At 32.8% G+C, this 144179-nt stretch overlaps 4 protein-coding genes, 1 long non-coding RNA gene and 1 pseudogene across 5 annotated transcripts; 2 read left to right on the forward strand and 4 right to left on the reverse strand.

The window, feature by feature from the left end:
• Positions 1–7467: 7467 nt before the first annotated feature.
• On the reverse strand, positions 7468–12583 carry LOC133185667 (fibrinogen C domain-containing protein 1-B-like). The gene is made up of 4 exons (XM_061320974.1): positions 12452–12583; positions 11582–11678; positions 9696–9860; positions 7468–7715 (listed from the first exon to the last, which is right to left on the reverse strand). The coding sequence occupies exons 1-4, from the start codon at positions 12476–12478 to the stop codon at positions 7468–7470; spliced, it is 537 nt and encodes a 178-aa protein (XP_061176958.1). The 5' UTR covers positions 12479–12583.
• A 13977-nt stretch (positions 12584–26560) lies between these two features.
• Positions 26561–68235, forward strand: LOC133185184 (phosphatidylinositol-binding clathrin assembly protein LAP-like; annotated as a pseudogene).
• On the reverse strand, positions 47724–49703 carry LOC133185191 (uncharacterized). Its single transcript, XM_061320284.1, has 2 exons — positions 48898–49703; positions 47724–48162 (listed from the first exon to the last, which is right to left on the reverse strand). The coding sequence occupies exons 1-2, from the start codon at positions 49525–49527 to the stop codon at positions 47836–47838; spliced, it is 957 nt and encodes a 318-aa protein (XP_061176268.1). The 5' UTR covers positions 49528–49703; the 3' UTR covers positions 47724–47835.
• LOC133185203 (uncharacterized) lies at positions 60181–60867 on the forward strand. Its single transcript, XR_009720886.1, has 3 exons — positions 60181–60305; positions 60581–60622; positions 60816–60867. It is a non-coding gene; the product is annotated as an uncharacterized LOC133185203 (long non-coding RNA).
• A 12648-nt stretch (positions 68236–80883) lies between the features above and the next one.
• LOC133185668 (fibrinogen C domain-containing protein 1-B-like) lies at positions 80884–88649 on the reverse strand. Its single transcript, XM_061320975.1, has 5 exons — positions 88640–88649; positions 88136–88272; positions 87470–87566; positions 83058–83222; positions 80884–81128 (listed from the first exon to the last, which is right to left on the reverse strand). Exons 1-5 carry the CDS (start codon positions 88647–88649, stop codon positions 80884–80886), a joined length of 654 nt encoding a protein of 217 aa, XP_061176959.1.
• A 34855-nt stretch (positions 88650–123504) lies between these two features.
• LOC133185669 (fibrinogen-like protein A) lies at positions 123505–140703 on the reverse strand. The gene is made up of 8 exons (XM_061320977.1): positions 140634–140703; positions 139764–139877; positions 135179–135292; positions 131788–131901; positions 126933–127069; positions 126550–126646; positions 124904–125068; positions 123505–124046 (listed from the first exon to the last, which is right to left on the reverse strand). Exons 1-8 carry the CDS (start codon positions 140701–140703, stop codon positions 123799–123801), a joined length of 1059 nt encoding a protein of 352 aa, XP_061176961.1. The 3' UTR covers positions 123505–123798.
• Between the last annotated feature and the right edge of the window lie 3476 nt (positions 140704–144179).

Raw genomic sequence — 144179 nt, forward strand, 5'->3', positions numbered from 1 at the left:
AAAATGGAGACTCTGAGTTTCTTTTTTTATTCAACGTTTTTGTTTGACTGAGTACATCTTACATGATCATATAACCGCTCGAGATCAACATCTTTAAATGTTTCATTGTAAAATATAAAGATTGCAAGGCCGACTTTCACACACTCTTATAAATGAAATAGGGTGGATCTGTTTTGCTCTGCTCTGACGAGTTGTATTCGAAAGTCTTCCAAAACTCTAATGAATAAAAAGAAATACGAATTTCACTCCTTAAACCTATCCTTAGAGAGGAATCGCTGCATTTGTGTTTCATTTTCAAACTATGTCGAAATCAATGATTATCTCCATGGTTTTCATTTGAAAAAGTATTGTTAAAGAGAATAAACATTCCAATTAGAATTTGTGTCAAAGCCTTGAATAAAATCATCTGATCAAGGAAAATTCTGTAAAACTATACGGGTGCAGAGAATAAAGATATTGATGATGGAACAAAATCCTCTAGAACTGTATAATTTGTTGGCAAATCTTACCAAGTTAAAATCAGATGTAATATCCAAACGAAGTCCAAGACTGTTTCTATCAAATTCTTTTCGTTGTCCAGGTCAATATTTCATGTTTCTTTGACAAGGTTATTATTTGTCAATAGATTTATAATGTTCTTCTGGTGTTCTTTAAAGATAAATTTACCATCAGCCTTTGAAAGGAAGAACTTTAAAAAAAAACACAAAAAACTTTAACCTTTACGAGGTGCCCAACTGAGTAGCTTTTGTTTCCCTTTTAAAAGAAATGGTGGTCGTTCCTATAATATTGCCCCCTCCTAAATAATATAAATATAATAAACATAATGATGTGAAATATGTTTAGTCTGAAGAAGGAGAAAGAAAAGGACAACCTCTCAACCGGAAAAAAATATTCTACTGAAAACTGATAATAACCTTCAAAATTTATTAGATAATTTGAAACATTGAATGGAGGGAAATATCAATGAAAACGTTAACAAAACAATTCTTGTATCTATTGAAGGAATCGTAGAAATTCATACCTTGTTCTAGGAAAACTCTTCTCCTTTGATTTAATTTAAATCCTTCATATATAATAACAACTAACAGTGTAAACACCATCATCCGCCCGACTTCTAACCAGATATAATCGGAGTTGCTTCTCTTTGTTCACTATCCATAAATTAAAGCTGAACACGATTCGTAAAAGGAATGTGTCCGCCATATTCGATTGGTTTCTCGCTATATCCAAGGGCCCCTATATAAAGCCACTGACATGGTCACTGTTCAGTGTAATCAATCGTCACCGGTGTAAATGGACGTATGCTATATAACACTCGGTAGCAACAAAATGTAACTGTGTGCTTCTTCTAATGCTGGAGAGTAAGATACCAAAGAGATTTACAATAGTTGTACAGGTCAGTGCAGTATACAAACAAACACAAATGCACCTAACTGCAATAAAATGTAAGCAAATGTAATGTAAAATAACCAGCACGAACACATGTCGCCATTATGGATTTGGATAAAAATTGTCATTACATTTTTTTTCTGTTTAAATTCGATTTCGATGTCAAAATCCGAGTTAACTTTAAAAAAAAAAGAAGATAAAGAGGATTCTCTATCAACAAATGTTGATAAATATAACTTCTTTTTTTTGTATTCCTTATTAGAATATAAAACTAATCCGTTTTTAAGGAAATTGAATGTCATGATTTATATCATTTTTTTAATGACGTATTTTATGCATGATTTCTTAAGCAAGCAAAGAAATTGTAACATAAGTAACAGTCAAGTGAGGGGAAGGCATAATTATTATGTTTTAATTCCACTTTACTCTCTGTCCTTTTAATTCATGCAAACATTCTGACTTTATTCCTGACAAAGAAAAAGATCGATGCTGCCATAATAAATGTGATATTTTAGGATCAGATCTGTTTGAGAACTTTTGTACAGAACGAAACCAAGTTTCGTTCAGATCTGCGTGAGAACTTTTGTAGAGAGCTGTAAGTATCTGTTGATCAGATGTAGTTGCTCTAGACACAATAAACTCATTCTGCTTATGCAATTCTTGTTGACTCTCTTTCTGGTTGGGAGGGATTTAATGTGTTCATTGAAAGAATTTAAAAAAAATGCTGCTTTGTGTGGTTTTGGACTTTGCTATCGGTGTATTGAGGAAATTTATCCCCGGAATCATCATTTCCGTCAATTACCCAGAGACAGTGTGCATCCCGGTGGAAGAAAATATTCACAGTTTTGATAAATTTAGCTGTGGGATAAATTCCCAAGTCCAGCTTTTATGTTGGCAACAGACCTAATCCATTGTTTTTATACTTAATCCAACTAATGATTTCTCCGAATTCCTGACCAATAGTGACCAGTGGATCAATACAGAGGTCTCACGACGGGCTTGACCTGCCAAATGGGAATGCTTACTCCTGTTAGACACCTGATCCCTTCTCTGGTGTATCTACGTGTCTGTTGTTTGATTTGTTCACGTTTCAGATTGTTTGAAGATTTATGAGATTGATCATTGTTCGTTATCTTCACCTTTTAATAACTTGAACCATTAACCTAGTGTGTTAAGAAGGAAGCAATGCACCCACTCGTCAAGTCCTATGAACTACCTGTAGTAGAGACTTACAGGTCTAGGTCTCCTCTACTAGTATATGTAATCACTTTTTCTACAATTTATCAAGATGCTAGTATACTCTGATATAACTAAACATTAGGTATATAGCAGTACATCAAAGTTTCCACTTGTCCTAGGGTATAACTAATTTAAGTGTCAAGTAGTCGTAATTATAAAGTATATCCAGATTTGGGCGTTCACGAGTCCAAAGGTTTAGCTAAATTTAGGCGTCCACTAGTCCAAAAGTATATAACTAGATTTAGGCGTCCACACTAGTCAAAAGGTATAACTAGATTTAAGTGTTCACTCGTCCGAAGGTATAACTAGATTTAGGCGTCCATTAGTCCGAAGGTATAACTAGATTTAAATCTCCAATTGTCCTACGGTTTAACTTGATATAGATATCCACTAGTCTTTAGCTATAACTAAATTAAGGTTTCCACTAGTCCCAAGGTATTACTACATTTAGTCGTCCACTAGTCCTAAGGTATTTTTAGATATAGGCCTCCACTAAGGAAAGGATTTAGGTCAGTAGTCTTGCCTTTGATGAAGGTCTCCACATATCCACTGATCGAACTTGAACAAAGTGCCCCTTAGTGCCCTGATTTATAGAGATTTGTAGCTGTCCACTCCGCCTTTAACTAGGTTTATTTTCCCCCTTGATTTAATGTAAAAAAATGATAGTATATGACTATAAATGTGATTAGCCCTTAAATGATCATTGACAAATAAATAATCCAAGGTAACAAGGTAAAACCAGAAAAAGACAACAACCCATATATTTATGATTTTATTATAAAAAAAGCACAACAATTAAGAACTTTACACTATAATTTGCGCTTAAGAAACAAATACTTTTTTTTACCTCCTAATACGTAACATGGGCTAGGTCAGAAGCATAAGAAATTTTATTAACAATGTTTCACTTTGTCGGAGGGAAAACACAGAGACCTAAAGAGCAAGAATTTGTTTGAATAAAGGAAGAAAAAAAAAATAACCATTGGTGGACAAGGGAAAAATTTCCTGTGATATTTTACGCTGAAATCCACAATTCAGAACAGCTTTCCGTAACAGTTTAAAACATATTTTCTCTGTGTGTCTGTTTTCTGTTCCGTCAAAATGGCCGAGTTCTTTAAAATGAACTGTTCTAGTTTGTTTATAAAACGTCAACTTGTTTCAAAAGCATTTATCAGATATAAAACCTTGTAGTCAGTTTTTCCTTACTGTGTATTAGTAGATTTTGCGTGTGTTCTTCAATAGAAGATATTTCCTTCATTTATTAATAGTTATTACAAATCAACTTTAGAAACACAGTTAATTTCGTCGCCCGCGTGGCGCAGTGGTTAGAGCGTCTGCTTTAGAGTTGCGGAGTAAGGAGTTGATCATTACATCGCGGGTTCGAATCCCACTGTGGGACGTGGAGACCAGCCCTTCGGATAAGACAGTATATAAACCGAGGTTCCGTGTCGCAGTAGGTGCTGGCACGAAAAAAATCCTTCACTGCTCAATGGCCATAAGTGCCGAGTATATGACAAAAATTTGCAGCTCTCCACCAGCAAGTGGTGGCGTCTCCGTATGAAGAGGGACGATAAACAACAAACAAACAAACAGTTAATTTCTTACTTTTTACTGATCCCACCTCTTGTACATGTATTTCCAGGGGTCCGTGTTTTCCCCCTGTTTACGATTTGTTTTATTTACAGTACATGTATTTATGAAGTTGAACACTGTTCGTTATCTTTACCTTTAATATTTACTGCAAAAAATGAAAAAAAAAAATTTGAATTTTTAAACCGAAATGAACACAGTCCTTTTACGCATTACAAAATCTGATCTGCACTACAATATGTTTTATAACTGACATATCGCAGTCTGTAATACATACATGTATACAAAAAATTGCACAGTATAATCTGCACAACATTGTTTTAATAACTGACACATTACAAAATCTATTTTGTACTACATTAGGGCCCTGTCACACCAAGCTGCGTCTTAGTACTAAATTATTGATAGTTTTATTGTTAAAATCCTTCCTTTTTCAATTATGTCAATTCAGTTGTGTTTTTATCTTTTCTTTGATTTTATTATGAATTTAAAAAAAATAAAACACACTGAAAAGTTGTTATAAAATTTAAGTAATTCCACTGCAACTCCACTGAAACAAGAGAACAAGTTCTGGTGTAATTTTTACTCCCCAATTCTACTACCATGCTCCTGGTCAGGAGTGCAACAAACACGTAAGAATTATTGCTGATCAAATATGAGGCCATTGCTTTTGTTTTGTGACCTGACTGACAACGCTCTAACAACGCAGTGAAAGTGCATTGTGATCGCCAACGGACGCGGTAGAAACGCCAAGGGAGCGCAGTGATCGCAGTGACAACTCTTAGTGGTCGATGTGTAATCGCAGTCAAAAAAATTACAAGACGATTAATCTCATTAGAAGCGCCGTAAAAGTGCAATAGAAAACGCAGTGACATCTCCAAGGACTCTGCAAGGTCTCCGTGGAAGCGCAGTTTACAATCACTGCGTTCATGCTGCAATCATGTGCGTCTGCACGGCGTACGTACGGAGCTTCCACTGCGTTGCTGGAGATCTCACCGCGCTGCTACAGCGGTCATACTACGTTTTTACTGCGTTTTTATTAGACCGCGATCACACGGCGCGTACTTTGTGTTTGTCCAAAGTGCGTGCCGTCCCAAGGCGTTCTAGGAGACCTTACGCGACCCTACCGCGTTCATTGGAGATCTCGCCGCGTTATCACGGCGCTGTAGGAGAATCTACTGCGCTCGCCTCGGCGTTTTGCATTTTTTATTGACGCCGTGCTATCGCCGTGAGGACGCAGTACCGGTGTGACAGGGTTTTTAATCTGATATTGTAACAGTGACTAATTTTCAAAGTCTTATTTGTACTACATTAATGTCGTATTGTAACAGTGACTGATTACAAACTCTTATTTGTACTACATTAATATAGTATTCTAACAGTGACTGATTACAAACTCTTATTTGTACAACATTTGATGAATCACTGTCTATTCTGCAGGGTATACCAAGGCATTGACAGTTGGAAATGTGGATAATTTGCCTATTAGACAAAGTCCTTTATAGTTAAATATCCCACGTTTCCTACTGTAGTTAGTGTCCCTGGCATTCCCAACAGACAGTGTTTCCTCATATTTACATTTATATATCAAATAAATATGTAAAAATAAATAAACTAGAGGGTTCCAAGGAAATCATGTGTCGACTGCTTTAGCATCATTAAAAACATTAATTAAACAAAAGGGTGGTCATCTTCTTTATTGTAATATTATACTAGCATTATAGAAAAGAAAAAAAAAATCCACGGATTCTAAAACAGCAATTAGTAATATTTATCATAAAAGATACACTCATGTCAGTAGGTTATAAACATGTTTATAAACACTATTTAGCAAAACCATACCTCTCAGAATTCGTAATATAACAACGGTTTAGGGTATTCCTGAAAATAGGCCAAAGGAGAAGGTTATTTGGACTGTAAAGCTGATATTTTTTCAACATGTTTTATGACAAGCAGTGCACCTGCCAAATAGTATGAAGTACCCCGTAAAAGTCACAGTATATGTGTAAATCGGCACTAAGGTGCATTTTGAAAAGTCGGTCAAAGGTCAAGTTCAAAGGCCACTTTTGTATTTTACAAAAGCCATTCTTTCAAGCAGGACATGAGCCAAATATCAACCCACTACTTTAAACAGTTCATAAGATATTAGATATGACAGACGGACAGACGAAGTGTCGGTCTGCTCTGCAGGCGACACAAAAATAATTTGGAATACACGAGGCATTCCATATTAATTTCCATACTCCCCGTCTGCTGACGTCAGACACAATGTTAGCCCGGGAAATTTGACCTTTCACTTGTTGAAATTGTGATTCAATTGTATATATCGTTTTATCACTGACACATTTCTTCGAATCATCTATACTACATTGTTTTATCATTGACGCATTATAAAGTCTAATTTGTTATAGCATCGGTATAAAAGTTAAAGATATACCTCTTGCGCCTTCCAACCTTTCATATCCATGTAACAGTATTACTTGGATCATATTTTACAATTCCAGCAAATGGATAAAGCAAGTTCAAAAGTAACAGCCTGTGTCTGTTCTTATAAGCCCCCCCCCCCCTCTCCACCTAATATCCAGGGAAGTAACCAGCACTAATTTTAGTTTTGAGTACAATCTTTCACCTTTCATATATCTTAAATATTTTTATGTAACATAACAGTAATGAAAATTCTTTATAAATTTGAGACAATCTTTATCACTTGAGAACTTGCATTTTAGACTTTGACTTTCGTTAACAAATGATAAACAAGTTCAGAAAGCACTCGGTTATTCTTCACTTTTTCTAAAAATATTCTCATGACCAGTGAGATATTACCTTAGTGTTGGTATTATCGTTGGTATTTCTTAAATTATTCCAATATCGGTCTAATTATAATCAACCAAGAAAATTTGATACATTAAATAGAAAAAAACCTTCTTAAATAATTATTATTAAATAATTAAAAAATTAAAGATTTAGATTCCATCTAATCTATTCTAAATGTACAAATTGTCATAAATATAACTCAGGAGCTACGCTCTCTCGTGTCATTATGACCACGCCAATCTGGTATCTGCACCTAACCAACAATATTTTACTTTCATGTAAATTACTTTAATTTAATTTGTCGAGAAACATTTGTTATGAAACACGGCTACCCTCTGACGTATGAACCACGCTCTCCAGCGAAATAGAAGTCAGCAATAGTCAACATTCAGTACAATTTCATTAAAAATAATTTAGGATTGATGATACATAAACCTAATTTTTGTATCTAATCATCATCACAGTCTGTTTTAACGCTTCAGTTGTTTGTTTCCAGTGATACCATATCGTGTATTTCCAACCAGACACTGCAGACTGTGCGTACTCTCCATTAAGGTTTCCATATGCACACCAGTTGTACCACCAGGCTCCGTGTCGTGATACAGCACAGTTACCACTATTCTCTTCATTGTCCTGATCTTTAGTGGTAAATTTCATTCCATTGTTATACGCCAAACTGTCACCTGTAACAGAATATTGATAACATCAAAGTGTTATTGTGTTATAAAATATTTATCATAACACAGTAACCGCCACTATAGTTATCATTGTCCATGTCTTTAGAGGTATATGTTATACCATGTAATAATTTACCCTATGATATTGATAATATATATATGTATGATATTTTTTCATAACAACAAGAAAGCAATATCTAAAATATGATTGATGTGTGTACCGTGTATATGTTAATGTAAATCATATACGGTACCAATTTTGATGCACCAGATGCGCATTTAGACAAATTATGTCTCTTCAGTGATGCTCAAGCCGAAAAGTTGGGAATCCAAAATTTAAATAAAAAGAATTGGAAGAGCTGAAAAAATTGCCAAAGCCTGGAGCCAAATACGTCGAAGGATCAGAGCTATGCATGAGGGAGATAATCCTTAATTTTGAAATAAATTTCGAAATATTACCACTAAATATTAATTTGAAACTTGGTTCCATAATGTTTCTGTAAACCACTTATTCGTATTTTCGATAAATTCTTTGTGGTCAGTAACGTCTTCGTATAAGCATCATTCAGAGAAAGGATATTTGCGATGATTTACTTGTTATCAATGGTGAGAGGAAGAAGTTACTATCCCTGAGAAATTTTTAAAATATAGATAGTTAAAAATGATGTACTTTTCAAAGACAAAATGTATTTTTTACTAATAGTAAATTAAAATTGGACATTGGATATGTTGTAAAGAACGATAACTTGATTGCAACAGTGAGTATTTTTTACCAAAAAAAAATTCATATAAAATCTAGTGCTAATTAATACAAGCACGTAGTATCACGTTAATCTGAGCTTTTAAATGACTTTCAGGATGTTATTCCAGATTTTTAATACGATTTTGTCGATGTTTTAAAATTAAATTGTGAGTAAAGATATCATAGTGCCTTGTGTTCAGTGGCATCTTAAATTTATCGAAAATAAAAGATAACGGTTAAAACATCTGAGCTCATGATTCAGTGGCCAAGAGAGTATGGCAAGCAAACAGAAGGATGCTATTTCAAATCCAACCTGTTTGTACTGTGTTGTGTCCTTGCATAAGATAGCTTTATGCATTAAATTGTTTCAGATCACACGAAAATGGGCAAAGGCTAACACTAGGAGTAAACTTGCGATGCTGTCTCATCCAAGAGAAGTCAATGACTTTCAGCCACTAATTGGGTAAGCGAGCCTTAGAGCTCCATGGCATGGGAAGGATTTAAATCAGCTTTAAAAGATCTAGTATGTGTAGAAGAACTTGTATATTCGCAAAAATGAAAATTATAAATACCCTATGTCTCTATGTACTTCAATAAGTATACATGCTCTGCATTCTAAGATCATAATTCATAAATGCTAGTTTGTCTTCTTTCTTGCTGTAACGTCAAGCACTTGAAAATACATGTACGAGGAATTTGACAGTTTAAGTTTCAGTAAATGTTTGCTTGTCAGATTATTTTTGTAAGTTCCTCACACCCATTTTGAAAGAGTTTCGTATTTTTTCTTTTTTCTTGTTTTTTTTCCTGATTGACACGGTAGCTCAGTTCCGTGATCGGAAGGTCGTGTGTTCGAATCAAGGCCGCGACTCACCAAAGTCAATAAAAAAATAGCTATCAGCTGTTCCTTCGCCAAGCGCTCGGCACTTTGAAGTAAAAATTGCGGGTGTTACGTATGAGACCTTAAAAACCGAGGCCCCGTGTCACGGTAGGCGTTGGCAAAATAAAGAACCCTCACTGCTCAATGGCCCTGAGTGCCGAGTAAAGGTCTAAATTTGAAGCCCTTTACCGGTATATGGTGATGTCTCTATATGAGTTTCTCGAACGAAATGTAAAACAACATACAATTAATCAATTGATTTTTTGGTTCTTTTTCTGCTTGTCCGATTTTTGGGGTGGTCCCCCACATTTGCCACGGGTCTGTACAATACCTTGATCCTACTACATTGGCGGATCCCACTACTCACCCGCCGTTCCCTTGTATCCAGATACTGTAAGTGTATATTTATTGTTTTCATCTCCGATGTAAAATGTGGTATACACAGCATAGGCCTGTTCTCCATTATGTCTTTGGAGATCAATTCGGAGTTCTTGGTGTTTATCCCTTGTTAAGGCGTGGATTGCGTCATTCCCTATATCATTTAATAATGTTATATATATATATATATATATATATATATATATATATATATATATATATATATATATATATATATATATATATATATATATATATATATATATATATATATAAAACATTATTAATGTAATTGTGACCTTGAAGGTCACAAATGGGAGGACATGACAGTAGTGGTTATTGACCATAATCCGAATTGAACCAATGCCCAGACAAAAAACAAGGAAAAGTTCTGGATGCACAGACTGAAGTCATTCTGCCCTTATGGTATCAACAAACTAAATGACTTCAATAGGATGAACGTGAACTAGACCCAATTCCTGATTGTAACAAACAAGTTTATTCTCTCTTTATTTTGTTAACTTTACCGTTAATTCGCATTATCAATTCTGGAACAACCTACACACAGATTTATTGCTTACATTTTTGTTTATTATTTCTTTTTTCCGATAAACAGTCCTAAAAACATTTCCAAATGTATAATGCATCCAAATTCATATTGTAAAATTTCCCTTCTATATTAACTTTCTTTGTTTTGTTTTTTTATCATATATAGTTACTCTATTTTGAGAGAATAAGACAGTGAACGATTTACTACATGGTCGTAATTAATTAGCGATAATTAATTCGTTCAATTATGTAAAAAGCACTTCACCAGATTACACCCGAGAGACCGGACGTATTTCATAGCGGTCCGAATTTCTTTTTTTTACGACTGCTTATAAACTTCAATTAGATATGTAACAATGTAAATACATATTGTTTGGTAGTTTTGTAGTAGTGCTAGTTGTTTTTTGTTTTTCTGTTTCCTTTGTTTTTATGAATTTCTTCTTTGTCCTGAGGAGACAGGGCATCCCGAAAATTTGACAATTTCTATTGTTCGTGTCGTTGGTCATTTCTAGTGCTTTATATAAATATTTCAAAATAAATAAAATAAATATATAAATATTTATATAAATTTCCATCCTTGACCTTGTATCTTCTTAGTAGATCCGACACTTAGGATATACAGTGGTGTTGTTTTTCTCAGTGCTTTCTATATATATATATATATATATATATATATATATATATATATATATATATATATATATATATATATATATATATATATATATATATATATATATATATATATATATATATATATATATATATATATATATATATATATATATATATATATATATATAAAGCACTAAAAATGACCAACGACACGAACAGTCAAAATTGTCAAATTTTCGGGACGACCTGTCCCTTCCTCAGGACAAAGAAAAAAGTTAAGAAGTCATAAAAAAAGGAAACAGAGAAACAAATTAAAAACAACTAGCACTACTACTAAACTACCAAACACTAAATATTTACAGTGTTACATGTTTAATTTGAAGCTTATAAACAGTCGTGAAGAAAGAAATCCGGAGCGCTATGAATTGCGTCCGGTCTATTGGGTGTACTCTGGTGAAATATATATATATATATATATATATATATTAGAAATAACACGGAGTGTAATGACCATGACTACATTGTTTAATGGTTAGAATGTCCTCATGTTTTGTAAATAGTGCTTTGGTTAACATTTTTTAAACATTAGGTGCTTGTCGTCGACTCTTGATAATATCAGTTGGTTATATCATACTTTTCATACGAAAAGTCTGCTTTTGATATGAAAATTCATGTCATTCAAGTTACATAAAATAAATCATAAGATAATACCTATCCAATAGTTTTTAGTGGCATTCCCAAAGCCCTCTTTATACTCAATCCATGTCCTGTAAAAATCCAAGTCACCATTCTCTCGTTTCTGAATCACCTGTAAATACTCGATATTATATAATATTAATGTATAATTATACTGAGCAACATGTAGCGGATGTGACTGGTTGACACTGGATGCTTACTCCTCCATGGATCCTGATCCCACCTCTAATGTTTTTTGAGGTACTTGTTAGCTCTGCTCCTGATTTGTAGTGTTTCAATTGAATTTTTATTACTGTTATGTTATCTCCATATTTTAATTTTGTAATAATAAAGAAATCCGGATCACTTTTTTATATTCTTCTTTTTTATTTGTAAAATTTCAAACGAGAGTATATGCCAATGTGTACTATTTAGTTATATAGAGGAGGTATTGGACAAAACTGCGTAATTTAAAATTGTTTGAACATCAATAATTCTCAATGTGTAAAACGGTTTAGAAACATAATTATTCCAAATCAAGAACGTGTGGGTAGTTTCTTTGTTTTTCTTTGCCTGTGAGTACAGTAAAATCTCAGAATTGCAAATTAAAATTCTACTGTCTATTGCTATGTTAGGATTCATTCCTTAATGTTTTGCTAATGATATTATTAAGAAAAGTGGTGGTCTTTCGATTGCGATTCCTTATTTGGGTGCTCAAGTTGCAGGGCAGGTTTCACGTCACATAGCCATAATGTCAAATAATAAAGATTTGTTTTAATTTGTTTTCATGATAAGCTCTAACATCTGTACCTGTCGTAGATTTTCTACAGTTAAAGTTGAAATGTCTAATAAAACGAAATCTTAACGAGAATTCAGTAATCGTTCAAAAATAAGAACACTACTCACCGTCCATCCTCCCTCATCTGTCGTCATGTCACAGAAGACCTCTCTCCGGGTGTCAGCATAAATAACATACACTCCATCTTGTCCTTTCTTGCTTGGGTCTCTTTTCACAATATCTGAACAGTCTTTGTATATTTTTTCTATTCAATTAAAAAAAAATGTAAAAGAAATTCAATAATTAATTTCATTAAACTTGCTATTTGTTTCACATGTTTTAAAACATATAATTCAATGGAGATTTATAGATTTATTGACTATTTGTTCATTTATGAGCAAATGCTCTTTTAACCTAAATATTTTCTTTCTGTACATTTAAAATATTTTCACAGAAACTGAAGGGTTAGTAGTTACAATCTGGAGAATAAAATATCTTTTCATAAGTCATGGTGAATTAAAATGTTAAATAAGAATTAATGAGAAGTCTATCAGGATTAACAATTTTGATTGAAACGAAAATTACGAATATTTGGAGAATAAAATGTTATAAATTCATTGACATTGACAAAACCATTCCCCTCAAACCCCCACCCAAAAACTAATGAAGGTTTTTTGCTATTTTTTCTCTCGGTATGTCTTCAATATTCAAATAAATAGCTAAAAATAATTTGAAGATAACAATTATTTTGGAAAGTCTTGATGAGTCTATGTTATACACATGCAAATACATCATTCAGTGTAAAAATGTGTATGAAAGAAAAACTGATTTGATTTATAGGAATGCATGTCAAGGGTTACAGAGTAAATACAACTAATTTTAATCTTAGATATTCATTTTCCAGCTCCTATATATCTTTTGAAAACCGATTATTGTTTAGTAATGATATTCGGTTTTTAAAGTACATGAAATATGCATAATATATTTCAAAGCAAGTGTCGAAGGTAATATTTTTAAAGGCAAGGTGATAAACAAACTGATATCCATCGCTAGGCAGAGCTCTGCCATTCAGTCACCTCTCAGTAGACATTCAGTCACCTTTCAGTTAACTGAATTGCAGAGATCATCCTGTGTATGTTTTTTGTCTGCATTGTCGTAACCAAAATTCCTGTATAAACAAAGTATTTTATTTTTTAAATTTGAGAGCTTAATGCTTTTTCACTGTATATATATATATATATATATATATATATATATATATATATATATATATATATATATATATATATATATATATATATATATATATATATATATATATATATATATATATATATAAACTAAGTATATTTTTTATTTTCTTCTTAACTAACCTATCTTGATTAATTTGATAAATTAAATATTATGTAAAAATGAAATGGGGAATGTCAGAACATGTGTTATGTAAACAAAAGCTTGCATTCTTTAACACAAACAAACATATTATCATCTTAGCTCTAAATCTTTTTTAAAAGATTTTCCTGCGAAGGAAAATCGAATTCAATTACAGACTGGCTTAAGAGTTATGTTTCGTTAAAGATACTTTAATCGCATTAAGACTAGAAATTACCAAAGAAAATACTAGTGGTAGACAAATAATAACTGTTAGTTACAAGGCTGGGGTCAATTACTTTGAAATATGTAATTAAATACCTTCAAATACATTAATGCTTTTGTCAATTACTTAAAATTAAATTACATGTACAATTGATTTTTACAAATGTAATTGATTTATCTCAATTACTTCGAAGAATATAATTAAATAGATTTCAATTAATTCAGTTTGATTTTACAAATTCTTGAAAAACAAATATTTGAAATTTTAAAATTTTGATTTGTGTAAATTTTAGGTAGGGGTATAGTTAAAATAAATAACATCAGGTGCCTGTGTTTGTGTGTTTCATCAACACAAGAACTATTCTTATATAAGATGTTTCGTAAAAGAAGAAAACAGAATAAATTCTTTCCAATTATTATTAAATTATCCATTTTTATTGATTTTTTTTTTAAATTTGAATGTTTTAATTGTTTTAATTATAAGCATGTGTACAGGAAATTGCAGCTAAAATAATTAGTCATTGCCTTCAAAAATATGATTATTAGACAATATCGATACTCTCAAATCAAAAAGCTTTTTACTACATAGTTTGACAACATCCCTCATTATTTCTAAATGCCAACAAAATCTCATCAGGAAGATACTAATGTCCAGTAATCAACACAGACAGATTTGTATTAAACAATACATTGTAAAATTAATTGATTGAATGTGGTTCAACGTCCCTTTCGAGAAGGTTTCACTCATATAGACATGACACCCGTTTTAGATTAAGAGCCACAAATTTTGACCAATGCATGATTATTACGGCCGAAGCAGATCTCCATCGTACTAACGCCTCCCGTGATAGCAAACCTCGTATTTAAGATTTAATCCAAGGACCCCTGACTTTCATTTCTAGTGCCGGGCGCTTGGCGAAGGAATATCACTACCTATGTTAAATGTTTTAGGTCTGACACGGCGCCGTTATCGCGAATCGAACTCCAATAAACTTCGATTTGAATGCTACCCAATGTGTAATTTTTTATTATTATCACCTATAGAAATTAGTTAAGCTTCTAAAATGTTACCTTTTAAAACAGGCGAACAGTTACCCCGAAGACAAATGGCATCCTCGGTACAGGCCTGCTTTGGACAATCGGCCGTCAGGTGCTGAAAGTCATTCAACTTAGAGTGATAACTCGTTTATTAGATTGAAATGCTTCTAATCGAAATACTGCCATATTTGTTTCTTAACGTCCGATACATTGCTTACCTTCGGAAAACTTTCTCGGTCAACATGAATGGTGCGACCTTCGGTCATTACATGTAATCCACTGACATTTTTGATGATAAATCTTGTGTTTAGCCGGCAAGTCTTTTTTTCGCGTATCCAATCCACGGAGCGACACAACTCAAACTTGTTACAAACCATCATACACATTGCCATTTCAGCATTGGTCAAAAGGTTAAAACCAGGTACCGAGGAATTTTCATAATTGCTAATGATTAAAGTCTTTGGGTCGAAACACTGAGAGTAGCATGTCTGAAAAAGAGTTAAGGTTTGCACAATGAGGTACACACTGATCCCCTTAGGACCTGCTGTTAGTTGCATTTCAACAGTTTTCTGCAATGATTTAGCAGTCAGATTTCATTGTCGATGGGTTCTACCAGAATAATCAACTGTTTGAGTTTTCTACACTCCTATAACATATATATTTATTGCCCAGGTCTGTTAATTTATGATTGATGAGGCGTCACGTGATAATATCATTTGTATTATTGAATGAATTTTTACGTATGCAAACGATTATTGTGGATTTTAATTTTTATTGTTGTTTATATTTGAAACTTTTTTTCTCATTTAAAAAAAGAATATTCTCAAGATCTGTATTAATTACATTTTCTTCTCTATTTTCTTTAAGAAAACAAAGAGAGCTTCCATTCATGTTTGTAATCTAAGGTGCCGACATTAAATATGATACGAAAATGTAAAAAGAAGGTGGAAGAATGGGCTTCACAATTATTTATAGCACTGACTGATGTATTGAAAAAGACCGATGTTTTATATGTAATTGACCAATGTTGATATGTAGTGGAGAGGATTAATGCTTTTGTAATGTCAAATAAATTCATTTTACCTGTTAGTCTAAACTTTACAACCTGTCTTTAATAAACAAGTTATTATGGTTTTTAGGACATCTGAGTCACTCAAGTTACCTATTGTTATCTGTTTTTTGTCTGTCGTAGTGCGTTGTGCGATGCGCGTTGTCCATTAATATCATGATCATTTTCAGCTTCTGCTCTGGAACCGCTGAACCAATTTCAACCAAATTTGGCATATATCATATATGATTGAAGTGGGACAAAACTTTTTAATTTCATGGTTCCCGACCCCTGGGACCTGAGTTTAGGACTAAAACTATCAAAATGAGTGCAATATTCAAACGGTAGCTCAGTCGGTAGAGCGCTCGCTCCGTGATCAGGAGGTCGTGAGTTCGAATCTCGGCCGCGACTGACCTATGTCGATAAAAAATGGGTAGCAACTGTTTCTTCGCCATGCGCCTCGGCACTTTGAAGTGAAAGTTGCGAGTCCTTCGGATGAGACCTTAAAAACCGAGGCCCCGTGGCACGGCAGGCGTTGGCACGATAAAGATCCCTCACTGCTCAATGGCCCTGAGTGCCGAGTAAAGGTCAAAATTTTAAGCCCTTCACCGGTATATGGTGACGTCTCTTTATAAGTGAAAAATTCTCGAATGGGACGTAAATCAACATACAATCAATCAATCAATCAAGTAGGTGAACTGTTGTCATAATTGTAATAAGCACTTTGCCCTCTAACAAAATTGTGAAATTCATGACACAAGTTTCAGGGGTTCTGTAGTTAGGGTGGGACTCTTAGATCATACAGTGAAAATTTATAAATTCTTTTAAAATCTTCTCCCTTTCCCCTGTATATTTGAATACATGTTTACTTATAATGAGCAAGAGTGAATCTTCCACAATTGTGAAATTTGTGGCTCCAGGGTCAAGGGTTCTGGTGGTGGGCGAGGGGCCGTATTTGATTATATACTGAAAATGATTCTTTGAAAATCTTCTTTTCTGATCCTTCATATTTAGTAAACGAACGTAGTGCAAGGGTGCCTCTTCAAAAATTGAAAAATGGGTCAGGGGTTCTATTGTAGATATTTTCACAATTGAGTCTAATTCAATGATAAAAGCTATTTTAGCGCCGTCGACATATAGTGTAAATAAATCACTAACCTATAGGGGTCCTCTGTAATAGACATTCAAATGTAAATGATTTTAAATGTATGAATATGTAAATCACAAAATCTTCTTCTTTTTAACATTACAGTGCAATTCTAGCAAGTTATTTACTGGGAAATATAAGAAAAAGAAAAAAAAACCCCTTAAAATTCCATTAAACAGCACGATAAAAATACGTCTTGCACATTTGCACCTAACACAGCAGACGTGAAAAAGGTGAGAAAAACAAAGAGGGATCATTAAATGTGAAGATAACAAACAGTATTCATGCTCAAAAGACCAATTTTAAAACCAATACAAATTGTGAGCAGAACAAACACTGGTCTTTGAAAACATCACAGGTGTGATCAGGTGCCCCGAATGAGTAAGCATTACATGTCGACTCGTCACAACAATGACTACATGTAACTGAATATAAATTAATGGTTGAACAATTTGTTTGCAAAAGTCAGTAAGAATTTAAGTTTACGACGGATTGAATTTTTTAAATAAATCCATTGTATCGACCGTACATTTTGCAAACTCTTGACTTTAAACGATATAATTGATATTCTTGTATCATTTTATAAATCAGTACCTTGCCTCTTTTTTGAAAAGTGTACATGTGTAGAACATGCTCTTGCGCATCGAATCAAAAAGGAGACATCAACACCATATCTAGGTGACTGTACTATATTACTTTCTAAATAACAGAAGTTGTTATTATTCTGTTTTTGATGGTTTTTATATTAACATAAAATTTCAAAGAAAACAATTTAGATAAAAAGATTTACACGGTCTACAATAGTTTTTAGCGGCATTCCCAAAGTCATGTTAATATTCTTCCTCTGTCCTGTAAAAGGCACTTAAATGTAATCGTCTCGTTTCTGAATGACCCAAACCTTAAAACGTTGCTTTCTTTGTATAAACCTCTTTATAGAAACTCAAGATTGATTGATTGATTGACTGTACGTTGTTTTACGTACCGTTCTAGAATTTTTCACTTACATAAAGACCTCAGCAAATACCGATGAAGGGCTTCGAATTTAGACCTTTACTTTGGGTCCTTCGAGCAGTGAGGGTTCTTTATCGTGCCAGCCTACCGTGTCAGGGGTGTCTGTTTTCAAGATCTTTTTCGAAGGACCCGCAACTTTCATTTCAAAGGGCAGAGCGCTGGCGAAGGAACAGTTGCTGCTTTTTTTATCGACGTAGGTCGGTTGCGGCCGAGGTTCGAACACACGACCTTCCGATCACGGAACGAGCGCTCTACCAACTGAGCTATCGTGACGGCTGGATACTGAAGAAGATTGACTGCTATATTCTACATTTTTCCGAGAGTTCAATACTCTGCATTGTTTACTATTTTATCATTGATTGCTTGTATATTATTTAACGTCCGAATTAGGATTTTTTCATTGATACAGAGATTTCACCGTATGCCGGCTAAGGTCTTAAAATGTAGACCTATACTTGACACTCGGGATCATGGAGCAGTGAGGGTTCTTTATCTTACCAACTCTTACCGTGACACGGGGTCTCGCTTTATACAGTCTGATCCGAAAGACCCGTTATTTTCACTTCTAATGCCGGCGCTTGGCAAAGGAAAAGTCAATACCTATGTTAACGTCTTAGGTTTGACGTGGCAAAGAGAACGAGAATCGAACCTGGACCTCCCGATTTCGAAGCTAACGCTCTACCACTACACTATACTATTTTGTGAGGCAAGATGGTAAGAGTTTTTATTTATTTTTTTTTTTTTTAGATATATTTAATTGAAGGTTTAAAAATATTGAAGGTAGTCTCTTACTTTTATTTTGTCCATGAAATATTTAATTTTCCCAACTTTAGATTTGATTTGATTTTAGTCGACTAACGACTTAACCCCTGATCTTTGGTAGATATTGTTATTGCCTCAACATCTTGTGTAATCTTCGTTTACACGCTAAGTTAACTTAGCTAGTTGCATTTTACTATCTAAGATTGGCCCGCCTAGCGCAGTGGTTAGAGTGTTTGCTCTAGAGTCACAGAGTAAGGAGTTGTTTCTGCGTCGTGGGTTCGAATCTGGCTGCAGGACGTGGAGGTCGGTCCTTCGGATGATACCGTATAAACCGAGGTCCTTTGTCGCAGTAGGTGCTGGCACGAAAAAATCCCTCACTGCTCAAAGGCTGTAAGTACAGAGAGCAGGTCTAAATTTACAGCCCTCCGCTGGCAAGCGGTGGCGTCTAAAAATGAGCAAAAAATCCTCGAAGAGACATTAGACAATCAAACAAACAAACAAACGAACGAACAAACTATCTGGGATTGTCATAATGATTTTACTTTTTTTTCATTGCAAATGCCTCATATTTTAAATTTTTCAGTGAATAATGTTTTTCTGAATTAAGAAAAAACATTTTATAGAGTACGGGATAATCAGTCATCAATTTAAAAAAATTATATTGTGGCGCCATATAATTATATATTGGTGCAGAACTAAACATTTCATTATTTGCACTATAATTAAAGTTAATTATTTGACACTGCTGTAAATTACAATTCACTGAACCACTGTTTACTATAGGAAACAGTCGTCCAGCATGTATCGATGAACTCTAAAACCACCTATCTAAAGTATCAAACTGTGAAAGTAGCATTAATCGCAAGTGTCCTTGTAATATATTGTGTAGCCGCAGGTAGATACTGTCATGTGTTCTTTCTTCTTCTTCTTTTTTTTTAAAAAGTCTTTCTACTGTTGTATGCGTTCCTTCATGCTGCTGAAGCTGCTGAATCCTGATGTTAAACCAAAGATTTTAGATAGGTATTTGTATTATCACTAGGAAATTATAGACTGCTTTTTGAACAATTGCGTAATGTCAGCGTGCTTTATGTTTTACAAATTAGTTTGTTTGTTTGTTTGTTTAACGTCCCTTCGAGAATGTTTCACTCATATAGAAACGTTACCAAATACCGGTGAAGAGCTTCAAATTTAGACCTTTACTCGGCACTTTGGGCCATTGAGCAGTTGGGTTTTTTTTCGTGCCAACACCTACTGCGACAGGGGACCTCGGTTTATGGGGTCTCATCCGAGGGACCGACCTGCAATGGGATTCGAACCCACAGTGATGATCAACTTTTTACTCCCCAACACTAGAACAATCGCTCTAACCACTGTGCACGCGGTCGAATTTACAAATTATCAATTACAGTATAACTAAAGATAACAATGAATCCGCTGTTGAATAATATGTAGTATTCTTTGACAAAATGTTTTTTCCATTCATTTTCGTTCATTTAATCTCATACAACAATAAAAATGATAATTTGTGCCAAGAGGTGTTCAAATCTAATCCATTAGTATTTCATTTGCTACCTAAAAAGGATCGAAAAAAGGGACTTGTTTTATTACAGACTTTTTACTCTAAACGTATAGTTCATGCAGTAGATTAGTTGTTATCAGTATACACGATATTTGAGAAATTAAAAACTAAACTGTTTCCTTTTAACTCTACTCCTGTGGCGTGTAGCATTGATATTCTTCGATAACAAAACGCTCTGTGTAACTAAATTGGACTTTATAACAAGTCAAAACAACATGCTTTTTACTCAATAAATGAGCAAGATTTAAATTCTTTTGTTTTGTATTATAGTGCAGAGTCGGTGTTATTGACTGATTCTTTCCTTTATGCTTACTGGCTGATTTTATCTCCATCACCGAGCATGTTGTCAAAACAACGATAAAATATACATAGATAGGGAAATGATTGCATTTTCACTGGACCATTATCATAACTATCAACTGCGTGTTGTTTACATAAATCCATCGTCCATTTTTATCTTTTTAAAAGTTAAACAATCTGTAAATGATTGGAATGAATACACGACTTTTTAATTATGAACAAAATGTGCTTTTCAATTTTTACTTTTTTCTGGGTGATTTTCGGTACTATGGAAGAGTACTTCCTGTTTTAAATAATGCTAATATTCCCAAGAGGAACATATCTTTTATTCATTTTACTTCGTTCTGTACAAAAAGAAAAGTCATATTTCGGACTTTTATTTTATTGTTTTCAATGTCTGTGTATTCAAATGGCTTTTGAAAAGTTGGTAATCAATACGCAGGATTGAGAATTTAATCTAAATACAGTTTCCTTATTACATAGCCCATGCGGCGAATTGCATGGAATTGTTTTGACATTACCTTTTATCATCAGTGTCTATGCTTATGTATCCTTGCAATCAAACATTAATTAATAATTCCGTTACACCTAAATATTCTCAGTAAAGGATTCACGAACGCAATCAGTATTTTTGATTCAAAATCCATACAAAATGAAGAAAAATAATGAGAAAAAATTTGTATAGCCAAGGATATTCAAATTCAATCTTATTGATTTCCTCACCATAAGTCATGGATGAATATAGAAAAATAAATTAACCTTGATTTAAAATCGGGTTTAGTAAACAAACTTACAGCCCTTGAGAACCATATACCAACTTCATAATAATATTATTAATATTATCATATCAACATAAAATTTAGAAGTGATTGTTCTACTAAAATATCACCATATCATAAAATACATCCAAAATAACAAGACACAGCATTTATAACGAAGGACAAGTGCACTTAAGTAAAAGAGAATGGGCACTTTTTCAGTACCGTTTTAATACATAATATGTATCCACATCCTTGTCTGTTGGTGACAGATAAACACTAGTGGATATGTTTTATACAAAATCACGTTAAACATCACCTAAATCAGCATTGAGTTTTAAAAATTGGAGATTTTTAAATGACTAAAGATACAACAAATCCGGATTATCGACGGGTGCGTTGGCCGAATAAGACTTGCGTTATTTTATCTATACAAATCGAATGAACCTGTATAATTTCCTGTAGCCATAGTGATCCAACTATGCTGAGAATTTTTCCATAGCATAGCATTTTCTTCTTTCAAAAGCAGTTGAATGAAATATTACCAATTTTGGAGATGAACTTGGTTTTAAAATTTGTATGTACTATTTCTACTCTGCTCTTTTGTGGATTAAAAATATGATAATCATCCGTTATTTAGGTTGAATGTGATTTAGATCTTGACATTGTTACATGATGGTTTGTTCAGTCTTGTGAACTTTTGTGAACTTCCAGTTATCATCTCGTATCACTTTATGATTACATCTAAATCTTCACATTTTACCAGTAAAGTGTTCAATGGGGTTATGTTTTAGGAAGATTAATTTAGTGTTTAGTATTTACATGTGAAAAACTTCCATAGTGGAGTTTTTTTTTCAGGAATAGACATAGTCGTGTGAGCGTTCGTGAACCAGATAAGGGCAGGGAACAAATGTGTATATCATCGCCAAGTCAATCATGAACTTCTACATTCCTACTCAAATCCATATCTAATCTATGCACATGAAGAAAATGGCTCTCAAATATGGCTTTATCCAAAATCAGTATATGAAAGGTCAATGACTGATATAGTATGATCTCTGACCCAATAGTAATACAATAATTATATCTACATAGAAACTCATAGAACCAGAGGCCAGGTAGGCATTCAGTTGTGCAATTGTGAGGAGGCCATTGTAACTGTTTTGTAAATCGATAGCCCTCTGTCTGAGAGTAAACTTTTCACATTTTCATCTTCTTCTCAAGAACCACTGGACCAATTAGGCAAACTTTCCACAAAGTATCCTTGGGTTAATGGAATGCAGGTTTTTGTTTTCAAATGAAGGGTCACAGTACGCCTCCTTCCAAGTGAAATATATGGAGATAACGAACAGTATTCAAAAAGTCCATTATACAATACAAAATAGGAGCAGAGCAAACACGGACCTCCAAACATTAGAGGTGGGATCAGGTGCCATGGAGGAGTGAGCATCCCCTGCCGACCGGTCACACCCGCCGTGTGCTCCTTGTCATGATCGGGAAATAACAGGAAAATCCGTCGACAATTCAGTGTGTAAATAATGGCCTAACAATTAGTATGAAAAACGTCAGTCAGCATTTGACTTAATGATAAATTGTATTTGCTGACAAGGTCATTGTATCGACCATAGAACTTACGAAATGATGACTTTAAACGCGACAGCTGATATTCTTGTTTCATCAACTTATTTGTCAATAATTTACCTCGTTTTAGAAATTGTACATACGTAGAGCATGCTCTTGCGTATCGAATCAACTGAGAGATATATACCCCGTATGCAGGTGATGAAGGTATATTGCTGCATAAGTAAGGGAAGTTGACGATTGAAAAGTTAAAGTCATCACGTTTATCATAAAGCTTGGTTGTTAGATTACCATTAACGTCTTTTTCAAGTAAAATATCCAAATATGAAACAGATGTGTCAGACTCTGTGGTATCTTTTATCTCAAGTTCACCAGGATATATCGTATCGACATAAGAATGAAAATAACCATTGTTAATTGACAGTACGTCGTCGATATATCTGAATGTCGAGTTGAACGCCACAGCAAGTGTTTTCTTCTTTTCACGTACAAGATTTTGGACAAATTCTGCTTCATATGAATACAAAAAAAGGTCTGCTAATAACGGGGCGCAATTGGTACCCATACGTATTCCAATAGATTGTTGGAAGACCTGGTCTCCAAAAACCACATAGATATTGTCAATCAGAAACTCAAGCATCTTTTTAATGTCAACTTCAGAGTACTTCTGTGTACAATCAGAATGTTTTTTAACAAAGTAATTTTGCAAATGACCTATGACAAGGTAAGTAAATTTACGAGTTCCATTTTTATTGAAAAAGCCGCTGTCTATGATATCAGTGTTTATTTGGCATGTTAGTCATCTGTAATATTAAAATTAACAGTATTGAACTGAAGCTTACTAAGTTCAGGTTATTTTCCTTGTTTGCCTCAATTGACTTTTTTAAACACTGTATTTAGCTTCCTGTGCATATAAAATTTGAATTTTCCATGAAATTTAAAAGGGCAGGCTGGGATGGGGTTGGGAGGGTGGGATGGTGATTTGCTAATGATGTAGCCCTATTATAGTGCTAAGACTAGCAGAATAAAGTCTTGACAAGCAAGATTAAGGAAGCAATGACTGGGTTTATTCAGAAAGCATAGACCTAAATTGTAAAGCACCTGTCAGCTATTGATTTGTAAGGTCACAGGGTTCGAAATTCACTATATACAACTCCCAAAACGCGAGTTAGAATTCCCAAATTGCGAGTTAAAAATTAGGTAACTCGCAAAAACTTGCGAGTTGATTTTTTTTTGCATTGAAACTGTAGCAAAATTATATGATATGACAGAGATTTAAATCAATAATTTAAATAAAAGTCACACTGTAGTTGTATTTTGTGTATTGTACAGTAGTTACTTTTTTCTTAAGTTACATGTATTTAATTTATATAAATTTATATGAAAATTGTGAGTAGTCTTATAAAATTGCGAGTTCACTTTCTTAGTACTCGCAATTATTTGCGAGTTGTAATTTTAGGGAGTTTCTAACCCTGCGGTCATGGAAGTGTTTTTATTTTATTGATCATTTGGAGGCTACATACAAAATATTTGGAAACTGAGCATGTGCTCATGGTACGATGAAGAAATTATGTAATAGAATGAGAGAAAAATGTTTATGTGAAGGAACCCCCACTGTCCAGTCCCTTGCCCTTCTTATTGAATGAATAAAACACCAAGCATGCAGGGTTAATCCATTTTAGTTTTTTGTTTTTATAAGTGAAGGTAAAAGGTATTGATAAGGAGAGGAAGCTTTATGATTGACATTAAGACTTGGTCATTAGTTGTGTTACTATATATATAGATGACTCTCAGGTGGGTTGGGGTAGGTAGGCATGTTCACAGTTTTCCTGTCAGAATTGTAGTGTAGCAGTGTCTCTCAGTGAGGTCCCTGTGAGGGGGGAATCAATAACTCCCACTGAACAAAGAATATTCAGCATTAATAATTCAGTCACTGTGTTTATACTGTAGAGTGTGATGATGTAACATGAATGGGATACACATAACCTATTACCAATACATTGCTTACTCTGCCCAAACAATATTCAGTGGAAGAGATTGAGGGGAAAGGGGGGGGTATTAGGGTTTGAAATTGTGTCTATCTCAAATCAACAGTACTTTTTGTTTAGAAATGGAAAAAAAGTAGTGACAGTATGTATCATATTATGTGTGTCTGACTGCTGAAAATGATGGTTATCTTTGATCAAGATATTAAAGTCCCTCCTTTTACCCACAGAAACTTCATACCAAGTTCATTTTTTCTTCAAGACCTTCATATAAGGAACCCGCTTATTCCTTTCCAAGCCTCTAATAATTAACCCCCTTTCAAGGCTCTTTAGAGGAACCCCCTGTCTCTCTCCCCCTTCCCAAGCCTCAAGATCTGTTGCCCTCCTAAGTGCCCTCTCAAGCCAAAACTCCCCTAATATTTCCCCTTTAAGCATCTATAATAGAACCCCACCTTTTTCTACAGTGCTACTTTTGTATAGAGCCTCAGATGCAGCATCTTATAGAAGTGTGTTTTCATTCTTAACACTGTTGATGGAATGCTTTACTCCCAAGATAACAATTTCTACCCGAGAGTCAATTGTTAGAAGGTCATTAGGATGTCATATTTCATCATTTCATACATGAGTTTAAGATATTAAAATCTGAAGGGTTCGTGATGATTTTTTTACACTGATAAACATACAGTATCTGTACAGACAGCAGAAGGCTGGCATTGTCTGATAAAACTGAGACTAATAAAAAGATAGACATAGAGGGGATTCCTTGCTTGATTTAAATATAAAAAATAAATTCATTTTTCTTTGTTGAGTTTCTTTTTTTTTTTTTTTTTAAGGTTTTTTGGTTAATCTTGAGTATAACGCATTCTAACTAATATAATAATGTTAATTAACCAGTTCTCATCTATGCTTATTGATGAACATAGAATATGATAAGAATGACTTCCATAATTTATAAAAAAAAAAAAAGAAGAAAAAAACAAAAAAGAAAAAGAAAGCTTAATTATTCCAGATCTTTTTTTTTTTTAATTTTTTATTTATTATCACTCAATTTAGGCTTATGAATTGGGGTATTCACATAAAAATATCTTAAGTGTTTCCAAATTGTAGCTCAGTTTACAGTATAGTGAGTTCTATTTTAAATTAGCCATGCTAATGATTTCTATTTTTAGCACTGTATGTTTTACTACTTGATATAATATACATTATATTGTCAGTGTATTTATTTAGAGAACATTTACAGTAGCTATATCATTTAGTCCTACTCATTATGACATAGATGTCAGTTGGTGGAGAAATTCTATAATAGTGTACAGTGAGATCTATTTATAGAAGTTTAAAAGTGAGTTTTATTTGTTATTTAGACATGCATCAGTAGTACATTCATTGTTTCAATGACTTCTGTATACAGTACATTCAGTGAGTAAGATCTCTTTTGTATTTCAGATTTAATACAGTGTACAAACGAACCCAATGTCTCAATCCCCCAGCTAGCAGATCTTCTAATCGAACGCACCCAACACCAGAGCTGGGTCATTGTCTTCAAAGCTCTCATCACCACACACAACCTTATGAACTATGGAAATGAGGTTAGAACCCCAAGACTGCATCAATTTACTCTGGAGGGAGATGTTCAAACTCTTACAGTCATTAAAATCTGAAATACTTGCTGTAAGACTGTTTCGTATTGACGTACCCCAATCAAAGTTTCATTTATTAGTGATGAAAAGATTGTTTGTTTTACTTGCTTACTCTATGAGCGATTTGATATTTTTTTCCAAATATTCTTTTGATTACAACTTTACAAGTCAGTGTTAGGTCAAGGTCACACTTAGAGTTCAGAGGTCAAATATGAATTAATACTGAAAGATTTTGCCTCTGGTGATTCACCAGTTTATCCCTAAACTTTTTTTTTCATTCCTGTATGTCTTGTTTTATTACAGAGGTTCACACAGTACCTGGCTTCCAATAATTGCTCCTTCAACTTGGCACAGTTCATCGATAAACAGGGAGTCCAAGGTAAGAGTACTTGTCGGCCTTTTAGAATCAGGATAAAGCCCTGAAGTTTAATATCGCACCATCATACCATCAACACATACTATAAACGTATTACATATTTGGCAGTGTTTTCTAATTAGCGCGTTTGACGGAAAGCAGATTGCGCTAAATCAAGTACAGGACTTGTATATTATATATGTACATTTAGCATATTCAGAAACCGCTTATTCAAATTTATGCTAACTTGCTAAAAAATCAATTTCCGCCAAATATACATTTACTGTAGTCAATGGTGTATTGATGCAATGATGATGCGATGGTACAGTTGTGTGATAGAGCATCATGTCATTGTGTCATTGCACCATCATCATTGCTTTATCAAGTCATCACTATCGTATCATTGCGTTGTCGTGATATCATCACACTATCATCGTAAAATTATTGCATCATTTGCATAAATTTATTATCAATCATCATTGCATTATCATGTAAATGGCACTTCCAACCCTAAGCTTTAATGAAATCTTACTGACTCTGAAGGCATTTTTCAGTTGTAAATAGAAATGACTAAAAATAATTCCTCAGATGTTATTTGCTGCTCTGAAAAGTTAGTACGTCTAGTTTTGGGTGTTTTGGTGAATTTCTGTATACTACCTACTGCCTCATTGTCTGATATTTTGTCCACAGACTGATACTTCCTTATTCATAAGTCTGATTGCTCTCGTTACATTTTTTACAAATTCTTTTCATGCTAATATGATCTCTTTGTCAGTTTTTATACATTTATAACTGTATAATTTGAGAGAAGTATTTGGTTTGTGTCATTATTTTTTTGGTTTGAACAAATTTTTTCTTTTCTTAGGCTATGATATGTCAACATTCATTAGACGATATTCCAAATATTTAAATGAGAAAGCTGTCTCCTATCGGCAAATGGCCTTTGATTTCTGCAAAGTCAAAAGAGGGTAAGTGGAAAAAAACTCCCCTTTAATCCCCCCAACATCAACATGTACAGTCCCTAAAATAATGTCATGCTCTGATTGAAGTAAAATTTCATTATTGTTGTCCTGTACAAAATATAAATACTACATAGATACATATTACAGATATCTTTCCACTGATAAAAGTATAAGAAAACACATTTTTACAGAAAAACATAATTCTCAAAAATACATCTCATGTTGATTTTAAAAAATTATGAAATATCAGTGGTTTCATTTGATAGACAGTGTTGGAATTCAGTCCAAATTTACTCTGTATGTAGAGCTTGGTATATCTGCATTTGCAGAAAACTCTGGGGGTCTAGGTCATAACGTTTGCAAATACTGGAATAAAGCATACACTGACAGCCAACCAGAAAGAGGCATGATCAATGAAATCTGCCCGACAGTAACACAGCATCTTAGGAGGTCGTTTATGGAATTGAGGGAGTTTTATTGATTTGAAAAGTCATTATGTTCAATACAGAAACAATGGAGGACCATCAGAATCAGGCTGGGGTATCCAGTGTAGGCTTGTCAGCAGGGGGATAACGAACAGAAGAGTTACACCAGAGCATCTTCTGTGTTTACACTTCAAATAGAAATATTGATGTTAGGGAGATCAATAATCTACTATGGCCTCTATAACTACCACTATTACACAGAGCACGAGCTGAATTGACTGTATTTTAGCAGACTTAAGCCATAGGATCAAACGAGCCTTCTCCTGATCAAAGTTTCTCTTGCAGACATGACTTGAAGTCCTTCTATTTGTTAGTATATGTTTCAAATTTTTATACCCCCCACAAACGAAGTTGGGGGGGGGTATATTGGAATCAGCTTGTCCGTCTATCTGTCCGTCTGTCTATCTGTCCGTCTGTCTGTAGACGAGATTTTGTCCAGACCATTTCTTGGAAACTGTTGAAAGGATTTGTCTGAAAATTTGTACACTTATTCTTCGCCATATGAAGGTGTGCACCTGGTATTTTCATCATGATTGGATATTTTTTTTGCATTTTACAGGTGTTTTTTTTCATTTTTATTATGTGGTTTTGTCCGGGTCTGTTCCCAGAGACTATTGCATAGATTTGTATGAAAATTTGTACACTTATTATTTACCATATGAAGATGTCCACCTGGTATTTTCAACATTTGATAATTTTTCTGCATTTTACAGGTGTTTTTTTTTTCATTTTTATTGACTTTGTCATTTCGGATATATGTCTAAGGTTTGAGACATAGAATCTAGAACATCTGTACAAAAATGTGAACTAAAGCTTAAAATTACTCATTAGAACTAAAAAAAAAATCACAAAGTATTAAAAACAGTTTTTACATGACACAGCAGATAGTGTAAATCCAATTGTCCCTTTGGAGTAATGAGTGGACATGCATCCAGTTAAAGATTAATTAATGAGTTCAGTGTGGGAAGCTCTTAAGGCCTATTTACACGGTATGATTTGTAAGATGTGACTTGCTACATCTTACAAATCATACCGTGTAAATAGGGAAATCATAAGCCAGATATGAAGTCAGATGGAGTCAGATGGAATAGAGACATGTTCTATTCTGTCTGACAACTCAGATGGTTTCAACCAATCATAAGAAAGGTCAGAAAGGTTGATCTTAATTAGGTACTATAAACATGTGGATTTTTCCCGAACTTTTGCTCCAGATTAATTTTAAGATTAATGTGATATATTACATGGCCAAATCTCGGGGGAATTTTTCATTCCATGTACTTGAATTGATAATGGCAGGAAAGTGAAACTGAACAAACAGATTGATTAAAAAATCATACTTAGAAGTAAATTTGTCTGAAAAAAATGAAACCATTTGGGTTTTCCGTGGCCAATTCTTTACTTATTGCATAATATGAAAAACCCAGGGGGGGGGGGGGGTATTTGTCCCTTTTGGACAGTTCTAGTTAACATTGATATGGAAACTGGATCAATGTTAATCTAATTTTCTTTTAGAAAGAATAATTGGTTAAAGGGAGGTCAGATTGTTAAGGGGGGTTCTAATTGGCTTTGGTGAAGGGCCCTGTATATCTCTAAGGGGAGATAATGTAAAAAATAATGGTCATAATGAACAATCAACCAGAATGGATAAAGTAAATTGAGTGTTTCATTATGTAGTCTAGTTTTCTTGTTCTTTATAGCTTGTTTATCTGACAGGGGTGAGTTGCAATATGGGATTATAGTTTTAAATAAGAATTTGTCTTAATCTACTTTAGAGCAGCAGTGATGTGCTAGATCTTTAAATTTATTTAATTTAATATATTAAACATCTAGGAATTGAACATATTTTATTGTAAATACATGTATCATACAAAGGTTCAAACACAGGTTCTAGCTTACAGGGTTTTCGCCCTTAATAGTTATACCTGCAGTTGAACTTTGGTATCTTGAACACGGATAACTCGAATACCATGGATATGTCAGATTTTGAAGTCCCGACCTCTTATTCTTTAATTATTTTACCCTGGATACCTCAAATCCTGGGATATCTTGAAGTTTTTTCTTGGTCCCACTGAGTTTGAGATAACGAGGTTTGACTGAATCTAAATTTTAAATGTGAAAGTATGATATTCCCTAGCAGCAACTTGATCATGACTACTGTAGATCAGCAAATTTTCGCGACACCTTATTTTAGGGAGATAGGCATTTGGTTTTTATAAGCTAGACAAAATTTTCACGAACTCGGATTTTTGTTGTACATAATCTATGCTAAAAAATATATACAGGAGAATAAAATTTTTGCGAGCAGACCGTCTTGTGTAATTACGCCAAAATATATTTCTCTTTGATAAAAAGTAATTAACAGTACATGAAATTTTATACATAAATATGCTTGCTTATAAAACCGTAAGAATACCACCAGCGAGACGTCAACATTCACTTAAGTTAATTTTATGTAAACGTTTTACTTCCATTTACTTATTTATTTTTGGAACATTTGAACTTCATGAATGAGTATATATTTACATTTCCAATGTCTTTGTCCGAGATAAAATTACAAATTGTTATAATACTTTATTTCTACATAAATCTACTGGTTCATCGATAGGCGCGGTTAAAAAAAATCACGTGCGGGGCGGGACAACTAGAGATAGAAGCGGGGCTATTAGCACGGGGATTTGTAGAATCAGGAGCATGTAAATATAAGGAATAACTGTCAGATTTTTTTGGATTCATGACGATGATCAATCGATTGGCTTGCGTGATAATTTTATGCATAAACGCCTTCGGCGTTTATGCAAATTATCACGCAAGCCACTCGATTGATCACATCATGAATCCAAAAAATAAGACAGTTATTCCTTAATTACAACAGAGCCTACTGATAAAGGTCTAAACTTCTCATTGTATTTTTCAGCAAGGATGATGGCTTATTAAGGACAATGAATGCAGATAAGGTAATGATTACAAAATGTTTGATGGGGAGGGTATGATAATAATGATGATAAGGTAGGTAATTATTTTCCATATTTGGACAGGAAAATTGATTTCTTAGATGCATATTACATGTTATGTGAATATATGTGAATATATGTGATTTTTTTTATTTTTTAAAAAATAAAACTTAAAAACTTTATTTTATAACTGAAATGTGTTTGGAATAATGATACTGATGATTTAGATGAATGACTGGCTCTCTGGTAGCTCATTAAGGACAAAGGTTAAAGTTCATGTGTACGTAGAATAATGATGCCAGCTGTAGAACAAAAACTTAGCAAACTGTAACGAAAACCTTAATTAATGTATTAAAGATGTGTCATTTTGATTGATTTATTCTAGCTTTTAAAGACACTACCAGCCCTTCAAAAGCAGTTAAACTCACTGTTAGAATTTGACGTAAGTAAATAGTCAATCTGTCATTTTTGATCAAGTCATGTTGACATCTTAGATATGTCATATTTAAATTTAAGATGACATGATAATTCTGTCATGTTTGATCATGTCAGATTTTAAGATTCATTGACCCTTGGATAAGAGAGATAACTCTAATTGACATTAACAACTAGTTATCCCTTTAAAAATTGTCAAATTATACCTCAATTTCTTTCAAATACTGCAACTCAATGTATGTTGAAATTGTTCGCATTTGATTTCATATATGTTTTAGAGATCTTTTAGAAAATGATTATCATAAAAGCCAAGTTTTATACAAGTGAACAGTGGGTGTGATGAACCTTCAGCGGACAGGGTAATTCTGTAATTTTTCTGATGATTTATATTGTAAAATGATAAAATGTAATGTTTATCTCTTACAGTGTGCTCCAAATGAGCTTACAAACGGAGTGATCAACGCCTGTTTTCTTCTAATGTTTAAAGACCTGATTAGATTGTTTGCCTGTTATAATGACGGCATCATTAATTTATTAGGTAGGGAACATCATTAAGTTATTAGGAACATCATTAATTTATTGGGTAGGGAACATCATTAATTTATTGGGTAGGGAACATCATTAAGTTGTTGGGTAGGGAAGATCATTAATTTATTGGGTAGGGAAGATCATTAATTTATAGGGTAGGGAAGATCATTAATTTATTAGGTAGGGAAGATCATTAATTTATTGGGTAGGGAAGATCATTAATTTATTGGGTAGGGAACATCATTAAGTTATTGGGTAGGGAAGATCATTAATTTATTGGGTAGGGAAGATCATTAATTTATAGGGTAGGGAAGATCATTAAGTTATTAGGTAGGGAAGATCATTAATTTATTGGGTAGGGAAGATCATTAATTTATTGGGTAGGGAAGATCATTAATTTATTAGGTAGGGAACATCATTAAGTTATTAGGAACATCATTAATTTATTGGGTAGGGAACATCATTAAGTTATTAGGAACATCATTAATTTATTGGGTAGGGAACATCATTAAGTTATTAGGAACATCACTAATTTATTAGGTAGGGAACAGTTATCTAAGTATGGGACTTTTTTTATCAAAGACAATTCGCAATAATTTAGAATTTGTTTCTTTTAGAAAAAAGTCATATTCTTGTGTCTTTTTTCCCCAAAACTATGAAAATTCTCATCACAGAATGTTTTTTTTCCGAAAAGGATTCAGTCCTTAAGCACAAATTACAGTATGTTTGAATTATTGTATTCTGATGAAGTTTAAAGAGATTCTGCATATTTTTTTTGGCCAGTCAATTGGTAGATTTGTAGATTTAACTTGAAAAAAAATTGTGATTTATTTTTCAGAAAAATACTTTGATATGAATAAAAAGCAATGCAAAGATGCTTTAGAAATTTACAAGAGATTTTTAGTGCGGATGGATAAAGTATCAGAATTCCTGAAAACTGCAGAAGTAAGTCTAATTAACAGTTAAATTATTTATTATCATTTGTTATCGCTGTAGTATAAGTGAGTAGGTTGTAGCTAGGCTTCTGTATCAGAAATGTGATGCTAAAAGCTCTATTCTTCCTAAAATGACAGAAAAAATTTTCTTTTTTAAATTCACAATGAATCATTGCATATGGCAAAACTAATTTGCTAGTTTAACATTTGCTATACTAATACTCTTTTTCAAAGTAAAGTTGCAAATTCAAGACTTAACTGTGTTTATATATAAAAGTCTTTTTGCGAATTCTAATTCTGCTGTTGCGGATGCAAAGAAAAATAAAAGAGCTGCACAGCCTCTGCCTGGCTCAAGATACGAGTACAGACAGAGGGTATTTATCTTAGACAGCTCTAGTTATATATCATTGATATATAATGGTGAAGCAATCCCAAAACTGGTAGAATTCATTGGTATGCATTTCATGTACCGGAATGCTTAGTTTTACCAATATTTAAGACATTGATTGAATAGTGAATATTGATTTCCACTTACTACACATTTTCTCACTATTAGTTTTGTTGACTATGTTTATTGTTCGGTATCTATCTTCTGTCCTTCTGACTTAAGTTTTTCTTTTCTTTTTTCTTTTCTTTTCTTTTTTTTTATTTTTTGGTGTAAATCAAATTGAAATTTTATTGTTTTTCTTATTTCACTTAACTGTAGACTGTGGAATCTAAATATGGAAAGGTTGTATACAACAATTTTGTGTTGTACATTGGACAGCCCAGCAATTTATTATTCTTTTTTGATTTTGTTTATTCATTTATAGGTTTTGCTTTTATGAAATTTACTTTTTCACAGAATGCTTCAAAAAATCCTCATCAGGTAGATTTTAGTTGCCATAGCAACTTCATGTTTGCTTTCTCTCTTTGTTCATTGTGTATGCGATTAGCAGAGACATTTACATATTTAATCAGAAGTAACGGAAGTTAATCATTTTCTGTATGATTCCTGGTGACGTTTGAGTCACAAGCTTATGTATTACACTCCTGACATTTTAACTGCATGTATAACACAGTAAATAGCACACATCACCAAGGATCCAAAGGAATTAATTGTAGGAATAGGGATTGGGGGGGGGGGTTAAAGTCAAGTGAAGAGGTGGATGTTATGGTGAAAGTTACCTTACAAACAATACAACATGTACTGATGTTACAAACAATACAACATGTACTGATGTAAGTGATGTTACACTTTTGTCTCACAGTGTCGGTAGATGGAGAAAAAAAGTACAGAATTCCACACTGCTTTGTCTGATGTTTTTATTGTTTACTTTTTGAGAGATTAATAGATCTATAATATGATTGTAAGAAATGGAGGGATAGGACAGATCAGAAGCATGGTCATGTTCAGTTACCATTATTTCTTTTTCTCAGAACATGCTTCATACATTCCTCTCCGGATATAAATCAACATTTTTATTTGTGTCTATCTACTTTAAAGTGTACCTAAATTTTCTGTTATATGCATGCCAGTCTTGGATTATTTTGATGTGTTCAAAAATTTACTGTAAGGATTGATAAACATAAGAACTATATATTATTTTTTAAAAATATAGACATACATTTAAGCCATGTTTGAATGTTTTGTTTAATTTTTCTGTCTTTTATTTTAGAGTGTGGGTATTGACAAAAGTGACATACCTGACCTTGCTAAGGTGAGTTTCAGGTGAACACACGTAACATGTGATCAAAATGCCATGTATAGCACAGTCTGCTGTGTCCTTAGTATAGAGAAACTCAAATAAAAGCTGAAACTGTTCATTTTAAGAATATTGCATTATCTGTGCATTTTATTTCAAATTTATTTTAAAGAGTTGTTTCCCTTGAAAGTAAGCAAAACGATCTAAGCAATTCATTATTTGTAATTCATTATCAATTTAATTGATAGTATTAATTGGTGTTAGGAATAATTTATAAATTTCAACAGGCTATAGATTTCATGTAATTTATTATTTGAGAAACCACTTGATTAAGGAATGAATTTAATAGCTACCCATTTTGTACGGTAGAAACTGGGTTGGGACAGTTTGCGCTTTATAAACCGCAAAGCGGTTTATAAAAAAGCATAAACTGTTCCAACCCACTTTATACCATTTAAATTGGGTAGCTTTTAATTTCATTCCTTATAATTTAATTTTCATTCATTTAGTGTAAGAAAAAAAGACGATTGCCCTTGAAAATGACTTCAATTTGTACAAAATTTGAATGTAACGTCAGGCGGATCGATACGTTTTTGACGCAAGTCGTTGTGACATAGGCAACCCAATTTATTCGATATATAGTAAATTTTTTTATCCAATCAAATACGGCATTTCAACCAGAAATTAATAAAAAATGAAGAAGATGGTACCCTTGTATTTTGTAATATGCTAAAATGTTGTGTAAGTTATTATTATTCAAGGGGAAAATTTACACAAGGTACACAGTAAGCTTAGAGCCGAATCAAATTGCCCAGCTTATATTGTTAAAAAAAAAAATTCCGGCATTTGTAAATATTGAAATCGCTGTAGATCACGGAATTTTGGCAACAGCTTATTTTCACGAGATTGTTGTTTGGTATTTATTTATTAACAAAATTACATCAATTTTGGTTACTGTTCTATATAACTTTTAGAAGTGTGAAAATTTTGTGAGCAATCTCGTGTAATTACGCAAAAATAAAGTTCAAATAAATAAAAAGGTGATTTACCGTACACAATGTGTGTGGAATATTTATATCAAAAACGTGTCCTAAACCCCAGAAGATACTCATTTTTACAGTTATTAGATCATAGAGAAAAACAAAGAGAACTCCAACGATAGGAAAGGAATTAAGAATTATAACCCGGCAATAAAATAAAAATGGTATCCACAGAATAATACTGTAGCTGTGATTTTGCTATAATTCAAAATCTTGTTATAAAGGCCTTGATTGAGGGAAGTATATCTAATATTTTATTGACCCTGTCTGTGACAGACTCTATTTCACTTTGTGTGTCTGTCTGTCAGTGTCAATCTTGAGCTCTGTTTCTTTCCTCGGTAGGGTTTGAGGAACAATGCTAACTCTGTAAGTGATTAATCTAGATTATTACGACATTAAAGGCTTGTGTATGTAGGCCAGGCATGTATGAATTGTGACTGAGAACAGTGTGTATTTAATGGTTCCTCATCAACTCTTAAAACTCTGTCATGTTTTGAATTGTGATGAGAAACAGCGTGTTTCCTCTTAATCACCAAGACTTGTAACACTGTCACATTCTGATAACTCATCCCCAATAACCTATCCAGACATTATCATTATTTTTACGTTGTTTTCAGGTCATGTTCATACAGAGTCCAGCGCCCTGAACTGCACCTTAACACCACTCTCATATCTAACCAAACATTCTATTACGTCACCATTACTTCTCCAATGTGTTCAAAGTCATAATCATGCAAACAACAAAAATTAACCCTGTTTGCCTGTGACAGTGATTAGATTGGGGGGGGGGGGTAGAGAGAGAGGAGGTCTGTAAAGCTGTCCAGTACTCTTAGTAATTATAATAGGAACATCATAATTTGTAACTCAGGGGTGTGAAAGTCAAATCTCAGGGTGTAATCATCCTTAAGAAAATAATATATACATTTTTTGATCACTCTGTATAATATTTCACAAACACATTTTATTTTTTGATGATGTGTAGATAGAGACAAGGTAGAATATATATACCATTAATCTGGTTGTTATTTGTGTCTGTTTTTGGAGTATAACACCCTATTTTTTGTATTTCAGGAATCTCAGGTCAGATTTACAACTATCTGAAATACTTTACATGCCTTTCTCTTGAACTAAGTCAAAGAAATGTTTGAAGCAATATTACTTTACTGCTAGGCAGCATGATAATGTCACTGACATGGAATCTATCATTAACCTGTTTTATTATCAAATAAACATTAATTAATCACTTTTACATGGATACTTTTAAATATTAGAAGGCCAATTATACTTTTGTATTTTCATTTCAATTTCATGAAGGGAAAAGTATAGTGGAAAATCATACAACTATTTAGCTTTGTCTTCTTATTAACATGATTATATTAAATTTTGATTTTAAGTTTCTGTATGAGTTTATTGTCAAATTATGTTAATTGGAGGTTCAGTTATTAGGGATATCGTGGGTACCCCTGTAAAACTTCAAGAAATATTTATAGATATAGGCTTAAATTCACAAAAAAATTTTGCCCACCAAATTAAAATGATTTCAAGGTAATAATGATATATTTAAAATGTCATACATGAACAGGTTTTGTAAGAGCTAGGCTGTTGATAGGCTAGTGTTGGTGAAGGGAGAATTATATCTTATCTATACCTCATTGAAAAAATTCAATTTCAAAGGATGTAAAGATTACGGAAGCGTATTAGTGCCACTTGGACACTTTATTTTTTTTTAATTTCCACACTTTAATGTGTAAATTTTACACTTTAATGTGTAAATTTTACACTTTAATGTGTAAATTTTACACTTTAATCTGTAAATTTTACACTTTAAACTGTAAATTTTACACTTTAAACTGTAAAATTTACACTTTAATGTGTAAATTTTACACTTTAATCTGTAAAATTTACACTTTAATGTGTAAATTTTACACTTTAAACTGTAAATTTTACACATTAATCTGTAAAATTTACACTTTAATCTGTAAATTTTACACATTAATCTGTAAAATTTACACTTTAATCTGTAAATTTTACACTTTAATGTGTAAATTTTACACTTTAATCTGTAAAATTTACACTTTAATGTGTAAATTTTACACTTTAAACTGTAAATTTTACACATTAATCTGTAAAATTTACACTTTAATCTGTAAATTTTACACTTTTATCTATTGATTTTACTATTTATACTTAATTTTATATTTCACAGAAGCATGGAGCCATTTCTACGGAAACGAGGCGTTGACGAAGACACTTTAAGAGCTCTTAGGGATCAAAAGGTAAGCTATTTGACTTTGTTAATAACAATTGATGAAATATACTTGAATGGTAGTTAAAATAAGGTGAGTTAAGTAAAAAGTTCTAATGTGAAAAACTATCTGCATTTGATATGTATGTTAGATGTACAATATGTTTGTTAGAAGTACAATATACCGGTAACTGCACTATATGGACTTGTATATTTTAACGCTAGCAACATAAATTCTAGCAAAAAAAATACGTGCAATAAAACTGCTACACGTAGTATTAAACTAATTAACATTGATAGATTTTATAAAAGCCACTCTTGTCCCTAAAATTTAAGTCATAAGGAATAATTTTGCCTATAAAATCTTAAAGGTTGACGCCAGAATAACTGCATTTAATATTGCATCATACTTGAGATGATTTCAGTATATTATATAGTTGAAATTAACATGATCCTGAACATAATTATAAACCTACTTTCGTTTTCGATAATGTACATTGTACTCCGAGATAAGTGGTCGAAATACTTTGTCGGCTCAGTAAATCAGTAAATAGTAAATGATATTTATTAACTCTTTATTTATCATTTATTTATTAAAAATATTTTTTAAATGTTTTCTTTCTTAGATGGTTTCGATATAGTGACTTCGTTAAAGATATTACAGCCAAATGTGTAGAGGCTGGTTTTTTAATGTACGTAGCGGGAACGGAACACTGTTTACAAAATCAATTAATTTTTTCCCGGTTTATGAATATCAGATATATTGTACACACGTCTATATAGTTTTACCCGAGTTATGCATGTAATAGCAGGTATACAATTTTGCTTTGCAAAACTCAAGATGCTGCAGGCGAACATTTTTAAGAGAGAAAGAGAGAGAGAGAGAGGAATTATCTCATTCTTTAGATTTTTGCATTAAAAAACAGGCATATAATATAGGGGGGGGGGGGGTAGAATGAAAAGATCCATTATTAGATCCCTGTCCGAGAAAACAAGGCAACAGCTATTTACTTTCACTACAAATTCTGAGAAGTAGTACTTCGGAGTGTTTTCAAAGTACATTTTCTTAGGACTATAAAATACAAAATAAGTGAGACGTAAAAAAATGAAGATTACCTGCTCCATTGACTAATTCTGTGATTTTTGGACCTAAACGTATTGTAAGATTTTGATAAATTTTTTGGATTACAAAATTATGACTTTTTTTTAATTGTCAGTACAAACAACTCGGAAAAATATGGTATTGCTCTGTCAATATTTGCATCAATTTTATTACTCACTCTTGCGCGGACCTTAATCTAGAGTACATGTACTGTAAAGCATAATTAAAAGCTCGTATTTATGCATGTCCATCCGTTCATCCTTCTGTCCGATCGACTGTTATTTAAACAATTAAATCCTTTCTTTGGTTGTTATTATGGGAATTAATGTCGCAGCTGTTGCAGAAAAAATACATAACCCGCGTAAGCGGGTTTTGTAATTCTTTTCTGCAATAGCTGCGACGTTAATTCCCGCACTAACAACCAAAGAAAGACGTTTTATTGTTTATATTTATATCTGTATAAAAATCATTTGAAGTAGGATTAAAAAGATTAACTATTGTATTATTGATATGTACGCCATAGTACATTTCTGGAACAGTCACTGATCAAGAAATCTGCATGTACAGGTGATATGCCTAGTGTTGTTCATGAACTAATAAACGGCAATGGTTTTCTTCAGAAATAAAGGAGAAAATATTCAGCGGATGTAAATATACCTTATATCTTGCTTAGAAGAACAGCATTTTTAAAATACAAGGTTTACCGAAATTGTTTCCTTTGAACGTCACCTTTGACCAACTTTTCAAAATACATCATAATGCCATATTACACGTATTCGGTGACCTTAACTGATACATGTTTACAAGTATGTGTTGTTTGGCGAGTTCACGGCCTGTTAAATGTTCATATGTTAAAAATATCTGATTCATCATAACACCCACTTGACCTTAACCCTTGACTTATTTTTCAAGAATTCTTCAAATCTCGGGGATCATATGAATAATCTTGATGTTGCCATCTAATGTCGGCCTGGAATTATACTATGTAAACTCTTTTTAGTTTTATATATATAGAAAATTTTGTATGTTGACATCGCTGCAAATAACTAATTTGTGATCCTCGACTGACTCCGCATCTGGCCATGCTTCATTTAAAAGAGGTCATTGTCGATTGTACGAGACATCCCAATAGATTCGAGTGGCAAATCAGTATTGTGTGATTTATTTCCAGAAGCTCGTCCCCGACGTCGAACATTTACGGACTCGGGAGACAGTATATCTTCGACCTTAACAGGATCAATTCATACGGTGTAAAAAGGGAGGTTATTAGTCCCCTATAAGTCTTACCAGAGGGGACTATAGGTTTCCTTTTCGTCTGTCTGTCCGTCCGTCTGTAACTCCGTCTGTCTGTCAGTCTGTCTCACTTGGTTTTGGGCACTTTTTTTCTAACCGCTTGCAGATATTGCGATGATTTGTGGTATGTGAGTCTACCTTGATGAATTATAGATTAAGTTTGCATTATGATTTTTGACGGAATTACGGCATTTTCAATTTTTAATGGGAACCAGATTACACTTGCCGGTAGGTGACTAGCATTGCTAATGCAATTCTCTCAGAATGCTTGTTTTTTTTTTAATGAAGAAAAAAAGTTATTTCCTGTTAGTATATCTTTAATGTAGAGGTATCGAATATTATTAAAACTTATATTATATCGAGTAAGTGGTACATGTACGCGGTTTTCTTTTCTTTTTTTTTTAAGTTTAATGTCCTGAAAACTTGGAGGTTGTCATTTTGGACAAAAGTAACAGAGAATATTTTTTGTAAAAAAGAGACTTTTATTTGCTGTAACTATTCCAAACAGTGCATGAAAACAATAGATCGGGTATGATGTAGTGTTTTATTTTTAATTAAATGCTCTGAAAAATCCGGATATGTAATTTTGAACATAAGCCACTGAAAAGCAAATTGCATAATAAATCAGAAATAAAAATATATTTTACATATGAACATACATAGAAATATTGCATATTTTTATAAATCGTGAAATTTTAATACGTATTCTTATGTATACATTTATTATCAATAATTTATCACTTAAAAATCCATACATCAACTCTGACACTCACATCTATAGAGTAACCCGATCTCCCGGGCTGCAATTAGTTTTTTTTTTTTTTTTTTTTTTTTGTTAAATAAATTTTATTTAATTATTCATTTTGACTTGAATTTCCATGGATTGTTACTTGTATATTAAATATTATTTACTGCAGTTTTATACTCATAGGGGCTTGTCTTCCGGATTGTTAAATGTAAAATAAATTCAATTTTGAATATACTTCAAATACACTTAAAAATAGTTACAATAAAGATTATGACATTTTCAGTACCACACCTCTATACATAAATTCTACAAGGGACGAAAGCTCTCATCTTGGAAAAAATACCCCTCACGCACTTCAGCACCTATTTCTGGACTCAAAAGCATTAATTTATTTCGTTGTCATGGTTCTTTCCCCTACAGTGATAATTTTTCTAAATATTGATGTGTCTGTCAGTCATCCACACAAGTTTGTTCAAATCCTGACCACTTGGGATAGGTTCAATAATAGGCGATCAAAGTTTAACCTAGGAATATTTTAAAAATTTCGTCAAGAAGAACAAACTTTAAGCTTAGATTAGTCATATTGATTTGGAAGCATCCTCAGTAAGTGTAGATTAAAACTTGCTCAAATTGTGATCCATGGAAATAGGGGACCATAATAGTTGATTAAAGTTTTACACAGTTATATTCCCTCTTAAACGGCAAAGCATTTATAAGTCATATCGATATGAAGCCATCCTCGGGTAAATTTATTTTAGTTCAGATCAGCCCCCATTCCTCGGGAATAGGTTGAAAGTACCATAGAAGATCAGAGTTTTACAATGAAGTATATAGGAAGAAATCTCTAAATAAGTGGCAATTCATGCACTCTTAAGGTATTCCATCCCTAAAAGCAACAGATTCAATGAAATTGAATACATATCAGATGTGTACATGTAGGTGTTGAATACTCAGTATATTTAGACGTAATTCCAATTAATTTTATTACTATAAGCATGTAAGAATGGGATGTGTTCTAATATATGACCTTGAATTTTGGTAAGAGTTATACTCTCTATTTTTAATTAATTAAAAAAACAACAATTTAAAAAAAAACTTATCTGGTAAAAAAAAATTCGTTTGTCATTCTTTTTCTAATGTTTTAATACATTTTCCACCTCAGTATTTATTGATATTCTTAATTATTTTAAATTCATTTTTAAAAAGCACTTGTCCTCGCTTGATTCAGTGCAATTTTTGTTAATTTATTACTGCTTAGTTAATTACATTTTTGAACTTTCTCTCGGTAAATCCTTTTCTACTGTAAAATGCTTTCAGAGTATAATGTATGTTATGGACATTTAAGGATAGAGAATTTGGTCCTATTAGGGACGGAAACCCTTAATCGTGTAAAAAAAATCAAACATTTCTAAGTTGCGGGATTTTTTTTCGTGGATCTTTGGTCAATGGTTGGGCTAAATCAGAGATCCAATTTTTGCAAACTAAGGAAAATGTGGACAGGAAATTAAAATCTTCTGCAGAACAGCAGGATCATTATACTCATATTGATATGGAAGCACATTATTGTACATTTTGTACGTTTTGTACATTCCATTTTGAGAAAATCGTAGTTCCAATAGGTCTAGGTATTGGTCCATAATGAAGTCAACATTTCTGTGATAATTATTATTTCTTTTAAATCTGAAGAATAGTAGGGAAAAAGTGATCATTGAGATTTATGAACCTCTTGTAGATTAAACATGATATCCGAGGAGCAAATTCATACACTTATGATAATAATCATATTTTGCAGATAGACGAAGATGCTGTCCGAGGCATGACGGATTCAGATTTATCGGAATACCTCCCGAAGAAAGGAGATCGATTTGCCTTAAAAGACTTTCTTACCCAAGCATTCAATAAACCGAAAACAAGAAAATCCAGTCTGATGGATCGATTAAGAGATCGACTACGAAGTAGCAGGGCCAACTCTGCAGAAACGTGTACTGATGATCCAGAATCCACCGTAAAGAAAATTCCCAAGTTAAGTGCTAAGAAAGAAGTACATAAAGTTCATCTTGGGTGGTACCACTTCGATAAAAAGAAGAAGGTTTATCTGCATGTAAGAGCAAAGGCAGGGGGAGGAAAAAGAACATTGATGTTAAACAAAAACATGAACAAAGAATCCATTATAAAAGAATGCTTGGATCTTTTTTTCCCCAATGGGAAAAGTCAGCATGGAGAACTGAAGAACATGGAAGTTGAATTAACAGATTTCCAGCTTAAACCTTTAGAGGATGAAGAAACAACCTTGGGTGATATAATAGACAAGGCTAAACTACAATTTATCCACTTTTACTTACGCACCAGACTCCAAAAGCAAATTTCAGATGATAGTGATGATGATGAAAAGCAGAAAGAGGAAAAACGTGAACAAAAGTTAAGTACAATAAGCACATTGCCTATATTATGTAATGCTAGCGAGAAGTGTACAGAATCCAAAGATGAACCAAATGAGATCAGTGAAGGAGCTAAAAAAAATGAAGAAGACCCAAAGTCTAGTATTTCTACCCCTTCGACAATTCCATGTAAAGATAGTCAACAAACTACAGAATCAAATGACAAGCAGGTGGGGAGTATTGTTGGAGACGAAGGTGGTGTCCTCATGAAACTACGTTCTTCTAATCCCAGTTCAGCAGATCAGAATGGCAGCTCACCATTACCTGACCCTCTTTTCTTTCCAGTTTGGGAAGACAGTTTGGAGGAAGTGGCCTTCACACACGCTGAGCCAATATTACAAACTGTTCGTGAGCCTAAAGAATTTGGAATTATTGTCCACAGGGGTCAAGTTCTGCGAGAACTTATCAAGATATTCAAAGACAACCCAGATGTTGACTTTACAAAAGACATCATAACTGCCACCATTATTCTTCCAAATGGGGAAAGAGAACAGGCTTATGACAGTGGGGGTGTCATGAGGGATATGCTGACTGAATTCTGGGACGACTTCTATGAACAGTGCACCACTGGCACAAATTTGAAAGTCCCATGTCTACGCCACGATATGGAGGCGGCAGATTGGAAAGCTGTCCGAAGAGTTATAGCATTAGGATGGATTCTTCAGAAGGTGCTACCCATTCGACTGGCTCCAAATTTTCTAAAATCGTCGTTGTATGGAATTGCTAGTGACAGACTTAGGGAAGAATTTCTTCAATTCATTCCCAGCAGTGAAAGTATGGTTCTTTCCAGTGCACTTGAAGGCATGGAAAATGTCGAAATGGACGAACTTCTTGAGATCCTTTCAACTCATGATTGCAAAGTTAAAGTAACGAAAGATAATTTGGGAGCAGTTATTGATCAAATAGCGCATTTGGAAATGGTTCAAGAACCAGCATTTATCAGAGAATGTCTTTTTGAGGTGCTTATAACTTACGAACTAGTTATGGATGTTGAAAAGGAGTTTCAGAAAATCACACCTACATCAAAGAAATTAATTTCGTCCCTTGAATGCGAAGAATTAGAATCTGATTCCTTCAAATATCTCAAACGATACATCCGTGAAATTGACACGGATACAAGGATGCTGCGCACCTTGCTTCGATTCTTAACAGCTAGTGATCTCATGCTGTATGATTCGGAGGGAATTTTTTTCAAAATTCAAGTCAAAATAGTTGACCTAGAGGGCATTGCAAGGAGACCTATTGCGCATACTTGTGGGAGAGTTTTAGACCTACCGAGAATATACGAGAGCTACACAGTTTTCAAGGCCGAAATGAATGCAATACTTAATTCCAACATTTGGGTTATGGATTTTGCATAAATTTGAATTTCGACATACATTTGAATGAAAGAGTAGATCTTTGTTTACTTTGTTTACATGTAACACAAAGAACAATTATGATTTTGCTTAGAAAAGGCAAATACTGTATTTCACACTGATTAAGTTAAATCAGCCACTTTATGGAAGTACTAATATGAGAAAATCATAAGTACATTTTATCATTTTTAGCATATAAAAAATATCTGTCTTTTTTAGTTCGTTGCAAATCTGGATTTTATTTTTCTTTGTTTCATGGAGGATTTTAGACTTTCCAAGAATGTTCGAAAGTGACACAGTTTTCAAGATTGAAATGAATGCCATGGTAATTCATTCTGACATTTTGGTTATTGATTTTGCATAAATTTAAATTTCCACATATAACTGAACGAAAGAGTAGTCGTAGATCTTTGTTTTCATGTAACATGAAGAACATGTTTTCGCTTAGGAAAGGCAAAAACTATTTTCTGGCTGGCGAAATTAAGTCAATCCATTTTTGAAGTACGATTTGAGAAAATCATGAGTACATTTTGTCATTTTTAGTTTATAAAAATTCTGCTTTTAAAGTTCGTTGCAAATCTAAGGATTTTTTAAAATTTTGTTTCATGTTTTCTTACATTTTATCATTTCATTTTTAGTTTATTCAGAAAATGTTTATTCATACCATGCTCATACTAGAAAGTTTGGCTTTTCAAGAATAAAAAGGACTATCTAATTAATGTGCACATTGCTTGCTTCATGCTTAAAATTTAAAAATGTTATGGTTCAATACCTATACCTTTTGGGCATGAAGTTAAATTAATGAACAATTTCTATGACAATCTATGACAACACATGAAAGTAGAAATACTTTAACATTTACTAGTAATTGGTAATTTGCCGGAAAAAACAATATTTCTATATAGAGTCAAATGTTTGAGCGCCAAATGAAGTTGTATTCAGTTGATGCGCACAACGAACCAAAAATATTTTATATATATTCATTGCGCACAATAACGGAATCTGGTTGTTGCCAGGTAGAAAAAACTATTTATCTGGCGGCCGCCATAAAATTCTTTTCTACCTGGCACCTACCGGCTTCCTTACACAATAACTGAAATGATGGTTATAAATTTAATTTGAGAAAGCAAATTAATCAAGCAGTCTGTGAAGTGAATCAAAGATAAATCATTATTTGTTTCAATTGTATGCGCTCATGAATTTATTTAAGGAAGCTCTAAACACTAACAAAAGGGTGCTTTTTGGACTTGGAGAAAAATATATTTACAGATGAGCATATTGAAACTATTTAATTCATTTTTAACATAGGGTACCTGACAATTTACTATTCGTGAGCAGAAATCACTGTTGTTTACTTACACTGGGAAAATTAATGGAAATAATGAATTCAATTACTTATTCTTGGTCAAATATTAATAATACTAAAAATATTTTAATCTATTGCAAATTGTTTAATTAACTGTAAATAACCATTTTTTTCTTCTATCTTACTTCTAAGGGCAGATCACTCTAACTGCAATAAACTAACCCTATAAATAGAACTCTTTTGTGTGCAGTGTTTAGAGATTCCTTAATACGGACAAGGATTCTACGGAAGCCGGCAATAAGAATATATTTTTGGCGTCCGCTAGATAAGTGTTCAGCGCCTGTCAATGCAATATCTGGCCGCCAGATAAAATTTGGGTTAACCATACACGTACGCTTGATTAAGTGCTACACATACATACTTTCGGTTTTATTCCTACACTGTAACATAAGCAAATTACATGTAGTTAGGTCTGAAATTATCATTAATGTCTGACTAAGAACATGATTTTAAATTCTTTGACCAATATTAATAAATTAAAAAAAAGTCATTGAATTTTCCTTTTGAATTCTACCTGGCACCTACCGACTTTCGTAGGATTCAATTATTGAGAGCATGCTTCCACATTAATGTTGAAAAAATGATATTTGAATAAATGATATTTTCATATTCACTTATGATATACTACATATATTATTTATGCCGCCCCGAACGAAGTTATTGGACATATGTTATAGTTTCACCTAAAGTTATAGTTTGTTATAGTTTCACCTAAAATTTTGTCTTGGGGAAATCTCACAGATGGCTAAATTAATCGTAAAGAAGAGAAGCAGTGTTGGTTATCAAAGATATAGCTGAGCAAGCAACCTTTAATACTTCAAAATTTCAGTGGTGCCGTGGAGACAGAATAAAAATGAAAAATTTAAATTTCATTCTTTATTGCAAACTGAAATGCCATTTTTAAAAAAAATATATTTATTATCAAATTTACCAAATATCTGATTTAATAATAGATTTTATAACAGATTAATCATAATAACCGTATTTATGTTACAAATCATTATTAAAAGCTGCTTATCCAATATACAGCAATATACAGCTGCATCCAATAAACGACATGTATCTAGGCTATAAAAGAAAAAAGAGAATTTATATTATTTATCAAATATACATATTGTATACAAGCACAGCGTTACAATTGCAGTCATAAATTGCTTCTGATATCCTCTCTGAGAAAAATAAACAAATTTTGCATGCTTTCTGGGTCTTGGGGCAATGCAAAATTGTTTTCTTCCATTATACACACACATAAATCTTTAATTAATGTAGAGCATGGCATTTCTGGCATTGGCTGTAATTCACTTTCACAAATATTTACTTCATTTTCGTTTATTTCAATACCATAATCCACGGTATCAAATGCGCTCGGCATATGATGTAGAAGAAATGGTCTACCACATCTGCTTATTCCTTGTCTGTATCGCCTAATCCTGTGACGGTTCCAGATAGAACTTATGTCGTCTAAAGTGTCCTACAATAAAATAACCCTACATGTACTTTTCTCAACTGGATTTTTTTGCTTATTTTTTAATAAACGAGTCCAATACTGAGAACAGACTAAAGTCAAAATTGGTAATTTAATTTTTGAGTTTATTGGGAAAAAAACAAAAGTGTAACTGGTATCATGTGCAGATCGCTACGCGATCATATTGTATCGCTATAAATGCTGTAGATCATCAGAATTTTTTAAGACCAGCTGCAGCTAATCCTATAACGCCTGAAGGGGACTTGGTCACATACCAACTTCAAGTCGTATATTCCAACGGACTCTCAAAAATTTTGTAATTTCTTATCTATAAAAAATGCACTACAGTGTATTTAGATTCCCATATGGAAATGCAACACGACATACAAGTACGACATCATGTGACTTTCTAGACCTTCGATGTGTCTCGTGCCGTTTGCCATTCGCAAAAAGTCACATGACCAACTTCATTTCAAAGAAAATTAAATGCTATTTTGTCAGTGTTGTCATATAAAGAAAGACAGTTGCAAATGTAGGTAGATATATTATCTTGAAACTTTTTATATATTTGTTAATTAACCATTAAAATGGTCAAAATAAACATTTTGAAATGTCTTTTCTCAGTCATGGTCTTGAGACCTAGTTATAAGCTAGCGCACCGCACACAGTTTCAAATACATTCTAATTTTCAATGTAGTGAAATTTTCTGTAGATTTGAAAGAAAGTGAATGGGCATTTTACCTGTACTTGTTGTAGAAAACAAAAGCGAGATATTTCTTGGTCTAAATATTCTCCGTCATGGAAACCACTTTCAGTAAGCTCTTGAAAAAAAATCATCCAGAACTGAATTCCCTGTCGTCGTATCATTCCCCATAAACTCTCAATTCTTTGGTTATTTATGCTTTTACCGTACAAAAAACTTCTTTCTCCAGCATGTTCATCTTCGTGGTTTCGTCGGAGAAACTTATGAATTGTTTCAATGTAAACGTTTTCGGTTCCCATATCAGCTCTTACACGTCTTGGGCATACCCCATATTTCCTGATACTCTCTATGTAATAGTGAGCAATAATATTTGGATTTTTATTAGACCCACCAGCTTTCAACCAAATAATTTGACGTGAAAATCCATCAATACAACCATGGATTTTTATTCCATACCTTGAAAGTTTATCGTATCCGTCGATATGCCAGACTGAGTTTGGACCTTTAACAGAGTATACCCGTCTTCTGAGTCTTCTCTTTTTTCTGTACTCAACACCTTCTGGATCTATAATATGCAACAACCCGAGGACTGTGTCTTGGTCAACAACAAATCCCCTTTCAAGACACTTTAAGTGCAACCAACGATATCCGTGCATTTGGCCATGCATTTCACATTGTTCAAGTATAAATAACGCTATCTGAAGAATATCACTCTTATATTTCCGTCGGTAAAGTCCCAAATTCTTTGTTATTCTTTTGAGTGTACGAATTCCTATGTTATATCCATGTAATTCATCCAAACATTTAATTATTTCACTGTATTTAAGGCCCAGTTTGAAATACTCTCCAATTAAATATTCCCGGTCCATACCTTCACAACAGATTATTTATATGAATAAGAAGATGTAAAAAAATAACCCTCTCTTTAAAGTGTAAAATTTACAGATTAAAGTGTAAATTTTACAGATCAAAGTGTGAAATTTACAGATTAAAGTGTAAATTTTACAGATTAAAGTGTGAAATTTACAGATTAAAGTGTAAATTTTACAGATTAAAGTGTAAAATTTACACATTAAAGTGTAAAATTTACACATTAAAGTGTAAAATTTACACATTAAAGTGTAAAATTTACACATTAAAGTGTAAATTTTACAGATTAAAGTGTAAAATTTACACATTAAAGTGTAAAATTTACAGATTAATGTGTAAAATTTACAGATTAAAGTGTAAAATTTACACATTAAAGTGTAAAATTTACACATTAAAGTGTAAATTTTACAGATTAAAGTGTAGAAATTAAAAAAAAATAAAGTGTCCAAGTGGCACTAATACGCTTCCGTAAAAGATGGAATTTATTACAGATTCTCATGTATTTTTATCTGATTGAAATAAAATTCTGACAAATGAAAAAAAAAAGATTTTGTGAATGTTGATAGAATCATAGAAATTGACTGAGTGTTCTTAATGTCTGTGTTTCTGTTATTCAAGCTTACATTAAAATGAACATGGCGTTTTGATCATGGCATGCATGCTTTATATCTTATACTTTCTAAATAACAAATATATGAAGCAAATAAAAAGAAATACTGCTATTATGCATACAATGTAATATTTTTGTGATCGCTACACAGTGAAAATAGTGTAATACATACACGAGTGGTAAACTGGGTAATTGTATATCATTTTGATCTAAGCCCTTTATGTTTGTTTGAAATTTTCTATGACTACAGCTTAATTAATTATGTTAATGATTTAGGCTCCCTCTAGTCTCCTTGATGCCTTAGAACAGCATTACCAGTCATTGGAAGGGAAGAAAGGGGTGACAACTCCAGTCAGTGGCTCCAAGTAAGTATCGGGGTAATCTCAAATAGGTCATCTCATTCTTCTTATAAGTTTCTATGTTTTATTACCATTTTATTATTGACATGAATCTTGTTGTGTTTATTCCAAATTGATATTGGGATAGTCACAGGCTACTTGTCGATGTTTTATAATTATGTTTCTCTATTTCATACCTTATCTAAGTGACATAGAAACTTTTTTTAGGTGGGTGACAATAAATTTTTAAGGTACTTGGTAAAAACTGAAAAACCATTGGATATGAACCTCTAAGAATAGGAATTATTTCTGCCAAAAGCATTCATTGTGCTTAACATACACATCTTGTTTATAGGGATATTTTTAAATTCTGTTTTGTAATTGAACTGTGAAATATTTCAAAATACACCTTGAAATGAGACATTGACTTGATGCCTGCAGTGAAGATCTGATATTGAGTGGTACTGCAATGCTTACACTGTAAGCTCTTAAAACAACACCTGAACATAGAAGAAATTATGACTGTCTGAACATTGTTCTTAATGAATTTTTTGCCCGCAGAAAAACTGTACCATCAATTCCCGTAAAACTGCATATGGCTTCCCAAACCAGGCAAAAATTCACAAATAAAAAAGATATTAATCTTGCTTTAAACAAAATTCTAGGGAGATGGAAAATAAAATGCTCTTTATAAAATATACTCCTTTGTGGAAATGCAAATATTATAATGTCCCAGTCTAGACTTGTACCATGTGGTTTAAAAAGACAAAGAATTTTCATGGTATTCAGTTATAATTACCCAACTGAGCTTGGCCAAGCAGTCCCACAATTAAACACATTATCTTTCACGCCCGTTCCTTTAGTTTGTAATGTTATCTGTTACAGCATATCTTTACCAGCGTAAGTATGACTTGTCATTGATAACTAAAGTCATTTCATAAGGGGAGGCAATCTTTGCTGTGTCTTACACTGTGTGTAGAGTTATCCTTCTTTGTCAATTTGACAGTAACCTGATTAACTTAGTGTTCTATATCTTTTTTCATCCATCATCATCATCAAATTTTTACCTTTTTCTATAAGCACCCCCCAAATTCCTATATTGAAATGAAAGGCCTTGTATCTTTCAAAGAAGAAATGATTGAGACATAGTAATTCAAAAAAAAAAATGTTAGATCATATCAGGATCATTGTCAGGATACAGGGTTACAAAAGGGGGGCAATGCTTTGAATTGTATTAAAGAAGAATTCAAACCAAAGAAAAACAAATTGTCTGATTATTATGAAAATATCCTTAAAGTTGCATAATGAGTCAAAACCATGTGTTTCTTTTAAGAAAATTGTATCACAAAACAAAAGATTTCTGTGAAATATGAATATGTCGAAGTTTTGACAACTCAACTGCACTGTAAAGCAAGAAAAAAACTGCATTATATAAGTGCCGGAAAAACAAATGTTGTATCTATCGCTTTGTTTTTATCGTCAATGTCAACAATGTCAAGGTCACGCGTCCTTTATTTTTAGCGTGAAACTTTTAAACAATACTGAATTGGGGCAAGCAGAAGTAAGGAATAAATTATAATCATCTTTTTTAAAGATTGTATCAAAATTCTCAGTCACCCGACATTTATATCTATGGAATTGAAACCATGGTAAATTCTTCAACTTTTCAGCGCATGCGTACAATAAAGAGGAAGAAGTGAAGCAATATTTTTGTGATGGGTTATATACAAAGATTTTTTTTACTTTTATTTTTCTCAATTAAATTTTTTAGTTTCTGAAACCTGTAATTTTCTGAAATCTAATATCTTCAAGAACTGAACAAAATTTGCATGTGTCATGCAAAAATTCTACTTTTGTCAATTTTCCCGTTTGTCCGTCACAGTGTCACTTTAAGTAGTTCATACATTGTATTTTGCCAGCCATTGCTGTTGGGACCAAGTGATTTGGGTTCTCAAGTTTTTAAAGAAAAAAAAATCATATGATGAGGGTCAGGAAAACCTGCCCTGGACACTAATAATGACACCACATCTGTTCTGAGTAATTGTTGTAGAATTCTGTATTTAGAATTAAAAAACAGGTATAAAAACAAAACATGATAATAATAATGACACCCCCCCCCCCAGTAAAAAAAAAAAAAATTAATAATAGAGGAAGGAAAATTATTTAAACAACCAAACTTGTTTTTTTCTGCAGGATAAACTGAACTGTTGTGGTGTTCATTAACAGATGAGATTCTCTTCTCTCTCTACATCAGAGCGTAACCCTCTCATAACTATTTAATGATGTTAATAACTAGCACTGGGGAGTTGTGCTATTTTCATTTCTAGACATCTCGCTATAAGAAGGAGTAAATGTCATTTTCGCCTGTAAATGAAATACATGTAACTATTGAAGTGTCATCGTGTGGACCATTTTGCAGTATTAACTCACAGAGTGATATGGAGTTGGATTGTGTTCATTCACAAATGAAGGGAAAGTGAAATTCTTTCTTTCTTTACCAAGACTTAGTTATCATAATTTTTTTTCCAGCACAAGTTAACCTTGATTAGGGCTCTCACACCAACTAAAGCTGGTTGTACACAATATTGACTTGTGATATGAATATTTCCATAGTTCAGTGATAATGAATGTAAAATGATTATTTATTTATTTTGTGTCCTTAGGCCCGTGGGTTTTGCAGCAGCCATCAGAACTATTTCTAACAACACGCCAACAATAAATGTCTCTGAGGAGGAACTCCAGCGAATTCTGGACGAGGAAAATGCCCGTCTCCAACAGCTCAAGGTAGACAACTCCTCCCATAAAACTTCAGCTATTGCTTGTTGTTTTGCTAGTTGCCAAAATTTATCAGTGCATTTTGTCAATTTTTTTTATTTTATTATTATTGTTGAACAAATTCTGTCATTTTTATTTATTCCTTACAAAACTAACCAAAAGTTACTATAAATTTCTACTGGTTGGAAATTCACCTCGTTAAAATTTAATTGAAAAGAATGTGGCACAACTAACTCTTTAACTTTATGTTGTTTATATGTGTAGATTTTAATCTATTTTGTTGGTCATTAATTATTACTCTGTTTTTGATAATTTTTTATAAAATTTTTGTTGCATGTAAGGTTGATTTATAAAACAAACTCAGAAAGCATAGATATTAAGATAAATGAAATATAAATGTTACCAGCTAGATCATGTTATCTTGGAAAACAAAACCAAAGCAGGCTCAGTAAACATTGAACACTAGAACACAAAAGTAAACTGAGATTTATTTAAAATGGAGGAATGTTTGTAAGATATTTCTGTAATCGTGCTTTGAGTTTTTTTTCCAATAAAAGGAATCTTGTCAGAAAAGCTAGTGAAATGCTTTCCATTCAAACCAAGTGGCCTTTAACAGTCTAATATACATAAATTATGAAAAAAGTTTATTTTAATGAATTTGAATTGCATCCTTTGGTTTGATTGGTTAGTAGCAAGCTTATAACTATATTTCATTGGTTACTGATGATCCTTGTTGCATTTGATTGGTCAGTGGCTTCCCTGACTGATTGCTGTAGTGTGCATGTTGTTATGCTGATGTCTGACTTTTCTCTTTCTTATCCACTCCTTCAGAAGGAACAGCTTGGCAAGAGCACTGCTGACTCTCCAAATAAGGTAATACTTCCTGTTTAAGACATGGGACATTAAAGGGGTCTTCTCAACAGCTGATCAGAATATCAAGTCAGGGATCTTCTCATCAGCTGTTCAGATTATTTGAAGCAGTTTATAGAGTTTTCTGGTTAAGATAAAGTGAAATAAAATTAAAAGATTTTTTTTTTATTTTGGACTGGAAAAGTGATAAAAATGGATCAGAATTATTAAAGAATATCAGAAGATTACAGAGGTTTTATGCTTCACTGTTCTACAGTAATTTCTCAGTTCTACTGGAACTCTGCAGTTACTGTAGAATTTTGTGTGACATGATAGATTGTGTAGACAAGTGTGTAGTGCTGTAGTCAAGTTAGTAAGATGGACAGGTAAGGATCTACTGTACAGGTGTATTTATCTTGCTGTTGTGAACTATGCATGCTGTACATATCATATTCAGATTTAAAACAATATTTATGTTGTAAACATGCAAACTTTTTAAGGGAATCCTTTTTAACCTTTTTTAAATATGAAAAAAAAAACCAACCAAAAATGAATCTCACTATGTGTTGAATTTACATCATTTTTGAAAATGAAGAAAAATTTAAAGTACATTAAAATTTGCAACCATCTAGCCATGTTCCCATTGGTAATCGAATTAGAATGTTTTAAGTTGTGTTTGAATCAGGGTTAGATAACCCTAACTTTTTATCTATACAATCAAGCGGTGTACTAGTAAACATTATAAATCATTTAGTTATGAACATTGTTCTCATTAATTCAAAGGCCTGAAAAGGAAATGGCTAAAATCCAGAGCATAGTCAGAGTTATAAATTTAAAAAGTTAACTTTATAAGTATTTACTTATTGTCTTGTGCATGCAGCGTAGAAATTTTTCTGCATAGTTCATGAACCCAAACATGGTGTTTGATATCAGTCACCACCCAAAGCATAAAATTTCACTGAGTTTTATAACAAGCACAACATAAAATGCTTATTGAAAGGTCACTTACTTAAAGGTCAAGGTTATTGATAAGACAATTCATGATGAGATTTTAGTTGTTGTTTCCTTTCATCATTTTGTATTGCTGAAGAAAAAAGAATGTTCAAAGTATTATTGACAAATACTGTTCGGAATAGATTAATTATTAATTGTTATGTGTTTATTGGTTTTGTTGGATATTTAGAGGAGAACTACAGCTAATAGTTGTATTTAATAAAATTCTGCAATGATGAAAGAAGTTTAAGCAGACACCTTTATCAAATGCTAGATCTTATTCACTTTCTTCTACTTCAAAATCTGTTGAAACAGGCAAGTCTCTGGATCATTGTTGGTCAGGTATAACGGCATAGTCATGGTACATTAGAGTTTTTGTCATCTGTTTTATTGTTTTACAATGATGTTTTTATTTCACATAGGAGCAGAGACTAAAGGAACTAGGCCAGTCCCCCCAGACTACCTCCAATAATCCCTTTGCCACACAGACTCAGAACGGAACGAGTGATCTACTGGGGTCCCCCACGAAGTCAGCTCAGCCCCCCTCAGCGAGCGACGACCTACTTAGTCTCACGGGAAACCCTTTTGTTTAGAACGTACAGAACGTCATGGCGATGCAGGCCGCGACACAAGCCATGAGTCAACCCAACTCCTTTGCTCAGTGGAATAATACACAGAATCCCAGCATTCCTGGTAAGGTCATGAAAAGGTCACATCTGGAAATGTAAGGTTTACCCATAGGCAGGGTCCTTGCTGTCATCTTATGCTGTCTAACATATTGATATAAAGTTTTTCCTTCTCATTGCATTAAAGAGTACAGAATCCAGACGTTAGAGAGGTTGAGATCTTAAACTTGTACGTGTACTTGTGCATATACTTTGACATACACGTACATGTTTTTGTAATTTGTCTGTAGAGATTTTAATGATATACGTGTACACCGCGATCGGTGTCTCTGTAACAACTTTTTAGAAGTTTTGTTACATCAGTTTGATTTTAGGAAGTTAACAAAACATGATCAAAATAAGTGCTCATGAAACTAAACATCTTAAATAAAGTATAACAACAACATTTTCACACATAAATTGGCTATTTTTTATCATTTAAGCTACAAGTTTTTTCTTACGTGTAGATGCTATTCTACAAGTTCTAAGGACGTGTAGAAAACTCGACATCACAAAATTGATGACGTAATACGCGAGGAATTTAGGTAATTCCCCTACTAGACGTACCCGTATACGTACACGTATGAAATCTCAACCTCTCTATTATAAACCTTTTATCCCAAGAGCATGTTGTACTGTTTCACACACAGTGCATGTACATTAATATTTCCCAGCCTTTATATAATTAATTAAAAGATGAGTTTCTTATTAAGTCGTTTAAAAAAAGCCCTCAATAAGAGTCGTCAATACCTGGTTTTGATTGGTTAATTCTGATGACTTTGTTCCTTGCTAGCTACGAGTGGTTTGTTCACATCAGATGCTGATTTTGAGAAAGTGTTTCCCAACCAATCTGCCACCATGTCGACGGGTATGATAGTCCTTTGAGCATGCTCAGTCTTGGTGGTATTTAACACTGTGCTAACGACAGTTTTCTTGTTTTGTTTCTGTGTATAACACCACATACTGCTAAATAAATTGGAATGGGATTTTTTTTAAAAAAGTATTTACCACTTTTTATGAGTATAATTTCTTAACACTACATTGTATGGTAATATCCATCTGTTGTTATTTGACGTACACGTCTTGCTAAAAGTTTAGGCTAATTAGTGACTTAGAGCCAATTGAATAAAAAATATTCACAATTTTAAAGTTAGATACAGAATCAAGTGATCGAACTACCCTTAGTTGCTTGTCTCTTGCATGATTTTGTCATTTAAACTTGTTTGAAAAAATATCCCTGGATGAATCTGCCACATTAAGTTGTAATTAATCCCAAGATATGGAACATTGTACAAGATAACAGCAGAGGGGATCACACAACACTCTCTGTAACAGGGGCCAGGGCATTCATTGGGAAAATCTGGGACATTTGGGGGAAAGTTAGGAAATCAACAAATATAAAAATTTTGTTCTGGTGTTTGGATATCAACTTTTTCACTACAAATGTCTGTTGGGGAAAAAAACCCACACCATTTAAATGGGAAGAATGGTTCTTAGTTTGCATTAGGATTGGGTTTGTTCAACAACCCTGTTTACGGAATATCAAGACTTCTGTCAAAAAAATCTAATAACATTTCCTTTTTAACAAACTTTGTAAAGGTACATGTATGTTGTGTAACAGGGAAAGTTTTATTGCAAGATTATATTACAAGGAAAGTTGTATTACAAGATTGTAATACAGGGAAAGTTTTATTACAAGATTATATTACAAGGAAAGTTGTATTACAAGATTATATTACAAGGAAAGTTGGATTACTAGGTGCTGTATAATCAGCCTGATTATTGTTGTAGTTTACAGAAGGTATTACATACATGTGTTCCATCACTTCACGTTTTTTTTTTATCCTTTTCTGTATTATAATAGTAGAATGTTGTTAAATGATTTCATATTGTGTACTTTATTCTTATTTTCAGTTTTCTCTCTTTGTTTGGTTGCACATATAAAATATACTAACAAAGCTTATCTATTGATTGCATGTACACCAAATCCCCATGCCATTGTGGTAAACACTAAACACATATATTGATAAATAAAAAGTGCTAAAATATCTTACTGAGCAACTTTTACGGAAAAGATTAAAAAAAAAAAAGAAAAAGAAAAGAAATTGAATTAATCAAGTCTTTGGAATTTACACAATTTTCTTACTAAGTGAAAATAATCAAGGGAAAAAAAACAATGTAGAACAATGGCCTGGAGAGGTGTGTGTCATATATTACTGATTGTCTCTAACTGCATGTTTATATTTACTGTCTGTCTCTAGGCCAACTAACAGATGCCACAGGTCTCTTAGTTCCCCAGACTCCACAAAAACCAGGTACTGTTATATACAAAGTGTACTGTAGCTATATAACCAGACTGCACTGTAGCAGAATTATGTTACACAAGATTTTGCCTTCAAAGCTCACAATTTTACCTAAGGAATATTTTTGAACTCCCACAAAATCATGTACTTCATGATAGATTACAATCAACAACAGAAGAAAGTGTGTTTCTTGATAGTCATGACCTTACCATACAATGGCTTACTGATTATAGAAGCTTAGTGCCTTCTAAAGTCTTGAATTTTAATTTTAGACTATTTGGCTAGAGTAATACACTGTAGCTTAAGATATATAAGGGAAATAACTGACATTTTCTTTGTGCAAGGTAGATAACTCTGCATTGTTTTGTTTGTTCACACTGCCAGGCCTGCTGTCTCAAGAGGACACTCTAGAATCTCTAAATCCCCTTATGCCCACTTCCCAGTCGTCCACAGTAACCACCAATAGCGGACTGGCGTCTGGTGTTATCTTTAGTGTGGATTGTCCTAAAGAAGACAACGCATCTCTGTTGTCATCCTTTGGGAGTTCTGATGTAGCAGGCCTCGCTTCTTTTGGGAGAGGAACAAACATTCTTGGAGCTAGTTGTCCCAGTCCTACCATTGGAAACATCAGTACTGTAGGTGGTGCAGGAGCCACCATGATGGGGACAACCTCAGGTTTACTCAATTTCTCCTCCATACTGCTCAGTCTACAGTCACAGTGTTAAGTCTATTGTTTTCAGTTTTCATTTCTGGATAGAACTTATGACCATGTGGTATGGAGGAGATTAAATTTGTCAGTGGGTGTTTAGGACAGTTCTGTTTGTAACGTAGGCTCTGTCAGAATTATCTCTGATTTCACTTTGTGTTAAGTCCCCCTATCTGAGTTTTAGTATTGTGGTTTAGTTTAGAGAAACATTTTATGGTTGTTTTCTTATTTTTTCTGTAGAGTTTGATATAACCTTTAATTTCTTTCTCCCCCTTTTTTTGGCATTATGAGCACAGCTGGATGTCTTTTTGTTTCACTGAGTGTTAAATTTCTAGTGGTACTTTTTATTTCTTTGTTTATGACTCAGAGATAAATAGGGTCATTTGATTTCTCAGCAGAAAAATCTGTCTATTATGATTGAAGCAGTATCTCTGAAACAATTTGTTTTATTTTCTTGAAATGTATAGGAATGAAAGGACATTCTAAGATCTTGAGAAGTTTAAATAATTTTCACTGCTGCACTTTCATTTGGTATTTGTGAGCAAGTTTTTCACTTTGATATTTTGTCCAAGCATCAACTCAAACAGCTTTGACCTTACACACACACACACACACACACACACACATATATATATATATATATATATATATATATATATATATATATATATATATATATATATATATATATATATATATATATATATATATATATATATATATATATATATATATATATATGTATGTATGTATGTATGTAATTCAGGGATGATAGACCATGGTCATCAGGTCATTAGATGTACACTAGTTGTTTTGTTTTCAGAAGTAATCAAAATATTGAAATATTTGACTTCAATATTTCAATTCATTTTAATTCAATTTCATTCAACATCAAATGGTTTTATTTATTTATCCTCAGGCTGTTAAATAATAATTAGTGTTGTATTCACTTTACGTTTTATCTTAAAATCAAATCAATTTATAAATATGGTTAACTCTACATAATTGAATTCATGGAATTAATCGTCATAGCAAACAGTTCAGTGAATATATTGAATGAAAAAAAGGAGTTGGTTGTTTACTGCTAAAAATTTTGTCACTTTAGTGAAAAAAAAGATATATAAAGTAATGGTTTCAACTTAGATATTATGTTGCAGAAGACATACTTGTTTTGTGTGGGGAGATTGATTCTATTAGTTGTGTGACTGTGTGTTTTTTTGTGTGACATGTCCCAAATCTTTATTGTGTTTGTTAGATTTGTGTTAGAGACATTTAAATATGTATCCATTTGGTTCCACTTTCAGTATACCCAGGGCCACCAATGCCTGCTAGCCCAGGTTAGTTCACAATGGAATTCAATCAAATATTTATTGTGTACTCCAGATAATACATGAATAAGACACTGCTGTGCTGTTGGAACTAATATTGATGTGTACGTTCATTGTGTTTTCTAATAGTGTTGAATATTTATGAAATGTACTGGTTGTCGATTTGTTTAATTGTTCATTATACTATTGACTGTGGTACTAATACCATTGCAAAGTAAACCGACTTGAGTGACTTGAGTATTGAAGTGATTTTAAAATCAAAGTAAAATGTTCTGCTTTACAAGCTCTCCAACACAGAAGTTTGACTCCTACTTTTAAAGATTCAGGTATTAACTAGATTCTAGTATTATACAGTATATTGATTTCATAACAAAATGGATAAGAATTATTGACTCTTGCAGTGCAATTTCCACAGAACTTTTGATATTGAAAGCAAGGTCAATGTATTTTAAGTGTTTGTAATTGGTTTTATTTGCCTACTAATATCTAGAGTTTACTTGACTCTGTTGCCTTCCACAGCTCCAGGACGTTTAAGCCCCGCCCTTGTTTCCACCGACCAATCAGGTGATCAGGCTGTCACATTCAGTTTCTCCCAATCTGGTTTTTTTTTATTGTTTGTTTATAGTTATGTTCTTTTTTCTTTTGTATTTGAGTTTCAGGTTTGAGTCATGTTTCATCATGTTGATTGTAAAGTCCATTTTTCAGTAGATAGAAATTTCTAACTTTCTTATTATGCCCCGCCATGAATATGGCCGGGGCATATAGTGTTTGTCATGTCCGTCTTCCGTCCTTCCTTCCTTCTGTCCTTCTGTCCTTCCGTCCTTCCGTCCTTCCGTCTGTCCTTCCGTCACACTTTGCGTTTAGCTCTGTTCAAAGCTCAGTTTCAAAGAAACTATCCAAGATATTTTTATCAAACTTCATATGCTGATAGATATTGATGAGGGCTATGCAACTGCATCAACATTTTTTGACCTTGACCTTTCCTTTGACCTTGACCTCACTTTTCTTAAATTAGTGTTTAGCTCAGTTTTAAAGATACCATTCAAGATAGTGTAATGAAACTTCATATGTTGATACCTACTGACGTAAGCTATTCAACTGCATCAACATTTTTTGACCTTGACCTTTCTTTTGACCTTGACCTCACTTTTCTTAAATTAGTGTTTAGCTCAGTTTTAAAGATACCATTCAAGAAAGTGTAATCAAACTTCATATGTTGATACATACTGATGTAAGCTATTCAACTGCATCAACATTTTTTGACCTTGACCTTACTTTTGACCTTGACCTCACTTTTCTTAAATTGGTGTTTAGCTCAGTTTTAAAGATACCATTCAAGATAGTGTAATCAAACTTCATATGTTGATACATACTGATGTAAGCTATTCAACTGCATCAACATTTTTTGACCTTGACCTTACTTTTGACCTTGACCTCACTTTTCTTAAATTGGTGTTTAGCTCAGTTTTAAAGATACCATTCAAGATAGTGTAATCAAACTTCATATGTTGATACATACTGATGTATGCTATTCAATTGCATCAACATTTTTTTGACCTTGACCTTACTTTTGACCTTGACCTCACTTTCCTTAAATTAGTGTTAAGCTCAGTTTTAATGAAACCATTCAGGATATTTTTAACAAACTTCATATCCTGATACATACTGATGTAACCTTTTCAACTGCATCAACATTTTTTGACCTTGACCTTTCCTCTGACCTTGACCTCACTTTTCTTAAATTAGTGTCAAACTTCATATGCTGATACATACCGATAAGAGCTATTCAACTGCATCAATATATTTTGACCTTGACCTTTTCTTTGACCTTGACCTCACTTTTCTTAAATTAGTGTTTAGCTCATTTTTAAAGAAACCATTCATAATATTTTCATCAAACTTCATATGCTTATACATACTGATGTAACCTTTTCAACTGCATCAACATTTTTTGACCTTGAGCTTTCCTCTGACCTTGACCTCACTTTTCTTAAATTAGTGTCAAACTTCATATGCTGATACATACCGATGAGAGCTATTCAACTGCATCAATGTTTTTTGACCTTTACCTTTCCTTTGACCTTGACCTCACTTTTCTCAATTTGTGTTAAAATGTTGCATTACTAATATACCCTCGGCGGGGCATTCATGTCCTATGGACATATTTCTAGTTTTTCAAACTTATTTTTTGAACATATACATGTAATGTAAAAATTTAATGTACATAAAATTTATTTCCCCCAACCGTTTCTGTTCTTGATAGTTGACAATAATCACTGTGCTTTCCCTTTTACATAGATATCGACTCTCATAGAAATAATCACAATTATTATTAAAAGTAATAATCTTTATAAGAGTTGCTGATCCTTAGGCTATAGAAACAAGTTTCAGTAACTCCTGCTCAGAAATATATATATGTAATTTCCTGAATTTTTATGAAGAAAAACTTTCTTTAAAGTACATTTGCAACATTTTGTTAAAGTTTATTTTAAAATTTATATGATTTTTTTAATTAATGCCAAAAAAATGTGTACTTGTATAATTTTTTTGACTGAAATAAAAAAAGTTGTTTTGATATTAGTTTGTACAGTAGTGTTTTGTCTTTTTGCTGTAGGATTTGATGCATTTGGTGAAGTTTTGAAACCAACATCAACTGTAGATGGGATGAACAGCACAAGAAATGAAAAACTTATCAACAAAGACCTTGACTCAAGTCTCTCACAGCTGGCTGGCAACCTCAATATCAAGGGGTCAGGGTCACAGGTCAAAAAGTAAGTCATGAAAGGTCAAAATAGGTTCATGATCTAGGTAGCATGTAAAAGGAAAGAGAGTTCTGATGACAATTTTTGTGTAAGAAGTGTATGATTTACATATTGATTGATGTCAAACATACTATAGCCAAGAAGGAAATTCATATAACGTATAAATAGAATTATTTTTTGATTATGAACATTTTATTTATGATGTCAGAATCAGAAAATTTTATTTAAAATCGGATTTTCAAACAAATTACATATCTGTAGAGCTTTTGACCAACAGTCAAAATAAACAACAAATAAAGCGTTAAATTAATCACAAAACTACTATAATAGGAATTGTAGAAGATTAGAAATTGAATTTTAAAGATAATTTTTTACCCTTGCTATTTTACAACCAATTTTATTGTAAAAATCAAAGAATCAACCTCGTTCACTGGTTTTTGTAATATACTGTATACCACACCTGATTCTGACGTGTAGCTAAGGTGCAGACACTGTTGTGTAAGCTAAATACTAAAAAAGCGATACTTAGTAATTGACAAATAGAATAATATTGAAGTAAATCCTTCCAAATTCTTCAACTGACTGAAAAGAAATGTCTTCATTTAATTCAACATTTTTTTCTTTCAACAGTGTCTGGTTAATTTGGACATAGTTCAGTTTGGATCATGGCATAAGGCCCCAAAGCTATAAATGTGCTTATTCTTTTAACAGTACTTGATTTTATTATACACCCAACAGTGTATTACTCAGTTTTACTGTTGATTTTATGCAATCACATGATGGTGTGATCTGACCTTCCGGATCACCACACTGTGGTTTTCTGAATCCATATCAACTCCCTCTGAAACTGATGATGTAGTACACAGTATGCATGACGTGTTTTTTTTCCTTGTGTATCAAAATGTTCCTTGAAAATTGTTTTGTGTAATGGATAAAGGTTGAATAATTGCATCCCAGATGTTTTCTTTTTTAGTAATTTACTTATTACAGAGGGGTTATCGTACATAATAAATTTATCATTATAAAAGTAACTTTATCCAAAGAGCCGTATTACGTATCATTGACAGGCGCGGATTATCAGATCAAACTCGACGCTCCACGTCTTGATTGATCTGATGATCGGCATCTGTCAACTCGACGTGATACAGCTCTTTCCATCAAGTTACCATCATAATATTATATACTTATATTTAACTTTTGAAACTGTTTGTCATGTTGGACACAGTTGAAGCCTTTTAGAAAGGCTTTTGATATTTTATGTGTAAATCATGGAAAACTAATACCATCAAAGGGTACATAATTACATCTTTAATATTTCAGACAACAGCATGACTGGCAGCCGAAGGGCGAACAGAAGCAGACGGGTGGTCAGAACTGGCAGGGAGTGACCCCCAATGTATCGTCCACCACCTGGACCTCGCCAAACTACGGTCAACCCATGGTAAATAGTCAGCCCAATTTGACTAACCAGTCTACCATGGTTAACTCTCAACAGCCTGTGGTAAATATTGAGAATCTTTGTGGCCTGCGAGTGTTGTCACTGGTGCTTGTTTGAATTCTGTGGTCTGCGATTGTTGTCACCAGTGCTTGATAGAATCCCGTGTTCTGCCATGCTGTCACCTGAGCTTGTAGAGTTTTGCACTCACTTGTCTTGTAAACACATGCTCCAGTCCTAGTTTGGTCAAAATTTTGTGTATTCTGAAAATTTACATTACCGTATTTGGCTGAATATAATACGCATTGGTGTAAAATACGCACCCCCCTTTTTTGGCTTGAAAATTTGGGAAAAAACGCAGTTCGGTTGTATTATACACTGTCAAAAAATTGACCAAGCAGTAATGTTGTCTTTTTTACATCGCGGTAATTTTAACTTAAAATCTTTGTGGAAATAATGTATTGAAAATTTAAGCACGGTAACTTTTCATACGCGAACTTTGTTTTTTGAGCTTACGGTACTCCTGATTTTAAGCATGGCAGTATTATTCATAGAAATAATTAAATTATGCATTATAAATCATTTTTAAGCTAACAGCAATGTTGTCTTTAAAAATTGCAGTATAATTTTATTAATTTTAACAAAGAACAAATGTCGTCCCATTAAATTTATATCAGTCTAAATATATTAATCTTGCACTTAGATCTTCGTATGGTAATGATTTTATTCAAGAAAGCACAAAATATTATTGCATTTTATTTTAAATTATTTTTACCGTAATGTGTCGTAATCAACACAAGTTCATACGAAAGATAATGTACAAAGGTTAAAAATCGACCCCCGAATTTTAACAAAGAAAACGATCAAAGCCACTAATAAGGGCAGTAAATAATCAGTGCTCTAACTGTAAAAACAATGCTTAGGAATTGGTAGATGTCACAATTTTGTTTAATTTGATTATGTTGGTTATGGTGTACCATAGGTTCATTCTCATCGTATAGTCGTTACGGATAGCTGGTCACGGCTGTCAGACCGGTTTTAACAATTTTGTCTACGTGTAAGTTAGTTCTGAGCAGGCCGTAGAAGTGAGAAGGTGTGTCCTTCCTAAGTACAAATGTTGTATGACCTGTGTGGTCGCGAGAGAAATAGCTACGTGCTTTGGGCCTGAATGTTTTGTGTGTGGAGGTGTGCAGATATTCTTTGCATTTTTTTTTTTGGAGCACTATAATACTTGTTTGCACTTACTCTTTGTTCTTTTTCAAAGATTTGGTTACAGCGAGGGAATATTTCCATGCCATTATCACAAATTGTGACAGTAGACAATTTGTTTGCCCGGAGGGGTGTTGAGATCAAGTGACAAGTGCACATGTTCACCATGTTCACAACATTGGCTTCGATTAGGACATATAGTATACAGTGGTATAGTAGGGTGTTAATGTTGAAATGAATTTTCACCGCGTTATTTAAAACCCCAAATAAATGTTTATTTATTGTATTTCATTATAAAATTGCTCAATTTTGTTCCAACCGAGTGTCTGATTAGGTACATGTGTACTATGATTACACAAGCATGTGGCAAAGGAATGCATGAACGTCTGTAAATAACATCGTCAATGGCGGCCTACATGGAGACGATGAATATGCAGCTCAAATTAATTGGAGCTTGTTTTTAACATCATTTAACAACAGATTATCATTATCAACAGATAATAAATATAACATTTTCAAAAAGCCTACTTTCCAACAATAATTTTTCGAAGTTTTAGATACAGGGATAAACAAGAAATTGCCCATGTCTCTAGGTAGTACTACAATATGATAGCCGTGTTTCACCTGAAAGAAAAAACAATCAAAATCCTATTGTGGTGTAAAATACGCACCCCTTTCACACGAAAACATTTTCTAGGAAAAAAGTGCGTATTATATTCAGCCAAATACGGTATTGGTAAATTCAAAATTATATATAAGCATATGAAATTAAATGGTAATTATATGGTAAATTTTTATCAGGTACCTGTCCCAACCTACATAGAGATTTTTTTTTTATTTTTGAAATATGAATTAAAACCCTAACCAATTGTCCCAGTTGAATTCATCAAATATTGATAGTATATGACATTAATATTTTTTTCTTAAAATTATAAAAGATATTTTTGAGGATGAAGTTTTGACAATTCCACAAGATTGACCTTTAACTTGATTGAATTCTAATGATGCTATAAAGTAGAATCAGATAAATCTTATTAATGGCCAAGCTCTCCCTCTCCTGTCCCTATGACTTTCTTGACCAATGCCCAGCTCTCCCTCTCCTGTCCCTATGACTTTCTGGACCGGAAAGGATTGGAGATTTCTTGTTTTATGTTTTCCCATCACCATTATAACCAGAGTGTGTTCTGTGTTCACCGGTGCATTTTCTTGATGAGATTTTGTCCTCTCTTACTGCACACATTGCCTGCTTTAAGTAAAATGTTGTCTTAACTTTGAGACAAACTGTCACTGTAGGTCTTCTTGATGTACATGTATTTACTATTATTTACATTTGGATGGAGTTTCAAATTTTGCATGATAATAAACTGTGACTTCACTTATTAAAGCTCACCAATCAATAAATCAGTCAATTCAATCAATTAATCAATATTTTGATTAGAGTATCAATTAATTAATTAATCGATCAGTGAGAATTACATTCTGTATGCCCTTGGTAGTGTGCGATGAGATTTGACTGTAAAGGATGAAGGCCAAGGAGGAAATAACCTTACCTTGTATGTTAACTCTTTATAAAATTGTATGATACATATTGCAGCCAAGAATATCATAGGTCAGATTAAAAAGAAAACTTACACAAGAGATAGGCTATTTATTGTCCCATCACTGGTCACCACTGTTTTGGTTGAGGTCAGAACTTCTGCAATTCACTCTCCACTCCAGGCCTTGCTTTCAAACCTTCTGTTGATTTGTTGTTTAAGTTGTTGTAGATTTTTATTTCTGACTGCATTTATTTGGTAGATGATGTGTTATTGATGTATACTCCTTCTAGAGAATTATTGTAGTAAGCACTTTAACACAGATAAGTGATATATCAGAATGGACCTGTGGTGCTTATAAGAAAGATTCTTTGATATGATTAACTAAAAATAATGCTCAAAAATTGGTTTTTTTAGATCCTACATTGACAGAATGACAAATATCTGTAAGGTTGTTACGGTTTTAATTTTTGTAGATGATGGCACCAGTCATGGGATACGGTGTACAACCAATGATGTAGGTGTGAACTTATTTAGATGAAGACCACGTAGCCCTTTTCATAAAAAAATCTTAAGTTTTTTGTGTATGATTTTAAGACCTGTAGCCCTTTTCATAAAAAAAATCTAAGTTTTTTGCATATTATTTTAACTTTTAGTGTATTCCATTTCTCAATTACTGCGATTATATTATCTTTTTTACATTGATCTTTTTATCGATCTGTGACTCATTTTAAATTGTGTACAAATCACTTAACCTGATTTTCCCTCATGCTTACATCCAGCAACCAGGAATGATGGGCATTAGACCAGTGGGTATGCAACCAGGGATGGGAATGCAACCTGGCATGGGGATGCAACAACCCATGGGAATGCAGCAACCTATGATGTATGGAATGCAACCTGGGATGGGACCCATGATGTCACAGCCCCGCCCACCTGCACAAACCAATCAGGATCCGTTTGGAGCATTATGAGAATCGTCATTTTGTATTCGTCATTCAGATATTAACAAAGAGAATTGAGGCTGGTCAGTTTCTATTCTCCCTGCAATTTACCAGTAGAAAAGGGGGGGGGGGAGTATGGAGATTCAATACTAGGTATCATCTTTCCACAGGTAATTAAGTTATGCTGAGAATTTTTCCTCAGCACAGCATTTTTAGCTCTTCTGAGCCAAAGGCTCAAAGAGCTAATGCTATGACCATTTGTGAGGTGTGCGTAAACTTTTTAGAATATGGGCCATAACTCAAGAACCCCCTTGGCCAATTATTGTCAAATTTGTCACAGGGTATCCTTGGCCCAAGGGCTCCCTTTTATACTAAAACTAGGGTTGTGACCCCTAAAGAAGGGGAGTTAATTAGGAAAATAGAAACAAAGTACTGGTTGCTAAAAAATCTTCTTCTCAAGAACCACTGGGCAGATTATCACCAAACTTACACAAAAGGATGAGGATATGTTGTAGATTAAAATTTGCACGGGGATTTACCCTGGGGCAAAGGGCATGGTCTCAAAGTCACTTCAAAGTTGACCAAAAATTACATTTTATTAAAATGATGCTATTTTGCTTACTATAAGGACTAGGATCATCAAATCTTGTCAGTTGAAGCAACTAAGGACCACATATCATGTTGACTCAAAAGTAGGTCACGTTGACCTACTTTTTAAATTTTGGGACCATTCTTTTTCAATATGATTTAGAGGCATAATTTGGACATTTTAAGGTCTATGATCATCAAACTTTGTCAGTTGATGTATTTTGGGTCTTCAAAGTACGTCAACTAAAAAGTAGGTCACCTTGAACTACTTTTTGAATTTTATGGCAAATCTTCCTCAAAACAATTAAGGTCATTAATTCGAATACTGAGAGGTTTAGAATCATTAAATCTTGTAAGATGATCTTTTGGGGCCATAAAACATATTTATTAAAAAGTAGGTCACAGTGACCTACTTTTTGAACTTTGCAGGCATTTGATTTCAAAAGCATTTTAGAGGCATAATTTGGACATTTTAAGGCCCATGATCATAAAACTTTGTAAGTTGATGCATCTTGGGTCCTTAAAAAATGTCAACTGAAAAGTAGGTCACTGTGACCTACTTTTTAATTTATATGACTATAATTAAATATTTCAGGTACTAATTGGCTTAGAATCATCAAACTTTGTCAGTTGATGCATCTTGGGTATTCAGAGTAGGTCGACTGAAAAGTAGGTCACCGTGACCTACTTTTGAAAATTTATGGTTTAATTAAGTACTGATGCAGGTCACCATGACCTACTTTTCAATTTATATGACTATAATTAAGTATTTCAGGTACTAATTGGCTTAGAATCATCAAACTTTGTCAGTGGATGCATCTTGGGTCTTCAGAGTAGGTCAACTGAAAAGTAAGTCACGGTGACCTACTTTTGAAAATTTATGGCTTTAATTAAATATTTCAGGTACTAATTGGCTTAGAATCATCAAACTTTGTCAGTTGATGCATCTTGGGTCCTCGGAGCACAACAACTGAAAAGTAGGTCACCATGACCTTCTTTTGAAAATTTATGGCTTTAATTAAATATTTCGGGTACTTATTGGCTTAGAATCATCAAACTTTGTAAGTTGATGCATCTTGGGTCCTTGGAGTACGACAACTGAAAAGTAGGTCACAGTGACCTACTTTTGAAATTATATGGCTGTATTTAATATTTTCGGGTACTATTTGGCTTAGAATCATCAAAATTTGTTAGTTGATGCATCTTGGGTCCTCAGAGTAGGTTGACTGAAAAGTAGGTCACTGTGACCTACTTTTGAAAATTTATGGCTTTAATTAAATATTTCGGGTTCTAATTGGCTTAGAATCATCAAACTTTGTCAGTTGATGCATATAGGGTCTTCGGAGTAGGTCGACTGAAAAGAAGGTCACCGTGACCTACTTTTGGAAATTTATGGCTTTAATTAAATATTTTAGGTACTAATTGGCGTAGAATCATCAAACTTTGTTAGTTGATGTCTTGGGTCCTTGGAGTACAACAACTGAAAAGTAGGTCACTTTGACATACTTATAAAATTTTATGGTCATAATTTTTAAAAATATTTTAGGTATTAATTGGCTTAGAATCATCAAACTTAGTTGATGGGTCCTCAGAGAATGACAAGTGATAAGTAGGTCACCATGACCAACTCTCAGGTACTAATTGGCTTACAATCATAAAGGGTTTATCTAGATATACAGGATATTAGAGGCTTCAAATAGAAGTGATAGGTTGTACAGTTTATCAGAAGAGCAATTCAAGGCCCTTGGGCCTCTTGTTTTCTTTCAAAAGGAGTTGGAGCTGAACTTGGTTTAAAATTTGTATGTACGATTTATACTCAGCTCCGTTGTGGATTAAAACTATAATAATCATCTGTTATTTCCATGTAGGTTTATTTAGGTTAAATGAGATCTTGACATTGTTACATACTGGTTTGTGAAGTCTTCTGAACTTCCAGTTATCATTTTGTATCACTTTCTGATTACATCTTGGCCTTTAATTTTACCAGTGAAGTGTTCAATGAGGTTATGTTTTAGAAAGACTAAATTAGAATTAAAATGTGAAAAACTTCCAAAGTGTTTTTTTTTTTTTCAGGAATAGACATAGTCGTCTGAGTGTTTGTGAACCAGATAAGGGCAGGGAACAAATGTGTACATCATCGCCATGGCAACCATGAACTTCTACATTCCTACTCAAATCCATATCTGATCTATGCACGTGAAGAAAATGGCTCTCAAATATGGCTTTATCCAAAGTCAGTATATGAAAGGTCAAGGACAAATATAGCATGACCTCTGACCCACCAGTAGTACAATAACTAAATTTACATAGAAACTCATAAAACCAGAGGCCAGCTAGTCATTCAGTTGTGCAATTGTGAGAGGGCCATAGTAACTGTTTTGTAAATTGCATCCCCTGTGTCTGAGAGCAGATGGGACACCCAAATCACGTCACCGTGTGTAAGTCGTGTCAGAAAGTAAAAACCAAGTGTATATAATTTATGTGTAGTCCAGAAGTCAATATCACAAACAGTGGAAGTGTTAGTCAAGATTGAGAGAAAGGGAGTATGGTTGTGCTTGTATTTTGTTGGCATGGTAACTGTTACCATGGCTATTTTTATGTCATGACCTCATACTTTTCTACTTCATGTTAAGGTTGTTCGTTTCTGAATTGACTACAGATCTAGATAAGGCCAGCATGTTAGGTTTGAAGTTTACAACAATGTATTTAAAACAAATAGTATGCTGTAACAAGTGATAGATGGACATTCATTTCATTTCTGTTATAAACTTGTAATGTATGAGTGCTAAACAAATTCATTTTTAAAATTTTTGTTGCAATGTATATCCTGTGTTATATTGGTATAGATGGAACTATTAATGTTAAGTTTTAGTATAATGGTGCCCAAAATACATTTAAATAATATTAATATATATACATATTATTCAATGTTGTAAAATTATTTAGTGGAATGTACTTTATGTAAATATCAATATTAGGAGATATGTTGGTGAATTTTAAATTGATGTCAAAATGTGTTGGTCACTCCCATAGAGGTCAGGTCAGTTTTAGATGACCTGGACCGTTTTCTAATCCTCCCTCAAATGTAGCTTGGACTCCTACAAGTCCTAAGGTAGCACCTTAGTGGTCCTAGTTCCTTCATTATGCAGAACTTGAATTATCTGTGATTGTTAATTAATCTCACCACAGACATATCAAAGAATGTCAACAAAAACACATTCCAGATTGTCACAAATCTTACCCTCACTTAGTTAATTCAAATGTTCTAAATCACAGAACCCCTGATCCATCGTGGATTTGGTTGGAAATTGCCATTATATTTTTTATGTTTAATTTGGCTTTCCATGTCAAAATCCGAGATAAATCTAAAAATAGAAGGTAATAAGAACTTGCCATCAATTAATGTTGATAAAATATACCTTCTTTTTGTATCTCTTATTAGAATATAAAACTAATCCAATTAAAAGCAAATAGAATGTCATGATTTATTCTAGTTTTTTTGGTGACATATTTTGTCCATGATTTCTTGAGCAAGCAAACAAATTAGTTACAGTCAAGTGAGGGGAAAACAAAATTATCACATTTAAATTCCGCCTTAACTTCTCTCTGTACATTTCATGTAAACTTTCCGATTCCTGACAAACAAAAAATGACCGATGCTGCCATAATAAATGTGATATTTTAGGATCAGATCTGTTTGAGAACTTTTGTACAGAACTATAGCAAGTTTCGTTCAGATCTGTGTGAGAACTTTTGTAGAGAGCTGTAAGTTTCTGTTGATCAGATGTAGTTGCTCTAGACACATTAAACTCATTCTGCATCTGGGATTTTCGTTTATTCTCTTTTTGGGGGGGAAGGGGGGGGGGGGTAAATGTGTTCATTGAAAGGATTTGAAAAATGTTGCTTTTTGTGGTGTTGGAGTTTGCTATCAGTTTATTGATGAAATTAACTCCTGAATCATCATTCCTGTCCATTGCCCAGAGACAGTCTTTATCCCAGTAGAGGAAAAAAAATTCACAATTTTGATAAATTAAGCTGTTGGAACAAATGCCCAAGTGCAACTTTTACGTTTGCAACAGTTTTAATCCATTGTTTTTATACTTATTCGACTTCTGATTTCCCCGAATTCCTTCCCAATAGTGACCAGTCGATCAATACAGAGGGCTCCCGATGGGAAACTGGGAATGCTTACTCCTATTAGACACCTGATCCCTTCTCTGGTGTTTCCAAGCGTCTGTTGTTGGCCTTGTTCACGTTTCAGATTGTTTACAGATTTATGAGATTGATCATTGTTTGTTATCTTCACAATTAATATATTGATACGCTAATCTTATAAGTTAAGAGGGGATCAAGTTGTCCACTCGTCATAAAACTTGACCTAAATTTCCATTGTTCTAGCTCTGTTATAAATTGATTAGACATTTGTTAAAAATAAATGTGAGTATTCACAAATCCTGTGATTTAGTGGATATCAATAGATCTAGGTCTCCACTAATGGTATATCTTCTACAACATATGAAAATGCTCACTAGTACTCTGATATAACTAGATTTAGGTGTCCACTAGTCCGAAGGTACAATAGTACATTTAAAAGGTAAAGGAAAGGGATTGCATTTCTTTTAAATTTTAAAATATTACGGCGAAATAAAACCAAATAGCAGAAAGAATCATCAGTCTACAGTTATTGTACTTTAAAAGTGACTAATCTTAAGGTACAACTAGATTTAGGCTGCAACTAGTCCTAAGGTATAAGTAGATTTTGATGTCCACCAGTCTGTAAGTATAACTAGACTGAGTTTTCTTCTATTCATAAGGTATAACTAGAATTAGCTGTCCACTAGTCCTAGGGTATAACTAGATTTAACTGTCCACTAGTCCTAGGGTATAACTAGATTTAGTTGTCTACTTGTCCTAGGGTATAACTAGATTTAGCTGTCCATTAGTCCTAGGGTATAACTAGATTTAGCTGTCAACTAGTCCGAAGGTATAACTAGATTTAGCTGTCCATTAGTCCTAGGGTATAAATAGATTTAGCTGTCCACTAGTCCTAGGGTATAACTAGATTTAGCTGTCTACTAGTCCTAGGGTATAACTAGATTAAGCTGTCCACTAGTCCTAGGAAATAACTAAGATACATGTGTCCACTGGTCCTAGTTATAACTAGATTTAGTTGTCCATTACTTCTTATTATAACGTATAACTACAGTGTGGTGTCCATAAGTCCCAAGGTTTAACTAGATTAAGGTCTTCACTAATCCTGTGATGTACCATAATCAAGGTGTCCACTAATCCGCTGATTTAACTTGATTTCAGTGCCCCCTAATCACATGCTTTATAGAGATCTATAGATGTCGACTTTATAGATGATATAAAAATAACCTTTTCCTCACATAACATTGACAAGGTAAAACCAAGGAAAAGACAACGTACAATATATTTATGATTTTATTATACAAAAAAGCACAACAGTTAAAAATTTACACCATAGTTTGCGATAAAGCTATTTTTTTTATTTCTTCTGATATGCAAAATGAGCTACATGTAGTACATAAACACCAGAATGTTTTATTTTCAATGTTTCACTTTGTCGGAGCAAAAACACACAGAGACCTAAGAGTAAGAATTTGGTTGAATAAGAAAGGAAAAATTAAATCATGGGTGGACAAGGGAAAAATTTCCTATGATATTGTAGGCTGAAATTACAATTCAAAACAGCTATCTGTAACAATTTTGAAAATATATTTGAATTTCTCTGTGCGTCTGTTTATTGTTCCGTCAAAATTACCAAGTTGTTGCAAATAATGGGTTCTAAAACGTTAACTTGTTTTCAAAGCATTTACAAGATATAAAACCTTCTGGTCAGTTTTTTTTACTGCGTATTACTACATTTTGCGTGTGTTCTTCAATGAGATATTTCCTTCATCTAAGATTTATTACAAATCATCTGTGGAAACACAGTTAATTTCTTTCTTTTTCACTGATCCCACCTCTCTTGTTTCCAGGGTGTGATTTTGTCCTGTTTGCAATTTGTTTTGTTTTGTTTAGTGAATTTATGAGGTTAACCACTGATTGTTATCTTCATCTTTAACAATTATTGAAAAAAATCCAATGTTAATAAAAATAGGGATTTTTCGAACAAAAATGAACATAGACCTTTTACACATTACAAAATCTTAATTGCACTACATTGTGTTTTATAACTGACACTATACAGTTTTATCGGAGAAAAATTACACAGTATAATATACATTAAATTGTTTTAACGAGGTTGGATCCTGATATTTAAAGTCTTAAACTTTTTTTGTCAAGTATATTTTTAGTTTCTACACACATAGCTTAATTAAAAAACAAAACAAAAAATGGGGTCAATATGCTTATTTTGGCGCTACAGTACATTTGATATGACCTTTTTGCACTGAAATTTGTGTCTTAATCAAAAATCACATCTTTGACGTTTTCCCTCCAAATTTTTTATCCAGATAAATCACGGGACAAAGTAAACAATTGGTCTATTTAAAAAAAGACACATTAAAATTGAGACTAAGAAAAAATTTCAAATTGCTTCGCATTATCAATTATTTGACCTTTCTGCACTCACAAAATGTGATTTTTCTGGCATTAAAAATTTAACAAGCAAGAGAATTATTTTAAAGTCTTAAACTTTTGCTGAATTTAAGCAGATTGATCAAAGTTATCTTCTATATTCAGAAAAGAAAAACAAAAGTGGGGGTCTATGATCTAAATTTTTAGATATTACTAAAAAAGTGTTAATTTTATGTTAAAATTGGCTCAATTTTTTCCTGGACTTTCAGAATATATTTACTATATTTGTCACAATATAATGAAAGAATTCATAAGAAATAATTTAATGGATATTTCAGAACCAGCATAAAACATTTCACCGCAAAAAACAGCTCTGTTTGCAACCAGCATGGAAAAATAGGAATCTAAACTTAACAGTACTGTATATATTTCAAAAGTGAAGAATTTATCATTTTCTTCTTAAAAAAACCTTCCGCCACAAAATATAGTTCCTGGCTGAATCCTACTTGAATGGAATTTAATCGCGGTTTTTTCATTGGATAAAGTTTAATTTGCATTGTAGAATCCAGATTTAATGTAAGAACTTAAAAATGATGCAGAATTTTAGAAATAAAGGTCCAGACCAAAATCTGCTCAAAAGCTCAGGATCGAACCTCCTTAAGCAATGATACATTACAAAATCTATTTTTACTGTATTAATGTGGTATTGATACAGTGACTGATTACAAAGTCTTTCGCACTGATTGAATGATTAATTGATTGTATGGGTTTTTTTTTGTCCCGTTCGAGAATATTTTCACTCATATAGAGACGTCACCATATACCGGTGAAGGGCTTCAAATTTAGACCTTTACTCGGCACTCAGGACCATTAGCTAGTGAGGGTTCTTTATCGTGCCATCGCCTATCGTGACACGTGGCCTCGGTTTTCAAGGTCTCATCCGAAGGACCCGCAACTTTCACTTCAAAGTGCTGAGCGCTTGGTAAAGGATCAGTTGCTACCTGAATTTTATCGACTAAAGTCAGTTGCGGTCATGATTCGAATACACGACCTTCCGATCACGGAGTGAGCGCTCTACCAACTGAGCTACCGTATCGGTTCTGCATTAAATGAATCACTGTCTATTCTGCATAAATTATCCCACGTTTCCATCTGTTGTTAATGGGTGAATTAAAAAAAATGACCACAAAACTGATTTTTTTTGGAAAAATTCAACTACTTATAACATATTTTTCATTTATATCATCTTATTGCACATGCATTCTTGTTTAAAATCCTGAAGTGGCAATAGAAGAGACAATTGGATTAAAAAGTTTCAGAATTTTTATTAGTAAAATTTCTTTTGAAAAAAGAAAATATCATTACACCTTAAAAGACTTTCTACAATACATAATCACAAAATTTTTAGTTTTTTATGCTTCAAAATGGTAAAAGGGGTATATCTGATTAAATCTGGACCTTGATTGAGTATCTTCTCTTGTATATGTGACAAAAAATTGGCTTTTTGATTGTTATTTTACATTATTTTTTCAATTCTGGTTTGAAAAGTTTTAATATGAAAAAAATATGAAGCAATAAAATTCCCCAAAATTCACGTTTTTGTCCGTTCAAGTCAGTTCTTTAAATCTAAGCCAAAAAAGAAGTTTTATATACGAGTTCTCTTACAAAAAATACTAGATTTTGAAGGTACCCTATGTTACATTATTGTGTTGCACTCCTGACATCTGATATGTATCTTATTTAACATTGTTTTAAAAAATATTACGCACAATAACCCATTCTTACTTTGTAAATCAATTTGTCGTTTTGATATTTTCATCGTTTGCGACAGGTTTTTCATATTTTGAAGACCTTAACACATGATTATTTGCAAAGTGTAATGTATATAAATTGTATTTAAAAATATATGTAAAATGATAAAAAAAACCTATTCACTGAATTGACTGTAAAATTTATTTCTGTCATTTGTTGATAGACATAGTGTTTTGAACATCAAATAGTATCAAACATTTTTTTTCAACTTATTTTTTAGAAAAGATAGCTAAAAAGCATTGGTAATTATAAAGCAGTTTTGTTGCATTCCTGACTGCAGTAAAATTTAAAATTAAGACCATAGAACACAAAAATTCATAAAGTGTTGGCAACATCAAGTGGTAATGAAATTGTGCAATATTTATAGCCCAATAATTCATAATTAAAACGTATGAAAGTATTTAAAATTCACATTTTATCTGGAATTATTCCCTATTTATGCCAAAATCTAGCTTAAATGTATATTTTATAGCATATTTTCCTATAGAGGATAAACACAGTAAACCACCAGAAAAATTCTACTCAGCATTTTTTTCTTTATTTTTATTCTTATTGGATGATTTATAATTCTAACATATTTGTTGCACTCCTGACCAAAAGCATAGGGGCTTTTAAAGTAGAATTGTGAAGTGAAAATTACATAAGAACTTGTTCTGTTGTTTCAGTGAAGTTGAGGAGGAATTATTTGAATTTTATGACAATTTTTAAGTGTATTTAATTTCAACGTTCATTGAAAAAATCACAAAAAGCTAAAAACACATTTGAATTGATAAAATTGAAAAAGGAAGGATTTTGATAATAAAACTTTCAATAATTTAGTATTAAATTATACAAAGAGATCATTATTAATTAATGAATACTTCTAAGCTTGAATAGAAGTGTTTTTGTCACACAACTTGAATCTTTAAAAAATGTGTTGCACTCCTGATCATAGAAATATAGAACTGAAGCACAGACAGACCCTGTAATTGATAAATCTATTTGATAAAAATGTTTTTTGTGTCTTTATTTTCCAAAATAAAAATCAGAAAATCATATAATGATAATAGTTTTTTCATGCTTGGGATAATAGTTTTTTCATGCTTGGGAGGAAAACATCAAATGTTGCACTCCTGACATAATTGGGTATGCACATACACTTGACTCTCATTAATGCTGCTTGTGATTTACATAACATTTATAAGTTTTAAAATGTATATCAGTTATTGGTTTACACTTTGAAAATTCTTTTTTGTCTCAATTTTCTTTCAGAATTTTACAGTTGATGTTTTTTTGGCAACATTATGTAATAGTGTTGGATTTGTGCAAAAATAAAGTAACAGGACTTTCCAGAAAATATATTTTAACTTTTATTTACATTCGTTATTCAAAACCTTGCTAGATCCACCCCTTAGTTCTCCCTTACCTGTACACACACACACACACACACCCTCCCTCACACACACACACACACACACCCACCCTCACACACACACACACACCCACACACACACACACACACACACACACACACACACACACATATATATATATATATATATATATATATATATATATATATATATATATATATATATATACCTAAGGACATTTGTCAGATGTTTTGAAGTGGACATTGTTATTTTGTTTTTTATTGGTTATTGATTTGAAAGGTCTGATTCTATTGGTTTTATTGACTGGGTTGGAGTTTTCCCGCTTTATTATTTTTCCAAAAAAGACATTTTGACTTCAGACAGATTTCCATCTCTGGTAAGTTACTAATACTAATTTCATATTTTAAATGTTCATCCTATAGTATGCAAAAGCCATTTCCATTTGCACGTACTAAAGTGAATGAATGAATTTGAGAGAAAGTTATTTCATGATGTATATTTATTATTGATTATAAGATCAATATTAAGTATTTGACAGAAGTAATTTGATGTTAATCACATTATATGTTTTTATGATGATCAAAGATACATTTGATGATATTGTTCAAAGTGAGCAATTGATATATTTTTAAAGGGATAATATTTTTTAATATCATTGTATTAAATTACAGATCGCCATTCATATATACAATGTAGACATTGTACTTAGACAAATTCTCGGGAAAGCCTATTCCCATAGAATGGTGAGATTTAGATTTATATGTTTTTAATCATAAATATTTTTTTTATGACTATTATGTGAGTAATATGTAAAGATTTATATATTCGAGAGTTATCTCCCTTTGATGACAATGTAAATATAAACGATGATAATTCAATAATTATCTTCATGTAAAATAATGAACATTGTGTGTGATAATTATTTACATTATATTTGTTATTTTATGATATTTACAGGGCTTACAATATACTACGTATAATGATTCCAATATAACTTGATCACTCCACTGTGAAATAAATCTTTGAAGAACCCTGAAGGAGTGTTGTGTTTGTGTCATTCCATACCCCTGTTACAACTACATTTTTCTGTTGCACTCCTGACATGGTATAACATTTCTTTAAACATCAGCCATGACCACAACTTGATTAAACAAAAGTTACTACAGTCCACATTTAAAGCTCAATACTTTGAATATTATCAGGAAAGTCTTTATTTTCAACATAAAGCATTATTATTCATTTCACAGATCTCCAAAAAATATTGAAATTTCAGAATGTCACAAAAAGGTGTTGCACTCCTGACAATTTTGGCATCATTTTTGGACATAACTATTTTGTTAATTGAGATATCAACGAGATATTTGGTAGGTATTTAGACACTATCTAAAGACATATGCTGCGACATAGAAATCTATTTTCATTGCCTGTATTTTTAGTGTGGTTTGATAAATATGCGTTTGGTCATTTTTTTGAATTCACCCTAATGTCTCTGGCATACCCAACAAACATTTATTCCTTACGTTTACATTTATATATATTTAAAAAAAAATAAATAAATAAAAAGAAAAAGAAAGAATCGAAATATACGAAGCATCCCATGTTGATTTCATTGTCCCTGCCCACTAACGTTAAAAAATGACAGCACGGGAAATTGACATGCATTTCGGCACTTGACTTTTCACTTGTTGAAATTTACACTCAGTTGTAAATACATTTTACACTGACTCATCTGTATAACATTATTTTATCAGTGACACATCAAGCAGTTTAATCTGTACTGCATTGTTTTATGAGTGACACATTACACAGTCTAAACTGCATTACAGTGTTTTATCAGTGGCATATTACAAGTCTAATATGTATTGCATTGTTTATCAGTGCCTTATTACACTAGCACAGTTTAACAAGAGGCCCATGGGCCACATCGGTCAACTGTTCACTTTGGCTACTGATAGAGAAAAACAGAAATTGGTTCATTATTGAAAAATAAAATATATAACTCGTCCCACCCTACCCTCTAGGGTGATGGTTTGAACAAACTTGTATCTACACTACCCCAGGATGTTTCGGTATTATGTTCTCGAGAAGATTTTTAAAAGTTTTTTTTTCTCTCCATTATATTCTTATGTAAAAGTTGATGCCATACTGTGGTACGCCCTACCCCAATAAACCTTTTGTCATAAGAATTATAAACATTTCTAGATTGTACTCTGTAAATAGGGATGCAGATTATAACGTACCTTATTTAAAACATAGAATGATTATTTATATTGAGTAAGAAGTAAATCATATAGAGATGCTAAAACTCTTGTTTGTAAAAAAAAAAAAAAAAAAACTTCACTAACAATTTCATTATAAATGTTTCAGGGTTGATTATTCATTAACTCTAGCCTTTGTATCTGATCATCATCACAGTCTGTTTTAAAGCTTCAATTCTTTTCCACTGCCACCATATCGGGTATCTATTACCATGCACAGCAGATTGTGCGTACTCTCCGTTCAGGTTTGAGTGGAGACAAGCGTTGTACCACCAGGCTCCGTGATAATCTGTAGCACAGCTACTCCTGTTGTTGTCATTGTCTTGATCCTGTGTACTAAATTTTATACCATTATGATAACCCAAACTGTCACCTGAAACAGAGTATAGATAACAGTAAAGTCTACTAATTATTTACAAATGATTTTTCGTAACACAGTGACATGTTTTAGGATATTGATGATATTTAAATGATATTTTTAGCATCACGACAAGAAAAAAGAACTTGAAATTTGAATGATGTGTGTACGCGTATATCTTAATTTGAAACGCTGTTCCACAATCTTTCTGTAAACTAAACTTCATGGCTAGTGACGTCTCGGCAGCAATGATAGAAATGATACCTGAGAAGATTACCGGATCGAGTTACTTGTTATAAATTGTTTTAAGGACTTTTGAGCTTGAATACTGTTCGTTATCTCCATAAATTTCATCAGGTTGTGAGTAAACATTTAGTAGCTTGTGTCTAGTGTCATTTTAAATTTATTAAAAACAAAAACGATTAAAAGATCTGAGCTCATAGTACAGTAGTCATGGGCGTTGGCAAATAATCAAAATGTCGCTAGTTCAATCCAGCTGTTTATACTGTATTGTGTCCTTCCATATGATACCTATGTACAGTGTCTCAGATCAGTCTCCTGAGAATGGGTAAAGGTTTACACTAAGAGTCAGCTAGCGATGGAAGGGTGTCTCATCCAAGAGAAGACCTTCATCCATTTAGCACTACAGAAATCATATATATATATGACCCTTAGACCCACATGGCTTGGGAAGGATTTAAGTTAGCTTTAAAAATAACTACGGGGGCCGTTCAGAAATTACGCGGACTTGTTGCACAGAAAATATATTTGACGACATAATCAAGCAAAAAGTCATAAATGATATAAAAGAATCTTTTCAGATATGATCATCAAAATTTCATATCAAAATATTGTAAATTGATATCAATTTCAAGTGATTTAACAGGACATCTCATGAAGTCACGGCGCAGTAAACTTTCAACGTCAAGGGCATTTTAAAAAATGGGAGCTTTCATTTTCTCAATATTTTCCCTTAGTATTTGATACTGTATAGTTTGGGTTACCTTATCCACTCAAAATAAACATCCATATAACATTTCCGATTCAGCTTTAAAACTATAAAACTATTATTGTGTGTTTTAGTTTGTGTTAAACCCCAAAACTGCAGATATTTCTGAAGTTAAGTTTGACGTCAGTCGATCTCAATCACATTCTTAACAGCCCAGATCAGTGTTTTGTCGATGAACTTCTTCCATCCCTCCCGGATTGCCTTTTGACTGAGGTCTAACAGTCTAAAATTCTTTTTTACATTTTGTAGAGATGTGTCGGATATTCCTCTGGTTTACTATATGTTTCATTAGGATTATTTTGGGTCTCTATTTGCGTTTTCCCAGAATGATTCACGATTTGATAAAAGTGCGCTGCTCCGTCAAATCACGAGACGTCATTTTTGCAGTTGATTTCGTAGGGGTCACATCGGAGAAAAATTACAATATTTCTGTTAGTACTTCAAATATTACGCCAGAAATCTAAATACTTAATAATAAAACAATAAAAAGAAATTCTAGAGAAAATTGTTGAATAATATCGTGAAATATGGAAAATAAATGAATAAAATTTTGGATACCGCATGTTTGGTTTTCAACATTTTTGCCGTGCTCCGCATATCACCATCAGCAGTATCAAAACGGCAATAATTTTATGAGATATGAAATAAAATCAATAAAATTTACCAAGAATTCATTGGAATTTTGAAGAAATATGTTCCTGTGAAGTTTCAATTCTATATGACGTCTATAAGAGTAAATAATAGCAGAGTCCGCGTAATTTTTGAACGGCCCTCGTATTATGTGATATGGAACTTTGAAGATAAATTGGTATAAATGAAATAAAGTATATATACCCAATTTTTTTCTATGTACTGAGACACATATGTTCTGCACTATCTGCATTTAACATCTTTCATATATTTTCATTATACAATACTTTGATCCCACAACTCACCCGCTGTTCCGTTGTAACCAGATACCGTGATCGTGTATTTATTGTTTTCATCTCCGATGTAAAATGTGGTATACACAGCATAGGCCTCTTCTCCATTATGACTCCGGAGGTCTAGTCGGAGTTCTTGGTCCTGATCTTTGGTTAAAGCATGGATTGCATCATTCCCTTTGTTATTGAAATAAACATTTATTATTTTGCATATTTTAAACATCATCTTTTATTTACCATGACATTTTTAAAATTTGACATCAAAACCAATTAAACAGTGATGTATAAAGACGCAATGTATTATGGACCAGTTTTTATTGAAAACAGACTTAGTTTGGAGGAAGAGAATGATTTTATATAAATTATTAGAATAGAAGAATAGTTGAAATCACGGTAACATATAAATATCAGAATGTAAGAGAATTCATATATTGGGTCAGCCAAGAATTACTTAAATGAGGAATATACTGTTGAAAGACTAGCCTGTTAAAAGGACTCGCATTCTTCATTATTTATGAGTATATCAATATTTGCTGTTAATGTTAAATGAAAAAAAAAGATAAATTTTATTAAGACTTCAAACGTTCCTTATTCCGCCACAGATTTTGACAAAAATGCACAAACATCTTTATTTAGGTATTTTTAGTATAGTGTATCCGTGTTCCGAGTTTAATTGAAATAGGTATTAAACAGTATAGTTAGTACAGTATCAAACATAGTATCTGCCTTCATTACAAACTAGGATAAAAATACATCAGATTAAATCATTCGAATTCATTTTTTTGGGGGGGGGGGGAGGGATATATTCATTCGTTATGTTCTTTCACAATGGTGTAGATGACGCCATTTTGTAAAATAGATAGTTGTCCAAAGGACATGAATGCCCCTCCCAGGGTTCATAACTAATAATGAAACCCGAAAAGATTTTTTTTTTTTAAATGAGCCTTGTCTCTGTGTTTAATTTTAGGATTAATCAGGAATAGTGAGGGCAAGGTCACAGAGAAGGTGAGGTCAGAAAATTGTGACACAGTTGAATAGCTCTAATGAATTTGTATTAATGTATGAAGTTTAATGAAAAATATTTTGAATAGTTTCTTTGAAATAAAAAAGGGTGAAGATCACGAACAGTGATCGATTTCATAAAAACTGTTAAGACTACAGATCTGTAAACAGGGCATAAACACGGCCTTCTGGAAATTCCAGAAGTGAGATCAGATGTCTAGGAGGAGTAAACATCCCCTGTTGACCGGTAACACCTGCCGTGAGCCCTTTGTATTGATCAAGTAGTCAGATCATTCCGTAGTCAATTTAGTATAAAAACAAAGGTCTAACAATTGGTAGGACACAAGTAAGCTAAAATACGATCCAGTGATAGGTGAAATTTGCTTATAAGGTCATTATGACGACCACAGAATAAATGCTGACTTAAAACAATTTTGTCGAAATCCCTGTAACATCAATTTATGTGTGATTAGTCTGCCTCGTTTTAATAATTTGATCGTACTCAGGACATGCTCTGGAGTAGTTGGGAAGTTGGGAGACATAAACACCATATATGCAAGTGGTAGCGGAATATTACTATATAAACAATGAAAGTTGACAATGGAAAAGCTGAAATCATCTCGTTTGTCATACAATTGCGTTGTTAGTTGGTCTTTGTCGTCTATAGTCAGTAAAACATTCAAAAATGAAGCAGATTTGGCGGACTTTTTGGTGTTTTTTATTTTTATTTCAAGTTCACTGGGATAAATCGATTCGACATATAAATGTCGTCTATACATCTGAATGTCGAGTTGGTGGCCACGGCAAGTGTTTTCTTTTTCATGTAGAAGTTTGTGTATAAATTGTGCTTCATACGAATAAACGTAAGTAAATTTTAAACAAAACAAACAAAGGTCATAGAGAAGGTCAAGGTATAAAGAAAATTGTACACAGTTGATAAATTATCACCAATATGTAACAGTATACTTGTTTAGATAAGAATATTATGAACAATTTCTTTAAATTCAACTAACACGAATTTTAGAATAGTGAGGTAAATGTCATAGAGAAAGACAGGGTCGAAATCTATAGATGTAGTTGAATAGGTCTCACTAAAACGTATCAACATTTAAGAAATAAATAACAAGTTTAAAAACTTCTCTGGAAAATGAAGTGGGTCGGTCACGTGATCAAATCCTGTGAAGGCCGAAGGCCTTCTCAGAAGAAAGACTTCATACAGATATGAAGATATTGCTCTCTATATGTTTATATAATGGAGAGAAACCACAATTGTATATATTATTATATGAAGTTTGATAAATACATGTATATATATTTTGAATGGTTACTTTGAAACTTAGCTAAATACAGACTTAAGAAACATGAGGTTAAGGTCAATTTTGATGCAGTTCAGAATCACTCATCACGTTTTTCAGCATTTCAAGTTTGTTTCTTGGAATTTAAAGAAAAGTAAGAAAGGTCAAGGTCATTTTTTGTGAAATTGAACAGCTCTCACTTATATGTGTCAGCATATGATGTTTGATAAAATATTTAGAATTGTTTCTGTATGTAATGTAAAATATTTTCCTTGCATACTTTTTTCTACAAATAAAGAAGCTTATTGATTTGGTCCCGTTGAAGATATGGATACGCTTATTTATCTTCGTAAGCACAGGCACGTGTTTATATAATAATTTTGTCCCAATGGTGTATTTACTGAAAAAAGTGTTTGTGTCGTTAGCCATGTAAAGATTTACAGATACAAGATTTTCTGCGCACTCTCGCCTAACCCTCTACAGTTCAATAAACTCGCTTGTTGCCAATTTGTTGTCGGATGGGATAACGAGTTTATTGGACTGTAGAGACGACTATAACATGTATAAGTGGTTAGGAGGTGGATAAAATATACAGGTTGGTTATAGAATATGTCTAGAATTAGGCGATGAAAGGTTCTTGATTGATCAACTGGAAAGTGGCGAAATACATTGCCAAAGTGCGCAGAAAATCTTGCCGCGCAAATTGCACTTTATTTACATTACAGGATCTGTAGCGGTATGGTCAAAACCTAAAATATAAAACCATAACGCTACAGTTCTGCAGCTAACACAAACACACACGCACCCTGAAAAAAAAAACAGTGTTCACCTGAATTAGTTGAAGAAAATTCTTTAAATACTAATACTAATAATATAAAAACCTTTGTAGAAACCACACGCTTAATAACAAACTTAATCAATATTATTAAAAATCAAAAGTTGGGCTAAATTTCAGCAACAGAGTTTTAATATAAGTATGTAATTTTAAAAACATTCAATGCTGTAAAAGATTTTAGATGTCAAGTATATTATATATTTTCATTGAAGATTCTAGTATAAAAACGTTTGCACATAGACGATGAAAGGCTTTTCATCTTTAAACAAGCGCATTACCATTACAAATAATACTAAAGTAAACTATATAGTTAACTTTGACACTCTGAAATCTTTAGATAACTTTGATTGACACTTTGATTACTATAGTGATAACTTTGTAAACTTTGATTTACTATCATGATCACTGTGACACTATGACAATAACTATGAAAACTTTGAAATATTATTAATAGTGACAACTTTGAAAACCTTGATTTATATAGTGACAACTTTAAAACTTTGATTTACTATAGTTAGCAATAGTATTTTTATTAGGGTACAAACTAAATGATCATTTCTAAATAATTAAGACAGAAAAGTAAATATTTCTATCGTTTAACAATGAACTGGTGTAGCAAGATTTAATTCTAATTCTAATCTAATTCTTATGCTATAGTTTTCATTAATCTATGATTATTCAAAAATCATTTAAATATTGTAGAAGAGATTTTGAAAAGAAAATCCAGATCAAGGCCAAAGCGTGTGAAAAACGTGTATATAGCCTTTCGGGCAGAATATCGTGTAACTATGCAGCGTTTCGTGCAAGCGTCTTATGTAAATTGTGTAGCGTTTCGTGTAAACTGTGTAGCGTTTCATGTAAACCTGGAACGTTTTGTGTAAACCATGCAACGTTTTTTACAAGCCTTGTAGCTTTTCGTGTAAACCATGCAGCGTTTCGTGCAAAGCTTGTGGCTAGCGGGTACAGTTTGTGCAGCGAGCGTGTAGGGGTAGTAGTGTCCTTTCTAACAAATTTTATATCTTACATGAAATCAGCAAATTGACATTCGTCATGATATTTATTTAAGAAATGAAATTTGTCAGTAAGGACAGAGGCACAATTCAGGGTCTAGAAACGGACTTACAGGGGTATTTTAATTGAATGTTGCTTAACGTCCCATTTGAGACAGAGTTCGTTGAGAAACAAAGACACAGTAGTACGCAAAGAATAGTTACGCGAGAATTATTTTTTTTATTATACGGAATAAACTTAGATTGCATTCAAAGTAAATGTTGAGATGTTCCATAACATACCTATCCAATAGTTTTTAGAAGCATTCCCAAATCCCTCCTTGTACACGTTCCATGTTCTATAAAAATCCAAGTTGCCGTCTACTCTTTTCTGAATGGTCTGTAAACAACATTCATTTATTGACTTAATAAGTATGTGTCATAGATATGAAAAATAAATGGACACTACATAACTCTTCCTATTAATTTGTTGTGGAGTGGAATACTGCTTTTCACTACTTTTTTGGTAATCTTAAGTAGCTGGAAGATAAGAAGTATTCTAGATTTGTTTTAAACACATTAATGAACAATTTGTCACATTCTTGTATTGGTCAGCTAACTAAAAGAATTGTGTTCATTTTGTCAGAAAATGGAAACATGCAGAAGAAGCTTATTTTAAGTAGCGTTGGAATCGGGACCTCCATGATTTAGTAATTGTTTTCATATTCATTGTCATGTTCCAATTATCTCTAATAAAAGAACATTTCATTCAAAACACTAATCACCGTCCACCCTCCTCCATCTGTCGTCATGTCACAGAAGTCCTCTCTCCAGGTGTTGCCGATGTATAACATTGACAATGAAACACACTACTCACCGTCCACCCTCCTCCATCTGTCGTCATGTCACAGAAGACCTCTCTCCAGGTGTTGTCGATGTATAACATTGACAATGAAACACACTACTCACCGTCCACCCTCCTCCGTCTGTCGTCATATCACAAAAGACTTCTCTCCGGGTGTCAGGATAAATTACATAAACTCCATCTTGTCTTTTTCTACTAGGATCTCTTTTCAAAATCTCTGAACAATCTTTGTAGATTTTTTCTATTTAATGTATAAAGAAAAAATTCACTTAAAATTCTACTTATTCAATTGTTTATGCAACACATCTTGTAGAACACATTATTTATTTTAGAATTGATTAATTATCAATTGCTATGTATGTTTGCACAACAGTGCGTACTGACATGACGTGGTGGGTTCCATCTTTTCTTAAGAAAAAAGACAATTATCAAAGCGAATAATACTCTCAGTGATTTAATAATTTGGAATTTACAAAAATGTTCGACATTAGTGTCAAACTTTGGATTATCAAACAAAGGTGGTTCTACATAACCTCAAATTCAGTATCGCTAAGATTCATTTACAAATGTCTATATACATCATTTCAAAATTAACTGTGGCGCAATACTGGCGGTCATTGCTAGACCAAATTCGCGAGGAAACCACTGAATAAATTTAAAAACACACAACTCTTCTGAATCATTAATTTAATACATAAAATGTATAATTTATATGGTAAATTGAAAAATAAATTTCATAATATCTAAAAATAATTGTTGGATATCGGGTAAACATAGTGTGAAAGAAAAATTAAAATGCTTCCAATATATATGCGTACTGTGAAAAAAGCTCCCCCTTACACATACACACACCAACCTACATAATGTAATTATCAATAAATAAAAATTCGCTTTTGAAATCTGAAAATAATAGACCAGTAATAACAAGTTTTAAGTGCTTTATCCTGATTTTTTTAAAAAAAATCTTATTTACAAAAAGAAAATCATATACCTCAGTGCCCCTTAAAGGGTAGAGGAAATTCTGGAAGGGCATACAATCAAGCTTTTATCTATATATTTGCAATTACTGGTCTCTTTTGATTAAAGTATCTTAAAACTTGTGAATTAAAAACACATTAGCACTTTAGAGTCAAAAAATACTATTTTGATGCATGGATCTATCGTTAATTTTTCAATATCACACCATACATGATTTTTATTCACTGCACTTCTTAGGTAAACTCCTGCTGGCGCTTTGCAGTATTTTTACAAGGTCAGAAAATGAAAGACATAAGTTCAGGTGTCGTCAATTGTGGATGCTGTAATAAAGTTTTCGGTTAAAGAGGAGAAGACAGAAGCATTCATTCTTTATTTCGTCTGAAAGGGAGATTCAAAATCAGCAATGCAACGTACAATCAAACATATTTATAACATTATTGTATATAATAAGTTTTAAAAAATAACGATAACAGTTAGTAAAAATTAAATAAATTAATAAAGAAATTTGCGTGAACGAAAGTAACACAGAAGTAAAAAATCGGGCAAAAGACTAGATTCTAGATTGCTGAGATTGAATAAAATTGAGCTGCTGCGTCCATAATATACGTTTAGCAGGTATAGATCAGGGCTATTAAAAGTTGAGAATCGTGCGGAAAAAGTTCGGGCTCCAAGGAAGAACATAGAAAGCTGAGGGAGCCCAGAGAGTTCTGCACCAAGGGTAATATCAAAATCTTCAATTATAGTTTCCCACCAAGCGTCTCTATATATGGTTGTTCCAGAGCATAAAGTAGACAGATGGTCAAAAACGTTTCTGAACGTTCTGTTGCAAATCGGAAAATATTCTTCAGGTATATCCAAAAGAGTTTAAAGCTTAGCGATAAATTTGCGTAGCTGAATTTCATATGTGTTTGTAGGGATAGAACAGAGGCTTTTAGGCGATTTTTCTAAACACACAATATTAAACTGCGAAAAATCGGAGTCATTATTCATGCGCTCTTGCCTGGATGATGAGACAAGTGCAAGAATAGATGTTCTGACAGTTTTTTTTCCATTCAAGCTTTAAAGGGAAAGAACCTTCACACATGTACTGATTCAGGTAGTGACAGAGGTTGTATTTGGACAGTACCGCAGGTGCCTGATACATTAGAAGTGAAAGGTACGGGTAGTTCGGATGAGACCTTAAAAATCCGAGTTCCCTTTATCAAGATAAGCCTTGGCACAATAAAGAACCCTCACTGCTCAATTGCCGTGAGTGTCAAAAAATAGGTCTTAATTTCAAGCCCTTCACCGGCATACGGTGACGTCTCTACATGAGTTCTCAAATGGGACGTTTAACAACATAAAATCAATCAATCCCTTCTTTCCCTAACAAACAAACACCAGACTTGGAAAGAAAACAATCTTTATTGAGCATTATAAAATAAATACTGTTTGCCCTAACAAATTTAAAAGACATTTCCTACAATATAATTGAAGTAATTTCTTACCTTTCAAAACAGGTACACATTTACCACCAATACAAATGGAATCCTCAGTACAGGTATTGTTTAAGCAATTGCCCGCAAAGTGCTGAAGTTAAATCAACTCAGAGTTGTGATTTGTTTAAAATGTGATTAAATTCAGTTTTATTTAAATATTACAAGATCTTTTTCTTACCACTGGAAAATTTTCCCGTTCGACATGAAAGATTTGACCTTTAGTTATCAGACTGCTGTCATTCTTGATGACAAATCTTGTGTTTAGCCTGCATGTCTTTTCTTCGTGTATCCAATCCACTGAGCAACACAACTTAAACTTGAAACAAATCATCATGCACATTGCAATATCGGCATTTCTCAAAAGTTTAAAACCTGGAACTGTGTAATTTTCATAATTGCTAACGAGCAAAGTTTTTGGGTCGAATGGGTCGAAGCACTGAGAGAAGCATGTATGTAACAGAGCTAGAACTTGTCCAAAACGGTAGAGACCGATCATAGTAAGACTTAAAAACATTCTTTTAAACGATATGTTGGTCAAAATATCGGTGGGTTCTACCAGGACAATCAACTGCTTCTATTGTCTTCATTCCTGTAACATATATAGCAGTCGTTAAATTTTGATTGATGAAGTCTCACGTGATAGTTCCCTCGGCAGTATTGTTCAATAGTAAAAATACTGTCGATCTAAATTTTATTAATGATTTGAGTAAATTTGAAAAAAAAAGATATAGGTGGCAATGGTCGGTGTTAGGGGAAGGAGGAGTCATTTCATCTTTTTTTTTTTTCTTAATGATTAATTGATCTATGACGTATGTTGTATATGTATTAGACCAATACAGATATACCGGGGAGATGTTTAAGGATTTCAAATCCTAAGTACCCAGAAGGCTCTTTTGGAAAGCGAGACAAAACATGAATACTGGCTGTTGCAAAATGAAAATGGTTGTATGTATATGCTATTCATATACCATGTAAACAATAAAGAGAAATCTTTCTTGTAAATGATTTATTTCTTTATAAAATGTATTAGATAATACATCCTTTATATATCATTCTTCTAATATTTCATCGCTGCTTTCTTGTAAATAGTCGCCCCCGTGGCGCAGTGGTTAGAGCGATTGCTCTAGAGTCGCGGAGTAAGGAGTTGATCCTTGCTTCGCGGGCTTGAATCCCACAGTGGGACGTGGAGACCGGTCCTTCGGATGAGACAGTATAAACCGAGGTTCCGTGTCGCAGTAGGTGCTGGAACGAAAAAGATCCCTCACTGCTCAATGGCCTTGAGTGCCGAGTTTAGGTCAAAATTTGCAGCTCTCCACCGGCAAGTGGTGGCGTCTCCATATGAGTGAAAATTTCTCGAAAGGGACGTTAAACAAACAAACATTGTAAATAGATGTCAATGCTACTTGCATTGACACTTGCATTCTATAAAATCCGAAAAAAATTAAAGTTAAATATAATTAACTAAAGTTAACTATAGTAAAACTTTGATACGTTGATTCACTATGACACTTTACTCTGGAACTTTTTTGAGATTTCAAAGCTTAAAATCTCTTAAATTTGATAACAGTGATGTAAAATTTGGAAATAATATGTCAATATACAAGTAATTGTTCCATATAATATAAAAATGTGCATGTATGAATTAGAGAACATAAAACATAACAATCTGAAATCCACAGTAAAAATACTTTGATTAAATATAGTAAAAACTTTGATTTACTATAGTAAAAACTTTGATTTACTATAGTAAAAACTTTGATTTACTATAGTAAAAACTTTGATTTACTATAGTAAAAACTTTGATTTACTATAGTAAAAGCTTTGATTTACTATAGTAAAAACTTTGATTTACTATAGTAAAAGCTTTGATACTAGTAATAGTAAATTATAGTTAAAAATAGTAAATTATAGTAAACTATAGTTAACAATAGTACGTTTTGTTATGGGATCTTGATTCCAGCCGAAGCAACCAGCAGAAGTAAACATGCATTTGTAAACATATAGCCTATAATTCTTACAAAAATCAAGTAAAATACTTTAACTGTACTCAAAACATTGTTCAATGCATTCATTTTGTGATACACATGTTCCTCTTAAGGTTTTATATGTCCTATTTACAAAGGCTGAAGAAAGTTTATACTTTGGATCTTGAACACCAGAATGTAAGCTGGATCATTGATGTTACCAAACATTAGCATTTTAAGCAGTTTAAGCCATTTTACGGAAGAGAGAATAATTCTCAAAAAACCTGTTCCTTAAACGAAAATTCTCCAACAATGGAATTGATGCCATAAACATTAGCAATATTCTAATGTACAAAAAGGTTCATCTTTCAAGTTGAAGTTTACAGCTTGATTTTCTTACGTATATTCATCAACTATTGCTTCCTAGATCTTTAATTATTAAAACTCGACATTGTCGAGATATCGAAACATCTAATAATTTAAAATGGATTAAAAGATTAAAAGAATATGGTGGATGTTGAAATCGTGTTTTAATCGGTTGAGAGACAATAAAAAAACTATACTTCTTTTTATTCAGTAATCTAAAAGTGACTAAAGAATTTAATAGATTACATAATCAATATGTGTTGGTCCCAGCTGACAAAGCAGGTAACAATATAGGCTTTGTTCGTATGATTGCTTATTGCAAATGCATTTTAGAGGTGGGATCGGGTGCCATGGAGGAGTGAGCATCCCCTGCCGACCGGTCACACCCGCCGTGTTCTCCTTGTTATGATCGGATAATAACGAGAAAATCCGTCGACAATTCAGTGTGTAAATAATGGCCTAACAATTAGTATGAAAAACGTCAGTCAGCATTTGACTTAATGAAAGATTGTATTTGCTGACAAGATCTTTGTATCGACCAAAGAACTTACGAAATGATGACTTTAAACGAGATCTGATCCCCAAAACTGAATAGATATTAAATCCGAAACTCAAGCATCTTTTGAATATCAGCTTAGGAGTACTTATGTTTAGAATCAGAATGCTTTTACCAAAATAATTTTGTAGATAACTAATGAAAAGAATCCATGTAACTTTTCAGTGTTTTTAAATTTGAATTGTTTATTGAAAGATGACGGATATTGTACATAATTTTAAATATAAATTAATAAATTCTTTTTCAAAATCTAAGAACTCTTATTTTGCATTTGAGATTACCATGAACACTGGCTGATACAAACTATATCTTATGGTTGTGTGTATATGCATTAAAAACACTGTACATATTTGTAAATTTTAGTAAAAGTTTGCTAGGTTTCATATAAGGAACCATAGTAAACACAAACTGACACGTGTTTGAAATTCTTTAATTTCCACAAAAATAACTAAATATAGGCGTTCACTATTCTAAGGTATAACTTAATTTATCTGTCTACTCGTCCGAAGGTGAAACTAGATTTAGATGTCCTTTAGTCCTAAGATATGACTAGATTTAGGTGTTCACTAGTCCTAAGTAATAACTAAATTTAGGCGTCCACTAACCCTAAAGTATAACTAGACTAAGGTGTTCACTAGTCCTAAGGAATAACTTGATTTAAGTGTCCACTTGTTCTTAAGTATAACTAAATTTAACCGACAACTCTTCTGACGGTGAAACTAAATTAAGGCGTCCCGTCAAAATGGCCCAGTTGTTTAAAGTAAACCTTTCTATCTTGTTTGTAAAACGTCAACTTGTTTCCAAAGCATTTACCTGATGTAACACCTTGTGGTCAGTACGTGTTTCATTACTGTGTATTAGTACTTTTTGCGTGTGTTCTTCAATAGATATTTCCCTCTGTTCACGTAAGATTTATTAGAAATCAACTTTAGAAACACAGTTAATTTCTTATTTAAATGCCCATCTGGTGCACCATAATTGGTACCGTATAAAATTGATATTTTTACTGATCCCACCTCTAGTTTCCAGGTGTCCATGATTTTTCCCTGTTCACCATTTGTTTTATTTATTGTATTTATGAGGTGATCACTGTATGATTGTTATCTTCTCCTTTAATATCTACAGCAAAAATGACAGAATTAATGAAAATATTTGAATTTTTTTTACCCAATTGAACACAGACCTTTTACATCTACATTGCAGAACATTATGATTTATAACTGACACTTTACAGTCTGTAATACATTATTTTATCAGAGAAAAATGTCACGGGATAATCTACATTATACTGTTGAAAGCACTGACATATCACAAAGTCTGATATGTACTACATTAATGTGGTATTGTAACAATGACTGATTACAAACTCTTATTTGTACTACATTAATGTGGTATTGTAACAATGACTGATTACAAACTCTTATTTGTACTACATTAATGTGTTATTGTAACAATGACTGATTACAAACTCTTATTTGTACTACATAAATGTGGTATTGTAACAATGACTGATTACAAACTCTTATTTGTACTACATTAATGTGGTATTGTAACAATGACTGATTACAAACTCTTATTTGTACTACATTAATGTGGTATTGTAACAGTCAGTGATTATAAACTCTTATTTGTACTACATTAATGTGGTATTGTAACAGTGACTGATTACAAACTCTCATTTGAATTACATTAATGTGGTAATGTAACAATGATTAATTACAAACTGTTCTTTGTACTACATTAATGTGGTATTGTAGGAGTGACTGATTACAAACTCTTATTTGTACTACATTAATGTGGTATTGTAACAGTGACTGATTACAAACTGTTATTTGTACTACATTCATGTGGTATTGTAACAGTGACTGATTACAAACTCTTATTTGTACTACATAAATGTGGTATTGTAACAGTGACTGATTACAAACTGTTGTTTGTACTACATTAATGTGGTATTGTAACAATGACTAATTACAAACTCTTATTTGTACTACATTAATGTGGTATTGTAACAGTGACTGATTACAAACTGTTATCTGTACTACATTAATGTGGTATTGTAACAGTGACTGATTACAAACTGTTATCTGTACTACATTAATGTGATATTATAACAATGACTGATTACAAACTCTTATCTGTAATACATTAATGTGGTATTGTAACAGTGACTGATTTAAAACTCTTATTTGTACTACATTAATGTGGTATTGTAACAGTGACTAATTACAAACTCTTATTTGTACTACATTAATGTGTTATTGTAACAATGACTGATTACAAACTCTTATTTGTACTACATAAATGTGGTATTGTAACAATGACTGATTACAAACTCTTATTTGTACTACATTAATGTGGTATTGTAACAATGAGTGATTACAAACTCTTATTTGTACTACATTAATGTGGTATTGTAACAGTCAGTGATTATAAACTCTTATTTGTACTACATTAATGTGGTATTGTAACAGTGACTGATTACAAACTCTCATTTGAATTACATTAATGTGGTAATGTAACAGTGACTAATTACAAACTCTTATTTGTACTACATTAATGTGGTATTGTAACAGTGACTGATTACAAACTGTTATTTGTACTACATTAATGTGGTATTGTAACAGTGACTGATTACAAACTGTTATTTGTACTACATTCATGTGGTATTGTAACAGTGACTGATTACAAACTCTTATTTGTACTACATAAATGTGGTATTGTAACAGTGACTGATTACAAACTGTTGTTTGTACTACATTAATGTGGTATTGTAACAGTGACTAATTACAAACTCTTATTTGTACTACATTAATGTGGTATTGTAACAGTGACTGATTACAAACTCTTATCTGTACTACATTAATGTGGTATTGTAACAGTGACTGATTACAAACTGTTATCTGTACTACATTAATGTGATATTATAACAGTGACTGATTTCAAACTCTTATCTGTAATACATTAATGTGGTATTGTAACAGTGACTGATTTAAAACTCTTATTTGTACTACATTAATGTGGTATTGTAACAGTGACTAATTACAAACTCTTATTTGTACTACATTAATGTGGTATTGTAACAATGACTGATTACAAACTCTTATCTGTACTACATTAATGTGGTATTGTAACAGTGACTGATTACAAACTGTTATCTGTACTACATTAATGTGGTATTGTAACAATGACTGATTACAAACTCTTATTTGTACTACATTAATGTGGTATTGTAACAATGACTGATTACAAACTCTTATTTGTACTACATTAATGTGGTATTGTAACAGTGACTAATTACAAACTCTTATTTGTACTACATTAATGTGGTATTGTAACAGTGACTGATTACAAACTGTTATTTGTACTACATTAATGTGGTATTGTAACAGTGACTGATTACAAACTGTTATTTGTACTACATTAATGTGGTATTGTAACAGTGACTGATTACAAACTGTTGTTTGTACTACATTAATGTGGTATTGTAACAGTGACTGATTACAAACTGTTATTTGTACTACATTAATGTGGTATTGTAACACTGACTAATTACAAACTGATATTTGTACTACATTAATGTGGTATTGTAACAGTGACTGATTACAAACTCTTATTTGTACTACATTTGATGATTCACTATCTAGTCTGTAGGGTATGCCAGGCATTAACGACAGTTGAAAACATGGATAACTTGCCTATTAGACAAAGTCCTTTATGATTAAATAACCCACGTTTCCAACTGTCGTTAGTGTCCCTGGCATTCCTAACAAACCTGACAGTGATTCCTAATATTTACATTTATATATGAAATAAATATGTAAAATAAATAAACTAGAATGTTCCAAGGAAAGTATGTGCCGCCTGCTTTAGCAACTTCAAAGACATAAAGTAAAGTGTGGTAATCTTTTTTTTTTGTTACATGTAATAGTATACCGTACAAGTGGAATTTTTAGCAAGACACAAATTTAGTGATTTGTCCTTAAAAATCAATATTAAATTTCAGCGAGAAGTAATTTTAGCGATTTTATTGTGATTAGAAAGGAAAGGTTACGGCTAATGCGGAGCAGAGCTAACACGGACCTCCAAAAACATCAAAGGTGGGATCAGGTGCCATGGAGGAGTGAGCATTACCTGCCGACCGGTCACAACCCGCGGTGTTCTCCTTGTCATGATCGGGAAATAACGGGAAATCTGTTGACAATTCAGTTTGTAAATAATGGCTTAACAATTAGTATAAAAAAAAACTCAGTCAGCATATGACTTAATGATAGACTGCATTTGCTGACAGTTTCGTTAACAGAAAATTGGCCAAAGGTGTCACGTGGTCAAGCCGGCTGTCTCCAAAAATCACACAAATTCAACTAAGTTTTAAGAAATTTATTTACAAAAAATAATAATGAAGAAGATTTCAAACAAACAACCACACTCTGATCCACACACTCTTCCACACTATTAAACAAAAAACAAAAAATAATAATAATAGCAATTGGTAACCAATAATCAGACAATTAACCAATTAACCCCGTGTATAGATTTCACTCAAAGTATCAACGCCAAACATATCCCACTGGAGTCGTTATCTCCATATCAATGATTATCATTGTCATCATCACCATCATCAGCATCATCGTATGAACGAAACCATGTCAGGTTTGGCAATACGTCAGTGTTCCTATAACGAGCTACACAATGACTTATCTGTATCTGTCCACCATCACTGAATCTTGACCCACACACAGCATCCTTCCTGGTCTTAGTCCTGGAACCTTTCGCTGTGTCTCGACGATCCCCTCAGCTTAGTGCATGTATCCAGCACATGTCATACCAGTATCCTTGACGCTACAATGACGAATATTTTTTAGTCACATGTTTCACTAACTAATGTTTGGCAATACTACTTCGTTTGACCATTCATTCTCATAAATAAATAAATCAATCAATAGGTATAAATTATAATGGTTACCAGTTAACATAAGTCAAAACAAATTATTGCCAACATGGCGCACCGTACTTTCGACTTCCGGTCATTCACTTCCGCCCAGACATTTAAACAAAAATTTAAATGGATAAAATATTTCACATAATGTAACAAATCTGAATACAAGAAAAATTGCGTACAATAACACATTTAAACTCTATCGATATTATTACAAAAGCCATTCGAACACTCTCGCTAGCCGTCATACCTGATTGAACAACAGGTAAAATGGTGAGAGCTGGCCAAGTTCAGAAATAAGAACGAATACGTATTCAACAATAAATTTGCCCAAAAAACTATATACACGAATATTAATAATATCATAAGTAAATACTTACCACGGACATGTCTCCGTGCCAAAGTCAAGATATTGATTGTATGGCTGCTAATTGCATGTAAACTAGCTGCTTCAATTGTAGAAACGTGTCTGCAGCAACGCTTTTCTGCCGGGAATGACCAGGCCTCAATTGTTCTGGTCGGCCAAGCTATTTTGCAAGGGCTTATGGGTAGTTAGGGCACAGGGACAAAACGCGGGAAATACAAATAATATGTACATGTATAATAGTGATTGTTACAAAAGGTGAAGGTCATTTGGACTGTAACGTTGATATTTTTTCAACATGTCTTATGACAAGCAATTGCCAAATAGGATAAACCTACCCTTAAAAAGTCAAAGAATATGTGTACAATGGTGTATTTGAAAAGTAGATCAAAGGTAAAGTTCAAAGGCCACCTGGTATTTACAAAATTACTATTTTTTCAAGCAATACATGAGCGCAAATATCTAACCCCTACTTTAAACAGTTCAAAATATATTAGGTGGGACAGACGGACGCCGGGAAAAATGATCCCTATGTGTCACTCTATTCTGCAAGCGACATAAAAATGAATGGAAAATACAAATTCCATTTTATTTTCCCTACTCCCCGCCTATTGATGTCAGCCACAATGCTAGCACGGGAAATAAGCTTGAATATTAGGTACATGACTTTTCACTTGTTGAAATTGTTATTCAGTTCTAATTATCGTTTTATCACTGACACTTTCTCCGACTCATCTATACTAACATTGTTTTATCAGTGACACATTACAAAGTCCAATTTTAAAAATGAAAGATATATCTCTCAGACCTTGTAATTTTTCATATCAATGTAACAGTAGCTCTGGGATCATATTTTAAAATTCCAGCAAATGGTTAAAGCTAGTTAAAAGGTATGTCTGTTCTTATAAGCCCCTTCCTCTTAATACACAGGGAATTAACCAGCCCTACTTTTATTTTTGAAAACCCTCTTTCACCTTTTATATATCTTAAATATTTTCATTTAACGTAACAGGAATTGACATTCTTCATAAATGTGAGATTTTACAACATTAATCAGAGATCTACTAGACATCTTCCTATATACAATATACATGTATAATAGAGGAAGATAATGAGACATTACCTCAGTATTGGTATTATTGATGGTATATTTTTAATTGTTCCAATATCGTTCGATTTTTAACCAACCAAGAAAAACTTGATACATTAAATAAAAAACGTTTTAGAGTGGTACGTACAAATTCCTTTACATTATTAAAATTTTCAAATAATTATAAGAACAATGAAATACGGTATGTGCCACCATGCACCATGAGCATAGGTAACAGGCAAATAAAGAAATTAATTAAGTTCAAATGAGGTTTGTATTATTTGATTTTGACATATTAAGAGCCATTCTCTGTAACGACTTGAACATTTATATAGTAGCTATGGCACGCATAGTCTCTGAATTTCTCCAAACTCTCTATGATAAAAGTCTTTGATACCGTTAACTCAAATCAGGCAGAAATTGGTTGCTATGTGTCATGGTTACCATGACAACATGTCCTAAAGTTTGAAAAATGGCATTTTTCAACATGTTCAGAGTCCCACAGTTAACGTTTGCAGCAAAGCAAATAAGTGGCAATGATTGTTTCTGAAAGTTGAAGGCCTGATGTCTTAAATGCATGATAAACATGTTTGGTAATTCAACTATTACATACGTTTCTATGGAAACAAAGTATTCAAAAGTAATAATTTTGCTCATTTAATTTTATAAAATTATAAACTTAAGAATAAAAAAAAAATATAGGTTGAAATGTAAGCAAATTATAGACAAAAGATCGTTGTAACATATACCAAGGAAGAAATATGATATTTCTTATAGGTTGGCAATGGTTGCCATGGTTTTAATACCACAAAGGGTTTTTAAATTTACTCTCTTAGTGTTTAAATCTAATCCTATCTTTTTAAAAAGCATATTTCTATGTAACTTATGATCAATTTTCAAAGACGTTCATGTGACCCTAATTTTCACATTTCAAAAAATTCTAATTCAATTCTTTAAATAGAGCGTTGCTATGGAAATAAGCCGAAAAAATATGCATAAAAATCTGAAAAATATTCCGTTTCCTTGGATACGTACCCTTGTATGTAGATTCCCAAAACTTTTCTGATTGATAATTATGAACAACTAACCTTTAAACAACTGGTACATTGTTTCCATGGTTACACTGCAACGTAACAATTAATCCCAATTTTTCTTATGTTGTCGGTGTTCCAAGGTCCTAAGGATGTATATGTGCCAGTCATGAAATTTATTGTTTTTCCTGAAGATAGTAGCATAAACCCAATCTTAGCAACACATTTTGCATGGTAACACTGTGTTACCATGGCAACCATGAAAGTTATTTTTAGAATAATATTGCCAATACCTAATTACTTAAGGTCAAATATTTTTATTGTTTTTTCTTTGGTTGTTGATTGAGTTTTATCATTTAAAACCTATCATTGGTGAATATTGAGCGTTTTTCTGCATTTTTCAGCATCTAAAATGTATTCCAAATGTACCCATGGTTACTACTTACTTAGAGATAAATTCTAAATAGTTTCTTTATACCATAAGTGGCAACAAGGTGTCAGGTTTTTGTGAGAATAGTTTGTTTGTTATTCTTAGTCTTTATTAAGGCTTAATAAAGATTCAAAGTAGCTGAAAATCTCAATTTTTCCAACTTTTCTAGCTGTTACCATGGCAACCAAGACACATAGCAACGAAATTTTATTTGATATATATTTCTGGTGTCAAGTTGTAATAATGGGCAAAGTTTCATCAAAATCGGTCACCATGCGTGGCAAAGAAGTTTAAGTGGTTACAGCTGAGAATCGCTATTAAATGTATAAAAAAATCAAATCAAATCAACATTTTTCAATATTACAAATCATTCAAAATCCAACCATGCAAAAGATTTAGATGTTAACAAACTATGGTAAACGTTAATTATCCTATTTAATATTGTTGATATTTTGCAGATGTCCCATGACCTTGGGCATAAATACAACTCAGAAAATATGACTATGAATCAGGTCATTATAACCACGCCAATCGGGTATCTGCACCTAACCAACAATATTTTACTTTAATCTTAGTTACTCTAATTTGATTCCATTGTTATACGGCAAACTATTACCTGTAACAGAGTGTAGATAACATTAAAGTCTACTAATAAATGCATGATTTATCAAAACAAAGACACCACCCCTGTAGCTGTCATTTTGACCTTTGACCTGTTTAGGATATTAATATTTTTAGCATCAGAGCTTGAAAGGAATATCTAAAATATGTAGTAGTTACACAACATAATATTGTTGGTTATGTGCAGATACCCGATGACATGGTCATAATGACAGAAGGAGCGTAGCTCCCGAGTTGTCATTATGATCACGCCCATCGGGTATCTGTACGTAACTAACATTAAAACATAATTGTGACGTAAACCTTTTGTTTATGTTGTCCATTCTATAGCTTAATGTTGAGCTAACTCCTCAAAGAATCCATTAAGTTACCTGTAAGTGTCCATTCTTTTTGGAAAACTGTCCATTCTTTTTAAGAATGGACAGTTTTTTCAAAAAGAATGGACAGTTAAAACAAACAGAATGGAGAGTTACAGGTAAACTTTGGAATGTTTTCAAGAGGGAAACAAAACAAATACATTAAATGCTCTTTAATTTACATGTAAATAACAAAAAGAACACAGAGATCTAAGCTAATCCAGAACACAATGACTGCACAGGATCCACTTGATTTCATGAATAATGTACATTATTTCAATACTCAAAACTCAATTTTAACAAAACTTGATTTCAAATGACACAGTTTCACATTTGCCTTTTCGGAAAAATTATTCCCTCGAGGAATATTCATTTTAAGACAGAAGTACGTCTGATATTAAATCCTCCACCCAGAAAACAGTTTGCTCCATGAACACTTCACTGCTGCAGTTAATATTTCCGTAGAAAATAATTAAAAATGAAACATCTCCAGATTTGATTTATAAAACATTTTCAGGTCGAAGATTGGCTCATGGCTAACCCAACATTCAGAACACAATATGCATTTCACCAGTACACTGCTGCAGTTAATATTATCCTCAAAACTAGAATTCAAATAAAACATTTCCAGGTTTGATTCAAATTTGATTATCTGTATCTGTTGGAGAAGTTCACTTTTGGGTCAAAGTTTGGCTAATATTTCTTTTACTTTTACTCTTCTGCATGTTTCCAGATCCAAATATCACCAATTTTATGCATATTTTGGTTTATTAGATTTTGATTCTGTCATATACTCTCTCCATCAAAGGAAGACATGTATGCCTTTACAACGCAAAATATAAACTGATTTTGAAGCATGGCATACTTGTATAAATAGTAGTATCCCCCAAAATCCACCTGTATCTGTCCATTCTTAAGACAAAGACCTTTTGTTATTTGCATCTGCCCGAAACACAATGGCTATTCAACAAATTGCTCTGCATCCCTAGCTTACCTATGACTGTCCATTCTGTAAACAAAGAATTTGTCATTGTATGTTTGCTACCTGTCATATCTGCTACCAGTTTTGTAATTTTTTTATTTCATTTTCAGAACAAAGGAAATCATGTTTTAAGTAGGAGAAAGGCCTCAAACTGTCCATTCTGTGAGAGAAAGAACTAATCTCGGGCCTACGGCCCTCGATTAGTTCTTTCTCTCACAGAATGGACAGTTTGGGGCCTTTCTCCTTTGCATAGTATATGGGGTAAGAGACATCTACCATAGTTTAGTAAAATTCATCATATCTAAGTCTTTTATATGTACCGGTAGTACGAATTTCAACTGATGTGTGTTATTTTAAAAATGTGCTTGTTTTTAATAAGTCATGTTGATATAATTTCATTTTTTCGTATATTTAAAATATCAAAATCAAATAAATGTTACTTTTTAAAATTGAATTAATTTCTTTATATACCTGTTACAATTTACCTACATCTTCGTGCATGGTCGCATAGGGCCATTTTCTTCATAATGAGTTAAAACATTTAAAAATGTTTTCCCCCTCTTGTTTGCTTGTCAGATTTCTGGGGACGCTGCCCCCCCCCCTTTTGAAACCATCCGTACGGGCCTGTACATTACCTCGATCCGACTACATTGACGGATCAAACTAATCACCCGGTGTTCCGTTGTATCCAGATACTGTAAGTGTATATTTATTGCCTTCATCTCCGATGTAAAATGTGGAATACACAGCATAGGCCTGTTCTCCATTATGTTTCTGGAGATCAATTCAGAGTTCTTGGTTCTTATCCCTTGTTAAGGCGTGGATTGCTTAATTCCCTATATATATATATATATATATATATATATATATATATATATATATATATATATATATATATATATATATATATATATATATATATATATATATATATGTATGTATGTATGTATGTATATATGTATATATGTATATATATATATATATATATGTTGTTAAAGAAGTCTACTGGAACCGATTATATACCTATCTTGAAGAATTGAGGTCACACGCATGTGTCCAAAATTCAGATTTGCCCCTAGCACTTCATGTATACCATAGGATACAATTAATTGATTTACATAAGAAAAAGCTCGAAATAATTTTATTTTTCACTTGTGCCAATAAAGTTTTTGTGGAACATATCGGAAATAGTATAAATGACCGTCAAGTCATGTCTCATCCCAAAAATGCGTTATTACGTTACCTGATAAATTTTCATTCACAATTTGGCTGTACATCTAAAAATAAAACAGTGTGATTTTAATACATTTTAAAACCTTTGGAAGCTTTAACGAAGCTGCGTTATGGTTTTTTTTTTCTGTTTCAATACACAGATCACTGTCAATGAATGCAAGACATTATATTTATTACTAACCATTTGTCGCTTAGGCTTGATTTTCAAAAAATGCGTGTCGTGTCGTATCGCAAATAAGAGCCGAAAACCAATTGAGTACTCGAACATGCGCTTAGAATATCAAACTATGCCTATTATAGTAACAGTCGATCAAAGAATACTTTTTATTTATCTATTTAATGTTTAAGTATCACGCAGTTTCTTTTTTCCACTAGTATATATTTGCAATCTTGATTTTTTTCCTCTTTGTTCCTAATGTCTTTATATCACAACACTTATTTCAAAATACATGAATATACAGATGATTTGCACTATCACATGATATTTATCAGAATAATCGACTACATGTTTTTAACAATTTTGCAATATGTTTTCCAGTAGTTTGTGTATGTGTAACTAAGGAAAGCACTTATGCACTGTTTAATTAAACATAAAGTTTTTCAAAATGTTGCTATTACTTTAACTTTAAAAAAAAAAATCATTAGAAATTCATTAGAACTAATTTGGAATGCATGTAGTTCATTACAACAACAAAAGATGATAATTTTTCCCAAGAGGGGCATAATTGTTAATTATTATTTAATTTGCTGCGTAGGAAACACCGAAAAGAGACTTCATTTATTTCATTACTCCAGTCTCTAATGTATACATCGTACAGTAAATTATTGCCTATCAATATGCACGTTATTTTGAGGAATGAAATCTCAATACAACGACCTTGATGTTATTGATGTTATTCAACGAATTCCTGGAACAGAATTTCATGAAAAATATATCAATCAAAAGTGCTACTTATCCTCAGTCATTAAAGTCCTAAATAAAAAATATACGTAATTTTTTCACAACTGAGTTGATTTCAATAATAAAAGCGTTTATAGCGCCGCCGACATTTTGTGTAGGCAAATCGCTAAACTCCAGGGGTCCGATGTAATAGAAATTCTAATGAAAGTACAAATATAAGAATTAATATGAAAATCATAAAATCTTTCTCTTTACATTAGAGTACGAGTCTTGCAAGTTCTTTCCTAGGAAATATATGCAAAAGAAAATACTTCAAAGACCATTGAACACCATGATAAGATTAATACGTCTTGGACATTTGCACCTAACAAAACATATGTAAAGAAGTAAAAAAAAAAAAAAGAAAGAAAAAGAAAAACAGTGATCATGAAATTTGAAGATAACGAACAGTAGTCATGCTTAAAAGACAATTTTCGTGATTTAAGAGTGTAATTTTGGTACAATAATAATGATTATTAATCCCAAGAGAAATATTACTTTTATATATTTTGCTCTGTACAAAACATGGAAAAGGTAGTTTCATTGACTGAATCAGCCCTCTTTTTAACCACCTGTAATAATGAATATTTCATATGTGTAATCTCTCTTCAAAAAAGAATTTACTAGTATTCAACTTTTAATCAGGTTCTTGAAGCTCACCATCAAAAGAAAAATCTTTTAACATGTCTGAAGCTCAAACTACCACATTTGACTCCATTATCTTTTTAAAATTATAGATATTTCATCTGATCAAACATATATTCCATATATACGTGTGGATATGCTTTAATGGATCAAATATATAATTCTAAAAAGGTTGAGGATTTTTAATTTTAAGTTTTAAAATTACTTTAAAAATATAAAGAGAAAATTTAAAAAGAAAATTTATTAAGCTACTAACATCAAATAGTGTAATGCAGAGGGGGTCGATACATCGATAAATACATGTATTCCATTCGATACTTCCCTGAAGTGTACCCTATTATTCACAAGTTTTGGATTTAAAAATCATTATATTGTATCAACATAAACAATTTTAATATCAGGAAAAAAATACCGGTAACTTTTATTGAGTTAAATTTGTTTTTTCCGGATATTAGAAAGAAAAGATTTTTACCTTGCTTTTATATTAGTTTTAGAAAGCACTAAAGACTATTTGAATCAGATTTATTTTCTTAAATAAATGCTGAAAAGTTAACTTCGAATCTAATCTACATTTTTCCATTAAAGTTAAGAAAATAATGGGAAACCAAATTAATGTAAAAAAAAAAAATATATATATATATATTATACATGCATTGTGATATTTTTCTCAGAAATTTAGCCATACTGATACTTTTAGCCCTCATGATACACAGCACTAGTGTTGGTCAGACGATTAGTTTCCAAGTGTCCTGATAACCCAGGAGGTATATCATCTGTCTGCAGTTTTGGTCCCCAGGTCAACTTCTGTTGTAGTCCATGACAATTGTCCTTATTTGTGTTTGATGTCATAGCCATGCATCGGAAGTAACAGCTGAGTATTAAGTGACTTGATGTTTGTAGATTGGTGTCTTTAAATGTGCTCGTAGTCTTGAAAGATAAAGAAAAGATGCTCGTGTAAGTTCGTTTATTAATTGTTGGACAGATACATAGGCGAAAGAGTTAACGTTTAAGAGTTCTTGGGCTTAGGTAGGTTGAATCCTTGACTGGTCCAGTGCATACTCTTTCCCTGTTATGCTATTTGATTTTGAGTGCTCTGGTTAGGCAACTAATGATGAAATATCATAGTAAAAGTTTTCAAGATTAATTAAACCAAATACCCTTTAATTTCATTATTTGAATGAAAAGTGTTTTAGGTAAGAGAAGGGATTCTTTTTCAAAGAACTGGGGCCTTCGTTATAATTTTCTGACATTGATTACAATTTGATTTTAACACTAGTTTATCATTAAACAATAAAATATAGAAAAGTTCTCTTGATAGCTCAGCCCTCACTAACGGTTGCACCATTTAACATATTAATAGGCACGATAACTGGGAAATTGATCTCAATGTTGTTTCCTTGTTTCTCTACCCCTGACAACACTTCCTGAAATAAATGTCTGTTAAACCGAGATCAAAATAAAATTAATATTCCACTCTGTAGATGAACATGCGCCATTTCCTTTTAGCTCCTTTAAAATTGCTCTCAAGACTCTTTTTTTATGAATAGTAAATAAGTCATAACAACGGCCATTAAGGAAAAAAAGATTAAAAATAAATGCTGATTATCTTTCAAAGTCTCTATAACCACTCCTATAGCTTATCAACCTTCAAAGATATAAAATACAGGATAAGTCTTATGTGTTTTGTAAAATACAGGATAAGTCTTATGTGTTATGTAAAATACAGGATAAGTCTTATGTGTTATGTAAAATACAGGATAAGTCTTATGTGTATTGTAAAATACAGGATAAGTCTTATGTGTTATGTAAAATATTGCACAGCTTATAGTCTTGGTCGGAATCATTTAAAATGCCAGCAGAAATATGTAACACATTTTAAAAAGTACCAATTTATTATCAATTAAAAATTTCAATCAAAAGTGCTTATCAATGAACAGATGTTTAAATTCCTAAATACTTTATAAGCAGAAAGCTAAAATTGAATATTGCTAATAATTAACTCCGTACTGGAGCTTACTGACCTCTTTCTAGCATCAGAAAACTGCTTAAATTACGTTAAAATCAAATACTGACTTTTATACGAAAAATTGCTTAATTTGTGGCTCGCTAAAAATTCCACTTACACGGTACAAAATGTAGTTTTGTTGTGTTCACGACTGATTTGGGTTAAATCAAAAAAGGCTAAAGCGCTGGCAAAATATAATGTAAACAAATAAGTAAAATCCAGGATGTCCAAGTAATTTAATATCCAATGAAAATATAAATGTTTGTAAGAGTATATTAATAAAATAATTTTCATTCTATCTGCTCTGAAAAACAATTCTAGCAAGTTCTGTTCTAGGAAATAGAAAAAGAAGAAGATACTGTAGAGTTCAGTGGAATATCCCCCCGGAAGTAAAACTATACGAAAGTGTTTACAATTTAAGAATACTCTAGGAAATTAAATGTCATTCACAATAAACCTGATGACATTACACATTTACTAAACTACCAAACACTAAATATTTACAATGTTACATGTTACAATTAACAATTTGACAATTATTATTGTTCGTGTCCTTGGTCATTTTTAGTGCTTTATATAAATTTCCATCCGTGACCTTGTATCTACTTAGTAGATCCGACACTTAGGATATACAGTGTTGTTGGTTTTTAGTGCTTTATATAAATTTCCATCCGTGACCTTGTATCTACTTAGTAGATCCGACACTTAGGATATACAGTGTTGTTGGTTTTTAGTGCTTTATATATATATATATATATATATATATATATATATATATATATATATATATATATATATATATATATATATATTTTTTTTTTTTTTTTTTTTTTTTTTTCTTTCAAAATTTTAACGCACTTCGAAAAACATTTTCAATATTTCTTATTTTTTGTCACAATGTTTTCCTGTATGCTGCTGATGCCTAATGTTAAATCAAAGATTTTAATTACATATTTGTAATATTAACATGTCGCATGGTCGTCCGCGTGGCGCAGAGGTTAGAGCGTCTGCTCTAGAGTCGCGGAGTAAGGATTTGATCCTTACCTGACCGGTCCTTCGGATGAGACCGCATAAACCGAGGTCCCGTGTCGCAGTAGGTGCTGGCACGAAAAAGATCCCTCACTGCTCAATGGCCGTAAGTGCCGAGTATAGGACAAAATTTGCAGCTCTCCACCGGCAAGTGGTGGCGTCTCCATATGAGTGAAAAATTCTCGAGAGGGACGTTAAACAACATACAAACAAACAAACAAATACATGTCGGATGTATTTTCCCTATGAAGTGTATGGAAAGGGTCGGCATTCAACACAACATAACACATTCTGTACATAAAGGCTGCGTCATCCAGTCAACAATGACCTCTATTCTAAGGGACAAACTACATCAAAATATCATTTTTACTGAATTTTGATAGGTAGCAAGTGACCTTTGTGTAAACAATGGCATTTATGTTGAACGTCATGTAAGTGCAACGCCATAAAACGTTCAAGCTCACATTGAACAGTAATAGCTTCTCCTCTAATTTAGCTAAACAAGTACGGTATGATTGAAACAGCAAAGTATACTTGCATTCAAAGAAAAACATATTTTGTTAACCTACCATGAAAATAAAAAATGTAAATAGAAACATTGGATTGTAAATTTGGACGTTCAACGTGTCATATGATGGACGGCTGTGCAGACAATTTTTCACAGCGCATGTCATTCAACTTGTTCCGGTTAATTTACTATCCAATGCTTAATTATAACATATTATTCTTTTTCAAATCAGATGTTAAAATACATGTGTTTAAGGAGAAAGATGATTCCGCTTTTGAATGAAGATTTCTTTGGCAGAACGTTGCTATCAGTTTTTATTCATTATTCATTTGTATTCATTTGAGTTCATTTAAACTACAGTTCTCAGAGCAATGAAAAAAAATATAATTTGTACCATGAGAAGCTTTTTTTTTTTAAATTTAGTGCCTAAAAAGAACCGAAGAAGGACATATTATATTACATTATTCTGACGTCACAAAAGATTCAATGAATCCAAAAATAAATTACACCGTATGATGATGTATTAATAAAAGGTTACATGCATTCGTTTTATCTCTTTTGCATTAAACCTCAAAAGTGCAAGGGCATACACTAGAATTATTGATCTTAAATATTGAATTTTAATTACTTATATAAGGTAAATTCTAAAAAAAAAAATGCTGGAAATTTGTTCTGGTTTGATAAATATTTTTTTTTTCTTTACGTAGAGGCGAAGTGGATATTTTTTGCTATTGTGCGCATTCTCGTCAAAATTGCGAGTACTAACACAAATTAACTCGGCAAGCGATGTACTACTAATTTTAGTTGAAAAAAAAAAACAGGATGCTCTTGCACTTGCGCCATTATGTACATTCAGCTGAAAGATCTATTCTTATACCAGTCACGAGACACGCAGCGATGCACGCGATATAACTCTGTGTACTTATGTTGCTAATTAAGTTAAGAAATATTTACCTAACAATTTGAATGAAAGCCCTGAGTCAACATTCGATCCTTGTATGTGCAAACAAGGTCATTGTAACGACCATAGAATTTGCAAAATGTTGACTTCAAAGAGATTGTAGATACCTTTGTATCATCAGCTTCTTTGTAATAACCTGCCTCGTTTTTAGAAATTGTTCTTACTAAGAGATTTTCAATCAGACATACAGGTGTCTGATATGACCCATATAAACTGATTAATTGGATTTGTTTACTCATATAGAAACGTCACCATATACCGGTGAAAATTTAGACCTACATGCATACTTGGCACTTAGGATATTGAACAATGAGGATTCTATATCGTGCCAAGGCCTGCCGTAACAGGGGACCTCGGTTTATTAGATATCGTCCTAGAGACCCGTGACTTTCACTTTTAATGCCGGGCACTTGGCGAAGGAATGTGTCACTGCCTATATTTTGTTTTTAGGTTTGACGCGCCGCGGAGAACGAGAATCGAACCCTGACCTCCCGATCACGACGAAGCTAACGCCCTTATACTAGATTATTTGATAAAACCTCGTTAATATATCTAAATATCAAATTAAAGGTCACTGCATGATTTTGTTTTTCTTTCAGAAGTTCCTGAATTAATACTGCTTCATTAGAATATGAAACTGGTCTAATAATTGGGCACAGTAATTACCCATGGGAATTCAAAGAGATTGTTAAGAAACCAAACATCGTTTAGATATCAACTTCAGAGCACTTGTGTGTAGAATCAGATTTTTTTAAACAAAGTATATCTGAAAATGATCAGTGGAAAACTAGGATACTGAGGGAGTTGATTATTGTTGATTGATAAAATCCCATCGATAAAGCTAATGTCAAATCGAAAGACTAAATGATTATCGTTATCTCATGTGGTAGTTCATGAATGAATTTATAGGAATACCAAAACAGGTCTAAATTTACTTTTTTCCTTTATGCTTAATGGTTGATTTATCTTCATTACCGTATAGCACGATGTCATAGCAAAGATAAATTATACATAGTAAGGGAAAGGACTCAGTTTTCATCCAACCATTAGTATAATAATCCACCCTTCGTCTGTTATCCAATGTTAATTTTATGTACTTTGGAATCTAAATTGTGTGCAATTGATTGGAAGGAAAATACATTTTTGATCCGAAAAAAAATGTACATTTGCATTTTTTTCTACTTTCTGGATCATTTTGAGACTTTGGAGGAGTACAATTTTTAATTTAATTAGTCGCAAGAGGAATACAGTTTTTCCTCAATTTAATTCGTTCTGTACAAAACATTAAAAAAAACATATTTCAGCCTGTTGCATCACATTTTTCAATGTATATGCATTGGTTGATAAGTTTCAATCAATATGCACGATTGAGAATTAAATTTTATAGAAATATGATGTTGGAAAGCTGAAATCATGTCGTTTGTCATATAGTTTAGCCAAACAGACAGGCAGAAGACATACATGGAGGCGTCACTTCCGCCTTTCTGACGTTACCTGCAAGTAGGTAGGCGGGTCAAGACTATTTGCAGACCGATTAGAATGTATTTACTTCATGAAACAATTTTGTCTCTTGTTTTGTTCAATGTCAGATATATCTCTTATATTTACTTCTTCATAACAAAGACATTTTCAGTTGTAAGGACTTTTTGTAATTGGAATAATTTTTTTAAAAAATAAGATTTTATGAAGCGAACAAAGGAAATAGATTTACTGCTAAAATACTGCAAACTCGGCGTTAAACACCAAACACTGAGTGATTTTTTCCCTTATCTGATTATATATCTATTAAAATCTGACAATTTATTTGTTTTTTCTGGTTTTTTAACATGTAAATAATTGAATTATCTTTGTTTTGGTCTAATACCAGATTAAAATCACCTACAGTAATTGCTTCATTGCCAAGTTTGGTTATTAACTCTGACAAATTTTTATAAAAAGCAGGAGATTCTTCATTTGGTACATACATGCATATCAAACTGATTTTCTTATTTTCAACATTTAAGTTTAATACAAGAAAATTGCCAGAATTTTATAAAATTTGGTCATGGACTACAAAATCAAAATTATTATTAAATAAAATAGCTCTAGATTTTGAAGTGTATGAGCTAAAGCGAGCTTTACACCCATTCATTTCTTATATTTTGTTCCATTTCTTCAGTAAAATGTGTATCACTTAGGGATTAAAACATTACACTTCTGTTGTCGGAAGTACAGAAAAACATCTTTTATTTTTTCATGTCGTTCAACCCCCGGCAGGTAGCCGATATTATTTTGATTTCTGACATTTTTTTTTTTCAAAGATAGAATTTGATTCAAACAGCCCATTTCTCCCTTGTGATTGCACCCCTCATCATCCGCTTGTAGATCGTTAGCAAGAAAGCTGGTAAAGATAGAATTAAAAAGACAGAAAAGAAGACAGAAGAAGAAAATATCGTTGTTATTATGAGGCACATTCATTGTTAATTTGGTCAAAGAAGTGTGAAAAAAATTCTAGACATAAAGTAAAGTAAAAATAAACGCATATTTTACATGATAAACAAAAGTTGTACATGTAAGTTACCGGATTTAAATATATGCGAAATAAATTGAAAAATCATAATATGCACATACTAACTTTCCGGAAAGCACGACAAAGTTTGACTGTAAAGTTAAATAAAGTTACATTTGGTTCTTTTTTTCTTTGGTTAGTACAGTACTTCTGTTTAAATTATATTTAAGGTATGTCACTCGTCAGCCTTTTAGAAAATTTCAGTCAGAACCTCTTACTTAAAAACTATTTATTACAATTCAATCTTTATAACATATTTAAATTAAACAATGTAAAATGTTCAACATTCAATTAAAAAACTGCTCAAAAATTCATAAATAAGCAAGATTTATAAGGGACTATTTCTTGTGGTGGAAGGATATTTAGCAGAAAATTCTGCAAATCTACTCATTCATTAAATTTAATATCTTGGAACTTTAGCCTCACATACTTTTACTCAGAGAATATTTTCCGTTATGATATGCCTGGAATATTAAATATAGGGCTCAATTTATATTTTTATAACAAAATTTACACCTTCGCTCAACAAACTTTGCCAAGGAATGAAGATATATTAAGGAAGTCGAGATAAAATTTACAGTTTTTTGCCAGAAAACTGCATATTTTGACCAATATTTCAAAATTTACATCACTGACCCAAACTTTTTCTTTCATGATTTTAAACTACTCGATACTTTTGACCGACCAGCACTTTAGTCGTAAAAAGTTTGATACAAGAAAATATTCTATTGCCTATTTAGATTTTTAATACTCCAAATATGAGAATTTTTTAGTGCAAAAAGGTCACACAATAATTTACGCGCATTAATTTGCATGATTTGTTCAATGATAAATATTATTCAAACTATTTTACGTAAACTAAGATTATGTTTATTGCCATGGTTACATCTGATAAAATATGATAACGGTTAAAGTGATTAACCAAAGAGTTACAATTTAAGTGCAAAAAGGTCAACTTAATTGTACCGTAGTTCAGTTAGATGCACACTGACCCCCATTTTCTCTGCGATTTTGAGTCATACTATATGAGTACTTATCCAAAATATACTTCTAAAAAAATCCTTGATATAACAAATTTCACGAGTGACATACCTTAAATTGATATACCATGTAACAGATTTGCTATGTCAGATAGATGGTCCTTCATGATCTTAAAACGCTCTTGTCAACGGCGAGTTCGACCGCTCCAGCGCGTTATCACAGCACCGACTTTGAGTATTTCTTTTGTCTGCATGTATTGGAGAAGGCGGCGTCGCGACCGTGCTCACATCATCCCAGTATCCCTCAATAATTTTTTCTCTGGTATCCATAAACCTGTAAACCAGGATGCGGTGACCAGCTGCTGCGGAATATGCTTCAATCCAATTTTTTTATAGAGTTTCTCGACTTCTTTCACGGAGCATACTCTCTGTCCTGTGGCGAATATTTCTGATCATGGTTGGTTCCGTGCACTCTACTTTTAAGTCATCAAGAGTTTGTGTCTCATCCACGGAAATCTGAAGGGCATAAGCCGCTTCAAGTTTAGGAATTGGATCCTGATACTTTTTAACCACCGGGCATTACAACACCTCCTTCTCAATCTTAGTTTTAATGTTTTGCTTTCGCATTGAGTCTGAGATTGCATACAACCATCATTTACGTTCCTCTGGTGCAGAAGCCGGTTCTTAGGCTGTTATAAAAAACGGAAGGTTAACACTTTCACTCTTTAAGGCTTTCTGGGCCCAAAGCAATTCATTTTTTTAGTACGATCCCTTAGTTTTTCTGTTATGGAAACGGGTCTCGAGTTGACGACCCCCTCCCCTAAACTGTTTCTGTTGATACGTACAAAGTCGACCTGCACACAAGAGTTTCTAATAGAACTTCAGGGACACGTTGATTTAGGTTTTCTTTTCCATGTCACCTGTACCCCCCTTCAGAGTGACTTTTGTTTTTAAATTTGATGCCATTTTGGTTCAGAATTTGGTGAATTTTCACATACAAAACAAATTTCTTACAGTCTTTACCTCCAAATAAGAGCCTGGACAAGAACTGATTGCAAATCACAGTCTTAAATCACTCTTTTTTGACCTATTTCGTGGAGTTGATATTTACATGGCCATTTCACTGACCAGTCACTTGACCCTCTTGATTTAATATCTTATGAAAAAATTATTTGTACCTAGTAAATGTTTCAAGATGTCTTCCGTTTTAAATTATGAAATATAGATTCATTTGTATAACTATAATGCAATATACAAATACATAGATAGTTCCAAGGCAATATGACAATACACTTTATCACCCTGATACTATCAGCCTAAAATTATGCGTTAATTAACATTGTTAACACAGAACATACTACTCTTTCATCAATTAATTTATTTATACTACTATATTCAATAAAGGATGAATTAGCAATAATGTCACCAACATCTGTATAAACCTTATACATTTATACACAATGTAGCAGTGATGGATACTATGATATGCTATTTTTTTAGAACATAAAATTCGAAAAGTGAAGAAAAATGCAAACAAAGTTAGAAAAAAGGAAATTTTATACCTATATAATTCAATCTTTATTTTTTTAAACAATAGTAATATAACTTACACATACAAGCATGACCCTTGTTGCGGTGAGAATTTGTATATTTAAAATAAAAAAGAGTCCATCACTCCCACTGTAACTAGTATCGAGGGCCAGGTCATCCTCCAATACGGATCTTTTTATATTAGTGTTAAACAAGATGTCTTTCTTGACATCGTGTACTTTATTTTACCTTTGGAAAATGTTCCCGGTCTACATGAGTGAAATGATCGTAGGTCATTATATCACCGACATTCTGGATAACAATTCTGGTGTTTAGTCGGCATTTTTTCTTGCATCGAATCCACTGAGCGACATTTCTTTTTCCGAACGGCTAACAACTTGTTTTGCAATTTTAAACTTTCATAATGCTAACACACATATCTATCCTTCAAAATGTTATGTAAAAATCTTTCAAAAATCTCAAAATCTCTGAGGGCGGTGCATATTGACTCAAAAAAATTCTTAGATTGAAAAAAGAGCAATAATTTCATTAAAACTACACCTCTTCAATGCTTCTCAAATCCTAAGATATCCTACGTTTTACTTTTAAGCCTTTCATAAAAACGCTAATGCAAATATGATTAGATATTTTTTTCATAAGAATACAAAAAAAGGTTGAGGAGTTTAACGTTTTTCGATCATTTCATTCATTTGATTTTTTGTTTGTATGTATGTTGTTTAACGTCCCTTTCGAGAATTTTTCACTCATATGGAGAATTCACCATTTGCCGTTGGAGAGCTGCAAATTTTGTCCTATACTCGGAACACAGGGTCTTTGAGCAGTGAGGGATCTTTTTCGTGCCATCACCTACTGCGACACGGGACCTCGGTTTTTAGGGTCTCATCCGAAGGACCGGTCTCCACGTCCCACAGTGGGATTCGAACCCGCGACGTAAGGATCAACTCCTCTAGATCAGAGGCTCTTGCCACTGCGCCACGCGGGCGAAGATCGTTTCATTTAAAAGGCAGACCTGTTAAATTTCTGTATCGCATATCCTTCTCACATAAACAACTTTGTGTATTTATATAAAAAAAAATATATGCAAAAAATCAATCTACCCATGTCACTCTAGATAATATTAAATTATTTTCCATGAACAAGACATACTTTGGTAGGAAACAAATCAATTAATTTGATCACTATGTTTTGTAATGTGTATGAAGGTTAAATAAAATCAACGCTTATTCAATGAAATTGGTAAAGATAATGAAAGTGATCGATCTAAAAAAAAAATCTCAAAACAATGCAAATCAGTATACAGGTTATAGGGAAATATTACTACATAAATGAGGAAAGTTGAGATTTGAAAAGTTTGTCATCTCATTTGTTATACAGATTAGTTTTTCAGTTGGCCATAATTATCTATAGGCTGTAAAACATCCAGATATGAAACGTATGTGGCAGATTCCGTGGAGTTTTAATATTGATGCGTTGAATATTGACCAAAATAAATATATCCCATTAAGACGAAGTCAGAGGTAAGTATGGTTTTCTTTTAAGTCTTTTATCCAGGCATTGTATCAAGTCCGAAGGTTATTTTTTGGTATATTTTTATAATTTCTCAGTGACGTCATAAAGGGTCGACAAGCAATCAATGGATTAAACATGTGCCGTTGAGTTTGAAAATTCACACGTTAAAGATTATAATCAGGCAAATATAAAATATAAATAAGTCACAAATGTAAATACAAGTATTTACCATAAAGCCCTTCGACCTTTATGGAATTCGATCTCCTGACCAACCCATATTTATATCCCGATAGATGTTTAAAAATGATACCTCATTTCTTAAATATATTATTAAGTGGAATGTACTTTATATAAATATCAATAGTAGGAGATATGTTGGTGAATTTTAAATTGATGTCAAAATGTGTTTGTGTTCGTTTCTCCCATAGAGGTCAAGGTGAGTTTTAGGTGACCGGGCTGTTTTCTGATCCCTCAAATGTAGCTTGGACTCTTACAGGTCCTGAGGTATCTTCTTAGTCGTCCTAGTTCCTTCATTATGCAGAACTTGAATTATCTCTTATTGTTTATTAATGTCACCACAGACACCTGTATCAAAAAATGTCAACCAAAACATATTCCAAATTGTCACTAATCTTACCCTCGCTCAGTTATTTCAAATGTTCTAGATCACAGAACTGCTGATTCATCGTGGATATGGTTAGAAATTTTTAATTTACTTTTTACGTTTAATTTTGATTTCCATATCAAAATCCGAGATAAATTTAAAAACAGAAGATAATGAGGACTTTATACCAATTAATGTTGTTAAAATATAACTTTGAGAAGTTCTTTTTTGTATGTCTCATTAGAATATAAAATTAATTCAATTTAATGCAAATAGAATGTCATAATTTATTCCTGTTTTTTTTTTTTTTTTTTTTTTTTTTTTTTTGGTGACAGTTTCTGTTGATCAAATGTAATTGCTCTAGACACAATTAACTCATTCTGCATCTTGGATTTTCGTTGATTCTCCTTTTGTGCAAGGAAATTTGTCTCCTCAGACATTCTGTATCTTAGTGGAAGAAAACAAAATTAACAATTCTGATAAATTGAGCTGTGGGAACAAATGCCCACGTTCTATTTTTCCGTCACTTGAGCCACTCCGGTGACCTATTGTATCTTTTTGTTCATTATCTTCAGTCGTCCTTTGAGAATTTTATTTTCAGCATCTTCGTTTGAACAGCTTAGCCATTTCTCATCTATTTGGTATTTAGCATCTAAGGGTAAGGAGAAGAAAAAAATTATGAACTCGTGACCCTTTACATCCTGATTACACCAGATGGGGGGGGGGGGTCAGGAGCCTAGGAGGAGTATGGAAACCCCGTCAAAAGGTCGTATTTAGCAGTATTTAGCAGGTAAACGAAAACCCTACTGAAAATTAGTTTTAAAACAGTAGCCTAATAATGTCAGTCAAAATACGACCCAAAAATATGTTTTGCAAACGAGGTTATTATACGGACAAAAGAATTGTAAAATGTTGACTTGATATAAACAAGAATGATGAAAGCCCTGAAAGATCAACGTTTATGTCCGTAGCCTGCCTCTTTAAATTTGATTGTGCTAGGAGCATGCTTTGTGTATCGAATCAGTTGGGAGACATAAACACTATTTGCACGTGAAAGTGGAATGTCACTAAATAAATATGGAAAGTTGAAGATGGAAAAGTGAAACTATCCCGTTTGTCATATAGTTTAGATGAAATATATGGAGATAACGAACAGTATTCAAGCTCAAAAGTCCATTAATCAATACAAAATAGGAGCAGAGCAAACACGGACCTCCAAACATCAGAGGTGGGATCAGGTGCCATGGAGGAGTGAGCATCCCCTGCCGACCGGTCACACCCGCCGTGTGCTCCTTGTCATGATTGGGAAATAACGGAAAACTCCGTCGACAATTCAGTGTGTAAATAATGGCCTAACAATTAGTATGAAAAACGTCAGTCAGCATTTGATTCAATGATAAATTGTATTTGCTGACAAGGTCAATGTATCGACCATAGAACTTACGAAACGATGACTTTAAACGAGACAGCTGATATTCTTGTTTCATCAACTTATTTGTCAATAATTTACCTCGTTTTAGAAATTGTACATACGTAGAGCATGCTCTTGCGTATCGAATCAACTGAGAGATATATACCCCGTATGCAGGTGATGAAGGTATATTGCTGCATAAGTAAGGGAAGTTGACGATTGAAAAGTTAAAGTCATCACGTTTATCATAAAGCTTGGTTGTTAGATTACCATTAACGTCTTTTTCAAGTAAAATATCCAAATATGAAACAGATTCGTCAGACTCTGTGGTATCTTTTATCTCAAGTTCACAAGGATATATCGTATCGACATAAGAATGGAAATAGCCATTGTTAATTGACAATACATCGTCGATATATCTAAATGTCGAGTTGAAGGCCACAGCAAGTGTTTTCTTCTTTTCACGTACAAGATTTTGGACAAATTCTGCTTCATATGAATACAAAAAAGGTCTGCTAATAACGGGGCGCAATTGGTACCCATGGAAATTCCAATAGATTGTTGGAAGACTTGGTCTCCAAAAACCACATAGATATTGTCAATCAGAAACTCAAGCATCTTTTTAATGTCAACTTCAGAGATGTTAGTTGACCATTAACGACTTTAGAAAAGTATGAAATAGATGTGGTGGACCTTAGGATATCGTTTATTTCGAGTTTGAATTTACTTGTATGTTCTAGTTTCCATACAACTGAAAGTAATTATTGCTTATTGATAAAACTTCATGTCTAAATATCGAATTGAATGCCATAGTAAGAGATTTCTTTTATGCAGACGATTTCGAATATAAATTACTTCATAAAAGTGCACGTACAGGTTGGCTAATAAAGGGGCACCATTCCTGTCTTTCTGATTTCCAACAGATTGTCGGAAGACCAGGTCTCCAAAGACTGCATAGATATTGTCAATGAACAACTATAGCATCCTGTTGAGTCATGTTTGTCCTTCGTCACAAAGGCATGGCGTAATTGAAATATTTCTCCAAATTATCAGACCAATAGTGACCAGTCCTTCAATACAGAGGGCTCACGACAGGCTTGACCGGCCAACTGGGAATACTTACTCCTGTTAGTCACCTGATCCCTTCTCTGATGTTTCCAAGTGTCTGTTGTTTACCTTGTTCACGTTTCAGATTGTTTGCAGATTTATGAGATTGATCATTGTTTGTTATGTTCATCTTTTAATAACTTAATGCATTCATCTTACGGGTTTAGAAGGGATCAAGGTGTCCACTCGTCAAGTCCTGTGATCTAGTGATCTAGTCGACACTAGTAGATCTAGGTCTCCACTAATGGTATATCTTCTCTTGTTCAACCACATCAAAATACCCACTAACATTCTGATAAAACTAGTTTTAGGTGTCCAGGCCCTAGGGCCATAAACTGAGAACAGACTTAAGTCAAAATTTTGATTTTTAATATTTTAAGTTTTGTTTAGCATAATTTGGCTACAAGTTTGCAATTTTGTATGACATGTTAATTCAAATATATGATAAAAAATATGTTTTATTATCAAAATAATTTCAAAAGTTATATTGGTTTGAAATTTTGACTTAAGATTGTTCTCAGTTTATGGTCTTGGGGCCAGGAGTCCAAAGGTAAAAGAGTTCATTTAAGTGTCCACTACTCCTAATTACAAGGATTGCTAACTTTGATCTCAACTAGTCCTAAGGTATAACTAAACGTAGGTATCCGCTAGTTCTTAGGTATAACCAGATTTAGCTGTCGACTAGTGTTAAGGTATAACTAAATATAGGTGTCCGCTAGTTCTTAGGTATAACTAGATTTAGCTCTCCACCAGTCCTAATAATAGGTGATCACTATTTCTAAGGTATATCTAGAATTAGGTCTCTACTAGCCCTTTTGCATAACAGCATTTAGGTGTCCATGAATCCTACGACAAAACTAAGTAATAGGTGTCCACTAATCCTAAGGCATCAGTAGATTAAAGTGTCCACTAGTCCTAAGGTATCAGTAGATTTCGATCTCCACTATAGTCCTGAGGCATATTCAAAGACCATTATATGTGTCTGTGCACTTGATCAATACACAGGGCTCACAGCCGTATGTGAACGGTCAACAGAGAATGCTTACTCCCCTTACGTCCCTGATCTCACCTCTGGAATTTCCAGTGGTCTGTGTTTCTGCCTTTTTTTTTACAGAGATATATTATTCGAATTAGTTTTGATCGATTACTGTTCATTATCTTCATCCTTTTTCTTTTAACTAGATTTAGGTCTCCACCAGTCCTTAGGAATAAGTAGATTTTATTTTAAATTGTCCACTAGTCCTATGGTAGGTAACTAAAATTAGGTGTCCATTAATTCTTAGGTACAAGAAGAAATAAACCTCCACTAGTTCTAAAGTATAAGTAGTTTTAGGCGTCCAACAGTTCTTAGGTATAACCAAACTAGGTCGTCTTCTAGTCAAGGTACAACTAGATTAAGGTGTTCACTAGTCACTATATATTTGAAGATTTGGGCTCCACCTGTCTAAGGGAATAAGTAGATTTATATCAGTAGTCTTGTGATGTACCCTGATCGTGTCCAATAGTCCTCTGATATAACTTGCACAAATTGCCCCCTTATCCCATGAATTACAGAAGTCTGTAGATGCCGATTACTCGTTTCACTATGCTGATTTCCCTAGATTTAATATAACAGAAATAGTACAAGTGGTAAAAGCCTTACAAAAGTCGGTATACAGATCCCGTTTTATTTTTCAAAGACAACTTATGGAACAATTGGATTATTTCCCGTCAGTTAACATCACTCGGATTTTTTCCATCAAGTCGAGAAAACCGACGTTTCATATTGGTTGACGGCAGAGGCTGAGTGATTCCTGAACAGGATGCATTTAGATTTCAGTTCGTAAGGTTAAAGTCATTTAAAAATTGAAAAAAAATGTCAGTAGGCTATAAGAATGTTTATAAATGCTATTTGAGAAAGCAATGCCTCTCAAAACTCTTAGTATAACAACGATTCAGAATATTCTTGAAAGTTCAAGGTCATTTGAACTGAAATGCTGATATTTTTTCAACATGTCTTATGGCAAGCTCGCCAAATAGCATAAACGTACCATTAAAAAAAAGAATATTGTAATTCGGCACTACAGTGTGTTTTGAAAAGTAGGTCAAAGGTCAATTTAAAAGGCCACCTGGTATTTTACAAAAGCCATTCTTTCAAGCAATACATAAGGCAAATATCAAACCCCTACTTTAAATAGTTAAAAAGATAATAGGTGTGACAGACGGACAGACAGACTTTCGGCAACGTAATCCCAAAGTTCTGTTTGTTGTTTGTTTATTACTCTCAAACCATACAATGGTACATGAGGTACATTAACGTCACATTTACATATATACAGAATATCAGGTCAAGTAAGGAAGAGTAAATATATATATATATATATATATATATATATATATATATATATATATATATATATATATATATATATATATATATATATATATATATATAAAGAAGATTATTACTGAAAACATGCCAATATCTTTTTAACAAACAAAGACAGCTTTATCAATTAGTCTACATTTGCGGTGGACATAAGGTTCCCAAATTTATAAGTATTTACATTAGAAAAATATTTCTTATCAATACGTTTCATACTTCATGAGGAAAAAAATGTACACTCCATTACATAATGGTATTCATCACCTAGAGTGTTTTTATTACATAAATTACATATTCTTAAAGATCTGTCAGTATTAGTCCATCTACCGGCTTCGATTGGATTTCTGTGGTTACAAATTCTAAATTTTGTTAATATAATTCTTATATCTGTTGGGAGTTTTCTTAGGTACATTTCTCGCCCAAAACTGTGCTTAAAAGTCCTATGATTTAAACATTTAGATGAATTTTCTATACTCATAAACCATTCTTGTGTAAATTGACTTAACAATGTTTCTTTCACAACAGTCTTTAACCATGTTATACTTAAGAAATTTTGATTCATCCGTTCTGCAGCGAGGCATTACCTTTGTAATTGTTGTTATCTCTTAAATGATTCGAAAACCGTTCTATTTATTACCAATCCAAAAAACTGTTTATTAAATAAAAAAGTTTATTAATAATTGAGTTTTAGAATGTATCTAATCTATGTTAAAGAAGGCCATATGTGCCACCACGAACATGCCTCATGGTAAATAATGAACGTTATTAAGTTTAATAAGGTTTGAATTGTTTGATTTTGACATTTTTAATGTAAAATAAAATTTAATCAAATCAACATGATTATTGAAAACAAGAACATTTTTCAGAAGCACAGATCATTAAAAATTCTTACATGCAAAAGACTAAGATGTGATCAATTATGCTTAACTAGGGTACAAGTCACTTAACCCATATATTATTATTGATATTGTGCAGATATCCGATGGGCTTGGTAATAAATTCAACTCAAGAGCTACGGCCTTCGAGTCATTTTGACCACACCAATCAGGTATCTGCACTTTAATTTGTTTCGTCGAGAAACATTTGTTAAAAAAAACCCCACCATTATACCCTCTGAATGATGAAACGACGCCCTCTAGCGAGATAGCAATAGTCAACATTCACTATAATTTGTCTAAATTATTTTAAATATTTCAGGATTGATGACACATAAACTCTAGTTTTTGTATCTTATCATCATCACAGTCTGTTTTAATGCTTCATTTTTTTCTTTCCAGCTAAACCATACCGGGTATTTACCACCAGTCACAGCAGACTGGGCGTACTCTCCGTTAAGGTTTGAGAGGAGACAGCCATTGTACCACCAGGCTCCGTGCCAATTTGCAGCACAGTCACCACCATACCTGTCGTTGTCCTGATCCTTGGTGCTGAACATCATTCCATTGTGATAACCCAAACTGTCACCTGTAACAGAGTATTGATAATATCATAATCTATAACTCAATAAAATGTAATCTACATTGTCCTGATCATCAGAAAAAAGTTTATAGTATCATACAAATCTGAAATATATTATTTGACAACATATCATACATAATAAAATAAAACTTCTTTCGGAACATTCTGAAATATAAGATATACTGGGTATGTACCTGTTTTTCTATATATATATATATATATATATATATATATATATATATATATATATATATATATATATATATATATTAGTAGATTATTAAGTATAAATTTTTAATTGCCATACTACTTTATGTTTGTCAAATTGATAAAATAAAATTAATCATACCCTATGACGCTATGTAGATAACTGGTTCATTAGCATAGCAATACTGAATATTCTTAGAATGAATTTAATAGCTACCCAAGTTATACTGTCTAACCTTTGTAGAGCCATTTACGCGTTAAAATCGTGAAGCGGTTTTTGGAATTATATTAAAATGTTCCAATCTAATTATACATGTTCAACTTGCATATATAATAATTACATTCTAATTGAAAAATACTTTTGAGCTGTTCGTTATCTCAATATATTTAAATTACATTAAATTTTCTATTAAAGTGTAAAATCTTTCAAAAATGCAATCATAATATGCACAATTGAAATGTGACGTCAAGCAGAAACTTTTTTTACATAAATCAAATTGTGACACAGACAAACTACACCACTAATTTTTCTATGTAGTCAAAATGTAGTGTTAGAAGTAGTCTAGTGTATTATAAGCAGAGGTAAATTATTAGTTTATGTTCCAATTCCCTGTGATTACTAAATATTATGTTACATTATTATTGGGTAGACCTACCTGTGGTTCCTAAATATCCCGATACAGTGAGTTTAAATTTACTGTCTTCGTTCCCAACATAAAATGTGGTGTACTGAGCGTATGCTTTGTCTCCATCAAAACTTTGTAGCTCAACCCGGAGTTCCTGATCCTCGTTCTTTGTCAACTCATGAATTGCGTCGTTTCCTTAAAAAGAAGAATAAAACCGGTGCAACGCTTAATTCACACGGTAAATCGATGTTAAAAATTGAAAATTGCTGAGTTATTTTGAAATCAGGATTTTATTGAACAAAAAAAGATTTCATGACAAATAATTATTGGGCACAAGACTGTTGCTTAAAAGAGAAAAAAGTCTTTTGATATATTTTAAATGTATGTGTTACTTTTTAAGTACCTTTTCACCTCTCCACTCGAAGCCAGAATTATATTACGACGATATATATAGAAAGGTTTGAAAAATTATCAAAAATATTCTAGCTGTGATTTTAGGAAGCCAAAAAATACTATTTTTTCTATATTCTTTTTATAACCATGGTGAGATAAATATAAATGATTTAAAAATATTTTATTTTATCTGTTTCCTTTATATCTTTATTTCTTGGGATCTCTTGTAAAAATATCCGTTTATTATATTTCATTTTTATGGAATGAAAATTGTTTAACACTAGAAAAAAAGGTATTAAAAACTTTACATTAACTCTTGGTCAAGTTGAGCAAAAATTGAATCTTCAGAATGATTGATCTAGAAATAAGGTTTACCGTAATGTTGTGTAAATTTCATAATTACAGGTGTCTTATGAAGCGAACGTTTGCAAGTAGATGCTAGATTATCTGTTCACTTATTCCGTTACCTTGAAGCAAATGTTTCTAATGTTTCTTTTAAAAGGTGTTGACATACACTTTTTAAAGAACTAAGTAATACTTCTACTATAGTTTAAAACAGAAAGTTTTCTTCTGCTCTGTGCAAAGAAATTATAAAAATGGGTGCATGCTCAATATCTTTTTTGTTTGCATCCTCTATTGCCATTTATTTTTTTAAAGATCATGATCATATAATAAATCCTCATAAAAAGAACAGTCCCTTTTGATATCTTTGTTCCTTATCCTGATGTTTTTGTATTATTTTTATAATATGGATATAAAGAAAATGATGCTTAATCCTAAGCTGAAGGCTACTCATTAATGGCCACCGTCACATAGATTAATAAACTCTTCGATTTCGTTCCACCCGATTGCACACTTGAAATTCGTGGCCGGCGGGTATTACATGTATTTCTTTCGTGGTCTTAGATTTTTTGCGTTTATTCCTTGTTTTATGTGCAATTTCAGATTGTAAATAATTCTTTGACTTGTATAATTGATGTTATTTTTCTTCTGGCTCGGAAAAAGTGCGTAAAATTTGGTAATTCCATCGCGACTGAGTAAGACGGCAGTGTAAGATGTACGACTTCTCAGGTGAGACCTCTACTGCAAAATACTTTGAACTGTAAAGAAGTCTGCAGCTTATATTGGGTTTGTTGGGATAGCAGCGAAGAAAGGAAAATATGGCGGGAAATGCCTTTTACGAGAAGCGTTCAGCTTTAAATAAATAATGAACTCGTAAAATTGAATTTTTAAACGGAAAACACAACGTTTTTTTTCTTATATAAGCAGGAAGATAATGTTACCAATCCAGTAGTTGTTCTCTGGATCCCCAAAACCATGTTTATAATCTTCCCAATTCTTATAAAAATCTGTAGAATTGTCCTGTCTTCTTTGTATTGCCTTAAACACATTAAAAGATTTTTTTTATTCGTTTGAAATTCAGTAAATTTGAGTACTATAATTCATTGTGACTTCATAATCAAATGTGCACAAGAAAGTCCTCCAAATCATATAAATTGCGTACCCAGCTTTAACGACGTCAGCAAATGAACCCCCTACCTACGTTAAGACGCGGGTGTTCATGTTCAAACAGATATAGATTCTTTATTTTGTTAAAGAAAAAATCAATTAGATGTTTCTCAATTACACGTAAATATCTTCATTTGATAAATAAAGCTGTACTCACCGTCCAGCCTCCGCCATCTGTACTCATGTCACAGTAAACAGACTTTACTTCAGCGGCTAAGAATATTCTGTAAACTCCGTCTCTTCCCTTTAAACTCGGGCATTTCTTTAAAATGTCCTCACAATCCCCCAAAAGCACTACGTAAAAGAGCTTATAATTATTTAAATGTTTAGCACACATTTACATATCGATATTTATCATCTTAATTGTTAAAAAATCATTTTATATGAGTTAACAGAGGGTTTATGAAACTTAACATATAAATGTATTTACTATTGTCAAGTTGATTTCAGATCGAATAAGTGTTGCCACATTTATCAAAGACACATAATCAATTGATGATGTGACCCCTTCCAAACTTCATAAAATGTTATCAAATACTTAAGAAATGAATGAATTCCTGGTACATGAACCTATATTCCGATATCCGATGTCCTTTTCTATTTTGTTTCTTGTTTTAGAGATTGAGCCTCTACGGTACATAAAAGTAATAAAGGTAAGAAACGAAACCTTTTAAACAATACAATACAATACAATAATTTCTATAGCGGATTATAATAAAGACACTGTAGTGCGCTTAACATTAAAATACACATAAACATACAAAATGAAGAACAAACTACTTAAAAAAATGCATATGCATGTGCGTAAAAAAAGGCTATCTAAAAGACCTTATTAACTGTAAGAACATAAAATGTCACTAGTGTACTGAAACACTGCGCGGAAAACCCTATTATAAAATTACAACTATTGAAACGTTTAAAATTAAAAGAGCCTGTACTATTGAATTAAACACAAAATCCTAAAAGACCTTATATCCAGTTCGATGTTCAATTCTAAATAAATCACTAAAAATACAATATTTACATTCTGTCATAGGCAAGTTCAAAGAGGTGAGTTTTAAGACCTTTTTTAAAAGCGGAGACGGATTTGGATTTTTAAGACATAAGGGTAAAGAGTTCCAAAGTAAAGCGGCGGCATAGTCAAATCGGCGACTGCCGTAGGTTACAATTCTAACCTTAGGAACATCCAAAAGGAATGGATTCTGTGAACGTAAAGATCTGGGAGGCGAGTATACTTTGAGAAGATCGGACAAGTAGTTTGGAGCACGGTTGTTCAATGCATTGCATACAAACAAAAGTAGTTTATATTGACTTCTGTATTCGACAGGAAGCCAGTGGAGATTTTTTAAGATGGGGGTCACGTGATCAGATTTCCTGGTACGAGTTATCAGCCGTGCGGCAGTATTTTGAACTTTCTGTAGCTTGTTCACAAGTTGTTTATTTATTCCGTACATCAATGAGTTTCCGTAGTCGAGTCAGGAAGTCACAAGTGAGTTAATCAAAGTTTTACATGCGTCGTCTGTGATATACGAACGGATGCGACCGATTTTCCGGATGTTATGGAAGCATGTTCTAACTATTGAACTGCAGTTTTTCTCCATACTTAGAGTCCGGTCGAAAAAAAGCTCCAAGGTTCTTTACGAAAGGAGAGTTTCTGATCGAGCTTTCTCCAAATGGGAAATGAATGTAGAAGTTTCCTTTATTTTATGTTTTGGACAAAAGAGCATCAATTCAGTCTTATCATGGTTTAACTTTAAAAGATTGGTACACATCTACGATTTATGTCTGCGAGACAAGCACTAAGAGAAGTAGCAACATTATTCCAGTTTTCATTTGGCTCAATAACTAGATATATTTGGGTATCATCTGCATAGCAGTGATATTGCATTTTGTGGCGCCTGCATATATTTCCTATAGGTTTGGAAAACATACAGTACATCCTGGGTCCTAGAACCGAGCCCTGAGGCACACCGATTTCAAGCGATTCTGCATTTGATAGGGTTGCACCAACCGAAACTCTCTCATTTCTGTCAGTTAAGTAGGATTTTATCCATGAAAGCACAGCACCGGATATCCCGAATGAATACTCAAGACGATGGAAAAGAATCTGGTGGTCTATAACATCGAACGCGGCCGACAGATCGAGCATGACAAGTACAGCATAGGAATTGTTATCTAAGGCGGTAGCAATGTCATTGTGAACACGCACCAGTGCAGTTTCGGTTGAGTGATACGAGCGGTATGCAGATTGTAGAGTGTCCTGCAAATGATTTGAATCTAGATGATGTTCTAAACGAATTGCAACGACTTTCTCAATAACCTTTGAGAGGAATGATAAATTTGAAACAGGTCTATAGTTTTTGAGTTCGTTCGTATCTAGATTATGTTTCTTTAATAGTGGCTTGATAATAGCCTGTTTGAAATCCTTCGGCATGACAGACTGACTTAATGATTTATTCAAAAAATTAGTAATGAAAGGTACAAATTGTTCAACACATTTTCTGACTATCGGGACAGCATCTTGCGCGCATGATTTTGGTGGCATAGATAATAGGAGTTTCCTGATCTCATCACCAGACGTCGAATCGAATGAATTTAACGACACACCTGTAAACGGCACATTAAAAGACAAGGCATCGGCATGATGATAACCTACGAAATTTGATGACAACAGAGATGATCTGATGTTCTGAATCTTAGACACAAAATATTTGCTGAATTTATTAGAAAGGATATCGTCTTTAATACATTCCGGGAGCGGAGTGTCATTAGTATTGCCCATGAGTTTATTTGTAATGGAATATAGACCCTTACTATCCGACCCACATTCAAGGATTTTGTTCGAATAAAACGACTGCTTGCTTTGATACAACAATTTTGAGTAGTCAATACATCACGGTAAACAGTCAAGTTAGTACGTCTGCATACGCGTTCAGCTCTGCGTTTTTCTCGCTTAAAATCGCTAAGTTCTTCAGAGAACCACTCTGTATTTGGTCTCACAACGATAGTTTTTGTTTGTACTGGAGCATGTTGCTCGATTAAAGCCCTCATATCCAGGTCATATCTTTGTACGAGTTCATCGGGTGATAAATCAAGATGATACTTCGATAATGTAGTTATAACATCCCCTCCGAATTCATCAATTGCAATATTTTTAAGTTTCCGAAACGATACAGATTTCCGTTGTTTAGGTGGCTTAGATAGATATAGCGATGAATAGATTCCTTTATTCCTCCCAGTCGCGAAAATTAATCGCCGTGGATTGATTTCAAACTGACGAATCGCGAATAAAAAAAGACGCGAATAATAGCTGGTTTACAGTAATCCACGCGAATCACGAAGAAAATTGTCGTCAACAGTGGGGGTATTCGTCAGAATGTAGCTGTTTTCACGCGTAATAACGAAATCCAATGTATGACCATGCTTATTAGTGGGAGCTGATATGTGTTGAACAAGACCACACTCCTGCAGCATCGCAGAGAATTGTGTGGAAGTCGGATCATCAGATTTTTCGAGATGTAAATTGATATCACCTGTCATGAACAGTTCCTCCGGTGCAATGGCATGCTGATTTAAATATAAGGACCATTCCTCGAAAAAATCTTGCATTTTCAGATTGTTTGTTTTTGATATAGGTGGGCTTTAAACAATGCAGATGCGAGAATTCGTTGCACGAGAAGAAACGATGCAATCAAGATGTTCAAAATGCGAAAATTCAGTGGCTGATTTTATTTGTTCTACCCTAATATTTTTGTTAAAAATCATTGTAACACCCCCTGCTTTTCGATTTCTTCTAGGTACGTGAATACATTTGTAACCCATTGGGTTAAAACCATTGTAAAACCACATTATCTATATCACTACCCAACCAAGTTTCAGTTATAGCCATTATGTCAATTTGGTTGGAAACTATCATATCAGAAATAACAAGAGTCTTGTTCTTCAACGGATCTACAATTCATAGTTAACAGTTTTATGCTGACAGTATATTTTCGCGAGCTGCGTGGTTCCAATTCTATATTGATAAGATAATCTGTGTTTGAAGTCCTTAAATCAACTTTAGATTTCCGTACTGATGATTACATTGTTGGAATTTCTTTGATGAACTTATTTTTGCTATCATCCCAACTGATTAGATTTTTAGGATTTACACATTTTTGTTTACAAGTGTAAAAGACGTCCTTTGCCCCAGTTACAACACTAATTGGCTCTCCGCATCGAAGGAGATTATCAGCGTAAACACAGCAATACAAATGAAATTTCTCCTACAGGTAGATCAAGGAGAAGGATGTTTTTTCAAGCCTCTTTCGTCATTTCACAGATGAAATGGCTTATTTGTCTTAAATACGCAATTATTTTCCAAAATTTCTTCCTTGTCAGCGAATCAGGAGGTCGTGCTTGTCGATTGTGGGAAACATCCAAGTAAGTCCGATTTTAAGTAGTTCTGTGACAGGAGATCAAGGTTCTCGATCTAGCGGGAATTTTCATGACCGAGAGATGTTTATCTATTGTTATAGTATTTTAAGCCAATTTTTCAAGCCGATTTAAACCTTGCGTACTGTTTTTCAAAATCTACGATGGACAGTTGGTGCAAAATTTTTAGTTGATTGTTCATCTTAAATGTATATATAAGTAATAAATAAAAGTTTAAAAACTTCAATGGGAAATGAAGTGGGTCAGTAAGTAATCAAATGTACTAAAAAGGTCTTCACAGGATTTGATCACGTGACCGACCCACTTCATTTCCCATTGAAGTTTTTAAACGTGTTATTTATATCTTAATAACACTACTTTTAAAACAAAAATGTTTTATCCCCGGGGGTATTGTTGAACTTTTCACTTTTCATGAAGGTATTTTTTTCTTCTATTTATAAACCTCACCTGAAGACGTTGTAGTGGAGTGCTCCATTTGTCTTCAGACTCTTTGACGTCTATAGTATTAATAAAGATAGCGACTGGTTTTTCCTGGTGATTTTTCTGTAGGAATTAGTCAGATTAGCTAAAATATTTACCTTCACAATTTACCCCCGTATAACCATTGGAACATTTGCACATGTAACCTCTAACAAAGGACGCCTCAATCACACAGCTGCCATTTTGACAATCGTGGTTTCCACATGGATCGACTAAAGAAACAAATATGATTTTCAAATGTACTTAATGAAAATTGTCAGCTTGATTCATACATGTAATATACTAATAACAACATCTGCGTACGATGTAAATCACTTCTATTATAAACCCAGCTATATTTCACTCAATTAAAAAGTTGATTCCTTGAAATCACGTGGCGGTTGATCCGACTCAGGATTACCAAACTTTAGTTTCTGAATCCATATCTACCCTCTTTGAATCTGATGATGTAGTTCACGGTAAGCATGATATTTCTATAAGTATCAGGATGTTTCTTGAAGAAGTGATTTGTTTAATAGATAAAAGGTGCATAATTGATCCCATCGTTGACAGGTGTACATCATCAAATTCGCATCTAGTTTGTTCTGTTGAGCCTATATACTGTTCTTTATCTCCATATTTGATTCGCGCCTATCCAGTCAACGTGCAAACTGATTTTCGATCAAGTTACTGTTAAGGTGAAATATCCCTCTGCTCCAAATTTCACTATTTTTTTTTTAAATTCCAAACATTGATTTCATCAACAACAACAGCGTTAATTTAGGAATGACTCTAATTCTTGGCCAAATTATTCGAGTATGACCTGGTTTGGGTCAGTTTACGCTTTATAATCCGCGAAGATGCCAAGAATTAGAGTCATTCCTTATAATTTAATTTTAAAATCATTAAATAACTATGGGTGTAAAATTTCCATTGCTTTTTATTAGTTCAAATTTGCCGCTCAATAATACAACCGTAGTAACGGAAGTAACGGAAATGACGGGAAGCGAGGGGAGGTAAAAACTGATACATAGGCCTAGCAGCTTGTTTACATGTGCTAAGATCGAATTATTGTTTGAAGTTAAAGGTATATTTATTAAATCTGGAATTTTCCATGAATCCAGAGGACAGGAAATGAGAGGATTGTATACATACAGATGATTCAGCTGGTGTCGGGGGGGGGGGGGGGGTGTCCCCATACCAAACCAGGTTATACAGAAATAATTTGTGTTCCTTTTTGGATATTAACCAATCAGAGGCTAGAATACAAACAAAATTAAATTATATTCAAATGGAAAATAGTTTGAAGTATGAAGCGATGCTTACTTTTTCAGAAATAAATATTATGTGTTATCATGATATGAAGAAAATTGGATATGGTAAAAAGAAAGATCAATTTTCTATCTCACAATAAAATTAAAAATGTGAGGTATATATGAAAATAATATTTGCAATAATATCTATATATAAATTATATACGGTACCAATCTGCCTATCTACCTATCTAATTCGCATTAGAAAACATAATGAAGCGTTGCTTTTAAATCAGAATATCACATTGTTTCCTGCGCTTGTAAAATTAAAATGCATCCATCTACAGAGTTATCTTTCCATTATCGTTCTTCAAAATATTTTTAGTGAAAAAAAAAATAATTTATTTTATTATACCTCTATTAAGAATACTCAAATTTGTTTGGCTTGTTAGAAGGCTTTTAAACTCAATAATGACTCCAAAATGTACCATATACAGCAATAATGACCTAGGAATCATTGCCCGTGGGGGTATAATGACCCGGTCATTATAAATAATGACCGCTAAAAATGACCTGTTTATCTAAATTCCATTCAAATTTAAAAATTAATGCATACAGTAATGACCGTTCATTACAAAAAATGCCGTTATAAAAATATGTATAGTCTTTTTATGATACGAAATACAATTGTCCTTTAGATGCGTCATAAAATTTATCGTGTTCATTAAAACTTTCGTTACAATGTCAAATTCAACGAATGCAGATTTGTCTCTTTTGTACAGTAAGAGTCTGCAGGCGAAAAGTAAACAACTTCACTAGCGAATCCCGATCCCGATGACACACTGATAATAACAGTTCGTAGGTTTAATACACAATTGATTATTTTAGTAATTAAGCCTACAAACATTTCTTAACTTATATCGGTATAATAAAACAATTGATTACCCCTTATGAGTTCAACATTGTGAAATAAGGACCCTCGACCTGGCCCACTCACTGACCTGACTTGACCGAGGCCGCCGACCTCCTGGGCCATATCTCGGGTCCTTATTTCACCTTGTTGACCTCTTAAGTGGTTATTAATTGTATAATAAAAATTATTCATCTAAACTTCTGTAACAATTAAAAGAATAATATGTTAAGAGATATAAATATTTCAATTTTTACAGTTTAGAAGAACTGAGTATAAATGTTTTAGGTAAACTATTATAAGTAAATAATGAAAATATTGGCAATAGAAAATAGAAATTCCTCCGAGAGGCAGATCAAGGAGAAGGATTTTTTTCCCAGCCTCTTTCGTCCATTTACAGATAAAATGGTTTATTTGTCTTAAATACCAGGTTTCGTCCTTGTCAACGAATCAGGAAGTCGTGCTTGTCGATTGCGGAAAAGATCCAAGAAAGTCCGATTTAATTATTTCTGAGACAGGAGATCAAGGTTCTGATCTAGCGGGATTTTTCATGACCGAGAGATGTTTATACATAATTCAAGTATTCTAAAAACAAAAATGAATTATCTCTGGGGTATTGTTGAACAATTCACTTTTCATAAAGGTATTTTTTTCTTCTATCTATAAACCTCACCTGAAGACGTCGTAGAGGAGTGCTCCATTTATCTTCAGACTATTTGACGTCTATAGTATTAACATGATAGCGAATGGTTTTCCCGGTGATTTTTCTGTAGGAATTAGCAACAACCAAGCTTTATGATAAACGTGATGACTTTAACTTTTCAATCGTCAACTTCCCTTACTTATGCAGCAATAAACCTTCATCACCTGCATACGGGATATATATCTCTCAGTTGATTCGATACACAAGAGCATGCTCTACGTATGTACAATTTCTAAAACGAGGTAAATTATTGACAAATAAGTTGATGAAACAAGAATAACAGCTGTCTCGTTTAAAGTCATCATTTCGTAAGTTCTATGGTCGATACAATGACCCTGTCAGCAAATACATTTTATCATTGAGTCAAATGCTGACTGACGTTTTTCATACAAATTGTTAGGCAATTATTTACACACTGAATTGTCGACGGATGTTTCCGTTATTTCCCGATCATGACAAGGAGCACACGGCGGGTGTGACCGGTCGGCAGGGGATGCTCACTCCTCCATGCACCTGATCCCACCTCTGATGTTTGGAGGTCCGTGTTTGCTCTGCTCCTATTTTGTATTGATTAATGGACTTTTGAGCTTGAATACTGTTCGTTATCTCCATATATTTCATTAGCTAAAAAATAAAGAGTTTACCTTCACAATTTTCCCCCGTATAACCATTGGAACATTTGCACATGTAACCTCTATCAAAGGACGCCTCAATCACACAGCTGCCATTTTGACAATCGTGGTTTCCACATGGATCGACTAAAGAAACAAATATGTTTTTCTTATGTACTTAATGAAAATTGTCAGCTTGATTCATACATGTATTATACTAATAATAACATCTGCGTACGATGTAAATCACTTGAATTATAAACCCAGCTATATTTCACTCAATTAAAAAGTTGATTCCATGAAATCACGTGACGGTTGATCCGACTCAGGATCATCAAACTTTTGTTTCTAAATCCACATCACCCCTCTTTGAATCTGATGACGTAGTTCACGATAAGCATGATATTTCTATACATATCAGGATGTTTCTTGAAGAAGTGATTTGTTTAATAGATAAAAGGTGTATAATTGATCCGATCGTTGACAGGCGCATATCATCAAATTCGCGTCAAGTTCGTTCTATTGAGCTTATATACTGTTCTTTATCTGCATATTTCATTCTAGCCTCTGCAGTCAACGTGCATAAGGATTTTCGATCAAGTTACTGTTAAGGATCAGTGATACTCTTATAAGAGAGGTAACCCTAAACGTGATAAATTCTGTTATTCCTGTAGAGATTTGTCAACTTCGAATCTCTTTTATGTCCAATTTTGACCAGCAAGCTGCGCTATTTTTTTTTTTTTTTTTTTTTTTTTTTTTTTTGCATTGTGCCAATAAGATACATTTCTTTTGGAAATCATAAGTGTTAAAATATCATTTTATATGAGTTAACAGAGGGTTTATGAAACTTAAAATATACATGTATTTACTATTGTCAAGTTGATTTCAGCTGGGATATGGGTTGTCACATTGATCAAAGACACATAATCAATTGATGATGTAACCTCTTCCAAACTTCATAAAATATTATCAAATACTTACGAATATCAGCTGTCTCGTTTAAAGTCATCATTTCGTAAGTTCTAAGGTCGATACAATGACCTTGTCAGCAAATACAATTTATCATTGAGTTAAATTCTGACTGACGTTTTTCATACAAATTGTTAGGCAATTATTTACACACTGAATTGTCGACGGATTTTTCCGTTATTTCCCGATCATGACAAGGAGCACACGGCGGGTGTGACCGGTCGGCAGGGGATGCTCACTCCTCCATGCACCTGATCCCACCTCTGATGTTTGGAGGTCCGTGTTTGCTCCGCTCCTAATTTATATTGTTTGATGGACTTTTGAGCCTGAATACTGTTTGTTATCTTCATATATTTCAATTAAGAAATAAATGAATTCCTGGTCCATGAACCTATATTCCGATATCCGATGTCCTTTTCCTATTTTGTTTCTTGTTTTAGAGATTGGGCCTCTACGGTACATAAAAATAATAAAGATAAGAAACAAAACCTTTTAAACAAACAGGGCTCTCCGCATCGAAGGAGATTATCAGCGTAAACACAGCATTACTAAGGAAATCTCTCCTACAGGCAGATCAAGGAGAAGGATGTTTTTTTCAAGCCTCTTTCGTCATTTCACAGATGAAATGGCTTATTTGTCTTAAATACGCAATTATTTACCAGATTTCTTCTTTGTCAGCGAATCAGGAGGTCGTGCTTGTCGATTGTGGGAAACATCCAAGTAAGTCCGATTTTAAGTAGTTCTGTGACAGAAGATCAAGGTTCTCGATCTAGCGGGAATTTTCATGACCGAGAGATGTTTATCTAGAATTACAGTATTTTAAGCCAATTTTTCAAGCCGATTTACACCTTGCGTACTGTTTTTCAAAATCTAGGATGGACAGTTAGTGCAAAATTTTTAGTTGATTGTCCATCTTAAATGTTTATATAAGTAATAAATGAAAGTTTATAAACTTCAATGGGAAATGAAGTCGGTCAGTAAGTAATCAAATCTACTAAGAAGATCATTGTCCTTCACAGGATTTGATCACGTGACCGACCCACTTCATTTCCCATTGAAGTTTTTAAACGTGTTATTTATTTCTTAATAATAGTACTTAAAAATCAAATGTGTATTATCCCCGGGGTATTGTTGAACTTTTCACTTTTCATAAAGTTATTTTTTTTCTTCTATTTATAAATCTCACCTTCAGACTCTTTGACGTCTATAGTATTAATAAAGATAGCGACTGGTTACGAGTTGATGGTATCAACTCATGTTATGTGACTTGTAAGGCATTCCCCAATGTATCGAAACTAATCACATTTTCATCTGAGTATTTTGCGAACGGGTTCTTGTATAATGTTGGTTTATTTACAGTTTTCATGATCTACAGAACAGGAATATGTTTCCTGATATGCTTTGAAGTATTTATAAACATAAATATTTATTATTAATTTTATTGGAATTTGTGTCCATCCGCAAAAGAAAATAGTGTTAGGGACATGCTGTCAACAAAAGTGACATGTCATGCAAACAAAATTTTGATTTATAAATCAATAAAATTTTTATATAATAAGAATTGTTTTGAAAACCGATTTTTAAAGAAAATTCACATAATTGAACATTGTACAAACCAGGTTATTTTTAAAAGATTGACGTGCTGGTGGTATATAAATAAACTAATTCTTGCGCTGTTATGCTAATGAACAGAGCAGTTTTCCCGCGTTAATGATGAATCATTCAACACAGAACAGAAAACACTGCCTATGTTTGTAAACAAAGCGAGAAGTTTGCAGTAAAGAAGGTCGAAGTAAATCAACTACTTATCTCGAACGGAAGAAATGAGCTGTACCAGTATAAATAGTTTTGAAATTAAAGTTCTTATTTCTCGTGCTAGCAATAAAAAAATTCGATTGCTTCAAGGGTTAGATTTTTTCAGCAGTGGAGAACTTTGTGCTCCAGTTTCTTTTTCCCTATTAAAAACAATGTCTTCCACAATCTTAGAGATGTTTCACAGCAAGCTTTTAAATACAGCAATGGTCACTTAACACCCTGTTATTCTTATCTCATTATTTGTCGGCACTACACTGGAAAGTGGTTTCCTTTAATATGTCCAGCTTTTTTTGCTATCAGATGCTGGCCATGTTATAAAGTGAATTAATAGTACTGAAGGCAATAAAAAAAACAAAAACAAAAAGTTAAGTGGGGTGTTATTGATAAATTAAATGTGAAATGCATATTTATAAATGTGAAAATATCAAGAAATCAAATTAATTCAAGAGGAGATAGATCATGTAAATAGTCAATATCATGCCATTGTGATAAATTTAAAGTCTTCAGACGAAAAGCCGAAAGAATTGAAATTTTTTAACGTGCATACTTATATCAATAAAAGTCAAGTAGTTGAATTTCAAGAAAGGCTAAACCGAGAGAAATGATATATAAAATGTGCATATCAATCAAAGTCAAGTAGTTATATATCAAGAGTGACTAAACCAAACGAAATGACATATAAAATGACCATTTCAGTTAAATGTCAAGAAGTTCAATTTCAGGTGTAACATATAGCGTAATCAAGAGAATTAAAATATTTATTGTGCATATCAATGATCATAATTTAAGACAGGGGGTTGAATTTCAAGAGTGGCTAAATCAAGAGAATTGAAATATCATATGTGCATGTAAATTTTGAAAGACAAGGAGTTGAATTTCAATAGTAACTATAAATCAAGAAAATTGAATTAATATGTAATATACATATAAATGAAAGTAAAAGATATGAATTTTAAGACTGGCTTATTCACGAGAATTGGAACATATTGATGTGCATTGAAAATATCAAATTGTTTGTCAATTTAAGAGAGCAGTGAAAATATTCAATGAGTATGTTTATGAAATAATTCAATTTGTGCTATTTGTAAATAATAATTCCCTACTTGTAATACTATTGTAGGTTTAGCCTATTAGTTTGAGATACGTGTGTTTAAAACTTTTTCTTGTTTTTTTTTTTTTTTTTTTTTTTTTTTTTTTTTTTTTTTTTTTTTTTTTTTTTTTTGTCTACTTAGTTGTTTTAATTCTGTAATATGATTTTACAACAGTTGTGCCATTTTTCCCTATTTGAAATTTCTAGTCACTTGATATATGATATTTCTGTCAAATGATATCGAGTGCCCCAAAACTGTTCTCAATCGGTAGTTTTTATGATGATAGTCTGTGACCTTTTCAATGATGGTATCCTTTAATATTTTGTTAAAATACAAATTACTTTAAATGCAAGCTACATTGTCATTTTACGAAAAATCCCAAAACTCACTTAGTATTATTTGTTTTCTATGTTTAAAGGTTCGATTTGTGATAAATTATTATACATTCCAGTAGATATTTAAAAAAATAAATATACATGTTAAAAATACATGATGGAAAAGGTGTAAATAAAATGATATAATTTTATTTCTCAAAGAAAACAAAAAGAAAAGATTTTAGTGATAGTTTTCATCAATGCACATAATATCACATAATCCATATATGGACTAGAGACCTCAACTCATTTAAACATTATATAATCAATACCATCAACTCGTAGTAGTACTTTCAGTACTTTGATTTTTCCTGGTGTTTTTTGTTGTTGTGGGAATTAGCCAAATTAGCTAAAAAATTAAGAGTTTACCTTCGCAATTTACCCCCGTATAACCATTGGAACATTTGCACATGTAACCTCTATCAAAGGACGCCTCAATCACACAACTACCATTCTGACAATCATGGTCTTGACATGGATCGACTGAAGAAACAAATATGATTTTCAAATGTACTTAATGAAAAATGACAGCTTGATTCATACATGTATTATACTGATAACAACATATGGGTACGATGTTAATCACTTGAATTATAAAACCAGCTATATTTCACTCAATTGGAAAGTTGATTTCATGCAATCATGCAGCGGTGTGATCCGACTCAGGATCACCACACTTTAGTTTCTGAATCCATATCTACACTCTTTGAATCTGATGACGTAGTTCACGGTAAGGATGATATTTTTATACATATCAGGATGTATATTTCAGTTTGAAAATTGGAACCCCTATTGTGGCCATGCCCTAACCCGGGGATCATGATTTGAACAATTTAGAATCTACACTGCAATACAATATAAATGCAGTTTAATCAATTTTATTCAGGATCATAAAAAGAAAAAAAAATTATATTTATGTGACCTAATATAACACATTGTGATAGTGAAGTTCCGTGCTTGCAAACTGTTTAGGAAGTCGATACGATTTATTTGATATAATTTTCCATTTGTTCACAAATATTCATGTAAAGTGAGGATCAGTTTTATTTTGTAAATTTAAATTGATTATTCGCAACTTTTTTTTCAAAAACATGACGAGTTCATTTCATGGCGCCATCCAATTTCCAATCGACTTTTAGATTTTGCTTCCAACTATCAGCTGGTGGTCACAGGGTACGAATTTAGTAGAAAGTCAATCAAATGGAAAAGTCGGATGGATGTACGAATAAAAAATCACACCTTGTGACCGCACCTTTAGAGGCAGAATCAGATAGTAGATGTTGTACGCAGCTAGATTAAGGACTCCCATATATACATCCGCCTCTGCAGAAGTCGGTAAAACAATTATAACGCTACGATTAATCAATATAAATGAGCCTGGATACATAAACACATACGTGCATGTTCCACAAACACTAAATTTCTTATTTTAATAAATAATGCAAATATAAATTGATTCGAAAATATCTTGCCATAATATATATTAATCAAATTTAGAATGATAGCCAACAATCTTTCTGTACTGACTGCAATGACGTCACTGACTAATTCGACGCGTAATTTCTTTACAGTGGAGGCGCGGATCAAGCTTTTATCGAAGCTAGGAAATAAAAAAAAAATATCAAATTTAATATGAAGAAAGTGTGATATGACCAAAAGAAATTCTTTAAGAACCTAATGCATAGATATATCCATCATTATACTCTAACTAAACGTATATACCTTTTAAAAAGCAAAAGGGAAATCCCACTTGGACAGCGAAGAACTTTAATGAGAGACAGGACCCTTCGGAAATCCCAAAAGTTCATCGAAATCCGCTTTGCTAAATTTAAGTTTTTATACACATATTCCTGCTATCTTGAAAAGTGTCGGACACTTCTTTTTTCAGTCAGCTTTATTCTGTAATTTGACATTAATTGAATGCCTACTGCTTGTTTTCGGTAATTCATATGAATATAGATAAACTTAAATTTAACACGAAACAAATCGCTGACGTAAGTTGTTTTGAAAGAACCCAGCAGAAACCAGAGACATGTATATAGAAAAACAGTAAATTATGTTGTTAATTTAAAAAACAAAATATGTATTTTCTATATTAAGGGCGTCCATAAACTAGCTGCATTATGTATTGTTTATGAAGTATTGCTACTATCTCAAAGAAATTAAACACAAAAAACTGTTATAATTCTAAGTATTCTGCTGAGTGTTGAATGCAGAAAGCCTTTGCTACTGAAATTTGTGATATCCAATGTATAGTGCATTGGTTTGGACATACTTCATTTTTTAAATTATTTTTGCATGCTGTCTTTAAGTGTTATTTCAATATACCAATCAACATCTTACCTTTCAGGTGTATGACAAGAATCGTTATAAACGTTACAAGAGTCGCTGACAACAACACTCCAAGAACTATTGAAATAATCTTTTGTTTTCTCATTCCACTTTTGTAATCCATCACTCCTAATTTAGAAAATATGATTAAGATACATAAAAGCGTTTATCATACACTTGATAAAAGAAATGCGAAGTCAGTATGTCTTATGCACAAAACTTTTGGCATTTTGTTTTAAAAAAGTCTTATCATTGAGTCGTTCATGAAAAAAAAAAATTGCTTCGAAGCAGATATGAAATAATCCTACCTCATTAGTGAAATAGATTCCATTTTCACCTAAAAATACTGATTAGACGACTTTCACATTTACAAAAGTTATTTCCCTTTGCGGGGTTAATCTGGGGTCAACGGGCGTAAGGCACTGTTTTCCCTCTATACCATTACCAACTTCATGGGGCAATATCTTACAAATGAAATCTGTATGAATATGTTTGTTATGTTTTTTTTATGTTGCCCCATACTATGGCAATACAGGAACGGATCAAAATTGTCCGATAGCCTTTTAAGGTTGAAAATATTTACAGGTAAGTTAAAACGGATATAGTGAGAAAAATGAGCATTACGCCGAGAACGGGAGATAAATCTTACGAATGTGAAATTTGTCTTTTTGATGACTACATTTAAGCATTGAATCATTATTTTTTGAAAGATATAGTCTCATAATTGCAACGGTGTGTGCAAGCAAATTGAGTAACGTACGTTAGCTCGTTACGAAAATTTTTTTGCACACACCGTTGAAGTTATGAGACTTTATCTTTCAAAAAATAATGTTTCAATGTCTATATTTACATTTTTTAACTCCCTGCCTTGGCTGCAAAGGTGTTTTTTTTTAATTTCAAAATCCCTGTATTATCCTTCGGGTAAGTTACATTTAATGGAAGGGCATTGCAAAAGCTTCTGTTCAATGTGAGCGTGAAATTTGATTTTCGCTTGTGACGTTGCACTTCTACGGCGTTAAACGTTTGTGACGTCAAAATAAAACGCATACTTTAACCTTTGCCCCCTGTCCGTGGTATGGGGTTTTGAATGACGTAGCTTTTCCCATACTTTATAAGCAAAATACATGTTGAATGTAAATATTTCCGTACATTCCCCTATTGCCACATTTTGTTTGTTACGTAGTGCGTTATGACGTCATAATTGAGGCGTTGAAACGACATAACTAAGCGATCGTAAGATTGAAAATTGTAATCATGGATTTCAACAATAATTTTGAGAAACTTTGACAGTTTTAGTCTCTGTCTATCTGGGTTAATTTCTCTCGCAATTATATTTCTAGTGTTTAGTACTTTTATGTATGGGTTCAAATCTAGTGATTGAAATTTTAGAGGGCTAATACCGAAAAGCTAAAATAAGCGAAAGTTTGCACCCAAATAAAACACGCTATGCAGATTTTTTTAATGAAATAAATCATGTCCCATTCGTGAAATAGATTTCGTATTCTACTACAAAACAGAAAACTCTCTCTCTCTCTCTCTCTCTCTCTCTCTCTCTCTCTCTCTCTCTCGTGTGATCTTGTTAAATTTACAAAAGCTGTTTTTCCTTACCTCCTTTATCAGCTTCAACTTCAGGACTTACCGAAGGCATTGTTTCAGATGTCAGATAGAAAGTATCCTTTTTTCTTCTTCCCTTTAAATATATTTTGCTTCCTTCTTATATACAACTCAGACAACAACACGTTGATTATACCTTTATTCTTATTGCTCCATAAATGTCATTGTATTTCTATACTTCAAATAAACGTTTCCCTTCGAGAAGCAAAATGTACCTTTAATTTTTTTTAAAAGTACATGTAAACTTCAATAAAACTTAATCACTGAAAAAAAAAGTCTGGTTTTAAAATTGAATTTTTTAAGTTCACGTTTTTTCTTCAGTTGTAAAGTACACTGAATCTCATGTCACTCATTACTTTTAAATATCTGTATTTTTGATAATTTTGATAAAAGTTCTATTCCCAAAAAGTTTGAATTTTCCTAATTATGACTTGTTTTAAATAAAATGTTTTTATCAAAGTATGAACATTGATATTGTAATATCAGTCGAAAAAGCAAGTTATGGTTTAATTTATTAAATTAAGTAAGCTTGTTATTTTTACTTGACTTTCTAATAAATGCTCATTTACGACAGCCAAAAAGTTAATGTCATATATGGCAAAAATAGAAAGAGCAGGCTTATTGGTTATCAGGATGTATTGATTCGGGAAGGTCAAGGACGATGGTATAAACAATATCATTTTTAGGCAGATCCAACCATAATACAGAAATAACGAGTTTTCTTTATTTTTATCTTTTTGTCTTTCTGTTTCTAATTCATCAAAAAATTGTCAATTGCTCTTTGTAATGGGGGAGGTTTAATACACTATAGAAAATATATGTTTGCAAGGAAGTAGACAA

Source organism: Saccostrea echinata, unplaced genomic scaffold (genome assembly GCF_033153115.1).
Source record: "Saccostrea echinata isolate AGI-Se365-2 ecotype Australia unplaced genomic scaffold, CSIRO_AGI_Sech_v1 ptg000012l, whole genome shotgun sequence".
Classification (NCBI taxonomy): Eukaryota; Metazoa; Mollusca; class Bivalvia; order Ostreida; family Ostreidae; genus Saccostrea; species Saccostrea echinata.

Excerpts from the sequence above, each read along its gene's own strand:
- LOC133185667 (XM_061320974.1), bottom strand. The coding sequence starts at position 12,478 with ATGACGACAGATGAGGGAGGATGGACG. Across the intron at positions 11,679-12,451 it reads CAGATGAGGGAGGATGGACG|GTGATTCAGAAACGAGAGAA; the intron begins GTGAGTAGTGTT and ends GAGTATTTACAG. Across the intron at positions 7,716-9,695 it reads TGGATACAAGGGAACGGCGG|GTGACAGTTTGGCGTATAAC; the intron begins GTGAGTAGTGGG and ends ATTCTGTTACAG.
- LOC133185191 (XM_061320284.1), bottom strand. The coding sequence starts at position 49,527 with ATGCATGGCCAAATGCACGGATATCGTTGGTTGCACTTAAAGTGTCTT. Across the intron at positions 48,163-48,897 it reads GTTTTCTACAACAAGTACAG|GACACTTTAGACGACATAAG; the intron begins GTAAAATGCCCA and ends ATTTTATTGTAG.
- LOC133185668 (XM_061320975.1), bottom strand. Across the intron at positions 83,223-87,469 it reads TTCTAAAAACTATTGGATAG|GGAATGATGCAATCCATGCT; the intron begins GTATGTTATGGA and ends TCAATAACAAAG. Across the intron at positions 81,129-83,057 it reads TGGTTACAACGGAACAGCGG|GTGACAGTTTGGGTTATCAT; the intron begins GTGAGTTGTGGG and ends ACTCTGTTTCAG.
- LOC133185669 (XM_061320977.1), bottom strand. The coding sequence starts at position 140,703 with ATGGGAGTCCTTAATCTAGCTGCGTACAACATCTACTATCTGATTCTG. Across the intron at positions 139,878-140,633 it reads TCTAAAGGTGCGGTCACAAG|TCGATCCATGTCAAGACCAT; the intron begins GTGTGATTTTTT and ends TTGTTTCTTCAG. Across the intron at positions 131,902-135,178 it reads TACGGGGGAAAATTGTGAAG|TCGATCCATGTGGAAACCAC; the intron begins GTAAACTCTTTA and ends TTGTTTCTTTAG.